Source organism: Arabidopsis lyrata (assembly GCF_000004255.2).
Source record: "Arabidopsis lyrata subsp. lyrata unplaced genomic scaffold ARALYscaffold_2, whole genome shotgun sequence".
Taxonomy (NCBI): Eukaryota; Viridiplantae; Streptophyta; class Magnoliopsida; order Brassicales; family Brassicaceae; genus Arabidopsis; species Arabidopsis lyrata.
Genome location: NW_003302554.1, coordinates 4,555,689 through 4,680,084, shown reverse-complemented (window position 1 = coordinate 4,680,084; position 124,396 = coordinate 4,555,689). Strand labels below are relative to the sequence as shown.

The 124,396-nt window shown below is 35.0% G+C and overlaps 15 protein-coding genes, 1 long non-coding RNA gene and 3 pseudogenes across 34 annotated transcripts; 12 read left to right on the top strand and 7 right to left on the bottom strand.

The window, feature by feature from the left end:
• Positions 1-737: 737 nt before the first annotated feature.
• On the bottom strand, positions 738-7,236 carry LOC110230972. Of its 12 annotated transcripts, none has more exons than XM_021035336.1 (9): positions 7,086-7,236; positions 6,696-6,775; positions 2,506-2,585; positions 2,281-2,428; positions 1,994-2,197; positions 1,822-1,914; positions 1,636-1,737; positions 1,128-1,426; positions 740-903 (listed from the first exon to the last, which is right to left on the bottom strand). In XM_021035336.1, exons 3-8 carry the CDS (start codon positions 2,523-2,525, stop codon positions 1,214-1,216), a joined length of 780 nt encoding a protein of 259 aa, XP_020890995.1. In that variant the 5' UTR covers positions 2,526-2,585; positions 6,696-6,775; positions 7,086-7,236; the 3' UTR covers positions 740-903; positions 1,128-1,213. The 12 variants fall into 12 exon arrangements, with proteins under 12 accessions (XP_020890998.1, XP_020890999.1, XP_020891000.1 ...); XM_021035337.1 differs by having other exon boundaries at positions 6,696-6,767; XM_021035342.1 differs by lacking the exon at positions 2,506-2,585 and adding an exon at positions 5,629-6,205 and having other exon boundaries at positions 2,281-2,321; positions 7,086-7,229.
• Positions 7,237-31,037: 23,801 nt separating this feature from the next.
• LOC9324311 lies at positions 31,038-32,474 on the top strand (annotated as a pseudogene).
• An 875-nt stretch (positions 32,475-33,349) lies between these two features.
• LOC9322781 lies at positions 33,350-35,158 on the top strand (annotated as a pseudogene). Its single transcript, XR_002333789.1, has 5 exons — positions 33,350-33,761; positions 33,984-34,151; positions 34,230-34,512; positions 34,629-34,777; positions 34,864-35,158. The product of XR_002333789.1 is annotated as a probable inactive serine/threonine-protein kinase fnkC (transcript).
• A 556-nt stretch (positions 35,159-35,714) lies between these two features.
• Positions 35,715-36,526, bottom strand: LOC9324310 (dihomomethionine N-hydroxylase). The gene is made up of 2 exons (XM_021035126.1): positions 36,176-36,526; positions 35,715-35,978 (listed from the first exon to the last, which is right to left on the bottom strand). The coding sequence occupies exons 1-2, from the start codon at positions 36,524-36,526 to the stop codon at positions 35,715-35,717; spliced, it is 615 nt and encodes a 204-aa protein (XP_020890785.1).
• Positions 36,527-36,796: 270 nt separating this feature from the next.
• LOC9322780 lies at positions 36,797-37,828 on the top strand (annotated as a pseudogene). The gene is made up of 4 exons (XR_002333993.1): positions 36,797-36,813; positions 36,973-37,304; positions 37,390-37,539; positions 37,672-37,828. The product of XR_002333993.1 is annotated as a probable inactive serine/threonine-protein kinase fnkC (transcript).
• Positions 37,829-38,101: 273 nt separating this feature from the next.
• On the bottom strand, positions 38,102-38,882 carry LOC110224175 (cytochrome P450 79B1). The gene is given in 2 exon segments (XM_021009955.1): positions 38,102-38,350; positions 38,352-38,882. Coding segments are annotated over 2 exon segments (456 nt in total). The 5' UTR covers positions 38,688-38,882; the 3' UTR covers positions 38,102-38,230.
• Positions 38,883-47,423: 8,541 nt separating this feature from the next.
• On the bottom strand, positions 47,424-48,707 carry LOC9324309 (dihomomethionine N-hydroxylase). Its single transcript, XM_021035125.1, has 2 exons — positions 47,859-48,707; positions 47,424-47,705 (listed from the first exon to the last, which is right to left on the bottom strand). The coding sequence occupies exons 1-2, from the start codon at positions 48,705-48,707 to the stop codon at positions 47,424-47,426; spliced, it is 1,131 nt and encodes a 376-aa protein (XP_020890784.1).
• Positions 48,708-53,595: 4,888 nt separating this feature from the next.
• LOC9324308 (protein SABRE) lies at positions 53,596-68,026 on the top strand. 2 transcript variants are annotated; one of them, XM_002888199.2, is made up of 23 exons: positions 53,596-53,988; positions 54,068-54,179; positions 54,308-54,574; positions 54,662-54,924; positions 55,133-55,352; positions 56,154-56,324; positions 56,430-56,507; positions 57,307-57,558; positions 57,839-59,947; positions 60,424-62,224; positions 62,416-62,513; positions 62,761-63,117; positions 63,884-64,002; positions 64,232-64,478; positions 64,859-65,083; positions 65,328-65,467; positions 65,891-65,963; positions 66,167-66,268; positions 66,349-66,519; positions 66,607-66,918; positions 67,003-67,170; positions 67,277-67,634; positions 67,768-68,026. In XM_002888199.2, the coding sequence occupies exons 1-23, from the start codon at positions 53,918-53,920 to the stop codon at positions 67,875-67,877; spliced, it is 7,824 nt and encodes a 2,607-aa protein (XP_002888245.1). In that variant the 5' UTR covers positions 53,596-53,917; the 3' UTR covers positions 67,878-68,026. The 2 variants fall into 2 exon arrangements, with proteins under 2 accessions (XP_002888245.1, XP_020865613.1); XM_021009954.1 differs by lacking the exons at positions 53,596-53,988; positions 54,068-54,179; positions 54,308-54,574 and having other exon boundaries at positions 54,828-54,924; positions 55,138-55,352.
• Positions 68,027-68,674: 648 nt separating this feature from the next.
• LOC9324307 lies at positions 68,675-69,043 on the top strand. The gene has a single exon (XM_002888198.2). It carries the CDS (start codon positions 68,768-68,770, stop codon positions 69,041-69,043), a length of 276 nt encoding a protein of 91 aa, XP_002888244.1. The 5' UTR covers positions 68,675-68,767.
• Positions 69,044-69,831: 788 nt separating this feature from the next.
• LOC110231006 lies at positions 69,832-71,025 on the top strand. The gene is made up of 2 exons (XM_021035560.1): positions 69,832-69,943; positions 70,053-71,025. The coding sequence occupies exon 2, from the start codon at positions 70,058-70,060 to the stop codon at positions 70,946-70,948; it is 891 nt and encodes a 296-aa protein (XP_020891219.1). The 5' UTR covers positions 69,832-69,943; positions 70,053-70,057; the 3' UTR covers positions 70,949-71,025.
• Positions 71,026-71,084: 59 nt separating this feature from the next.
• On the top strand, positions 71,085-72,753 carry LOC110230609. The gene is made up of 5 exons (XM_021033923.1): positions 71,085-71,767; positions 71,851-71,916; positions 72,073-72,138; positions 72,336-72,401; positions 72,541-72,753. Exons 1-5 carry the CDS (start codon positions 71,186-71,188, stop codon positions 72,613-72,615), a joined length of 855 nt encoding a protein of 284 aa, XP_020889582.1. The 5' UTR covers positions 71,085-71,185; the 3' UTR covers positions 72,616-72,753.
• A 4,095-nt stretch (positions 72,754-76,848) lies between these two features.
• On the top strand, positions 76,849-77,842 carry LOC9324306. Its single transcript, XM_002888197.2, has one exon. The coding sequence runs from the start codon at positions 76,868-76,870 to the stop codon at positions 77,141-77,143; it is 276 nt and encodes a 91-aa protein (XP_002888243.1). The 5' UTR covers positions 76,849-76,867; the 3' UTR covers positions 77,144-77,842.
• A 2,076-nt stretch (positions 77,843-79,918) lies between these two features.
• On the top strand, positions 79,919-81,618 carry LOC9324305. The gene has a single exon (XM_002888196.2). It carries the CDS (start codon positions 79,919-79,921, stop codon positions 80,189-80,191), a length of 273 nt encoding a protein of 90 aa, XP_002888242.1. The 3' UTR covers positions 80,192-81,618.
• A 2,378-nt stretch (positions 81,619-83,996) lies between these two features.
• LOC9324302 lies at positions 83,997-84,429 on the top strand. Its single transcript, XM_002888193.2, has one exon. The coding sequence runs from the start codon at positions 84,093-84,095 to the stop codon at positions 84,366-84,368; it is 276 nt and encodes a 91-aa protein (XP_002888239.1). The 5' UTR covers positions 83,997-84,092; the 3' UTR covers positions 84,369-84,429.
• A 2,731-nt stretch (positions 84,430-87,160) lies between these two features.
• LOC9324301 lies at positions 87,161-88,233 on the top strand. Its single transcript, XM_021010239.1, has one exon. The coding sequence runs from the start codon at positions 87,399-87,401 to the stop codon at positions 87,672-87,674; it is 276 nt and encodes a 91-aa protein (XP_020865898.1). The 5' UTR covers positions 87,161-87,398; the 3' UTR covers positions 87,675-88,233.
• Positions 88,234-88,615: 382 nt separating this feature from the next.
• LOC110224173 lies at positions 88,616-89,505 on the bottom strand. Its single transcript, XR_002328885.1, has 2 exons — positions 89,010-89,505; positions 88,616-88,875 (listed from the first exon to the last, which is right to left on the bottom strand). It is a non-coding gene; the product is annotated as an uncharacterized LOC110224173 (long non-coding RNA).
• A 283-nt stretch (positions 89,506-89,788) lies between these two features.
• LOC9322779 lies at positions 89,789-90,783 on the top strand. The gene has a single exon (XM_021010315.1). It carries the CDS (start codon positions 90,296-90,298, stop codon positions 90,644-90,646), a length of 351 nt encoding a protein of 116 aa, XP_020865974.1. The 5' UTR covers positions 89,789-90,295; the 3' UTR covers positions 90,647-90,783.
• An 8,906-nt stretch (positions 90,784-99,689) lies between these two features.
• On the bottom strand, positions 99,690-112,918 carry LOC9322777 (BEACH domain-containing protein B). Of its 2 annotated transcripts, XM_002886665.2 has the most exons (28): positions 112,597-112,918; positions 111,988-112,446; positions 111,725-111,883; positions 111,449-111,598; positions 110,861-111,016; positions 110,698-110,739; positions 110,265-110,609; positions 109,719-109,892; positions 109,462-109,622; positions 108,996-109,314; positions 108,469-108,892; positions 107,859-108,183; positions 107,532-107,720; positions 107,182-107,443; positions 106,886-107,077; positions 106,590-106,808; positions 106,333-106,509; positions 105,752-105,867; positions 103,844-105,203; positions 103,463-103,768; positions 102,934-103,386; positions 102,804-102,850; positions 102,626-102,719; positions 102,292-102,498; positions 101,772-101,897; positions 101,249-101,620; positions 100,936-101,167; positions 99,690-100,649 (listed from the first exon to the last, which is right to left on the bottom strand). In XM_002886665.2, exons 1-28 carry the CDS (start codon positions 112,654-112,656, stop codon positions 99,967-99,969), a joined length of 7,809 nt encoding a protein of 2,602 aa, XP_002886711.2. In that variant the 5' UTR covers positions 112,657-112,918; the 3' UTR covers positions 99,690-99,966. The 2 variants fall into 2 exon arrangements, with proteins under 2 accessions (XP_002886711.2, XP_020889630.1); XM_021033971.1 differs by lacking the exons at positions 111,449-111,598; positions 111,725-111,883; positions 111,988-112,446; positions 112,597-112,918 and having other exon boundaries at positions 110,265-110,604; positions 110,861-110,951.
• A 1,442-nt stretch (positions 112,919-114,360) lies between these two features.
• Positions 114,361-118,445, bottom strand: LOC9322776. Of its 4 annotated transcripts, none has more exons than XR_002333761.1 (6): positions 118,094-118,443; positions 117,313-117,493; positions 116,858-116,944; positions 116,679-116,780; positions 115,922-116,120; positions 115,528-115,806 (listed from the first exon to the last, which is right to left on the bottom strand). XR_002333761.1 is itself a non-coding variant. In XM_021034039.1 (3 exons), the coding sequence occupies exons 1-3, from the start codon at positions 118,167-118,169 to the stop codon at positions 114,495-114,497; spliced, it is 432 nt and encodes a 143-aa protein (XP_020889698.1). In that variant the 5' UTR covers positions 118,170-118,251; the 3' UTR covers positions 114,361-114,494. The 4 variants fall into 4 exon arrangements, 1 of the variants encoding a protein (XP_020889698.1); XR_002333760.1 differs by having other exon boundaries at positions 116,875-116,944; positions 118,094-118,441; XR_002333759.1 differs by having other exon boundaries at positions 116,679-116,944; positions 118,094-118,445.
• Positions 118,446-124,396: the final 5,951 nt, after the last annotated feature.

Here is a 124,396-nt window from a genome sequence, read left to right as displayed (position 1 = left end):
CTTGTTTCTGTTTACTGCGAGCAAAGGCAGCAAGAAGTTGAATCGCAAATACCCCAAGTAGCGAGATTCTGCCTCGTTGGTAGTCTGTTAAGATGGGCAATCCACATGTTGAACGCATGCTTAGGAACCGAACCCTTAAACCAGACAGACTTTGACCAATCTTTCACCATTTCTCTGACCAATCTTGACAAATTATTTAATAAACTATATAAAATTTTATATTCAAATCTGAAAAATCATCTTAGTTATAACCGATAACGTACAGTAATTGTTTCTTTTTACATTGATAAAGAAAAAAGCATATGACCTATAATCTGATTTATTTATTTCAGAAAATTCTTCTTTTATTTAATGCATTTAAACCACACACAAAAATTCAACAATAAGACCTTTAAATTAAAAGCCAAGTCACTACAAAAAAGAAGGGATTTAAAGTCATTTTTCAAGTTTCCTAAAGTCAGTTTTTAAATGACCCTAACAATATAAAGTCATTTTTGAAAATGATACAACAAATGATGGGCTTTATATTTTGTCTTCAAAAAGTGACTTCAAACTTCAAAAAGTGACTTCAAACTTAAAGTCAGAAATCAATATGGGCCATAATTTTTTAATGGGCTTTATATTTTGTCTGAATCCATTTACTTGTCTGAAATCTAGTTATGTTTTTTGTCTGAATTTCAGTTTCATTTGTGTCTTTAATTTTTGTCTGAATTAAAACTGTAAAAAAAATGAGGAACAATAACCAAATAAATTATATATTTTCATGTTCCAAAGTCAAATAGAAAACAATATTTGATCAAAGTCTGATACAAGAATATCTGATTCAGCTATAAAAATAAAAACATATGATATGCTATATCTGATCATATTTCTATGCACTTCTTCTTCTAGTACCCTTGTGAACTGAAACAAAAACATATAATGTAGTCTCAGTTTGGTTATAGACGGCAACAACACTATCTATAATGTATCTCTGAAATCTACAACTTAGCTTTATACACTACCTATAACACTACTCAAATCAACACTACCTATAACACTACTCAAATCAACACTACCTATAACACTACTCAAATCAAATTCCAACACAAGAGAGAGAGAGAGACAAGAGACAAGAGAGTTAGCACCTTACTTCAGTATCTTCCTTCAGTTTTCGATTTAACAAGAACAAAAAGAGCATCTGTCACGATTTCTAGCTTATCTTCAAGTCCTTTCAAACGGGTTTTAGCTCCAAAATCTCAGCATTAGACGACATCACAGATTCCTGATCCAAAAGATACTTGGACGGTGTTACTCCACGTCCAACACATCGAACTCGACCTGTAGGCTCAGAACCAAACACTTGTTCAAATGCATCATATGGTCTAGACTCAGTATTGGATGCTTCATCTTGTATATTCTTAATCATTACTTGGGAAAGCTTATCTTGCAAAAATAATGAAACAGAGATTCATAAGTTACAGAGATCATCAGGCATATAAAACAGACAAGTTACAAATTACAGAGATCAACCATCAATCTAAAAGCAAAACTGACCATAGTGAAACAGCAAGTTACAAGTTACAAAACAGACAAGTTACAAGTTCAAAGTTACAGAGATCAACCATCAATCTAAAAGCAAAGCTGACAACTTACCACAGTGATTCTTGCTTCGTTGCTCAATAAACTTCCATCTGATCTAGTCCTTGATGCAATAAAAAGTTCAGCTCGATTTGGTTCTTTGCCTGTCTCCTCTTCCTAAATGTACAATTGCACCAAGTTAAAGAGGATTGACAGAATCATAGTACTAATTAATGCAGAATAAAGATTGACTAAACGTACCATCTCATTAGCTTTTCTTGCTAAACTCTTTTTTCCAAGTGTATGTGGCATTTTATGATTGTTTCGACTATTAATATTACGCTCTCTCACTCTCTATATTGTAACAAAGCAGTACATAGTTATTTGTATGTGATATATATAAACTATAACGTAGTTGTGGAATAGATTTTACCTTAGCCTTATCAGTGAACTGCATTTCCACAAATTCTTTCCAATGATCTTCAGGAATAAGTCCTGGTCTTGCTTCAAATGCTTCCTCTATAGTATTTCTTCTGTACTTCATCCAAATGCGTTGTTTCAAGTCTCTGCATCTGACTCCTAATGCAGATAAAACATATTTCTTCCTCCTCCTTGGATTATCAAACCAGAACTTTTTCTGTGTTAATGTAAAAATGAACGGAAAAGATGGTAAGAGCTTATCTAAAGTAAAGTCTAATAGTTAATAGGTAATGAAAATACCTGAATCACTTTCCAAGCCATTTCTTTTCTGTAATTGGGAACTTTCCTCCAATCGGTGTAGTTAATAGGTAATATATTAAGATCATGACTCAGTGAACCTAACCACGAACCAAACAAACCTCCAGAATCTTTAATAACCTGTCCTCTTCTATTGAAATCAACCATAACCCGCCGATTTTGCAAGAAAAGAAGTTAAAACATGAAAAAGCTAAAGAAGAAACTAACCTATGACACGAACTCTCCATTTTCCACTAGCTAATTCTGGTCCAAGAGGAGGGGGAGCTTGAGAATCAGTCTCAGACATACTACACATATAAAGATAGAAAATAATTGTTAGAATACTTTTAAAATCATAATCATCAAGCAAAATTCAAGCAAATATAATCACCTCCATATTATCATATAAATCAGATGGAATCTGAGAACTTTCAAGATCTTCTATTTGCCTCACTAATCTAATATCAGAAACATTATCAGATATAGTCATTGAACTTTGAATAGGAGGATCTTCAATGACGACTTGAGGAGGAATTTCATCTGAACTAGTAGGATCTTCCATATCATACAAGTCTCTTGGTTGGACGTGAACAACAACACTCCAATCTTTTTCTTGTGGATCTTCCACATAATACACCAATCTTGCCTGAGAAGCCAACACATAAGGCTCATCTTCCTCACCACTTCCAGTGTGTATCAAACGAGAGAAATTTACCATAGAGTGACCAAACTGATCCTTCTTAAATCCTCGAGCATCACGAGTATCAACCCATTTACATTTGAACAACACAACTCTAAATGAATCATAGTAGTTCAGTTCTAGAATTTCAGTTAATTTTCCATAGTAAGAAACATTTCCAGATCTAGGATTAATATCACGAGAACTTGCATAACTAATGGTTTCAGCTGACACAAAAATTCCACTATTCTGAGTTTTCAAGTCTTGATCCCTTTCTATAATTCTGAACTTGAAGCCATTGATATTATAAGCTGAGAAATTTAGAACCTTACTAGATGGACCAGCTGCAAGGCAACGCATATCATCAGACATACCTCCGAGGCCATTCTTTTCTACCTTTTGCTTAAGCCATTGACTAAAATGGATATGCACATGTTGATCTATATCTATCACATGTCCTCTTTTTCGACGTCGTAATTGTGATCTGCTTAATTCACTCTTAAATACCCTACAAATTTTCAAAGAGAGACAATGGTAACTTTATGACCACAATCAATTAAAAACTATAAGCCTAAAATAGAAAACTTACTTGCGATAGTCATCTAAGAATGAACTATTGACTAGAATGTATCTGTGAGCTTGTTGCCTTTCTATAGGACTAAGTGTATCCAATCTGGAAGCACTAACAGGTCTCCCAAGAAAAGGAAAACTGTGTGGAATTTCTGATTCAGGACCTAAGTCATGCTCCACCACAGGGTGATCATCCACTCTCCTAATACGATTAAATCTTGTTTCTACATCATCAAGATACATAGAGCAAAACGTAAGACACTCATCAGCAATGTACTGTTCACAAATGGACCCTTCAGGTTGTGCTCGATTTCTAACATAAGACTTGAAACGCCCAAAGATCCTACAGAGAAAATATAGTATTGTTACAAATTTATTAAAGATCCTACAAAGAAAATATAGGATCTAAGTTACCTTTCAATTGGATACATCCATCGAAATTGAACTGGACCTCCTAGTTTCACTTCTTCTGTTAGATGGATGGTCAAATGTACCATTATGGTGAAAAATGATGGAGGAAAAATCATTTCTAAATGGCACAATGTAAGTGCAATATGCTCCTGTAACTTATCTACATCCTTAAGATCCAATACCTTTGAACTTATTTCTCGAAAAAAGCAACATAACTCTGTTACAACAAATGAGACCTCTCGAGGTAAAACATTACGTATAGCAATGGACAACAACTAACCCATCAAGATGTGGCAATCATGGCTCTTTAATCCAATCATTTTTCGTTGATTCAAATCAGCACAAGCAGAGATATTTGAAGAATATCCATCTGGAAGCTTTACACTCTTTAAAATAGTAAGAAATCGATCTTTCTCTTGTGTAGTCATCATGAAACATGATGGAAGATATTTTCCATTTTCATCAGACCATAACTCCTGACGAATACCAAGCTCTTGTAAATCTTTTCTAGCACTAAGATTGTCTTTTGACTTTCCTTTGTCATCTAATAATGTAAAGATGAGATTATCAAATACATTTTTCTCTATGTGCATCAAATCGAGATTGTGACGTAACAGAAGATATTCCCAGTAAGGCAGTTTAAAAAATATACTACTCTTCCTCCACTGACTTTTCCTAGCTTCTACTATGCGCCTCTTCTTTCCAAGCTTATCAACATTCTTTCCCAAAATTACATCAACATTTCCTTGTTGTTGTAATATAACAGTTCCTGATGGTGTAATAGGAGCATCCCTTGTTTCAATACATCCATCAAAATGTTGCTTATCTCCCCGAAATTTATGATTTTGAGGCAGAAACCGACGATGTCCCATGTAGCAGTATTTTTTTCCATGGCGTAAACGACACTCTATTGCATCATAATTACAAGAAGGACAAGCTAATCCTGTATATATGTTCCACCCGGATAAATTGCCAAGTCCTGGAAAATCACTGATAGTCCATAATAAAACTGCACGCATACTAAATGTCTCTTTTGAAGCAGCATCAAATGTTGGCACACCATCAAACCATAACTCTCTGAGTTCTTGTATAAGAGGCTGAAGATAAATATCAATATCATTACCCGGCATGTGTTTTCCAGGGATTATCATTGAAAGAATCATTGATGTTTGCTTCATAGACATCCAAGGTGGAAAATTATAAGGAAACAAGAGCACATGCCATACACTATAATTTGTATTCATAGAGCCAAATGGATTAAACCCATCAGTTGCTAATCCTAGTCTTACATTCCTTGGATCTGATGCAAACTCTGGAAATTGTCCATCAAATGATTTCCAAGCCTTGCCATCTCTTGGATGTCTTAGCTTACCATCTTTATTCTCAGAATCAGCATGCCACCTCATGTATTTAGCAGTCTTGGATGACATGAAGAAACGCTGCAAGCGTGGTTTCAGCGGAAAGTATCTAAGCACTTTAGCAGCTTGTTGCTTCTTTTTCTTCTTTTTATCCAATGTTTCATCAACTACTGTAGATGTCTTCCACCTTGAACTTTCACAAACTTTGCAAGTCTCTCTAGATGCATCATCTCCCCAAAAGAGCATGCAGTCATTAGGACAAACATGAATATTTTCATAGTTAAAGCCTAACTTTCGAATGATCTTTTTCATATCATTGAAAGATTTTGGCAACTTTGCATGCTCAAAAGCTTCTTTCAAAAGGTCAAGTATCATTGACATTCCTTTGTCACTGATTCTAGTTATACACTTGATGTGATACAACTTGAGCATGAATGATAACTTGCTAAAAGAGTGACACCCTTCATACAAAGCTTCATTGCAGTCTGCTAGCAAATCATCAAACACCTCATTTTGCTTTGAATGATCCTCCATAGTAGGCATACTAGCAGCATCATCGTTAAAACTATTACTCATACTTGGAAAAACATCTCCAAGCAGATTCATAGTCGGGTTTTCAACATGATCATCATCAGATTCATGTTCTAGTCTCACTTCTTGCTCTTGAAAATCCAGTTCTTCACCATGGAGATACCAATTAATTTGTATACGTAGGCAGAAAACCATGACAGACTAAATCACCCTCAATCTCAGTCCTATTCTTGTGTTTAACAAGAAAACAACGCTGACAAGGACATTTGGTCATATCTGTCTTACTATAACCAAAAGCAAAATCCAAAAACTCTTTGACTCCATTTATGTAGTCTTGAGATAAACGGTGTTTTGTTATCCAAGACTTGTCCATTTTACTCTAAAAATCAAGTAAACTAATTATCAGATATGACATATTAAAGTTCTCAGCTTATAACATATAAAGTTCATTCAAAGTTAAACCAATAATTGCAACTAAGTTACAAGCCATAACCAAAACACTGTGATGATTTCCATAGAAATGAAAATCGAACACCATAAACATAGAAAAATAATTGATGAATCAATTATTACTTTCTGAGAATCTTGAAACAATTTTAGTATCATCCAATTATCGTTTTTAAGCAGCCAATGTTCATAAGTAAAAGACAAATCCGGAAACAATTTTAAGCAGCTAATGTTCATAATTTGAGAATCAGAGAAAGTTCATAAGTAAAAGAACAATTTTAAGCAGCTAATATTCATAATTTGAGAATCAGAGAATCCAGAAACAATTTTAAGCAGCTAATAATGTTCATAAGTAAAAGAACAATTTCGTTTTTCGTTTTTAAGCAGCTAATGTTCATAATTTGAGAATCAGAGAATGATACCTGAATTTTTCTGAAATTTGAGAATCCCTTTATGTCCTTCAACGAAATGGATCCTAAAATTCTTCAGGATCCCTTATGTCCTTCAACGAAATTCAAAATTAGTGTTAGAATCAACATGTTTCTAACACTAGAAATCAATTGAACACCACACAGATCCAACCTAAGAACGATTGACCACCACACATATCCAACCTAATGCGTTGAACTATAACGAATCGACCATAAATAAACGATTGAACGAAACAAAAGTGTTGAGCTACATCTGACTCCTAATGCGTTGAGCTATAACGAATCGACCAGAAATCTATCAATCTTAACGCATTAGATTTTGATGGAATTGAAGATCTTCGAAATCTATCAATCTTAACGCATTAGAAATTGAAGAATTACCTCAATCGAAGAAATCAGAGAAACGAAGCTCCTCGATTTTGATGGAATTGAAGATCTTCGATTCTGATTTTGAATGATCGAATTTGGTTCTCGTGAAAGCTTTGGAGAAGAAGATCTTTGAAGATCGAATTTAATTTTGGTTCTCGTGAAAGCGTTTGGGCTATAAAAGCCCATAGATTTTAGAATTTAACATCAAATAATTAAGTCAGTTATTGAACTGACTCTAAATCCCTTATAGTTTAAGAATTTAAGGTCATTTAGTAAAATGATCCTAATAAAATGACTTTAAATCCCTTGTTTCTTGTAGTGAGTATAGATGACTTTCTTTCAAATATTATTATTTCATAAAATCAAAACAATTTAAATCTTATAAAGAAAGAGTGTGAGGTATCAATGCTTACGTAAAAATCATCTATTGTATATGGATCCTTCGCAACTTCAATGTATTAGTCTCCCAATCTTTAAAATCAGCAGAATCACATCAGATCTCGCGATCTTACCAACTTACCATCGACAAAGCCAAACTTTTTACGGCCTCGTAGTGATGTACGAAGTTCATGCGCCCACTCATCATAATTAGATCATGTTAACAGAACTTGAGAAATAAGGCAACTGGGATTAGTCACTAGGTGAAAGATCATAGGGATTGATCTTTCGTTTAGCCGTAGACATTCTATGAAAATTTAGATTATTTTGAAGAACCGTCTTCCACAACGCGCTGCTTAAGCGAGAAAGTCAAACGAAGACATTCAATAGATGCTTTGGTACCATGTCAGAAAACAGAGTTTAGAGAAAGGTAATCTCTGTCTAACTGTCTTTCTCATTAGTATTTTTTTTTTTTTTTTGACATCTTTAGATCGACAAGGCCCGATCCATAGCCAATCCCTACTACGCGGGGTAACGTGACTTAGTGGAGTCGAATTCCGGTGGGGAAGGCGGAGTCAAATAGACTTAAGCACTTGACTAAAGGCACATCTCCTAATTTTCATTAGTATTTAAACAAAATAAATTATATTTTTTGACTTTTGAAATATATTTTTGGTCAAAAATATATATGTAATAATATTTTATATCTATATTGGTAATATGTCGATGTGAATTTATTTTTAAAAGTTTATGTAAGAAGCAATCAATTATTTTGTGAGACTATCATTCACCGTGGACTTTTACATGTTTGACTAACAAATTACTTGAATATTTTTTATCAATTCTTTTTAAGAAAACAGATATATATATATTCTACAAACTTATAAAGGCAGCAATCAACACCCTATGATTTTAGTTTATCCACTTTCTCAATAAATTCACGAACATGTTTCATGATATATCCGAAAAAGAAAACAGAAATTATCTATAGAACCTAAGATCATCTGCAACCTAACACTAAGAGTTTGAAACATAGCCCGAAAGACTTTAGATTATAAGGTCAAAGAATCTACTATATTTTTTGCAGCTTAAGATTTCATAAAATGTTGTAAACAAAGTTTGTGTATACTAAAAATTATCTCCATAGAAATTGCATATTTAAATGAAAAGAAAAAAGTCAAAATTTTTACCTCTTTTTTAATTAGACAATGATTTTGTAATATGGAAAAAGTTTGAAACTTACATTTTTTTATTTTTTTTTAACAAAATACTCGTTTTCATTAATTTAGAGTTGGATACAAAACAAAGCAAGTGTTTCCTTAGCAAGAGTATCGGCAAGCCGGTTTTGATCTCTAGAGACGAAATTGAAAGAGCAAGCAATAAACATAGACGATAACGATAGGATATCATGGAGAATCCCGTGAAGATCCTTTGATTGGGTCTTCGAATTGAGAGCTTTGACAAGCACTTGCGAGTCTGAAGAGAAAGAGAGGTGGGTGAAACCCGATTCGCTTGCAACTCCAACAGCTGTGAGAGTTGCCAAAGCTTCGGCCAGTAGAGGAGATCGGACATGGTCAGCCGATTCAGATCCCTGCAGAGCAATTCGATGGTGATTGTCTTTGAAGATCCAGCCAAACCCGGCCTTGGAATTTTCCAGCCACGCAGCATCGGTGAAACAGGAGATGGTCTGAGGTGTTAGCTCTTGTCGGGTTGTCGGTATCCGGGGCGAGCTGAGTCGCGGAGCAGGGGACTGGGCGCGTTGCTATTCCTTCGATCTTAGGATGACAATAATTAGAGTTTCCTCTGATGTGATACGCTTCTTGCTAAAGATTAATTGGTTTCTGCTAGACCAAATAGACCAGAAGATCCAAGGAGCCAGGGGACCATCACCGATTCCTGAAGGTGGGAGACAAGTGAGTCTGTTGGTGGTCTCAATGCCCTCACGGACTGAACGGATAGCAGCAGGATTCAGGTTTTCTTTAAAAGGAGCTAGCTTCCAGATAGTCGAGGCAAAGTGGCACGAAAAGAACAAGTGGACTTCAGATTCCTCTTCCCCACAATGTGGGCATTTCACTGAATCACTAATGTGTCTCTGCTGCAGATTTGTTCCAACAGGTAAGGCCATTTGAGCAGCTTTCCAGAGGAGAAGTTTAATCTTTGGTGAACACTTGGTAGTCCAGATGTTTGATTTCCAGTTAAAGGTGTCAGGAGGCTGCAGAATTGGGTTAGGATCCTTGACAGTATCAATATTGAGGGATTCAAAGTACCCGGATTTGGTAAAGTAGATACCATCAACAGTTGGGAGCCAAGCCCACACATCTGGGTCTCCTAGCTTGCTAGGTCTCAAGCTCAGAATTTCCTTCTCATACATGGGGAGGACTTGTTGTATGATGGATTTGTTCCAACCAGAGGAGTCTCCTATTAAAAGATCAGCAATTGTCCAATGCTGGGAAGCTTCAGTAGGTGGTCCCATAGGCGATAGAGGAGTGTTCACGGAGAGCCAAGGGCATCTCTAGATAGGTGTGGAGAGTTCCGAGCCTAAAATCTTGCCCAAGTGAGGCTTTAGCAGGTCCCTGCCCACACAGATGCTGCGCCAACCATGTGAGGCAAAATTTGGGACTGAACACTCAAGAAAGGAAGTATACCTGCAGTATCTACCCATGAGAACCTTTGAAAGAAGACAGGAAGGGTTCTGGAGGAGTCTCCAGCTGATCTTGGCTAAGAGAGCTTTATTAAAGGATTTGATATCTCTGAAGCCAAGGCCACCAGTCTTGAAGGAGTTTGTCATTTTTTGCCAAGAAATCCAACACATTTTCTTCTTTGAGCTATTCGAATCCCACCAGAACCGGGTAAGAGCAGATTGGATTCTCTTGTATAGTGAGTTAGGGAGTTGAAAACAGGACATAGTGTAGGATGGGATGGCAGCCAAGACAGCTTTAAGCAGAGTGAGCTTACCCGCAGATGATAAAAATCGAGATGACCAACTAAGGGCTCTCTGTTTAATACGGTCAACTATTAGGCTGAATAAGTCTCTCTTCTTTTTTCCAAACAACTCAGGTAACCCTAAATATTTACCCTGGCCTCCTTCTTTACTGATATTAAGTGTGCTTTTTGCTCTTTCCTTCATCTCAAGTGGTGTCTTTGAGGAGAAAGTGATGGCAGATTTCTCTTGATTTATCTTCTGACCTGAGGCGTTCTCATATTTCTGTAGGATTGATTTTAATTTCAAGCAGCTTTTGAGATCGGAACGGCAAAAGAACATGGTGTCGTCAGCAAATAACAAATGGTTGACGCGTGGGCTGCCTTTGGCGACTCTAATACCAGGTAAGCTGCCATTGATTTGAGCTTTATTACACAAACCCGAGAGGACCTCACTGCATAAGATAAAGAGGTAAGGAGACAGAGGATCTCCCTGTCTAATGCCCCTCTGCGGTACCACCAATCCTTTAGCTTGGCCATTGATTAGATAGGAATAAGTTACAATGGTTACACATTGCATAAGCCAAGTAATCCACTGTTGGTGGAATCCCATTCTTTCAAAGACTACTTGTAGAAATCCCATTCTAGGCGGTCATAGGCCTTACTCATATCAGTTTTGACCGCCATGAAACATCTCTTTTTAGCACCTGAGTTCTTGAGATAGTGTAGAGATTCATGGGTAATCATAACGTTGTCAGAAATAGCTCGTTGAGGTACAAAAGCAGACTGGTTTTTAGAGATACAGTGATGGAGAATAAGTTGAAGTCTTTTGGTTAGAATTTTGGCAATGATTTTGTAGTAGACCGAGCAAAGAGCTATGGGTCTGTAGTCCGAGACTTTTTGAGGGCATGTTATCTTAGGAATAAGTCTAACATGAGTATGGTTGATTCTCTGTGGTAGGGTGCCCGTGATGAAGAAGGATTGGATCTCAGCAATGATGTTGTCTCCAATATTTTCCCAGTTTGACTGGAAGAAACTCGCTGAGAATCCATCAGGTCCCGGTGCCTTATCCGCGTGGATGGAGAAGCAAGCTAGTTTGATCTCAAGGGCAGAGGGCATGCTGATAAGCTTGTCATTCATCTCCGAAGAGATACAAGGATTTAGAGCTTCCAACACCACAGACTGTCTATCACCGTCATGGGACGTGAAGATCTCTTGGTAATAATCAGTAATAGCTTTGGTAATATCTTCTTCCTCATAAGCCGGGGTTCCTGTACTTGATTCAATGACAGAGATGTTGTTTATGGCATTTCTTCCTTTTGTTGCAGCGTGGAAGTATCATGTGTTCTTGTCTCCTAAAGCCAGCCAAAGTTGGCGGCTTCGTTGTTTCCAGAAGGCCTCTTCTTTTTGGTATGCAGCTAGGAGCTTCTGGTTTATAGAGTTGATATCCTCTTGTTCTGTATGGTTATCATCACACATTGCCCTCTCCAACTGTTCCCTTAGGGTTTGAATTTCTTGCTGGCTGTTAGAATGGTGTTTTTTGCTCCAGCTAATGATGGCATTTCTGCAGTTTTGAAGTTTGAGTTCAATATGGGCAGAAGGTCCAGCATTCCATGCCTCCTGGATAAGCTATTTTACCTCATCATTATCCTTTAGACTTCTGTCATATCGAAAAAGGCCTTTTCTTTGTCTTTTCATAGGGTCAAAGGAAGTCACTAGGGGTCGGTGGTCGGAGCCTTCAAACCAGAGGTATTCATTACGACCTAAAGGGTAAGCTAAAGCCCATTCACTATTTGCCAGTACTCTATCCAACCGACATCTGACCATATGAGTGTGGCGCTTGCCTCTCCAGGAAAGGAAATTTCTAGTGTGTTTAAGATCAAATAGATCACAAGCAGACATAAAGGATCTGAGAGCAGAGAAAGAGCCTTCAGACCTGGGAGGGCCTCCAACTTTCTCCTCATCATGAATAATATCATAGAAGTCCCCAGTAATTAGCCAAGGTTCTAGTCTTGACACATGATCTCGGAGATGGTTCCATACCTCTAGTCTCTTAGTCTGATCAGGTTCACCATACAAGAAGGTTAAGAAAAAGAATCTACCTTTAGCCTTGATTCTTGTGTCAATGTAATGGTGGTTAGAATTGAGAATCTCAACTTCAACACTTTGTTTCCAAAACTGGGCCAGTCCTCCAGCTGCTGGTGAGAGTGGTGGAACAAGAAAATGAGAGGGATAATTAAGCCAATGGAGAGTCTCTAAGACAGAATCAGAGTTGTTCTTCATCTCCATGAGGAATAAAAGGTCAGGAATAATCTTTTTACGGATTTCCTTTAATCTCTGGACTATCATGGGATTCCCCAACCCACAACAGTTCCAGCTCACCACTCTTAAGGAAGAGGGGTTTGCGGATTCTGAAAATCCATTCCCTTTTTCTTTATGCCAGGTAGAATCACCGATTTTGGCTGCCCTGTTGGTTTATCCTTTTTCTTTGAGCATTCAGCATTGGAGGAGTCCCCAGATCTTTGTTGAACAGCCGTCCCTTTGCCTTTGTTTGGTTTGATCTGTGGAGGTTTGCTACCACCAGACCTAGCAGGCACATGTGATACAGCAGTTTTCTTAGGGGATCCTTGAGCAAAGTTTCTCTTCTGGGATTTTGCTCCCACAAGTTTGACTGGAGGTTTGGTGGTTTGCTTGTGGCCAAGGGGTCTTCCTCTTCCCCTTTTAGCACTAGCTGCAGGGTTTTTTTCCGGGATAGTAGACTCTATTGCAGTTGATGGACAGGTATTCTGGTTTTCTACAACATTTAGGGGAGGCAAGACATGGAGCTGCTGACTAGATGCTGCAACAGCAGCTTCCAAAATGCTATTGGCAGTGTTGTCCATGAGGTTTCTAGTCTCACCTTGGATGACTCGAAATTTCCTTGCTGCACTTTCAGTAGGATCAGCACAAGAGGTGTATTGGATAGTTACTTCTTGTAGTTCTTCCATAACTTGTTCCCTAGTGGGAATAATGGTTTGTTGAGCAGTAAACTCTGAGGAAACAACTCTTCTTCTATTACCTGAATCTATAGGAGGAGGAGGTGGTGTTTGGGGATCCGGGCTGTCCACAATTTTTTCCAATGGTGGTCGCCTTGGTCTCGAGGAGTCTGAAGTCTCATGAACACGGTCCAAGGAGGATGGGGTTTTTTCTCTCCACTGCAGGTTCTGCTCAGGTCGAGAGTGAGTCTAGGATCTTGAAGTATGAGAAGACCTATGAGAAGACCTCAGGACTTCCCTGTTTTGAGGTCTTTTGAAGGTTTCTGGGGATCTACTAGGTCTCCCTCTGTGTCCCAAAGAAGAGTGGGAGTGTCTATTCGCAGCATTAGCAGTGTTCCTTTCTCTTGAACTAGAATATTTCCTCTTTAGAGGGTTGGAGCTTCTGAGAGGATGAGGATTCCTATCAGAGTCTTTGGAGACTGCTTTTGGGGCTACAAAGTTGTCCTCTGGCGTGTAGTAGTTCCTTTTGGTCTCTCTTGAATCTTGGATAGAGGAAGCAGGGATAGGTGGTAGGGCTCTCTGAGATTTGTTCTCAGTTATTAGGCCTGGGCAGGAACTCCTATCATGAGACAGTCGTTGACAATGGTGACAGTGGTTCTTCAGGTTCTTATAGTCAAGATAAACAATAGCTTCCTTACCATCAGGGAAGTCTACCACTGTTTCTTTAGTAAGAGGTTGTAGCCCGTCAAGAAGAACCCTAAGTTTGACAGATGATGGAGAGATGTCCATGTCCAAGATCTCTCCAAGCTCTTCCCCTATAGTTTGCAGCATTTCAGGTTGCCAAAAGTGTTTGGGGAGGCCTTGAAGCTCTATCCAAAAAGGGATCAAGGAGGGGAAGGTTTCAGAGATAGTCGGCTCCCATTTCTATAGAATAACCATCCACTGGTCATAGTGGTATGGTCTATTCTCCAGCACCTTTTGGAGATCTTCCTCAAGGTCAAAGTGAAACTGAAAAACGCCTCTTCCCAGGTCAGATCCCACTACATTTCCTTTAAGATTCCACCTGTTGGTAAGAAAAGGAAACAAGGACCACATTCTTTGGCCAGCAGGGTTAGTTAGCCTTCCTATAAAGGTTAAGGAGTTGGCTGCAATTAGATCTGAGGTATCAAGGTCTGGGGCTCGGATTCGCTTGCGTGGTGGTGGAGAGTAACCCCTCGCTAACCCTTTTCCCTTTTGATGATAAGGAATTCTTCTTTCCATACTGAAGGAGTAGAGAGTAGTGGTTTTCAGTTGGGGTAAAAGGAGTAGAGCTGGAGAGTGGGGATGGTGAGAACTGGTTTAGGGTTTACAGTGGGACAAGTGGGGGTTGAAATTACTTGAACTGGTCCGTGGTAGAGGGTAGACAAGAAGGTAGTAGCAGCGAGAGGTGAGTCTAGGTTTTAGAGGAGCTTGAATCAAGAGGAATGCGGAGGCGAGGAGGGGGATTTGCAGTTGAAGACCACCGGAGAGATGAACACACCTTTGGTTCTTGCCATTTTTGGGTAAGGACCGTTAGATTATTCCTTTTTTAGGAGGAAAAAGTTGGTGAGATCCGGTTAAAAGGAAGCTTCATTCTGCTTTGGGGATCTCTCGGGAGGAGCGCCTAGGAGAGAAATTTTTAAATTATATATGCACCCTCTTGTTCTCTTTCTTTTAAGAGGTGAAGTTCTTTTTCTTTTTTTTTAAACTTACATTTTCTTTTTTGCATAACGAATTTGTTTAAATAATCGTAATCTGACTATGCAATCATTATAAAAAAAAAAAAAAAAAGCATAAACATGTGAACCGTTTGACTATTAAAAGTATTGGATTGGATTCATAAAATGAGAAACAAAACATTCACATTTCATACTCAGAACTTATATTGGTCACTATGATAATAAAAAAATCGTCTTGTCTTGGTCTCCAATCTGATTAGATCCAATGACAAAAAAATCCGAAACCAGCGAAGAAATCCGAAAAAAATCCGAAAAAAATCGTCTTGTCTTGGTCTCCAATCTGATAATAAAAAAATCGTCTTGTCTTTGGCGTTGAACCCTCTTCGAAGGAGGTCTTTAACTAATATTAGTTTCAAACCCGTAGCAATTAATTCTTTCTTGTACTTAAGTTTTTTTATTTTTATCAACCTTTGACTTCATGATGCATTCGTTGTAAAACAGTTATTTTGGTGAATATAATTTTACATTCATACAAAAAAAAATCGTTTTGTTGCCTTTTTATAGTCTTTCTTCTCACCCAAAAAACAAACATATTGAATTAGAAGAAAACAATGTAAGGCCAAAACAAAAATAAGTATTTATAGATTATGAGATCACTGTTCACTTTTGTGTAAATTCTTACAAAATGACATTTGGCCAACCAATAAATATCTAAATAAGCAGATTAATTTTATTAATTCATCATGGAATTAACTTCAACGATGTTAATGTGGTGACGAAACGTCTTTGTGGTTTTTGATGGGTGTTAGAAAATAAATGTTTTTCATCGATGGAACATAGATAGTTTAAATAGGAGGCCCATATTGGAAAGGATAAGAAGCGATAGAAACTTATTGTAGCCATTGAGATCTACGTTGTAGTTTGTACATATATCAAAATATTTCGTTAAAACTAAAAATGGAAGAATTCCATTCTTGTATAATGGAAGAATTTTTTTTAAATAACTATAAGAGTAGCCTCATTGAAGGGTTTTAACAAGGTCTCTGCACAAATAATAAGTTAAGAATATTGTAATATAAATATTATTGGATATCCTAAAATGTGAGAAACTCAACCGAATAGTTTCTCACATTTTGAGATACCCATTAATATTTATAATATTATTTTATTTTATTATTAGTTGAGAACCCCTCTTAGAAATTAGGGATGAAGATGCCTTTACAATATAGTCAAAAAAAATAAAATGGAGTCAATCAAATTCTTACCATCATTTTCTCGAAATTGATTTTTCAACCAATGAGATAACAAACAACAAAAATTAGAGATTTGATTTAGCTCACATATATATTCTTAGGATTAGATTATGGAATTACAACGACAAAAATTAGTTATAAAAAATATAAGAATACCTAACTAAAAAATGGTGAACATTACATCTAAATAATAAATTTAATTAATTAAAGGAGTTACACAAAATTGTAGTTTAATACATATGTAGTAAATGTTGACATGTGTAACCGGAAATAATTAATTAATACAATTATAACTTGACAATAAATGTGGAAACAAAATTAGCCACCATTTTTCAAAGTGAATAAATTTCTAATATTAAACTAAAATCAATTAAGAGAACATGTGTCACAAAAATAAAGTGTCAAATGCCGTATTATTAGACAAAGTTAGAAAATAGATTGTCATATTATATAAGATAGCTTAACATAAATTAAAAAAGCTAGTACAAAACTTTTCATTATACATCATTTTGTTATACGTCTCAAAGCTAAAAAGAAACAAGAACCTCCTCGGTTGGAACACTTTGGAACCTCCTCGGTTGGAACACTTTGGAACCTCCTCGGTTGGAAAACAAGAATCTGTTTGGTGTATTTAAAATAGAGAAGGTTGGAACACTTTGGTTCCTAAAATAGACAAAGCAACTAAACTACTACGTAAAATAGGAGAAATGATGACTTATTGTGCAAACTAAATAACGAAAACGAGACTTAGTCACGTAGACTTAGTCTTGATAACATAAACCTCACACGTGAGGGTCCTTCTCCTTGGTTAACGCTTGAATCCATCTCATCATATTGACTAGGCCCTGATGATTGTAAAGCTGAGACCTCCTCGGCTGCCACCGCAAGAGGAGTCGGTGGTAAACTGAAGTGATAGGCTCCGATTAAGAAATTGCGAGAGAGTCTCTTGCAAGTCTCACAAAGCTTACACCTCATATGAGGCGGAATGACCTCATGATTATGCATAACTCTATCGCAATTATCACAGAGAAAAAAGTCTTCTTGGGCGCAGTAAACGACAGCGTTTGAAGCTATGCATGATTCACACTCCAATGCAAACATCCATCTTTCACAATCGTTGTTCCCATTGCAGCTCATCTGAAACATCCCTTCTCTTCTCTGATAGTCACCCACATGATGCTCATGATCATGTTCATGACCATGATAATGTTGCGGATTTTCAAGGAATTGTACACGTTCAGGAAAGTTATTGATGGGTTGAATGTGATGGCCGAAGGTGACACAATTGTAATGTAGTACGTAACAAGATAGGCAAAGAATGATCATGTGGATAGAGCACACGAGTGAAGCTGGATTAACCATGCAATTATCGCATAGTTGGTAACGTAAGTGTCCTAAGATGCCCACATGAAAATGCAACATGTAGTCACAGGTAAGACAAACGTTTGTGTTTTCTGTAAAACAATGGATCGCAGCCGTTCTTCGTCGACATGAGTGACACATATGGGCCATCTTTCCTCAAAAATATATAATATATAAGATTCCTCAAAAACTTATCAACTTAGATAATTCATAAGTGGAACATAGAACCTTACGCACAAAAGAAGAAGAGATGGAAGCTAACCTGTTTCTTCGTGAGAGCAAATCTTAGTTTCTGTTAAAAAATAAGGCTTTTTGTGAACTGATTAAATACAAGGTTCATTTTGTTATATTTTTTTTTTCTATTTATATGTTGTATAATTATCTTTAACGAAAAATTATCTCTAAAATTAGAATCGCATTTGTATTCGCGTGCAAAACGATGGCTGGCCCTGCCCAAAAATCCGAAAAAGTCAATATGAGCATTGATCAGGTACTAGTTCTTTATAGGAAGTGAGAATTTATTTTTCTTCGCTTTTGGAGCAATTGCGAAAAAAATTGTCCACGTGTTGCTATGAGATTGGTAAGAGGAACTTCAAATATCGCTACTTATTAGAAGAACCGGAGATCGATGATCAAGATGCCAAAACCAAAATATGACAAGAAGATATGATTCTAGAAAATTATATATAAATGTTAATATACTTAAGTTTAGTAAATTTAGCATCATCTCTAAATTTTTTTTTTTTTGTATTTGTGTTTATCCTACTTTATACTTAAGTCGGGTTCCTAAAGACGGGTGTTAGCGAGTCAAACTCCTTGTCTTTCCTGATACGACTGTGTCATGGCTTTAAATCTAGGGACTGGATAATCTGGATTTCGCATGTGTATAGGAAAGCTAACCACCTAGCAATCAGGTTAGCAGACAATGCCTTTACGTTATCTTTAGGCTTTCATTTTTTCGATTTAGCACCCACAATTGTGGAGGATATTGTTTTGGATGATGTCTGAGGAACTGCGTTTCCGAGGCAAATCCGCTTGTAGTTTTATTTTCTTAATTTCTGAATAAATTTGCGAGGAGACAATTGTTTCCCTGTGGCCTACCAAAAAAAATGAACCCCGCGATCTCGCGGGAGAACTCATTTTCAACAATATATGTTATTGTGTTTACGAAGAGTTGCGATAAAAAGACACAATCGAGAAAAAATAACCGTCAATATTTTAACGGACAATTGCGATAAAAAGACACCACCAAAAAAAGTAACCGTCAATATTTTAAAGGAAAGTTACGATAAAATGATGCAACCGAAAAAATAACCGTCAACGAAAAATATAAACGTAAATATTTTAACGAAGAGTTGCGATAAAAAGACACAATCGAGAAAAAATAATCGTCAATATTTTAACGGAAAGTTGCGATAAAAAGAAACAAACGAAAAAGTGACTATCAATATTTTAACAGAAAGCTGCGATAAAAAAAAAACACAACCGAAAAAATGACAGTCAATATTTTAACAAAGAGTTGCGATAAAAATACACAACCGAGAAAAATAACTGTCAATATTTTTAATGGAAAGTTGCGATAGAAAGACACAACCGAAAAAAATAACCGAAAAAAATAACCGTTCGCTATTTTAACGAAAATGAGAAATCTAAGACTGTAACATCAACTTCATATTTAGGTATCATTCTCCAATTTCCTGCTGATTACGAAGAACTCGAGAAAACAAGTGCTCTATACGACTCGTTCCCCACGACGAATTACGCATGATCTTGTCCAATGCATAGATGTAGTTTTCACTTCTTTGAATGTATTTCTTCATGAAATTGAGTATTCAGGGTACTAATCCGATTAAAAATTGCAGGCAATGCTCTGGCATCATCCATCGGAGAAGAAACAGATTGAATCGGAGACAATAGTGTATCGTCATCGTGAATCATTTCTCGATTAGCAGCTTTAATTTGTGGTTGAACTTGTCAGGAACGCACCGTTTGATAAGTTTGAAGGTAAATCTCTTCTTTCTTATCACTACTCAATCCATATTCCCTAGTACAAATCACGAACCCTAATTGCTTCTACACCACAAACAGAGACGCAACTCTGATGACACACTTCACAAATGATCACGCAGGATGTATTTATAGGCTTCTTCACACGTGACTCCAATCTCCAACTTCAATTCTTCATGTGCCAACTCATTACTCCTGCTTCTTCTTCATGAACGTATCATAACGACTGGGTATTGTAACCGCTTAGATCCTACGACCAGATATAAAGGTCGATGATCTTACGTGTGAAGAAGCTCGGTTATAACGTATCATGTTCAATAAATATGATTTGGAAAGACATTGAAAAATCATTTATCGAATAATAGGTGATTTAAGAAAAAAACAAACCCTTCTAAAACCCCTAATCCAATACATCCCCTAAATCTTCTCGTTTTTGATGTTAATAAGTCTTTTTCGGTGTGTGGCCGCTCGGTGTTTGTGGGTTATTGTCTTAGCCATCTACTCAGGTAAGCTACTCCATGGTTTATCTTTTTCATCAGGTTGATTCATTTAGGTTTGTAGTTGGTATAATGCGATTTAATTGTAGGTCTCAGACTCTCCGTTAGGAAGGTTTGGTCAGTTTTGCTTAGTTCTCCTTCTACAGTCTCTGAATAAGCGGTGTTGCGTTCAACCGGAATTGGAGCTGTACTTTTCTTCCTTGCTTTGTTTTCGGCTTTTCTAGGCTAGCCTTTTTTGTTTTCATGTTCTTGGGGTGCGTTTATTAGTTCAATCAGAGTGGATTGCAAAAGAATTGTAGGCCGTTTGTGTTGGAGATACAATCCAAGTCCCACATCGGAAGTTTGATGGGACAATCAATAATATATAAAGGGTTAGGGCCAATCCACTAATTGCCAATTGGTTTTTAGTTGGAAGCCCAGAATTAGCCCAAATTTAACATGGTATCAGAGCCCAAGATTCAAATTCTGGTGGACCTAGAAAAGTGGATACGGACATACCTCAAACCCGAGTAATGGGGGCCCGAGAAAGGGGCTTATTATCGATCCGAGTGAGGGATCGAGGAGGTGTGTTAAGATCCATGTGGTCCTTGGATTGAAGGGGAGATTGTTGGAGATACAATCAAAGTCCCACATCGGAAGTTTGATGGGACAATCAATAATATATAAAGGGTTAGGGCCAATCCACTAATTGCCAATTGGTTTTTAGTTGGAAGCCCAGAATTAGCCCAAATTTAACAGTTTGTTCTCATGTTCGTTCATAGATATGTTTATCAGATGGTATCTTGCTGATGAGGCATCTACTAGCTTTCCTCTATGGAAGTTGAAGATGCATATCTGTCAACAGTGGACTGGCTACAGCGAGCTGATGACAAAAAGCATCTACATCAAGTGACTGATGACTGTAGGGAAGCTAGAAGTGGATGTGGCACTTATGCGAAGCTAAAATGTCTTGGCAAGGAAGCAAAAAGCTGACGTATAAAGGAGATATGGGTGAAGTTGTTTTAGAGATACACAAGATATTCTTTAGTTCAAGTTATGGTAAGGATAAACTTGAGGTGCAAGTTTATTCCTTTTCTTTGATATTTTTGAAGATCTGTATTAGGCGCGGATTCTTATATATAGTCGAGGTAGGTCATGAGCCGCCGTTAACACTTTGGCTATTGGTGAGATTGTTCTTCCAAGCTTCAAAAGAAACAATGAGCAAGGAAGGTGGGTAAGTTTTCTACAAGTTCTAGGTATTACGACAGGTAGTACAATTGATTTACGTGTGTGTAAGTCTTTTCAATAAAACTTGTATTGCAATCCTCTTTGTCTTCACCGTGTGTAATAACAAAAGAAAATGAGATTGTTGTTTGAGACTAGTTTTTGTCTGGGTCAATTCTAGGGAGAGTCTAGATTGAGTAAAGCCGAATATGTTGTAACTCTTTTATGGTGTAAAGATAGACATATAATAAAAACTAGTGCAAAAGCGTTGGTATTGGCGCGTTCCAAGAAAAACCTTGTGTTGTTGCATAAATTAACATTCTTAGAGGCATCTACTAGCCTTCCTCTATACCATTTTTGGTGTGAGGATTGGTTTCAAGGCGATCCAGTGGGATTGATATTCAATTTTCTCTTACAAGGAGCTGGTCAGCTTTGTGTCTATATATAGATGCAACTAGATTTGCGAGTGTCCACGTGTTTAGTTGTTGGTTCAAGTTTTCTTTCTTGTGCCTTGGTAGTTTCGAGTTCATCAGCTCCTTTGTGTGGCAATTTGAGTTTTCTATGTTATTTAGATCAGTTATGATCATGCTTTCATTTCTGCTGGAGTTGATGTTTGTTTCGGAGCTTGGGTTTGGGCTTTATGTGGATCATCCGACCCTTGTTTTTTTTTTCTGCCATGTTGGTTCATTTTGAGGCTATGGTTATTTGGTGCAGTTCAGTGGGAATATTTGTGGGAGTTTTCTTGGACTGAGTTGCAGATTTAGAGTTTAGGAGCTTTTCATTTTTAAGTCCTTATGTTCATTTTCATAAATTTTACCACCAGGTTTGCTTCCTTTCTTTGGTGGTTCAGCCTCTCTTTCTTTTGGGGTTTGCTTTAGAGATTAAAAAAAATATTACTCTCGATGAAACACTTTAATGCTACCATATTTTCTTTTGACCATTTTCTTTGTTTGTTTGTTTTCGTTTCAGGAAGAAGCTATCTTTGAATAATAAAAAAAATGATGTGTTCCAGTCCAGCCTATGTTTAATTATGTTGCTGTTTTGAATGGTTGTAATAATCTTTTGTGTTCTATTCCAGTCCAGCCCTAATTATGTTGCTTTGCTCTTGTAAGAACATGTTTCTTCAGCATGTTTGATATTATGGGTAACTAAATTAATGTGATAATAATTGAAAGGGTGAGAAAGAAAACCAGTTTAATCAACTCTCGGTTTAGCTAATCAGTTCAGTCGGAGTGGATTGAGAAAGAATTGTTGGGCGTTTGTTCTCATGTTCGTTCATAGGATTCATTTCTGAGATGGTATATTGGTGAGGAGACATCTACTAGTCTTCCTCTGTGAATTATATGGTGAGGGGATTGATTTCAATACGATCCAGTGGGATTGATATTCAATTCTTCTCTTATGAAGAGATGGTCAACTTTGCGTGTATAGATGGATCATCCATATTATGTTATAAAACCGTATATTTCTATAACTACTTAATATTCTATGTAACATACCATATTTAAACAAAATTTCCAAATACAGAAAAATTGGTTTAGAGAGAATTTTATCATTATTCAAATTAAAAAATAATTGATTAATTTATAGATATACTCCCTCCGTTTCATAATATAAGTCGTTTTAGCTTTAAACACGCAGATTAAGAAGATCTACTTTTAAAAAGTTCAACCAATCATAAAAGAGACTGCATAATATAAATAATTATAAAATATTAAAGTAATATATAAAGTGCATAGAAACTTGAAAACAACTTATATTATGAAACAAAAATTTTTCTCCAAAACGACTTATATTATGAAACGGAGGGAGTAATAAATAGGCGTGAAGAAAAAGAAAAAAATATACAGAAAAAAAAATCAAAAAAATTGAATTGTAGATAATGGCCCAAGAATAAAGGATTATGAAAGAAAAAAAAAAGGTCAAACAAAAAAATCAAAAGAATTGAATTGCTTTGGAGATTTAAAAAAAAAAAAAACTTTACTCCTGATGAATCACGCCTATGACCATCTCCAATGTAATTCTTTATTTTTAGCTCTATCTCTATAATAGAAGTGAGTTTTCTCTATTTTACTCCAATGTGTTCCTCTATTTTTTTCTCTAAAAAGTTTAACTCTATTTATGGGGGAAAAAATAGAGATTCTCTATATCATCCTCTATATATAGAGAAAAAAATAGAGATATCTATTTTAGAGGTGAGAATAGATGTGGGTTGGAGTTTTCTTTATTTGTTTGTCTTTGTTTCTGGAGGAAACTATCTTTAAATATAAAAAATGATGTGTTCCACTTCAGCCCTATGTTTAATTATGTTGCTACTTTGAATTGTTGTAATAATCTTTTGTGTTGTATTCCTGTCCAGCCCTATCTTTTAATTATGTTGCTTTGCTCTTATAAGAACATGTTTCTTTAGCATGTTACTCTATGGTTAATTAACCTTTAATGTGTAATAAAGTTTTATGGTTAATGTTTGATAATGTGGGTAACTAAATGAATGTGATAATAATTGAAAGGGTGAGAAATAAAATTGGTTTAATCAACTCGCGGTTTAGATTATCAGTTCAGTTGGAGTGGATTGAGAAAGATTTGTTGGGCGTTTGTTCCCATGTTCGTTCATAGGATTCGTTTATGAGATGATATTTTGGTGAGGAGGCATCTACTAGCCTTCCTCTGTGAATTATATGGTGAGGGGATTTGTTTCAATACGATGCAGTGAGATTGATATTCAATTCTTCTCTTACGAAGAGATGGTCAACTTTGCGTATATAGATGGATCTATATTATTTTTGTATACAACCGTAAATTTCTATAAATAGTTAATATTCTATGTGACCTATCATATTTAAATAAAATTTCCAAATACAGATTTTAGATTGGTTTAGAGACAATCTTATCATTATTTAAATTAAAAAATATTTGATTAATTTATAGACATAATACATGAACGTGAAGAAAATAAATAAATAGACAGAAAAAAAATCAAAAGAATTGAATTGTAGATTATAGCCCAAGAATAAAGGATTATAAAAGAAAAAAAAAAAAGGTCAAACAAAAAATCGAAAGAATTGAATTGGTTTGGAGAAAAAAAAAAACTTTACTCCTGATGAATCACGCCTAACGCTACATCTTTTCCTATAGTCGATTTGGTAGTCTTTCGCAGCAAACATTCTTCCAATCACTCCCTTCAAAACATATTGAAATATTTTGGTTTCAATTAATTTTTTTAATTTATGGTCAATTGATTTTAAGATGGTAGTGTGAATTATTCATTCATTAAAATAACAACTATAGTGTGTACAAAAACTAAACTGTTAGGGAAATTCAAATGATATGAGTGATAGTGTAGGACTAGCAAAAATCTATGATTTTTCTTTTGTTAAAGAATCAATTCATATGAGTAATAATGTAGGACTATCAAATATCTATTATTTTTCTTTTGTTAAAGAATCAAATCTATATTAACATAAATCCGGGACAACCAAACACACATGGTTTGGTATTTGTCAATGAGATGGTTACTACGTAGAGCTGGACGAATGTGGTGGTGTAGACAAGCAAGGAAAGAGACGGCAGATGCGCTTTGGTCGTGGTATTCAGCGATGAGAACCTCGACTTAGCGAAGGTGGCTGCCTAAGAGAGAGATACGGTGAAGAAATCGATCGTTAATTTCAATATCATTGACCTTAATTGTTATTATATGGGCTTAATTGTGGCCCTATTTTTTTTATAATGGATCGGCCCTTATGACCATTTTCTTTGTTTGTTTGTCTTTGTTTCTGGAGGAAACTATCTTTAAATAAAAAAAATGATGTGTTCCAGTTCAGCCCTATGTTTAATTATGTTGCTGCTTTGAATTGTTGTAATAATCTTTTGTGTTGTATTTCAGCCCTATCTTTTAATTATGTTGCTTTGCTCTTGTAAGAACATGTTTCTTCAGCATGTTACTCTATGTTTAATTAAGCTTTAATGTGTAATAAAGTTTTATGGTTAATGTTTGATAATGTGGGTAACTAAACGAATGTGATAATAATTGAAAGGGTGAGAACGAAAACCGGTTTAATCAACTTGCGGTTTAGTTTATCAGTTCAGTCGGAATGGATTGAGAAAGATTTGTTGGGCTTTTGTTCCCATGTTTGTTCATGGGATTAGTTTATGAGATGGTATTTTGGTGAGGAGGCATCTACTAGCCTTCCTCTGTGAATTATATGGTGAGGGGATTTGTTTCAATACGATCAATAAGATTGATATTCAATTCTTCTCTTACGAAGAGATGGTCAAATTTGTTTATAGATGGATCCATATTATTTTTGTATACAACCGTATATTTCTATAAATACTTAATATTCTATGTGACCTATCATATTTAAATAAAATTTCCAAATACAGATTTTAGATTGGTTTAGAGACAATTTTATCATTATTTAAATTAAAAAATATTTGATTAATTTATAGACATAATATATGAACGTGAAGAAAAAGAAAAAATAGACAGAAAAAAGAATTAAAAGAATTGAATTGTAGATTATGGCCCAAGAATAAAGGATTATAAAAGAAAAAAAAAAAGGTCAAACAAAAAAAATCGAAAGAATTGAATTCGTTTGGAAAAAAAAAAAAAAACTTTACTCCTGATGAATCACGCCTAACGCTACATCTTTTCTTATTGTTGATATGGTAGTCTTTCGCAGCAAACATTCTTCCAATCACTCCTTTCAAAACATATTGAAATATTTTGGTTTCAATTAATTTTTTTAATTTATGGTCAATTGATTTTAAGATGGTAGTGTGAATTATTCATTCATTAAAATAACAACTATAGTGTATACAGAAACTGTTAGAGAAATTCAAATGATATGAGTGATAGTGTAGGACTAGCAAATATCTATGATTTTTCTTTTGTTAAAGAATCAAATCATATGAGTAATAATGTAGGACTATCAAATATCTATTACTAGAAGTTGCCCACGCGATGCGTGGGTATGCTTTCGGTTGCTTTGTATATAAGAATTTAAATATATGCATTTATATGTTTATAAATTATGAACGTTTAGTGTATTAAAATCTTTCAACACTGTTTAAATTTTGAGGTATTTTTTATGAATTACTAAAAGGAATAATTTTTTTTCTTCAAAATGGTATATATTACAAATGATTTAATTATATACCACAACATTTTCTTACTCGGCATACATTTTTTTTGTGTGATAATGTATCTATTACCAACTGTCTCCATAGATTAACCTCCACACCTCACCGGAGAAGATAGTATCATGTGAAATATCCCTCACGAGAGATCGACTTTACAGTTTAAAGAACCATAGTTTTCATTATGAAGCTCGAGTTGAGCTAACTACCACGATTACGCCTCTTTTTCCGTTAAACGCAATACCTCTAATTGATCTTTATCCACAATTCAAATATCTTTTCATTTCTTGCTTTCCAAATATACCAAATTATCCATGGATAAGAAGATGAGTCTACCTCTAGAGGTGTTTTCCGTAGGAAAATTTTCAAAACCGTAGGAATCTGAGAAAGTGCCCAAATTTGTCCCCCTGGATGGCATTCAAAGAGTGTATGGTTAATTTTTTCCTCTATTGCACCACATCTCCCACATCCTGTGTCACAATTTATACCTCTCTTTTGCAGATTTTCTGTAACCGGTACACAACCCGATAATATTTACCAAAAAAAATGACGTAACTTAGGCGGACAATGCACCCTCCAAGTACCAAAAAAAATGACGTAACTTAGGCGGACAATGCACCCTCCAAGTATATGCTTTTAGTGATTTGATATTTAGGCCCAAAAATGATAAGTTGGCTCCCAAATCCTCTAACCGCAGATAACCAGATTTAATTGTATATTTTTCGGATATTGTGAAATGCCAACCTAGGGTTTCGTCCTTAGTTGGTGCACCCAAAGGCAGTGCACTAATCAGCGAGACATCTTTCAGATCAAAGAGTTCTTTCAAGAGATCAATGTTCCAAAAATTTGACCGGCTGTCGATTAGATTTTTGACTTTTAAAGATAGGTCAATAATTGAACCATTACTTTTTACTTGTCTTGGGAATTAAGCTGGAATCCACAAGTCTTTCCAAACTGAGATGGACGCCCTAGAACCGACTCTTTTAATAAGTCCTTTAATAACCAAAGATCTAGCTGATATGATACTTCTCAAACCATATGAAGTATTTTTAAATATAAATACTATTTTTTAAAGAAAAATAAACTACCTAAATATGTGTGTTTTTATCTTAAACATCTTATGTTTTGAAACAAAGGGAGTAATAGATAAACTATATATTTCTCTATATAACTTTTTTTGCTTATAAAGTAATCCCTCAATTTGAATAAATCATCATTTTATTCCAAAACAAAATTAAATACTACGAAACAACCGATTCGTTTTGAAAAAGATGTGGTACATGACAAAATGATTACATACAAATTTTTACATAACACGATATTTGAGGATAAGCGTGATTTCGATGCATCAATTAAAGTTGGAAGAGAAACTTCATCTCCAAAAACCGAAATGGCTGAAGATGAGTATACTCGATTTCAAAAAATATTTTGGAGTTTGAGATAAAATTTGTTTCTCGATAAATCAAATCTTACCACATTTCGGTGTTAAGTTAAAATTATGTGTACGTGTGAATTTGAAATTGATAGAAGTGATCAAGTGAAGCTAAGTCGTGGAGGTAAACATAATTGGCATTAGTTAGGATCAGGTTCTACAATATATAGGAACGTTAAATAGACCAATAGATAGAGAATCCCACAGGATTATACGTAGAGATGTTAATATGGGCTAACCCACCCCATTTAGACCCACCCTATTTAAAACCCACCCCATTTAGACCCACCACATTTAAGTTTACACCTCATTTATCCTACCCATTTAAATTATTTTTACCCATTTAAACCCATTTAGACCCATATAACATTGTTTTGTTCTAAACAATATAATATAATCAATAATTATTTAAAATTTACAGATTATTTCATTAAATATAATTGATAAATAATGATATAACTGTTTTTATTGTTTTGTTGAAGAATAATATAGTTTTTAAAAAAACGTAATTTTGCGGTTTTGGCGGAAAAATACTTTACGATTTTGGCGGGAAACGCTATTTTATAGTATGATATTTGAGGTGATATTAACGCAATCTGGAGGATTATGGCGAGAGACTGCGGATTTACAGTCTTGGCAGATAAATGCCTTTTTGCCGTCCATATCGCAAAGTTGCGTTTTATCACCAAAAATATCATACCATAAAATAGTGTTTTCCCGCCAAAACCGTAAACCCGAGTTTTCCCGCCAAAACCGCAAACCTGTGTTTTCCCGCCAAAATCGTAAACCTGCGTTTTCCCGCCAAAACCGTAAATCCGCGTTTTCCCGCCAAACCTGCAAACCCGCGTTTTTTCCGTCAAAACCACAAACCCACGTTTTTCCCGCCAAAACCGTAAACTCGCGTTTTTCCGCCAATACCGTAAACCCGCGTTTTCCCGCCATAATTTCAAAATTGCGTTTTATAGCCAAAAAATATCATACCGTATAATGACCTTTTCCCGCCAAATTCGCATACCATGTTATAGGAGACGTGGTTTTACGTTTTGTTTTAAATATTTAAATCCAAAATTGAATTTAATTAGAATAATTTAGTTTTAATTATATTTAATACTCCCTCCGTTTCGTTTTAATTGTCGTTTTAGGACTTAAATTTTGTTTCGTAATAGTTGTCGTTTTAAGTTTTCAATGCAAATGTTTGGTAAAAATTCCAGTATTATCCCTATTTTTTTAATGTTTTGACCAATGAAATTTTTTATAAAATATATTAATAAAGGGTAAAACAGAAAATTTAATGATTTTCTTAATTTGTGTGAAAAAACCTTAAACGACAACTAAAACGAAACGGAGGGAGTAGTTATTAAGATATTAACATTTTAATAAAAATAACTAATATTAAAAAAAATATAAATGGGTTTAAATGGGTACCCATTTATTTGTATGAAAATCCATTTAATAAATGGATTTAATTGGAGTACCCATTTAACTCCATTTAACATTTTTCCCTAAATGGGTTTAAATGGGTTAATTTGTTTTGTACATACTCATTTATTAAATGAGGGTTTCATGCCCAAGTTAACATCACTAATTATACGTTTTCAACCTAATAACCACGTACAGTTGTTGTTGTTAATGTAGTAATTTATTCACAGATAAAATCTTCGATTAATTGTTCATGAATAATATGTTCTATCTAATGCAATAATTTTATGACTATCATAGCTTCGTAACGGTATATAAGCTTAAGTTTAAATTTCTTACCTTCCAAGTATTGTGTCACTATATTGGTTATTTGACACAGAACAACTATTAATGTTCACTATAGCATTAGCATCCATTAGAAATAAGGGGAAGAAGCAAATGTGGCTCCTCTTGAGCATCACTGACTTGTAATTGTCCGACAACTTTTGTTTTATGACTATAATTTCATTTTTTATGTGTTCTTCAAATCGTCGAAAATCTAAGACCAATGAAAGAAGGGAACAAAGTTGAAGAAACACGAGAAACTATGTAGATCAAAGCTTTGTTCTCCATTCCATGCATGAATTTTAAGGCTGATACCATACGGCATAACTTCTCTATGATCGAGTATATTACTCTGGATTTCTCTCCTACATCTGTGGCCATCTTCTTTAGCATAGCAACCATATGTTCAGCTATCTTCATACCAAATTTTCAGCTATCTTCATGGTTCAGTTGTCGTCAGTTATTGCTTTCTTGCGTTCAGCCAAGTAGGTTTGGTTGTTCTCTGTTCGTATAGGTCACTGTCAACAATGACATTGAGGCCATACATTCCCAACGTCCTCTAGCTTCTTCTAGCACTTTTTCTCTTCTCTTTCTATCCTAAGCTCAATCCCTGCAAACATAAATACAAACCTATAGATGACGTGAAGAGAAAACCTCTCCAAGTTTGATTTGTCACATTCTCAATTGTCAAAGCTTTTGAGTTTCACTAATCAATGTGAAGAGGCTACGTTAACACACAATTTAGATTTTTTTCTTTCTAAGTCGTAATTTAGAAATTTCTTCTGTCTCTATCTAAAAAGAAGAGTACAGTTCATTCCTCTTCTTCGTCTATCTCATTGTGTACGCTCTATTCATGCTCATTTGATTTGCAAAGAAAAGAAGTAATTGCAAGATGATAGTTTCTATACCTGGCTATGATAAATCGTTCCTTTCAACTTTAAGCTCACTTCCCAACCGAAGTATCACTTGGTTTTCAGCCTCCACTTGATTTAGAAATCTATCAAACCTCTCCTTCTCATACGACGTATCTTCCTTGATCACATGTAATCGATGTAATTAATTAAGGAAGTAAAAAAGACTACTATACGTAGGCATTAGAGACATCAAGAGAGAAGAGAAGACTATATGTACCTTTTCGGCCTCATGCTCCGTTCTCCAAGAATAGCTCTTAACCATTCCTTTTTACCATATACTGTTTTGAAACTCAAAACAGAAGACCATGAGTTTCATTTATTAAATGGATTTTCATACAAATAAATGGGTATCCATTTAAACCCATTTATATTTTTTTTAATATTAGTTATTTTGATGAAAAATATTCCATGGAAAATATGTTTTTATGTTATAGATAGACTCAAACATGACTACTGGTTTTCCGGATGTTGTATCCCTCTAAAAACATGGATAAAGTGTAAGAATTAAAAGGATTTGAAACGACTGTTAATTCACCTAGAGGATAAACATACAATACCATCGGCGAATAGTGGCTGAGACGGAATAAGACTATGGGAGAAGAACCATCTACACGATGATGGCGTCACCGGAGGTACCTTTAGCCACGAAGCTGGTAGGGTAAATAGACCTAATTGAAAGAGAAGAAGAATAAGAAGAAGAAAGGCAGTAAGTAGCCGAACCTTTTTTTTGCCGTTTCGTTTAATGAAAATCGTCAGTGAGTAAGTAAAGAGGGTTTTGCAAATAAATTTTCCGTTTTTGTTTATTGAAATTTAATGAGTAATTAAAAAGATTTTAAGGAAAAAATTATAAGATAATAAATAGGAAAAAATATGTGGACACATGTCAAATGTATAGAATGCCAAATGTCAAAATTTTAGAGCAAGTTAAGAAGAAACTTTGTCATATTATATAAGAGACTAGATGAATACCCACGCTACGCGTGGGTTTGTTTTGAAAATTGTGAATATTGATTATTTTTGCTAATTTATGTTTATTTTTTATTTGTTATTATATAGTTAATAAAATTAAATCTATCTTATATGTAGTTACAATTTTTAAGATTAAATCTATTTTTTGACTTGAAATATAACCCGGAAAAAAGACTTACTTGTTAGCTGAAACCTCTTACTTATTCCTGTAATATCCTTCATCATCCTCATGGCTCTGCTAGTTGGTCAGAAGGTACTTTATCAGCTTTCTCAATATCTATTATGGGTACAAAGTTTTTTTTTATCCTTTTTGAATGGGATTCATTGAACTCTCTCGTTTATATTTTCAGGAGATACAAAAGTTCTACCTGCACAATACGGACCTAAAGCAGGAACGAAGAAGAACGAAAATGCTGAGAAGACTTGTTTTGAAGTCATATGGAAGCCTTAAACCGGATAGATTGGTAATCGTAAATGCGTTTAGTTTTTCAGAAGGAGGCTTATTTTGTTGCTTGAGTATGTCATACAGGTAATTCTTGGTTTTTAGATCTGAATTACTTTTGCTTTGAATATTGATAGGAAAAGTTGAAAGGGAGTATGAAACGATACTGAAAAGGACGCTACAGAGTATTTGTGTTTTGACAGTTGTTTCAAATACCACCACCTCAGTGATAATTCAGGTGAGTAGCTATTCAATGTTGTGTATATCGATATTGTCAACTTGAGTTGTATCTGATGTTTTTATTTTGTAATTCCCGTGTAGGTTGTACATGATGGTGGTTCTGTATCGTTTTTATGTTCCTTGCACCTTGGTAAACATTTACCGATGTTGTCTGAAACACATATAATCCGGTATAAACAATGTCTGTTTGAGTATTTATAGAGTTTATAGTAGTGAAAGTTTGTAATCCCATAAGCTGAGAGTGTGAATATATTTTTGTGTAACTTCTACCGTGGTCTCCATTCTGGCAGTTAGAAGGTAGAAAACGTTTGTTCTAAAGAAATATGATGTACATAAAGGGAGACTATGAAGGATGGAACTTACGAAGTCGAGAAGTTTTCCTTGAGATTCTTCTTCTTTCATATTGAACGATCGAGCAGAGAGTGAGAGAGATTTATTTTGTTAAAGTCTTGTAGGGAATTAGAATATTTGTTGGGTTTAGAAGCATTAAGCTATCACTGAAATGGGCTCGACCCATAAATATTGCACTCTAATAGATTCTAAAACACATATGGTTCATCCATTATGGGCTATTTTGTTTATTTCATTTGACACTTATAATTAGAAGCTGATGTGTATTAATAAAATGTTTTGATTGGGCGAATTAAAAGCTGATGTATCATTTCCAGAAGAGTCCAAAATGCTGAAGTGGCGGAAAGATGGAAAGAGATAGTCTCCTTTCATATATATGATTTTTCTTTTGTTAAAGAATAAAATCTCTATTAACATAAATGAATATCTTTTCACTATGCTCTTCAAGATGTAGGTGTCTTGGAAACTCCAGTCGTGTCTCGTAGTTGTTATGAAATCGAGATCTCATTAATGGTTTTTCTAAGCTACTTTGAGACGTGCGCAACACGAAGTTGTCTACAACTCTACGTTGACTATGATGCAGCAGAAAAGAATTACTTTGTGTGAGAACGTGCTAATTAAATAGCGAATACGTACGTGTCACGATCTGATAAGATGTGTATTACTGATAAGTACTAATAACTAATATACGTGTATCTCGTGACACATTATGTCTATATATATATACGTACACAAAACAAGTCATTGTTACAAACACACAAAACATAGAAAAAGAAAAATGTTTTCAGATGAAAAGAAAAGCAAAAATTATGGTTCAATCTTTTTGTACTGCTTCTTCTGTTTCGTACTCATTGTGGAAGTTGCAAGATTCGCAAAACCTTATTACAACCTTCAAAACCTAATGGAGACAGAAGCAGTAGTAGAAGAAGGTTTCTTGGCGGTGGAAGACTCAGGGAAACTTCCATGTCGCTTGTTAAGTCGTCCCTCTGTCTCTGTTCCTAGTCAGGATCAACAGAAGCTCTCGCAAGCAGTAACGCAAGAAACAAGAACTCGTCCTCCAAATTCATACTGTGTGAAGTTCCAGTCTTTTATCACTATGGCAAAACAGGTCAAAGAAAATGGTGGCAAGTATGAGTCACGTCCATTCTCCGTTGGTGGATACAACTGGTACGTACCCATTGGCTTCCAATTCAAAATCAATTGAAAATAAATCGAGAAGACCATACATGATACATACCTTATTATTGTTGTTGAATTTTTGATATGAGATGATATTTTAATGTACTATTATAGAATTTTTTTTTTGTATATGTTTTAACCATAACCAAGATTCTAATGTGTATAATAGATGTTTTAACTATATAAAATATCTGCTTAAATTGTTATAAGGACGTTCATTATCTACCCGAACTCAGACATTCCATCGGGCTCGGGTGGATACATCGCTTTACTTAAGAATCGATAACTCAAGCCTCATCACCAATCCGAAAGATGTGTACGCAGATATCACATTCCTCGCTTATAAAAGCAGTACAGACAAGTACCAATCATACCAAGGTACTAACTAACTATCTAGAGAGAGGGATATATCTATTTGTGGTTTCTTTGGACTAATTGAGTTTGATTGGTTCGCAGAGACTGATGCGCAGCGATTTCATTTGTTTAGACAACAGTGGGGACAAATAACCTTTCTTCCGATAGCATATTTTGAAAATCCGGGATATGGATACTCTTTCGACGGCGGAAGCGTTGTGTTTGGCGTTGACATCAACATTGTTAAACCCTTTGAAAATTGGGAAGTTTTCTCTAACGAACAAAACATTCGTGACCCTATTTTCGAATGGAGACTCACCAAATTCTCTACACTCTTTAAAGACTCTTACACTTCTGGTTCCTTTTCTTCCGGAGGAAGAAACTGGTACGTAACGCTCTTCCTCTTGTATATATATATAACAACACAAGATGTGTTAAAAAAAAAAAAAAAAAAATACAAGATGTGTTAGTTTAATTATGTGATGGTTGTGTACTGTGAAGGGCATTGAAATTGTATCCAAATGGAGTTGGAAATGCAACGGGTAATTCGTTGTCACTCTATTTGTTGAATGAGTCAAATGATAAGGGTTACGTGGAAGCCAAGTTACAAATTATTGACCAGAACCAATCCAACCATTTCGTGAAAAAAGGTTTGATATCTCCTTTCTCATTGATCCTTTACTACTAGTAATTTAAGAAATATATGTATTAACTTTGGATTTTGACCTATATATAGTGGCGGCATGGCCCAATGCAACAGAGAATTGATGGGGTTTCGACAGGTTTATACCTTTTTCAGATCGCAGAAACGCATCCAAAGGTTATGTCGTCAACGATACCCTCAAATTTCAAGTCGAGATCTTGTCCTTCTCGAAAACCGACTTCTACTCTCATCAGTCGTCTGTTGTTCTTCCTATTTCAACTGGAGATAGTACTTAGGTGACTAATCTTTGCTATGTAATTCAACAACTAGCCACTAGAACTATGGTTCATTGTTTTTGTTTCAGTTTAATAATAATGAGTTCGAGCCATTTTTTTTTTTTTTTAATTTTATTCTATGAGTTCGAGCTTTCCTGTGTCAAACTTGATTAATCTGATTTCACATTTTGAATACCAAGTTGGATAGAATATGAATTTAAAGCTTGGGTTATATGATCACGGATTTTAATATGAATATGAATATGAATACATCAAATTTTAATTGTCGTAGGACAACACATTAAAGACTAAAAAAAATTACAACAACCACAAGGAAAATTACACAAAATTTATTACCAAGCTTTTAACGAAGTCAAGGGATGATATAAAAGCACACAAACATGCACATGCATGAATAATAATTTAAAAAAAAACATAAATGGTACTTAACAAGATTATATCACTTGATAATTTGTCATCCAAACAACTTGTAGAAATTTTAGAACTGGATTTTCGGATATAAACTTGGAGCCAACCTAGGTTTCGCGCATGCGAGTAGAGGCTTGGCCATAAACAAGTTGCTCTCCGCCGAAATGAGTTCGACTTGAGTTTTACCATTAGGGAGAGTCCATTCGAACCCTTGGAGAAGCCTGGCTAACAACATGATGGTCATAGATGTCCCAATCTTAGTGCCTGGGCAGCTACATGATGAGGCATGAACACATTAGCTGGGTGAAGACGAAAAGATTCTTTGCTACAAGCTTTGATGTAGTTGAGTTTTGGTATGTCTGATTCTTGCACAAGTCTGTCTTTCCCAACTATCATGTCCAATTCATTTGTGGCTTTCTCAAGAATTTCTGGATGGTTCAGAATCTCCGCTATCGTCCACTCCACGTTATTCATCAGATTGTCAATTGTTGCTAAATTGATTTCCTACATGTAGGATAGTATATAAGTATATAACTATAAAAGATTAATAAAACCATGTTCAAACCTCAAATTTGAAGTTAGAAAGAACCCCGAGTAATATGTAAGGGATATTGCCGCTTAGTTTTGAGTTGGAAGTCCACAAACCCTCATCACAAAGCGTAATTTCATGTGTAACAATTCTATGTGTGAACATCACTAACCTTGCATTGAGCCCTAATCTCATCAAATGTGTACAGATGCATTCCTTGATCATCTTTTGACGTGATGAGGATATCGAGCCAGTCTTCTTCTGTAGCTTTTCCGCCTTTCTTCCTCCATAAACGTATTCTGGCTTGGATGATCGGGTCGTTACATCTGTTGATTATATGAACCGCTTCTCTTACCTCCTTCTCCTCTTTATCTACGTTCCACCCACTAAGAAAAGGGATGTAATTTGTTAAGTTGAAGCTGAAAAAGCAATCAAGAGCTAGGTATATTGCGTCCATATGCTCTTTCTCTTTTTGCTCGAGACCGCCATTCTCTACAGCTTCATCAAGACAAAGCATCCTCATCCGTACCGGCTTAAATGGCTCAATGATGAGGCTGAACTAAGGATCTCTGAGCAAGTTACCATACCATTCACCATCGGCAAATATTCAGATCAAGTTGTGTGTGATGTGGTTCCTATGCAAGCTGGTCACCTTCTTCTAGGACGACCATGGCAGTTTGATAAAGAGACTCTACACAATGGCCGAACCAACTACTACTCATTCACTCACAACAACAAGAAACACTCTCTAGCTCCACTCACTCCTCAAGAAGTGCATGAGATGAAACTGGCCATGTCAAAAGGAGCTAAGTCAAAGAAAACCAACATTTATATCACATTACTTAAGAATCGATAACTCAAGCCTCATCACCAATCCGAAAGATGTGTACGCAGATATCACATTCCTCGCTTATAAAAGCAGTACAGACAAGTACCAATCATACCAAGGTACTAACTATAACTATCTAGAGAGAGGGATATATCTATTTGTGTTTTCTTTGGACTAATTAAGTTTGATTGGTTTGCAGAGACCGATGCGCAGCGATTTCATTTGTTTAAACAACAGTGGGGACTATTAACTTTTCTTCCGCTTGAATATTTTAGAAATCCGGGATATGGATACTCTTTCGACGACGGAAGCGTTGTGTTTGGCGTTGACATCAACACTTTGAAAAATGGGAAGTTTTCTCTAACGAACAAAACATTCGTGACCCTATTTTCGAATGGAGGCTCACCAAATTCTCTACACTCTTTCATGACTCTTACACTTCTGATTACTTTTCTTCCGGTGGAAGAAACTGGTACGTGACTCTCTTCCTCTTGTATATATATAACAACACAAGATTAATTTTTAGTTTAATTATGTGAGGGTTGTGTACTATGAAGGGCATTGAAAGTGTATCCAAATGGAGTTGGAAATGCAACGGGTAATTCGTTGTCACTCTATTTGTTGAATGAGTCAAATGATAAGGGTTACGTGGAAGCCAAGTTACAAATTATTGACCAGAACCAATCCAACCATTTCGTGAAAAAAAGGTTTGATATCTCCTTTCTCATTGATCCTTTACTACTAGTAATTTAAGAAATATATGTATTAACTTTGGATTTTGACCTATATATAGTGGCGGCATGGCCCAATGCAACAGAGAATTGATGGGGTTTCGACAGGTTTATACCTTTTTCAGATCGCAGAAACGCATCCAAAGGTTATGTCGTCAACGATACCCTCAAATTTCAAGTCGAGATCTTGTCCTTCTCGAAAACCGACTTCTACTCTCATCAGTCGTCTGTTGTTCTTCCTATTTCAACTGGAGATAGTACTTAGGTGACTAATCTTTGCTATGTAATTCAACAACTAGCCACTAGAACTATGGTTCATTGTTTTTGTTTCAGTTTAATAATAATGAGTTCGAGCCATTTTTTTTTTTTTTTAATTTTATTCTATGAGTTCGAGCTTTCCTGTGTCAAACTTGATTAATCTGATTTCACATTTTGAATACCAAGTTGGATAGAATATGAATTTAAAGCTTGGGTTATATGATCACGGATTTTAATATGAATATGAATATGAATACATCAAATTTTAATTGTCGTAGGACAACACATTAAAGACTAAAAAAAATTACAACAACCACAAGGAAAATTACACAAAATTTATTACCAAGCTTTTAACGAAGTCAAGGGATGATATAAAAGCACACAAACATGCACATGCATGAATAATAATTTAAAAAAAAACATAAATGGTACTTAACAAGATTATATCACTTGATAATTTGTCATCCAAACAACTTGTAGAAATTTTAGAACTGGATTTTCGGATATAAACTTGGAGCCAACCTAGGTTTCGCGCATGCGAGTAGAGGCTTGGCCATAAACAAGTTGCTCTCCGCCGAAATGAGTTCGACTTGAGTTTTACCATTAGGGAGAGTCCATTCGAACCCTTGGAGAAGCCTGGCTAACAACATGATGGTCATAGATGTCCCAATCTTAGTGCCTGGGCAGCTACGCCGACCGGTACCGAATGTAACGAACCGCATGTCCGGCTCTATCAGAGTCACGCCCAATGAGTTCTCAACATGGCCATCGAGGTGTCTTTCGGGCTTGAACGTGTTAGGCTCGTCCCATATTTTAGGATTCCGACCAAGCCCCACACGGCTCACAAGAATTTGACTACCTATCATTGGAATAATATAATACAAATTTGTATAATGTTAGACTATACCATGTTGGAATAAATATCATTTAATTGTTTGACAAGATTTTATTAGAATTTAATATCCAAGATAACGTTAAACTCCCGCCGTTCCTATTAGTTGGTTACATTATATAATGACGACATTTTAAAATGTTCCTTTCTACTATATAATGACGTTGTGCAGGCATGCATCTCTTACGTCAGAAATGCCTCTCTTATTTTTTTAAAAATAAGATTACACCAGGAATTTACTGGTTTAGTTTAAGAGACTACTTAGTTTTATGTAAGTGCACTCTATACCTGGAGCTCAGATAAGTGCACAAGTTGCCGGAACAGGATTGAAGCTGTTCTTGGATACAGGAGTAATGACTAAGTAATTGTTACTGACGTGGAATAGGCGCCAAATGAATGAATGACGTGGTGATCACAACAGAATAAGTTCAGTTTGGCAAGAAGATATTCGATGGAGATTTGGAGAGATCCAAGATCGAGAAGACTAAACCTAGAAGATCTGAAGACCTCGTGAACATAAAAGGGGTGCTAAGGCTCTTGCTAGGGTTAGCCGTTTTTGAAGCAAAAAAGTAACGCAAGCTTTTTTGTTCTGTTAGAGAGTAAGCTTTACTCTGTTTTAAGTTACAAGAGAGATTAGAGAGTGTGTTCTTGTAATTCTCTTGTGAGTCTTAGAAATCTCAGGTGACAAGCTAAAAGTAGTTTTAGGTCTTGTGTAAAACCAGTTAAGAGAGTTGTAACTTCTTAACCAGATTTCTAATAAAGTAATACTCAGTGTTTCTGAGTTTGGGGAATACGGTTCTGAGTTCATCCAAATTTCACTTGGTATCAGAGCAGGCATCTGAACTAAGTTGTACTTGACAACAGGTGAAGATCCTGCGGAGAGGATGGACTACCCCAAGGAGTTTATTGCTATCGGTAAGTCAATCATGCTGGAAAAAGGAAACTACGGTCATTGGAAGGTGAAGATGAGAGCACTCATCCGTGGACTTGGAAAGGAAGCTTGGATTGCTACTAGCGTTGGATGGAAGCCCCCAGTCACTAAAGGTGAAGATGGAAAGGATGTGATTAAGTCAGAAGATCAGTGGACTGACGCAGAAGAAAAAACAGCTACAGCAAACTCAAAAGCTTTGTCTCTGATTTTCAACTCTGTGAATCAGAATCAGTTTAAACGAATCCAAAACTGTGAATCTGCTAAGGAGGCTTGGGATAAACTTGCTAAAGCGTATGAAGGAACAAGCAGTGTAAAGCGATCTCGGATAGATATGTTGGCATCGCAGTTTGAAAATCTGACCATGGATGAGATGGAGACCATTGAGGAGTTTAGCGGCAAGATCAGTGCTATAGCTAGTGAAGCACACAACCTTGGTAAGCAGTATAAGGACAAGAAACTGGTTAAAAAACTACTGAGGTGTCTTCCTTCAAGGTTTGAGAGCAAGAGAACTGCTATGGGAACTTCACTGGACACGGATACAATTGAGTTTGAAGAAGTGGTTGGCATGCTTCAGGCATATGAGCTAGAAATCACTACTGGTAAAGGTGGTTCCTCTAAGGGATTGGCCCTAACTGCGTCTGGTGAAAGGAATGAGATTCAAGAACTGAAGGATGAAATGAGCTTGATGGCTAAAAACTTTAATCGAGCAATCAGACGAGTCGAGAAGAGAGGATTTGTAAGAGGTCAGGGAGCTGATAGAGACAGAGATCGGAGTGGAAAGAGAAATGAGGTTCAGTGCCATGAATGTCAGGGCTACGGACACATTAAAGCCGAGTGTCCATCTCTGAAGAGAAAAGAGCTGAAATGCTCAGAGTGTAAGGGAATTGGACACTCGAAATTTGACTGTGTTGGATCAAAATCCAAGCCGGAGAGATCATACATTGTTGAGAGCGATAGTGAATCTGGAGATGACGATTCAGATGATGATGTGAAAGGTTTCGTTTCCTTTGTAGGAATCATAGAAGAAAACTCTGACAGTGATGTAGAAGGCAGAGATAGTATTGTCCAAGCTGATGATGAATCAGAAATGGAGAAGGATCTTGACGTTGATGGACAGTTCAGGAAAATGTATGACAACTGGTGTCTTCTGAGTAAAGAGAAGATTGCTTGGATGGAAGAGAAGCTAGCAATTTTTGGAACTAAATGAAAAACTGAAAGCTGACTTAGCTCTGGAGAATCAGAAGAATAGTGAACTCGTTCAGAAACTCGGGTTGGAAGAGGAGAATGTCAGAGTGCTTACTCAAGAACTTAGCGATACCCGCAAGAAGATACACATGTTGAACAGTGGAATAAAGGACTTGGATAGCATCTTAGCCTCTGGAAGAACAGGAAAATCCAACTTTGGATTGGGGTATCAAGGAGGAGAAACAAGTGGTAAGACGAATTTTGTTCCAAGCAAAGCTGTACCTGGTGTTCGAAGTCAGACAGGATTCATAAACCAGACCAGAGCTGTTCCAGCAAGACAACAGTATCAGAACTACAATTATCGTCAGACAGGGTTTCAAAACCAGACTGGAGCTGTTCCAGCAAGACGACAGTACCAGAACTTCAATCACAGTCACTATCACAGGTCAGTGACAGGTTACGAATGCTACTACTGTGGACGACATGGTCACATTCAGAGATTCTGCTACAGATATGCAGCTAAGGTAAACCAGCTGAAACGACAAGGTAAGCTCTATCCACATCAACACAGAGCTTCAAAGATGTATGTTAAGAGGGACGATCTGTACTGTCATGTAGCATACACTTCAGCTGAAGCAGGTGGGTCAAGGCCGTGGTACTTTGACAGTGGAGCATCTCGACACATGACGGGAAGTCAGTCTAATCTTAACAACTACACTACTGTTAAGGAGAGTAAAGTCACATTCGGTGGTGGAGCTAAAGGAAGAATTAGAGGAAAAGGAGACTTGACTGAAGCTGAAAAACCGCAACTCACAAATGTTTACTTTGTGGAGGGACTTACTGCAAATTTGATAAGTGTAAGTCAGCTATGTGATGAAGGATTAACAGTGAGCTTCAACAGAGTCAAGTGTTGGGCTACAGATGAGAAGAATCAGAATGCTTTTTCAGGTGTTAGAACCGGTAACAACTGCTAAATGTGGGAAGAACCAAAAGTTTGTCTTAGAGCTGAAAAAGATGACCCTGTCTTGTGGTATCAACGCCTTGGCCACATGAATGTCAGAAGCATGTCCAAGTTGGTCAATAAGGAAATGGTTAGAGGTGTACCGGAGTTAAAGCATCTTGACAAGATCGTGTGTAGTGCTTGCAACCAAGGAAAACAGATTAGAGTTCAACACAAGAAGGTGGAGGGAGTGCAGACCACTCAAGTTTTAGATCTCATTCACATGGATCTAATGGGACCAATGCAGACAGAAAGCATTGCCGGAAAGAGATATGTTTTTGTCTTGGTTGATGACTTCTCACGTTATACTTGGGTAAGATTTATCAGGGAAAAATCTGAGACTGCCAACAGCTTCAAGATCTTAGCTCTTCAGCTGAAAAATGAGAAGAAGATGGGAATAAAACAAATCAGAAGTGATCGCGGAGGTGAGTTTCTAAGTGAAGTCTTTAACAGCTTCTGTGAGTCTCAAGGAATTTTCCACCAATACTCAGCACCTAGAACTCCACAGTCTAATGGTGTTGTTGAAAGGAAAAATCGAACTCTTCAAGAAATAGCCAGAGCCATGATTCATGGAAATGGAGTCCCTGAGAAGTTTTGGGCTGATGCCATTAGTACTGCATGCTATGTCATAAACCGAGTGTATGTCAGGATAGGGTCTGATAAAACTCCCTATGAGATCTGGAAGGGGAAGAAGCCAAATCTAAGTTACTTCCGAGTGTTTGGATGTGTCTGTTACATCATGAATGATAAGGATCAGCTGGGAAAATTTGATTCTCGCAGTGAAGAAGGTTTCTTTCTTGGTTATGCTACCAACAGTTTGGCATATCGAGTTTGGAACAAGAGGAGGGGAAAGATAGAAGAGTCAATGAACGTTGTCTTTGATGATGGAAGTATACCCACTTTGCAAATAATTGCAAGTAATAGTGGTGAAGCTCACAACTCAACTCCAAGGATCCAAGAAGTGGAAGGAAATGAGAATCAAAATGTCAGTGAAGCAAATGAATCAGAAGAAGAATCTGATGAGGAAGTTCACCCAATCCAAGTTCACCGTAACCATTCTGCTGGGGATGTAATCGGAGACCTGAACGGTGAGATGGTAACAAGAGGGATAAAACAGAACTACAGACAGATGGCTTCATTCGCAGGCTTTGAAGAAATCATGTTTTCCTGTTTCGTCTCTATAACAGAACCTAAGAATGTTAAAGAAGCCTTGGACGATCACTTCTGGACTCTTGCAATGGAGGATGAATTAGAAGAATTCTCAAGAAACCAAGTTTGGAATTTGGTTCCCCGGCCTCCAAAGGTGAATGTTATTGGAACTAAGTGGATTTTCAAAAACAAATGTGATGAAGAGGGAAATATCATCAGAAACAAAGCTAGGCTTGTGGCACAAGGATACACGCAAGTTGAGGGACTTGATTACGATGAAACATTTGCTCCGGTTGCAAGGCTTGAATGCATAAGGTTTCTTCTTGGCACAGCGTGTGGTATGGGGTTTAAACTGCAGCAGATGGATGTCAAGAGCGCCTTCTTGAATGGAATCATACAGGAGGAAGTGTATGTAGAGCAGCCCAAAGGATTTGAAAGTCTTGAGTTCCCGGATCATGTGTTTAAACTGGAAAAAGCATTGTACGGATTGAAACAAGCACCTCGCGCATGGTATGAGAGACTTACTACTTTTCTGATTGTACAAGGATACATACGTGGGAATGTTGATAAAACTCTGTTTGTCAAAAAGGACAGTCATGGGATGATCATCATACAAATCTATGTAGATGACATTGTTTTTGGAGGAACATCCGACAAACTTGTAAAATCGTTTGTACAGGCAATGACAACTGAGTTCAGGATGAGTATGGTAGGAGAACTCAAGTATTTTCTGGGGTTGCAGGTGAACCAGACAGATGAATGCATTACCATCTCACAGAGCACATATGCCCAAAATCTGGTAAAACGGTTTGGATTATGTTCTAGCAAGTCGGTCAGAACTCCCATGAGTACTACGCAGAAACTCTCCAAGGATGAGGCTGGTGAAAAGGTAGATGAAAAGATATATAGAGGCATGATAGGGAGTCTCCTCTACCTCACTGCAAGTAGGCCTGACTTATGTCTCAGCGTAGGACTGTGCGCAAGATACCAAGCTAATCCCAAGGCTTTCCACTTAGCAGCTGTGAAGAGAATTGTCAAATATGTGAAAGGAACAGTGAACTACGGGCTTAGTTACACCAGGGATACTAGTCTGGCACTAGTTGGCTACTGTGATGCTGACTGGGCAGGGAATCTTGATGATCGTCGGAGTACTACTGGTGGTTGTTTTTTTCTAGGAAACAATCTCATCTCATGGCACAGTAAGAAGCAGAATTCTGTAGCATTGTCTACAGCCGAGTCTGAATATATTGTCCTTGGCAGCTGCTGCACTCAACTCCTCTAGATGAAACAAATGGGCCTGGATTATGGTATGTCATTTCTTGAACCTTTACTTGTTAAATGTGATAATCAAAGTGCAATTGAGATCTCTAAGAATCCTGTGCATCATTCTAGAACTAAACACATTGAGATAAGGCATCACTTTGTTAGAGAATTAGTTGAAGAAAAACAAGTTATCATAGAACATGTACCCACTGGAATCCAACTTGCTGATATTTTCACTAAGCCTTTAGACTTTGACACGTTTGTGAACTTGCAAAAGTCCCTGGGTGTTTGTGAACTCTGACTATCTTCTCGTTGAGTGTTTGTGCTGAAACAGGGTTGGTTGTACAGTGAGAAGTGTGTTTTTCAAAACGATCCTGATTAACAAGTTTTTTTTTAAAAAAATCTTTTGCTGAAAAGTTCATCAAGAGAAAGAGCTACCTTTCATGTGTTGGAGCTGCAAAGTCAGTAAATTATGTGATGGACAATGTGTGTAGAGCATTCAGGAAGGCGTGAAATGCAGAAAGGAGCAGAAAAGAAGCATTTCATGTCATAAGATGAAGCATGAGCTTATCTAAGTCACGGGGGATAAAGGAGAAATCTTGTCACTAACCCGAGGGAACAAAGGAGAAATCTTGTTTACCTAACAAATATGTGAGAGGAGCAAACATCAATCAAAATAAAGGAGGTTCAGAAGCAGTTTTATAATAATAAAAAAAAAAAAAAGGAGCTGCTGTCCTCTACTTGCACTCTCCTCTCACTGCAGAAAAGAGCAGTAAGATGCATATTAACAAGGTCTGAAACGCATTCTCAGCCTTGTGGTTACATAGAGCCTGAATGCTGCTGCATAGTCTGTCACATTCCTTGTCAAAGGACTCGCTAGCTCTCTGATCTATGACAGTGTGAAGACTACTCTTGAAGAATCAACATTCTCATATGTGTTGGAACAGCAGATTGTGTGTTTTTGAGTGTCTGAAAAAAAAAAAAAAAAAAAAAAAGGGGGATGAGCTTAGCACTGTACAATCAGCTTTGGGACTGCGCAGATGTCAACATGTGGAAGAGACGGTTGTTGTTCTGAATACACTGACAGGGACTTGTTCTATGTCAATCACTGTCTTGCTTCAGAAAATTGAGTTGGATCTTCAGAGGTACCATGTTAAAATTTTAAATTCAAAACCAGAACTAAAAACTCTGTGTTTACTTTTAGTGCCTGCTTTCTGATTGATTCTTGATTAAACCGGTTTTATACCCGGTTAGTACTAATTTTTGGTTTTGAGTTTTCTGTCTAAAAGGAAGACACGCGGGATATTACAAGTTTTTTTGTGTTTCTTTCTCTTTGAGAGTCGTTCCCAACTCCTCTCTCAAACCCTAGCCATGGCGAGAACTCGTACTGCTGCTAAACGCTCTCATCCCGATCGATTGGAGCTCAATGATTCCGATAGCTCAATTGAAGAAGTTCCCCCGAAAGCAGCTCGTCGATCCTCGAGTTCTGTTCCGCCACAAGGGGCTGCGGCTGATACCGGCACTCCTCTGCCACAAGGTGCTGCGGCTGACTCTGGCACTGCTCCGCCAGACAAATAGATGCCATCTTCTTCGAAAGCGACTGGCCACAAATCTGCTCCATCCTCCTCGCATCCTCCAATCAACGATCCGGTGCCAGATCTGCTGAAGAACTTCATGAAGACCCGCGGGAACGTTCCATATGACTCATCAGACAGCTGCAGCATGCACCGCTATCATCAAGCAAAGAAGGATGCAGCTGACCCTTCGATTTGGAAGCCGCCCTATGCTCCGATGAACAGTCGCTTCCTCACATCTCAGGGAATTGAAAGGTACAAAGATTTCACTCATCGGGAAGTTCATGACCAGAGAGGGAGATTACCTTGGAGAACTTTGAAAAACCTGATCCACCTCCAAAGAAGTTCAATCCAGAAGTGAGAGGTGGTATAGATCACCCAAGACGTCGAGGAGAGTATGTGTTTGGAACCTCATTGGCAGGAGACCTAAGACACGCATCCACTCTCCTGCTGAACATGGCTGTCTGGTTGGAAGGTACGTTTTCAAGTTTCTTTACTAGAGTCTTGAGTGCATAGGTGTAATCCTGGTAGAAGTTTTGTTTTTGACTCAATTGTGTCATACAAGCAGGGGGAGATTATGGGTTAGTACAGCCTTCTTCTGATCAGTCTCAGGGTGTGAATGAGTGGACTAGTTTTTGGAGACTGAGTGGTCTAGGATCTAGGGGGAGTCTTAACTTTTGGCATTACTTCGGATTGTTTTTGTATGTATGCCATGTTTTCTCTGTTTTTCAGTATTTTGCGAACAAGGATCCTGTGTCTGAATATTTTTCGGAGTTAAGACTTAATTTTAATAATTCCGCTGTGCCTTGTTTTTCGTTGATATGATGTGTGCTTGTGAATCTTGAGAGAATCATTGCAGGATGGCTTGAATTTACAAATTGAATCAAAAAGGGGGAGATTGTAAGTGCACTCTATACCAGGAGCTCAGATAAGTGCACAAGTTGCCGGAACAGGATTGAAGCTGTTCTTGGATACAGGAGTAATGACTAAGTAATTGTTGCTGACGTGGAATAGGCGCCAAATGAATGAATGACGTGGTGATCACAACAGAATAAGTTCAGTTTGGCAAGAAGATATTCGATGGAGATTTGGAGAGATCCAAGATCGAGAAGACTAAACCTAGAAGATCTGAAGACCTCGTGAACATAAAAGGGGTGCTAAGGCTCTTGCTAGGGTTAGCCGTTTTTGAAGCAAAAAAGTAACGCAAGCTTTTTTGTTCTGTTAGAGAGTAAGCTTTACTCTGTTTTAAGTTACAAGAGAGATTAGAGAGTGTGTTCTTGTAATTCTCTTGTGAGTCTTAGAAATCTCAGGTGACAAGCTAAAAGTAGTTTTAGGTCTTGTGTAAAACCAGTTAAGAGAGTTGTAACTTCTTAACCAGATTTCTAATAAAGTAATACTCAGTGTTTCTGAGTTTGGGGAATACGGTTCTGAGTTCATCCAAATTTCATTTTAATCATAATATGTTTTATTACTTTTATCTGACAAGTTACTTGATTTTTATCAATGCTAATTTGTTTTTACAATATCTATAAAAGTTGTGAAATCTTGAGATAAAGCCACTAAACTCATCAACCCTATATTATGTGCACGGAATAAATGATTGACTTTTTAATTACCTTTGGGAACAAAATAACCCGCGAGGGTAGTATCTTCTCGGGCTACATGATGAGGCATGAACACATTAGCAGGGTGAAGACGAAAAGATTCTTTGCTACAAGCTTTGATGTAGTTGAGTTTTGGTATGTCTGATTCTTGCACAAGTCTGTCTTTCCCAACTATCATGTCCAATTCATTTGTGGCTTTCTCAAGAATCTCTGGATGATTCAACATCTCCGCTATCGTCCATTCCACGTTATTCATCATATTGTCAATTGTTGCTAAATTGATTTCCTATGAAAGATTAACATAAAACCATGTTTAAATCTCAAATTTGAAGTTAGAAAGAATATCGAGTAATATATAAGGGATACCATTTAGTTTTGAGTTGGAAGTCCACAAAACGTAATTTCATGTGTAACAATTCTATGTGTGAACATCACTAACCTTGCATTGAGCCCTAATCTGATCAAATGTGTACAAATGCATTCCTTGATCATCTTTTGACGTGATGAGGATATCGAGCCAGTCTTCTTCCGTAGCTTTTCCGCCTTTCTTCCTCCATAAACGTATTCTGGCTTGGATGATCGGGTCGTTACATCTGTTGATTATATGAACCGCTTCTCTTACCTCCTTCTCCTCTTTATCTACGTTCCACCCACTAAGAAAAGGGATGTAATTTGCTAAGTTGAAGCTGAAAAAGCAATCAAGAGCTAGATATATTGCGTCCAGATGCTCTTTCTCTTTTGGCCCGAGACCGCCGATCTCTACAGCTTCATCAAAATGCCTCTGGCCAAACATCATCCTCATCATCACGGCGTGGGAATAAGTTAAGATCGTATCCCTCACGTTAATCGGCTTCGTCACTAGTCGGCATAGATTGTAGACATATGTGACAATATTATCCGCTTCTATGTTTCTGTAACCGAGGGTTTTGCTCAATGTTGTCGGGGACATAAGCTTGGTGGTCATCAATTTCTTCATCAGCTTCCAGTTCTCTCCGTAGGAAGTGAAAGTAATGCCCTTATAGCCATTGCTTATGAGATAGCTGGCGTAAGACTCTGACCTGTCTGCAAGAACCTCGTCTTTTTCCCTAAGCACTTCACGGGCAATCTCGCTTGAGGTTACGGTGATGACGTGGAAACTGGCAAAGCGGAAGCAAGCTATCTCCGTTTGCAGTTCTTCCATGACACGGTGGATCCACAAGTGAGCCGGTCGGTTCATGATCATTTGGAGGATGTTTCCAATGATTGGCCATCCCCGTGGGCCGGGAGGAAGTTGACCTTTTGGTTTCATGGATCTTGAAAATCGTCTAGCAAGAGCTAGGACCAGCGTAATGGAAATTAAAACAAGTGTGAAACTAGATGGATTCGTGATAATACTCATGGTGATGGTCAAAAAGATTTTTTGGGAGATGAAAAGAGGTCTCACTTTTAAGCTAATAGTAGAGAAATCTTACTACAAAATGAGTAATAAGAACGTTCCCCTAGCTATCTATTTATACATTTTAAGTTTTATATAAACAGTATAAAATATTGTTGGTCTAGGAAAATCATTCTATATTAATCAAAAGACCCTAATAAAAAGAATGACTTAGAAAGCTAGTAGCAGAAATTACATATATAATTGTGTTACGGTCATTTTGTAAGATGGATATATTGTCCTATTATGCGGACAAAGTTTCATAATCTATGCTAGAGTTCGGTTTTGGTGAATTCGATGAAGTCGGAAAGCATCGAAGGAAAGAATAATATTGGAACAAATCGATTTTAGTAAAGTTTTCTTACTATATATCAGTACTTAAAAGTTAAAACCCCATACAAATAGGAAAATGAATATTTTAATACCTTATTCTCTCTAGTCACTTGTGTAGAGTTCTCTCTATCAATATATATATTCCTTTTTGGTAAACATAAATGACATTCAAGAATAATATTTTTATGGGATATTATTCTTCATTAGAGATAAACCTTGTCTTAATCTCTCTACATAGTATCATAGCATTATTCTTAATTATAGTTTTAGATATCAAATTGGTGCCCTAAAGGGCTTTTATCCATTTGTATAAATATTTTTGTTTTGTTTTCTTTCAGAAATGTGTGTGAAAGGGATGTATTTCGTTCTATGATTCGATTGCATTATTGCTTTAATGTCTTTTGTTTGTATTTTGTAAATCTCCTACCCCTTTTATTAGCTCGCTTGAATTCTTAAATATTCGTACGTCAAAATTTATTCTGAGAGTTTTCCTCGATTTTGTGAGAAGTCAGAATAATTTTATATACGCGATGACGATTAATTTACTTCATAATAGACTAATAAGTACATTTATGTACGTGATAGATGCATATATTTCTTGATATATAGACTCATTTGCTTGATGTCAAATTGCAAATTTAGTTTAGAATTTTAGTCAGGGATATATTAAATAATGTTTTAGTCAATATAAAAATAATAAAACAACAGTTACTGTAAAACAAATTATGATTAATGAAAAGATATGGAAGTATAGCTAATTAATGGAAGAAAAATTATGGAGTGCATGCATTATTATTGGTCATATATATATATATACATATCAACCATATAAATCTTTATGTTTTGTTAAAGGCGCTTCAATATATTGGTGGCCAATGAAAACAAGTGATTTGTATTATATGATTAATGAAAAGATATGGAAGTCTTGCAAAATTCAGTTTTAAAAGCTGACTAGATGGGAAGTCATTTTAAATGCTTCTTTGTTAGATTTTCACGTATCATCAGTTTTCTTAGCAAATACTATGATTTTCCAAGGGAACCATCACTTTTGTTCTAAAATTGATAAGATTTTAAATTTTTAAATTAAAGACATGTCCTAAAAATTGGAGTAATGTAGTTTTAAATTACTAAGTGAATTTAAAGATATAAGTTTTTGAAGTATTTATGTTCTTTTTTCTTGCATCTTTTTACGTTCTTATTACAATTTTGTTAATGAAGAAAAAAGACAGTTGACTTTTTATGGGTTATCTTCGCCTTCTTGGTATCTTCTTAGTAGTTTACGGTTTTGTCGGTTTGTTTGGTGTCTTCTTATTAATGCAAATTCTCTATTGTTTATTTATAGAATAATATGGCTTATAACTAATAATTAATTTGACTTACTATGGAGTTTACTTTGATAATTTATTATAAACTCGTAGCAGTGTTTCTCCTGATTAGTCAATTGTAGTGATTTCATAGATACGTGCTTGCTGATGATATATACATTCATGTATCTGCATGTTGACACATACGAATTTGAGTAATTAGGTAAATGAAAAACACTTTAGAGATTAATTAATTACATGTTAGGAGAATCATGACTTTTAATAATATGTTATTTTTTCCATAATATGCGTTCACGTCACCGTTCTGGTTCCTTAGAAGTTGACTCATAATGTTTTTAAGTTCGTTGATTTGCTTAGAATCCAAATCATTACAACAGATGGTTCTATCGAAATCGGTGCAGACATTGCTGTTGCTTGTAGCAAGATTATTAATGAGAGCTTGTTCTTCTTGAACGATCTTGATAGTAAAGTCTCCTCATTGTTGGCCGTGTCGAGTGAAAGATGAAAACTTGGGGTATAATCCTCTATCGAAGGTACTTAAGAGGTTATCTTTGGTGAGGGCAATCACGTTCGTAGACCTTGAAACATTTCCATATTAGACAGGTCCTTGTTGAAATCCTTGCAGCTTGTTTCTAAGATAGTTGGATCTCGACTTAGTGTAAAAGTAGTTGAGAAATGTTGACTTGCATCCTTCCCAACTAGTAACCGATCATGGGAGTAAAGACTTTAACCATCTATGAGCTTTGTCAGCTAGAGAGAAAAGGAAAAGATAACGGTTTAAATAGTTTTCATGTACTCTAGGAGTTCTTGTAGTACTGCAGATATTTTCGAAAATAACTATGTGATCCATCGGATGCTCCGTGCTAAGACCATAAAATTAGTTTTGCTTCAAAATACTAATGATTTGAGGTTTTATCTAATCACGTCTTGGCAGATGAGGGACTTTTATGGCAGCTCGATCTTGCGGGTATTGGTTTGGAGCGTCAAAATCGGCTGCCGTACATGAAGACTATTTAAAGTGTAATCTTTTCCTTTAAATATGCTCAGAAGGTGTACATAAGCAGCTTGTCTTGCAGCAACATTAAGAGGATGTTGGGCACTAGCGACATGAGAAGGATGTTGGGGACTAGCAACATGAGAAGGCTGTAGAGGAGGAACATTGAGGTTGTTGTTGACCTCGGCCAACAAGATGGTCGAGTTGTTCTTCAGCAAGTTCGTAGGACACGTTGTTGTGGATCATCAAGTTCACCTTGGTATTGGTTCCTTTGATCGGCAATGAGTAGTTGTCTTCGAAGTTTTTTGATATCAAGTTCAAGTCTATCAATGTCTTGGTATGGAGGTACCCGTCCTTGGTTTTGACTCCTACTCATGCACTGAAATACCAAAAACAGAAACTAAAAGGGAAACATAAATTATCGAAAAACAGAAAAAATAAAAATTATAAACGAAAGTTTCTTAGTATCTTAGAAGAGATTTCTTATCGAATTCAATGGTAGCTTGAATTAGTCTCCGGTAATGGCGTCAAAAAGCTAGATGTGCGATTATTTTCACTTTAAGGTTTTACCATATGTTAAACTGCAAGTGTATAGTAATCAATCAACTCTTCCCATATGAGTGCTACATCATCACACACAAAATTGAGACGTGGCCAGACACAATTTACAAAAAAAAAAAAAAAAAACAGAAAAATGTGAGGAGTCAACATTTGAGGAGAATCTATCTTTGGCCTACACAAAATCATCCTGAAGTGGAAACGAGTAGACTCTCACCACTTGGTTAAACTGCTAAATCTCTATGTTTACTATATATCAATATTCAAGAAAGTGCTAGACGCTAAGAACGCGGTGATCTAGTGCCTACCACCTAAAACGCCTAATCAACGCCTACACAATTTTAGGCGGTTTATACGTTTATAACGTAAAACATTATAATTGAAAATTGTATTTATCTTTAGAACTAATACATTAGATTATATTTAATATAGAATACAATCTATTATTTTTCAAACATAGAACTAATATAAATAATACTTTAAAATTATTTTTAGCGATAACTAAACACATAAACCCGTAGGTAATACGGGTAACTAACCAGTTTTGAAGAAAATAATGAATAGGAATGTCATGTTCCTCAATTTCTATTTACCATTTGTAAGAAATTTTTGTTCTATTTTCAGACATGTGAGTTCTACACTTCTCCTCTTTATTGAACAAAATTGTTTCTCCCCAAAATTATAGAGGAACAAAGAGTAACAAAATTATAAAATTCATTTTTAATTATTAAATAATTTTAAAATAGATTTTATTTACATTAATACATATAATATTTTCCATATTTTTAATATAGATTTATCTAATTTTTTTTTGTCAATTTTTTAAATTTAAATGAATGTTATGACTTTATTTTAAATTAGTATTTATACTTAAATAAATAAATAAATGCTTTCAAGGGAATTTTTTAATAAAATATTTGAATTTTTACTAGATTTTATTTTAAATTTATATAAAACATTAATTATAAAAGAATTTTATAAACTAAATAAAATAAATGATTTTTAATGATTATTTTGTTAAATATTTATTCAACTTTTTGGTTACCATTTATGATTTAGCATAATCATTTGTTCAATTTTCATGTCCTATTTAGTTTCTCGTTTTGGTTATTATTATTTTTTTTTCCAATCATTTTTCTTTCTATTCTTATTGTTCTTTCACCAGCCACAATAAAAATTGCAAACTATCGTTCTTAAATTATATCAACAAATGTTCTTACATAAATTACTAAGGTATATTAATTTATCAATTGCTAAGATTTTTTACATTTGAAACGAATTACACTACTTAGGAAAATAAATTTCGAAACCATAAGAAAAAAAAAACCCATAACTTTAAATTACATAAATCTTCTCATTTCTATTTTAATTAATAATTCTACCAAAAAAAAAAAAAAGAAAGAAAGACTAGAAGAGTCACCTAAAAGCCTAAACAGGTTTTAGCTCTCTGACCACTTTAATTCGACTCCCAAGGGACACAGTTAGAAATTAAATTTAAAGACATCTCAAACGTCTTTAACCAATAACACCACAGAGTTTACAATACACCTTACCACACTAGATCCCACCTAAACCCATCGACCATCGTCACCAGTCACACATGGTCATCCATCAGACCAGCCAAACAGTCTCGCTCTCTCTTTCTCTCTCTAGCGATCACACTTCCAAAACCTCGCGGATCGGATCTTTCTTCCATGGCATCAGCTCTATAGTCTCACAATTTTGACTGTTTTGAAACAATTAGGGATTTATCTCTTGGACTTGGGAAGTGTAATGGTGTTTTGCTCAGAAATCGTTTGTTTTAGTGCCGACGGTGGTTGAGTAATCAGTTAGTGAAATCCGGCGGAGTTGGTTGTCTCTCTGCGGCGGTGGATATGGCTGCTTCACCTGCGAAGTTCTTCTTCGGGTTTCTAATTGTTTCCATCGTTTTGTGGATGATCTTCATGTGAGTTCTACTGTTGTAACAAGTTCAAATTAGTTTAAATCGAAGTAGATAGTAGCTTATAGTTTCAATTTTGGTTCAGAATTTGTTCCAGGTTATTTGCTTGGATGCTTAGTAGAGTGCTTGGAGCATCTGTTGTGTTTCGTGTTGGCGGTTGGAAATGCCTCAAGGATGTTGTGGTGAAGTTTAAAAAGGTGAGTACTATACATGTTGTAGTTATTCTACTGAGACAAATGACTATAGTTATTTGCTAATGAGTTTCTGCGGCGACGGAGTTTTAGCTTAAGGATGATTTGTTGCTGATTTGAGTGTTTTTTTCTAGGGTGCTGTTGAGTCGGTGTCCGCTAGTGAAATTAAACTAAGCTTACGCCAGTCCTTGGTGAAACTTGGGGTTGGTTTTCTTTCTAGAGATCCGAAAATGCAAGTCTTGATATCTGATTTTGAAGTTGTGATGAGGTCATCAACTTCAACAACAAATTTACAGAAGGCTAAAAGTCAGAAATCGCGTACTTCAGGCAGGGGAAAGTGGATGGTGGTGGCTAATGTTGCAAGGTTTCTTTCAGTCTCTGTCGCAGATATGGTTGTGAAGGTAGTTGGTTTGAGATCCAAATTCCAGACTGCTCTTGAGTAGGGACTTCTCTGGAAACCATTTTCTAACAACCTATGTGAAATGCAGACCCCAAAGGTGATTGTGGAAGTCAAGGAACTGAAGTTGGATATAAATAAAGATGGTGGGACAAAGCCAAATCTATATGTTAAGTTGAATGTTCTACCAATCCTGGTTCACTTATGTGAATCACGCATAATTTCTGATCAGTCATCTAGCGGAAGCTTTGAAAGTTGTCCTGCTTCCCAAGTGTCCTCTGCCTCTCCAGACAGATCCGCTGCTGCTTTATTTTGTGACGAACTTTCTCTTTCTTCCGAGTTTGGACATGACAGGTACCCTCATTGGTATCTGATTCTTATTTGAAGTAAATCCTCCTTAAATGGATGAGTTTTGTAGACTGTTTTAGGAAATTTTTGAAGTGTCTAGAGTTCTCTGTGGCCTTTAAGATGGCTGTGCTCTTATGTTACAGATGTTAACTTTATACTGAATCAGTGGTTTGCTCACTGTTGTTATTGTTTATGTTGTTTTTTACTGATTTAGGGCAGTAGGCATTGTTGTACGAAACGTGGAAGTTACATCTGGAGATGTAATTCTGAATTTTGACGAGGATTCATTTCCCAAGAGCAAACAATCATCAGCTTCAGCTCGTTCAGACGAAGTTAAATCGTCAGCTACTGCTGTCTCATCTGCGAAGAAACCCCATAAAGAGCATCAGCTGCTGGCAGCACTTGCAAAGTATTCTCCGTCTTTTCCTGAAAAGGTCAGTTGGCTTAATGGAACATGACTTGGCTCTTTCTTTGCATAGTTTTGTAACTTTTTTATATTCTATTATTTGGCCAAAGATTTCAAGTGTGTTCTGTGAGTCTGCAATATTGAAAAGATTACTCTGATATAGAAAGTTAATTCATTGTTATATGGATATGTTAGAGTAGAGACTATTGAACCTTATCAATAGTATTTCAATGGTTCATCTTTAAGCTGGTTGCTGGCGATAATTTTGATAATATCCTGAGAGAAGTTCTACTGCACTTATAGTATTTAACTACATTCTTGTGTAGTACCATCAGCCTAGATGCTATCTTTTTAGAGGATCTGCTGCTCAATAGCATCTATTTGTTTGGAGTAATTACCATTGGAATTGTTTTATCTCTACATTCCATTTATATTGATGGTTTTGGAATAGATTTGGCCAATATAGACCTTCGGTTAATTCCGCAATGACCTTTATTTGCGTTTCCAATGATAGGTGTATAGTTTTCCCTATGGATCTCTACATCTAGCAATATGCACAGCAGGTTTTCTAGATTTTAGTTTAAAATGGTTATGATTTTCTTGAATTATTTTGTAGTAAACGTCTAAAGAAAATTGAATTCTGTATACCTAACTATTTAAATGCGAGCCTTCATTTGTAGTTTAGCCGCATTTATAGGTTATCGATGATTTCTCTTCGCATTTTCACTGGGTTGTTACGTTTGGGTGTCCTCTGTTTATATGATGTTTAAGCATGAAGCATCAGAAGAATTCATCCAAAGTCTACTGATGGTTTGGTCATATCAAGCAGGTTTCCTTCAGTTTACCCAAACTGGATATCAGATGTGTAAATCGAGAACATGATCTTCTTGCTGAGAACAACATCACAGGAATTCAACTGAGGAGTGTTAAATCAAAATCTTTTGAAGACACAGGGGAGAGTACACGTCTTGATGTTCAGATGGAACTCAGTGAGATTCATGTATGATCCTGTTATTGAAGTTCTTTCAGTTTTTTTTTTTTTTTTTTTTTTTTTTCATTATTCAGTATTGTTCCACTGATACTATGCTCTCGTGTTTCCTTACAGGTTTTTAGAGAAGCCGAGTCTTCTATTTTAGAGATCATGAAAGTTGATGTGGTCTCTTTTATCTACATCCCAGTTCAGGTTTGAAAGCCATGGCATTATATATTACAATTTTTCAAGGTTCTTTGCTTTTGACTCAATACTCTGGCTTTTGAAAGTTAGGCCTATTTATTTGCACCTTTACAGTTGAAATTCGATTGACATGTTTTCTGCAACGCAGTGTTTTTCGTCCTTTATTTCATCATTGTTCTTTTTTATCATTGTAACAAAAGTATATCAGCACGAAAATATGAGAGTTCATTTGTAGATGAGGTTTTTAGTAGCTTCAGAATTAATTTCAGAACCGATGCTGGAACTGTTGCGGGATACATTTGAAGTACACATGTTTTTTGACTTAAGAGTTTATTGGTCCTACTCATTATAAGAGTTGCATTTCTGTGTTATATGCTATATCAGCTTGTACATTTCATTCCTGATATTTTCTTTTCATACCTCTTTGGGGTACTTTCCTTATCTTTCATAACGTAGATAAGTGTTTTCAGTTTTGAGCTTCAGATATGTGATTTGTTTTATATATAATCCAGAGTGGAGTTCAATTTAGATAAGTAAGCTCTGATACTTAGATTTCTGTTTGTAGTTTGACTTTTCAATTTTCCTATGAGATCACGGACTCTTTCAATTTCCAAAATATTGATCGATCTAATTAACATACTTGACAATTTTCTTTCCTATCACCATAAAGGAAAAGTACCTTATTCTTGTATAATATGCATTTATGTAAAACGGACAGTATGTTATGTTGGTGTGTTAGTTTGAGTTATATTGTTTAAACCATGTATGTGTATGTTGCTATATATTGATGGTTACTTTCTATTTTCAGCCGGTTCTGCCTATCAGAGCTGAAGTTGATATAAAGCTAGGAGGTACCAGATGTAAGCTATTCATTTCTAGGCTACAGCCATGGTTGCGTCTTCATTTTCTAAAAAAGAAAAGACTGGTGCTTCAAGAAAAAACTCACACTGTCGAGAAAACAAAAGCTGCTGATATGAAGGCCATCATGTGGACAGGCACAGTTTCAGCCCCGGAGATGACAGTGATGCTATATGGTACTGAAGATTTGCCGCTGTATCATGTAAGTAACCTTATCCATGCATATATGTAATGGTTGAACATGAATCAGAGCTATTGTTGTGCTGTAAATCCCATTATTTGTATCTTGTACTAGATATTATCTGACATAATTTTGGTTAATTTTAGACTTTATACATTAACCGAACTTAATCTGTAGTTGTGTGATAGGGCCATAAACCTTTTACATGCTTTATTGTTTAGTTCTTTATTTTGTTGCTCAACATATGAATTGGTTTTACTAGGATGCTAAACACTATTTGTTCTTGGTGTTTTTTATGCAGTTTTGTTCGCAATCATCACATGTGTTTGCAAACAATGTTTCGAGTCTGGGTACAGCAGTTCATGTTGAACTTGGTGAATTGAATCTGCATTTGGCAGATGAGTACCAAGAATGCTTTAGAGAACACCTTTTCGGAATAGAGCCAAACTCTGGTTCGTTGATGCATATAGCAAAGGTTAGCTTGGATTGGGGAAGAAGAGATAGGACATCATCTGACGAGGTTGGTTTCAGAAGTAAATTGGTACTCTCAGTAGATGTAACTGGAATGGGTATCTATTTTTCTTTCAAGCGCGTTGAATCTCTCATAACAAATGCTATGTCCTTCAAAGCTCTCTTTAAGACATTATCTGTTGCTGGCAAAACGAAGAATAAGAGTGGTGGTGTGCAACCATCCAAAGCATCTGGGAAAGGAACTAGGCTTGTGAACCTGAATCTTGAACGTTGCTGTGTAACTTTCTGTGATGATACAGGATTGGATAATACAATTATTGACGATCCTAAATCTGTCAATTATGGATCACAAGGTGGTCGGGTTTCATTTAGCTCACTGGCTGACGGCACACCACGCACTGCGACAATTCTGTCCACTGCTCCTGAATCTTGTAAAAGACTGAAGTACTCGGTCTCTCTTGAAATATCACAGTTTAGCTTTTGTCTCAACAAGGATAAACACTCAACCCAAATGGAACTGGAAAGGGCAAAATCCATCTACCAGGAGTATCTGGAGGAGCATAAGCCTTGTTCGAATGTCATATTGTTTGATATGCACAACGCGAAGCTTGTACGTCGATCAGGTGGTCTTAATGAAATTGATGTCTGTTCTCTCTTCAGTGCTACTCATATTTCGCTGGGTTGGGAACCTGACGTCCATCTATCATTTTATGAACTGTTTTTGCGGTTGAGATCCCTGGTGTATGCACAAAGGCATAAAGAACCTGAAGGGGGGTGCAATAAAGGCATCTCTAGTGTGAAAGATGGTGGCCTGAGTGAAAAAATAAATCAGTCCAATTCTGTTGACAAGCAGAAGAAAAAGGAATCTATGTTTGCTATTGATGTGGAAACGTTGACTATATCAGCTGAGGTAGGAGATGGGGTGGAGGTTAAGTTGGAGGCACAGTCAATTTTTTCTGAGAATGCCTGTATAGGAGTGCTTCTTGAGGGGCTTATGCTTGCTTTTAATGGATCTCGAGTATTTAAAACTACGAGAATGCAAATATCAAGAATCCCTACTGCTACTTTGAATTTGCCTGATGCAGTCCCTGTACTGACAGGTGGTCCTTGGGACTGGGTAGTACAAGGGCTTGACGTGCATATTTGTATGCCATACAAACTACAGCTGCGTGCCATAGATGATTCAATAGAAGAGATGTTGCGAGGCTTGAGACTTATATCTGTAGCAAAGGGAAGACATATTTTATCAGGAAAGAGAGAAGGCTCAAAGCCTAAGAAATCTAGTCCAAAATTTGGCCGCATAAGATTTTGCATACGCAGATTAACCGCAGATATTGAGGAAGAACCAATTCAGGGTTGGCTTGATGAACACTATCAGCTGGTGAAGAAAGAAGCCTGCGAGTTGGCTGTCAGATTGAAATTCCTTGAAGATTTTATTCACAAAGCTGGTCAGTCTCCTAAAGGTGCAGAAACAAGTGCTGTATTAGATGAAAGAAAGATGTTTTTTAATGGGGTTGAAATTGATGTTGAGGACCCTGTAGCTATTAACAAAGTGAAGGAAGAGATTCATAAACGGTCGTTTCAATCATATTATCAGGCGTGTCAGGGTTTAGCTCCCTCAGAGGGTTCAGGTGCCTGTAGGGAGGGATTCCAAGCAGGTTTTAAGCCCAGTGCTGCTAGAACTTCTCTTCTTTCTGTTTGTGCCACAGATTTTGATTTAAGCTTGACGGCAGTTCTTGGTGGTGATGCTGGTTTGATAGAAGTCTTGAAGAAGCTTGATCCTATTTGTGAAGAAAACGACATACCCTTTTCTCGGTTATATGGAAGCAATGTTTACTTGAATACTGGAAGCTTGGTAGTTCAGTTAAGAAATTATACACTTCCTCTCCTCTCTGGCACTTCTGGCAAATGTGAAGGTCGTATTGTGCTGGCTCAGCAGGTATTGTTATTTTCTTGTTTTTCTTTTCCATCTGTATTATTTATATTACCTCTCTTTTATGATTAGACTTTGCGCTAATGTTTTTTCTGTGATTATTGTTTGTTCTTAAGTAAGAGATCAATATTGTGTTCTTGTTGTCCACTGCATACTCGTTTGGATTATCTTTTCTTCTTTGAACTATAACGAGTTGTCATACATCTGTAGTTGTGCATTTGTAGGGAGTTGTGATCCCTTATAAATGTAGTATTTTAGTTCGTCTTCACGATGAATTCACACGCACAATGAATCATATTTGCACCGACAAAGCATGTAAAGAAATTGAAAGTGAATATAGGTCAACCTCCATGTCTGTAGTGCTTAAAATCCAGAGAGAAAATCTATCGTTCTCTCTCTCTATATATATATATATATATGCAAGCATGTTGATCTTCAATTAAATGATTATTTGACTGCTTGTTATTGTTTTCTTAAACTAGGCAACATGTTTCCAGCCCCAAATTTCCCAAGATGTCTTTGTCGGCAGATGGAGAAAAGTGCAAATGTTCCGGTCAGCCAGTGGCACAACTCCGCCGTTGAAGACCTACTCAGATTTGCGGATACACTTTGAAAAAGGAGAAGTTTCATTTGGGGTTGGATATGAACCAGCTTTTGCAGATATTAGCTATGCCTTTACAGTGGCTCTTCGTAGAGCTAATCTAAGTCATAGGAATCCAGATATGGTACAAGTCATTAAAAAAGAACGAAGCTTACCTTGGTGGGATGATATGAGAAACTACGTTCATGGCAATATCACTTTATCTTTTTCTGAATCAAAGTGGTCTGTTCTTGCTACAACTGATCCATATGAGAGTCTTGACAAACTTCAAATAGTGTCTGGTCCTATTGAACTTCAGCAGTCAGATGGTCGTGTGTTTGTCAATGCTAAAGACTTTAAGATAAAATTGAGCAGTCTAGAGAGTTTGATTAGTCGACACTCTTTAAAAGTTCCAGTCCGCGCTTCTGGAGCTGCATTTATTGAAGCCCCAGATTTTAATCTCGAAGTTACAATGGACTGGGATTGCGAATCTGGAAATTCTTTAAATCATTACCTATATGCATTTCCAGCTGAAGGAAAGCCTCGTGAGAAGGTCTTTGATCCATTCAGATCAACATCACTCTCGCTTCGGTGGAATTTCTCCCTTAGACCCAAAAAATTCCACCAGTCTTCCTCAAGTACTGAGCCTCCAACAGATGTTGGAACCGTCTACAGTTCGCAAGACAAGCCTGACAGCATTCCTCTTGCATCCCCAACTATGAATCTTGGAGCTCATGATTTGGCATGGATACTTAAGTTTTGGGGTCTGAATTACTATCCTCCTCATAAGTTGCGTTCTTTCTCGAGATGGCCTAGGTTTGGCGTCCCCAGAGCTGCAAGATCAGGAAACTTATCCCTAGATAAGGTGATGACAGAATTTATGCTCCGTGTAGATGCCACACCTTCCCTGATAAAATACATGCCTTGGGACTCTGATGACCCTGCCAGAGGATTGACCTTTAACATGGCAAAGCTAAAATACGAATTATGCTATAGTCGTGGGAAGCAAAAGTATACATTTGAATGCAAGCGGGATGCGCTTGACCTTGTATATCAGGGTCTTGACCTTCATGTGCCGAAAGCTTTTATCAATAAAGATGAGCATCCTTGCATTCCAGGAAGTGTTCAGTTTTTGAGGAAAAGTACTCAGGATGCTTTGATAGACCGAGTACCATCTGGGAAGGACCATAAAAGGGATGAAAAGCATCGCGATGAAGGGTTTCTTTTGTCTTCTGACTATTTTACCATCAGAAGGCAATCCCCAAAAGCAGATCCTGAGAGACTATTGGCATGGCAAGAGGCTGGAAGAAGAAATCTTGAGATGACATATGTACGGTCTGAGTTTGAGAATGGAAGTGAGAGTGATGAACACATACGATCAGATCCTAGTGATGATGACGGGTACAATGTTGTTATTGCTGACAACTGTCAGCGGGTCTTTGTTTACGGCCTCAAACTCCTGTGGACGATAGAGAACAGGGATGCTGTTTGGTCTTTTGTTGGTGGAATATCAAAAGCATTTGAACCTCCTAAACCTTCTCCTTCTCGTCAGTATACACAGAGGAAGATTCTTGAAGAAAACCAAAAGGAATCTTGTCCAGAAACGCATCAAGGGGAAATGTCGAGATCTTCTGCAAGCCCTGGAAGAAACCTCCCTTCATCACCGTCACACTCAATAAAAATTGTGAAATCAGATGACATTGGTATGTCTTGATTTCGGTCATTGTCTGTTTGTGATTTATCTTCATCTTACTCAAACTTTATTAAGTAACGGGAATCTCTTAATATAATAGAAATCTAGAAAGAATATAGCAACTAGGAGAGTGGCAGAGACCTTGCTAATATAATCTCAATGCATCATTTACTTTAACTTTTGACCTGGATGTATAACCAGGTACAGTTGAGACCATTGAATCTGAGGAAGAAGGGACTCGTCACTTCATGGTGAATGTCATTGAGCCACAGTTTAATCTTCACTCAGAAGAAGCTAATGTAAGTAATTGTAACACCATTGCCAATTTTAGAGCGTTGTAACACTTTAAGTCTTGGCTGAATAAGTTTACCTTACTTGCATTCAAACTTCTCTAGTCATATATTCGAGCAGTGTGCAGAAAAAATATATTATTTGGATAAGCTGCATGATGAATATTATTAACCAACAGAATTGTCTTTGTTATTGTCTTGGGTGTAAAAAGGAAATTTCTGACTGGTTGATAAACCTCTCTTTGATCAATACCAGGGTCGCTTTCTGCTTGCTGCTGTTAGCGGTCGTGTCCTAGCACGATCGTTTCATTCCATTATGCGTGTTGGTGTGGAAGTGATTGAGCAGGCTCTTGGCACTGGAAGTGTCAAAATTCCAGAATGTAGTCCTGAAATGACATGGACACGGATGGAAGTTTCTGTAATGTTAGAGCATGTGCAAGCCCATGTTGCTCCCACTGATGTTGACCCAGGTGCTGGATTGCAGTGGCTCCCAAAAATTCGCAGAAACTCCCCAAAAGTGAAGCGTACTGGGGCTCTACTTGAAAGAGTTTTCATGCCTTGTGACATGTATTTTCGGTATACTAGACACAAAGGTGGAACCCCTGATCTAAAGGTAACACCTTTTCCTTATAGCGTTTGTTGCAAAAATTTATTTTCAAAAGCAACTTCCAAAAGTAGGCATAGAAAAATCTCAGTTGTTTATATAATTATGCTCTTGGCTTCTACTATGATTAATTTCCTTTCATTGTAAAGGCTACAAATTGGATTGGTAAATACTAGGTATAGTTTAAAAAATTTCAGGTAACACAATCCAGATAATAAAAGTTATACTTTGACATTTTTGTTTATGAGTTAGTATTCAACTTTATTGAATTTGAAGGTCAAATACAAGGGCAGTGTCTACAGAGACATGTTTCGTCTCTTTCTTGTGCATTGTAGAAAAGTTATAGTTGCTCGTTGACACTGCAACTATAATGACAATATTCTGAAACATATGTTTTCTGGATTGGCTCATGCGAGCAGATGCAACGTAGTTAATAGATGTGATAATATAGCACTAAATTCTGGTAGTTGATATAAGTTTTAAACTCTTTGAAGTGGCGTGCAATTAATTTGGACGTCATGTTCTTTTTTTTTTTTGTCATGTGTAGCAATCCAACATCACATTCATTGATAGAAAATATTCTCTGTATAAACTAGAAGGACTCTATGAACCACTAAATTTCGCCTGTTAGGAGTAAATCAGTTGATGTACACATGTAATTGATACCTTTATGTAACTAACATAATAAGTTTCTTTCGTTTCAGGGTCTTTCCAGAGAAATAACCTAATTCTTATTTTCTTCTAACTAACTGAATTCTAAATTATGCATTTGTAGGTGAAACCACTAAAAGAGCTTACTTTCAATTCGCACAATATAATAGCTACAATGACATCTCGGCAATTCCAAGTTATGCTGGATGTGTTGACCAACCTTCTCTTTGCAAGGCTTCCAAAGTGAGTATTAAAACCTGAATAAAGTGAAAGGGGTAACCCACACTTTTCATGCCAATTTTGTTCATTTTCTTTTGCTTCTTGCTGTAACCAGCTTGAAATAAACATAAGTGATTTTTAGAATCCATGTCACTGCAATTCGCTGATGATTAGGGTTAAACTTCAAATACATTTTGTTCTCTGTTTATTTTTGAGCATTTTATAGCATTGAGGAGATCCTTTTATGATCCAGGCCTCGGAAAAGTAGTCTCCAATGTCCCACGGAAGATGAAGATGTGGAAGAGGAGGCTGATGAGGTAGTTCCGTATGGTGTTGAAGAAGTGGAACTTGCAAAAATCAACCTTGAAGAGAAAGAGCGGGGGCGAAAGTTGCTTCTTGATGATATTAGGAAATTGTCTCCTTGTTCCGACAATATGGACGACACACATATCGAAAGGGAAGGTGAATTGTGGATGATTAGTACCAGAAGATCCATACTGGTAAGACTCTACAGAAAGAAGTATGTTTAGATGCTAAATTATGATGATAGTGTGAAGTATAATTAGCTAACCTCGAAATTAGTCATTAATCTTTCACATCGCCACCCACTCACAACCCAATGAATCAAAAGGAAGAGACGACATTCAAACTTTAGTTCTTTGATGGCATAAACGTTACTTCATGACTCTTTGGTTGTTGCTTCAACTTGTTTCATTAACTAATGGGTGCTGGGCATGCAACTATTGTGTTAGAGATTTCTGTTCTTCCTAAGCATCAGCTTTCTGTTTGGCTTCTGTTCTATTCTTGAAAGTGGTTCTGTGAATTTATTTCGTGGTGACAATATATAAGTTTATGTTGCAATTTTGCTGGTCTGTTTTAGGTACAAGGATTAAAGAAAGAGCTCACATATGCACAAAAGTCTAGAAAGGCGGCTTCTGCATCTTTAAGAATGGCGTTGCAGAAGGCTGCACAGCTGCGAATAATGGAGAAGGAGAAGAACAAAAGCCCATCATATGCTATGTGTATTTCGTTACAAATTAATAAGGTTGTTTGGAGCATGCTTGTAGATGGTAAATCCTTTGCTGAGGCAGAGATAAATGACATGGTAAGTATACGCATTCTGTCTATTCTTAGTTCAGTGCCTTTAGAGTGGTAGCATCAAATAATCACATTTTCTTATTCACATACTAATTAGTCTTTAGAGTATGGAATGCCGAGAGTAACTTGCGGAGCAATTTGCTTACAAATTTTCATAGTCTACTTAATTAATTACTGACTTGGTCTATTGCATGTATGCAGTCTGTTTAAATTAAAAGACAGTACATATTTAATTGGATTTATACATGCAGATTTATGACTTTGATCGGGACTACAAAGACATTGGTGTTGCTCGATTCACCACCAAGTACTTTGTTGTTAGGAACTGTCTGCAAAATGCAAAGTCAGATATGCTTTTATCAGCATGGAATCCTCCACCTGAATGGGGAAAGTACGTTTTCCTTACATGCTTATTTACAGTACTTGTATATTTCCCATATTACATACTTGATATCATGATCTGGTCTTGTGCTTTCTTTAAGTCGTCACAAAAACTATCTTTTCACATTGTGTTAAGAGACATCCTTTCTATGATATTGATTGGTCCTTATGTCACGTTGAAAAGTGACATATTACCTGTTGAAGCGTCATCTTTTCCAAGAATTCTTCTGGCAAAATGCACATTGTTTTGTATTTTCATCCTAAATAGTTAATATAAAGGATCCTATTTAGTGTGAATGTGCGATGTAAATCATCGTTGATACTGGTTCTGACTTTGGGAGTGTACTTCCTCTCTCTACTTGATGCACTTAAACTTTGTATCAGTTCCGATTAATTCAGTTTCATTAAAAGTGATCTATAACTTTATTTACAGGAAAGTCATGCTACGTGTGGATGCAAAGCAAGGAGCACCAAAAGATGGACATTATCCCCTTGAGCTTTTTCATGTAAGTATCTTTTCTTCTTTCTTTTTCTCTTCATTTGTTCGTTACTGAATTTTGTAAACATAACCGTTATAATTAATATATGATTCAAGTATTAGTGGATTTTATGTTACTGAACCGGCTGTGTTACAACATCTTTTAACTGAACTCTCGTTGCTTTCTGTGTGAGTGTTAAATTTGTCTGATAATTACTGCAAATCTTGTAGGTAGAGATTTATCCACTAAGAATTCATTTAACAGAGACAATGTACAGAATGATGTGGGAGTATTTCTTCCCAGAAGAAGAGCAGGATTCACAAAGTCGACAGGTCACAAATCACATCACAATTTAGCATTTAGATGAAAATCTGATTAAATTAAGTTTATATTGGTTCCTTGTCTCCTGCAGGAAGTTTGGAAAATTTCGACAACAGCCGGTTCAAAACGTGTAAAGAAAGGGTTAGTAGGTCATGAATCTTCTGGACACGCCATTAAAGATGTTGAAGCAGCTCGGATGAGTTCTTCAGCTCTCTCTGCTTCTGCCGCAGTGCAGTCACAAAGCAATGCTGACTCTGTTCAAGTAGGCTTTCACCTTTATCTGCACTTCAAAGTTTTAGACGAATTTTCTGTTATTCTTTTTCTGATTTTACTTGCATTCTCTTTGCAGAAATCAAATATTCTATGCCTCAGGACTAGCACTGGTGGGTCAGCTCCGGAGTTGAGAAGAACATCTTCTTTCGATAGGGAAGAAAATGTGGCAGAACCCGTAGCTAATGAACTCGTTCTACAAGCTCACTCTTGCACCGTGTCATCTTCTGTTGAACAACAGGAGGATTCCTCTAAACAGAAGGTCAAAGAGATAAAACCTGTCAAGTCTGGCCGCTCTTCTCATGAAGAAAAGAAGGCTGGAAAATCACACGAGGAGAAGAAGTCTAGGCCTAGAAAGATGATGGAGTTTCACAACATTAAAATTAGTCAGGTAAGTAAGCTAGTTTCTACAACTACTTTAAATTGAATCTCAGAAATTGATTTGCTTAAATCGGTTTACATCATTTCATTTCAGGTGGAGCTTCTAGTTACTTATGAGGGCTCAAGATTTGTTGTAAACGACCTCAAATTGTTGATGGATACATTTCATCGTGTTGAGTTTACCGGGACTTGGAGAAGGCTTTTTTCCCGTGTTAAGAAGCACATAATTTGGGGAGTATTGAAGTCAGTTACTGGAATGCAGGTCAGAAAATATCATGCTTGAATAGTCGTCTCTCTTGGAGATGATGTTTAGGTTATGTGGACAAGATAAGCAAGCTAATATAGTCTCTTTCCATTCAAATTTTCAGGGGAAGAAATTCAAAGATAAGTCAAATAACAATCGCGAGTCTACTGACAATGACCTGAATCTAAGTGATAATGATCAAACAGGTAAACCTGATCAACAAGTCACATGGTTTAAGCGTCAAAGTGATGGAGCAGGTGATGGATTTGTTACTTCTATTCGAGGACTCTTCAACACCCAAAGACGCAAGGCCAAAGCATTTGTCTTGAGAACTATGAGAGGTGAAGCGGAGAATGACTTCCACGGGGATTGGAGTGACAGTGATGTAGAATTCTCTCCTTTTGCTCGGCAATTAACTATAACAAAAGCTAAGAGACTCATCAGACGGCACACTAAAAAATTCCGTCCAAGATCTCAAAGAGGTGACTAGAAAACAACCCTCAACTCTGACCGTATATCTTGAAATACTTCTAAAAAGATCCCAGCCATTTAGCTGTTCCCAAATAAGAACTGTTCATTAACTTGGCTTTTCTGTATGTTTTTTTTTTCCCTTAGGCTCAACATCTCAGCAAAGAGAATCACTTCCATCATCTCCAAGAGAGACGACTGCATTTGAAAGTGGTTATTCAAGTGGATCTTCACCATACGAAGATTTTCGCGAATAAAAACTCATTCTGACCAAATTTTGTTACCACCGGTGAAATAGGAGAAAAAAAAAAGTATATTAGGAGAGAGAGAGAAATAGATCAACAGTATTGTACAGACGTTGGTATATTGGAGTATAAATTAAAACCACAGTTCACTTGTTCAGTCATTCCATTTCGTTCGAGTTCACAAAGCTTAGGAGAGTGTGCCTTGTCGGCAAAATCGCATGGCAATCCATAGTCTATTCGATTTGGGCAAAAAAGAATCAACGTCTCTATTGGAAAAACTTCGGTTCAAGTGAGTCCGATTATTAGTAGATTTGGAAAGAGAAAATCACATTTTTAACCCTCCGATTATAATCACATTAGCGCTTCCGACTTCATGTATTCTTAATTCCTTAAAAGATCTGTGAAATGTGGGTCGATTCCAGCAGTGTTTCGACTTTTTATTCAGAACTCTATCGGACTTCATACCGACAAAAGTAAAATAAACCCATAATTATCAGTTCCAGTAATAAAACTGCTTACTACCTTATGTATTCCACATTATTAAAATAGTAACATCAATCATCTAGTTACGAAAAAAAGATAGCAAAATGACATTTAGATATGTTATGATAAAAATTAGTTATTGTAGAATGGCCAAAACAACAGAAAAACTAAGTTATAACAAGAAATCAAAGATGATTTATATATTGTTTGGACGCCAACAGCAATCGAAACAAAAAAAACGGATAGACTTCCAAAATAAATAATTTTAGATTGGATAAAACAACTTCTGCTATATAAAGTATATAATCTACATAAAGCTAACTAAACGTAGTCATCTTGTTATAAATTTGTTTGCTATATAACACAACCAAAATTCTAATAGGCTTGAACACTCATAAACTCATCTCGACTTTCAAGCAATGGCAGCTCAAACAATGAAAAAGATATGCAGTGTATTGATGATTGTAGTTTTATTTACGATGATGGTTTCAACATACGCGAATTTGGTGGAAGTGTGTGTTAAACATTGTGTTCCGAATCAATGCATGAAAGTTTCTAACAATGCAACTCTTCCTTTATGTGAGACTGCTTGCAGAAAACTCTGCAATGAAGACAACCATTCTCATGAGAAATACATCGCGCCTCGAAGTTACTGCGATGGATTTTTCTGGTTTCTATGTATGAAGCAAACTTAAGAAATTTGCAAAATAATAAATATTTATGTGTCTGTGTTTCTTATCTTTTACCATTTGCTCAACTTGACGCTTAAATGGTGAGAAGTGTTAATCACGTGACTAATAAAATATTATATTCGCTGTTGTCCTCGTCATCTCTCCAACAGTTAAGAGAATTTTCTGTTGAACTGTGTTTTTTTCTTAATATTTTGCTAAAAACCTACAACTAATCGTAATCCAATCAGTTCATAAGAAATTATGACAAAGACTCAGCCCAAACAGTGGACCACCAAATATAACAGAAAAATGTCTTTTCCATAATGTTTGACAAGGCCAAATGATAGGTGGTCCCTCTTCAAAGCCAAATAGTTGTGTTACAAGAACACTAAAACTATTTTCTAAACACAAATTTCTCTTCATATCAAGTTTCACAGACGTAAACACTAAACAACTTAAATAAACGTAAACAAACAATAACTGACACCTAAATAATAGGAAACACTCACCCACAATTTAGCCCATAACTCAACTAAATTATAAAGGGAAATATCAGGGGATATGCATAGAGGAACCGATAATTAAATCCATCCTTTTTACACTGTTCCATCGTTTCTGTTCAATTTTTTTTGACGCATGTACCCCTATAGCATCAAAGGAATTGTATTTAGATTATAGGGTTGTATCATTGCAAAAGGTAGGAGAAGATTTTGCGAGATATTGTTTTGGGGAGATGTGCGATTTAATTTTTTTTTTTTTTTCTTCTCCAGTTTCCGAACCGTCGTGTTTGTTCTCATCATATATGAGGAGGAGAAACGGTGTTTTCAGTCAGAGAGAAAAAGGAAACAACTCCCCAAAACTGTTCTCTCGTCTTCTTTTTCTCTGGTTCTGTTTTTCTAGCAAAGGGTTATCTCTCAGATCTGGGTTTTGTTCTTCTCCTCTTTTCTTGTAATTAAAATCGTTTTTTTTTCTGTTTGATTAAGCTTTGAACGCCGTGTTTATTGTTGTGTAACTAGTTTTTTTTTTTTCTCAGAACCGATGCCTCCGATTCTGCTTCCTCCCCGGTTGATTGCGTTTGGTCACGAGCCTCGCGGCGAGAGGGTTAATGTGTATCATAAGATGAAAACCCTTTGCTCTATCTTCAACGCTCTCGACGATGGTGAACGGCAGTTCCTTTCTCGATCCACATTCGGTCAATTATTGGAGTTTCCTAACAAACCCGCCTGGTCTGCGAGCTTTGGGATTTTTATATTGGGTAGACAGTTGGAGGTGGCGAAGCCGAACGAGATTTGGGTGCTCTTTGCCGGAATTCCTATTCGTTTTTCTTTGAGAGAGTTCAAGATTGTTACGGGTTTACCTTGTGGGAAGTATCCGGCTTTGAAGAAGAAAAAGAAGAAAGGCACTGCGGGGATGACGATTCCATTTTACAGTAAGTTGTTTGGCCTTGAAGAAGATGTAACTGTAGACCAGGCTATTACGATGTTGAAGAAAAGGATTATCTCCGATGCCGATATGAGGATCCGATGTGCTTGCTTAGCGATTGTCGATGGTTTCCTTGTCCCTACCTTTCATTATCCTAAGATTGTTAAAGCTCACGCCGAAATGGTTGAGGACGTGAATGCATTTCTTGCTTACCCTTGGGGCCGTCTCTCTTTCGAGATGATGATTAAGTCGATAAAAGAGAGGGAAATTGAACAATTAGCAATTACTTGTTTTAGCGTTCAGGGGTTGTTATACGCTCTGCAATTGGTTGTCTTACAGGCAGCTCCATCTATTCAAGATGGACCTGTAATTGATGAGATCATTGAGTCTGAAACTGAAGCCGGCGATGTCGATGTTGAAGATGCCCCTCGAGAGTCTGTCCCTTTCAAGCTAGGGAATGCTAAAGTGTTGGATAAGAAATGCTCAGTAATGTACTTATCTCTTTAACTTTGTTAACATTTATCGAGATTGTTATCAGTATATTTTGTACAAGTTTCCGATAATTATGTTGTTAATCACTAACGCCTTTTTCACTTAAACAAATTAACGCCATCTGGTATTATTATCTTGGTTGGTTTGCAGATTTTTGTTGATTCCATTATTTGTCCTGATTTTGTGTTGGATCCGGAGGAAGATTTGTCTTGGTCTGATGATGAGGAAGATGAGAAGGTCGATAATATTCTGATGTTTTTAGGTGAGGGTCTGATTTTCAAGAATGACATGTTTGATGGTGGAGTTATCCCATCCCAGTTGAAATTGGCTCCAAAAAAACAAAAGCGTGGTGGTAAATCCAATGGTAGTCGCACTAGGAAAGCTGCCAAACTAACTAAGAACGGTGGTGTTAGGAGCAGACAAGAAAGACCTATCCCTGAGGAAGGCGGGAATTCAGGGGTTCTTTCGTTGGAGTCTATTTCCCTTTTGTTGGATGCCAAACTTGAAGGTCAGGCGAAAAAAATCATTGCCGCGGTGACTGATTGGTTCACTAAAAACACTGTTATTGAAGGCGAAACCTCGAAAGAGCATGTCAGTGGGTCTACTCGTCCTAAGAAGGCTGCCAACAATGGTAACGATGGTGTTTCTAATTCTGATGGTCTGGGTTCCAATGGTGGTAATGATGATTTTGGATTTGATCCTCTCCGCCCCTCCCGTGGCCATGCTCGGTCTCATAGCCGCGAAGGAACTTCTAATGTCGAGGCCTCTGTGGATGAAATTTTATCTTTCTACTCTGAGAAGGTTCCAACTTGTGTTGGTTGCAAGGAGGCGGGGGTAATTTTTTTTTTTCTTATTAATTTCTGTTTTTGTGGGTTGGTGGCTAATTTCCTGATTATGGCTTTCTTTTTTGTTTTTAGTGGGAGAATGCTGTTCCAATGGGTGAAGATATTCTCCATGCTGGCGATGTGGTCCAAAATTCTCAGGTGGGCGAGTATTCAATGGAGTTTTTTGGCTAAGTTATTTCATAGTTTAGGTGTTATTTTTAGTTAGATGCTAACTGTTATTTTATCATCAAATATACCTTGAGGCTTTTTTGTGTGTTTATTGTTTTATAACATTGTTTGTTAAATTTTTTTTAGGGCGTTAACAACGTTACAGCTGATGTTGTCCCCCCCACAGAATGTGTTGATGAAGATAACCCCGAGGTTAGTTGTTTTGGTTTTTCTGGGGTAACTATTAGTAAAATGTGGGCGAGTTGTCTATGGTGGTATTTGGCTAAGTTATTTCAGATATTTGGTGTTATCATAGGTAGATGCTAACACTTACTTTTACCTTCAAACATACAATGACGCTGTGACGGTGTTTTATTGTTGTTTAACTAATTTTTTTAAAAAAATTTTAGGGCGGTAACAATGTTACAGGTCATGTTGTCCCACCCACAGAGTCTGTTGTTGAAGATAACGCAGAGGTTAGTTGCTATGTTATAGTGGTGTAACTGTTAGTAAAATGTTTAATCTATACAGTTGTTATTAATGGAGTTTTGTTAACCAGGTTTGCATTCCCCCCCTCACTGTTTAATTATTATTATTTTTTTTTTTTGGTTCTAGCCGGAGAACAATGTCCCAATGGATGAAGATCTCCCCTCCCCAGGTCTGATTGCTCATCCGCAGGTAAGTTTGTAGGCAACGATTGTTAACTAAGAGATTAGTTGTTATGTCATTAGTTTGGTAATAGTTATCTTAGCATCAAAACATATAATGTGTTTTTGTTTCTTTTTCTTTCGTTGGATAACAATTACTGTGGTTATTTTGTTTTGCAGGGTGCTGACATGGTTGCAGGCGGTGTTGTTACCTTCCTCCCCTGGATCGTCGAAATATGGGGGTGCATCTCTGTCATAGAATACCGTTCAAACGGGTGTATCCTTCACGATCATCTCATTCCTCTGTACCTCGGATACTCTTGTGTTAGTTGATGGCATCCCTATTTCTTTAGTTGATAACCCGTCCTCTATCATGATACTTTTGCCTTTATCTATCATTGTGATAGGTTGAGGATCCATAATCACAGGGCCATCAGGATCAGAGTAAAAGTGTGCCAGTGTTTCGTCACCTACAGTTTAAAGCATTTTATGGTTGTTTGATTGTGCATAAACAAAATAGCGGATAATATATTGATTATTCATTAATATACCTAATTGCGATAAGCTGTTGTTGTTCGACGAGTCACTATCCTCCATTAGGTCTTCGGTACTGAAAGAAATGCTTCTCGAAAGCGAGGTTGGCGTTCTGAAGGTTGAATCGCTTGACGATAAAGCGACCACCGGCGGCCCAACAGCTAGTGCTTCTGAACTCGCTAGAGTTAGACGCAAATCAGCATTTGGATCTCTCTTTGACTGGTCGCTACTTCCAAAATCTAGGACCCTCGCTGTTTTCTCTTTGTCGCCCACTTTTGTTGCATTTGTTTGAGTTCCACCTAGGGTCATTTGGGTTGCACACATCTCTCGCCACATTTCTTCTTGTTGGTTTTTTCGCCACATTTCAAATAACCGATCCTTCTCCCTCTCCTCGTCTTCAACAACTTTCTCTTTTCCCTTTAAGCTTGTAAATGCTCCTGGGTGTGTTACTTTTTTTGGCATCCCGCTAGTCCCGCCTGTAATTTCCATGTTGTCTCTTATGGTTACCCCTTCATACGTGTTGCGCTGCTCACCGCCTTTACTTATGTTCACCTCGTTCTCCTTCCCCATTGTTGTCATACTGTCTGCGTTACCTGTAACAGGTTTACTATTAGTAGATAACCAATTTATCTACTAATTTTATTATCCGCCAATATTGTTGATTTAGAGCTGAAAATATATTCTTGATTACATTGTAATAAAACCTGTTAATATCATTAGCTTCTAATTCTTACTGCAATATATTTAGGAATTTAGTTATAAGTTGTTCACCTGAAATGTTACGCAGTAACATTCGTGTTAGCGCGGTTCCCCAGACAGCCCTCGTTTCTGCGCTATTCCAGTATTTATCGGATATTTCTTTTGAACTTAGGCCGCTTAGATCCATGTTACTCCGATAACTATTAACGTTTCGCTCAGTCCCACCTCGTATAATCCTGACCCGCAGATGGACTTCATCTAGATCGGCCCTTATCGCCATGAACAGAGTCATGTCCTCATCGTCTAATATGTCGATCGGGTTTGCACGTTTCCAATCAGGGCCCATCATCCACTGTGGCCACTGGTACGTTAACTCGATATCGTCTTCAGGACGCAGTGCTAACTTTTCTTTTACCGCCATAACCACTTTCGCAAACCCATCTTGCTCTCGCAGGCGTACTCCTAGTGCAAACCCATCCATATGTGAGACGTGTTCGAAAAAGCCGTTTTCATCTTTTTTCCATTCCCAGGGACCAATCTCACCACGAACGCCATTTTTACCTGCTAGTGTTTTCAGCAATAAAAAAGTTGTTAGCGTTCTTGTTATTCTTAACTATGAAACCCTAAATTTTAAAAAATTCACTCTTCTGAACATCAATAATAAAGTACGTTATACCCAGATCTTTTACTTTTACCTTTAAGCTTTGATGTCTCTGTGTGTTTATCTTTCTCTTGCATTAAAGATGTCGGAAGCTAAGCTATTTAGAGTGATAGAACTGGGTTGTTGCAGCAAAGAGGATATAGTGCTAATAAATAGACAAACGTCTATATTCGATATACCCGCAACCCAACATTTATCAGCTGCAATGATTTACCGTATCTCTATGTTTCCAATGCCGGCGGACGATATCTTCCAAGATATCCTCAGCATTTAATGCTGCCGCACCTAAGCTATAACTGTTTTCGTTTTTTTGGTTTTGTAAGGGCTTTTTCGTCACAATTTATGTCGGGAAGAGAGAGGTTTAATTACCTAATCTTCATGCATAGAAACTTAATATTCTCATCCCCTGGACATAGATATTAATATAGCCCAATTATAAAGGACATATGTTGAGGTATTCATGGTCTTTGAACTCATCACCAAAGATGAAAGATTAGCCGGAGGGCTGTTGCCAAGAGCCTTTGCTTTTGGATTTATCGAACACATCACTGATTCTCCTCTTTACCGATTTCTGAAATCAAAAGATGGCTATGAAAGGATCTCATGACCACTAAAACCTTAAAGCGAAACATATAAAACCTTAAATCCAACTGACGGCGGAGCTGTGGAAGCCTCCAACCGTAGGTTGAAACATGCCGCTCTTCTCAAATTTTCTCCTTTCTCCCTAGGTTTTTACTTTCAAATTTGATAGTCTAATTATTAAATAAAAATAGTCAAATATTTATGTATTGTTCGAGAAGTTAAAAGCTATCTATTACCTCATGTTTTCGTACTGATGAGAAGTCTCTAATTTATCTTCTACATAAATCAAGGTATGTGAAGCTTGCTAGTTGCTACTGTACTTAAGGAATAAAATTTTACACAAGCTCTATTTATATACTTCTTTATATGTGCTGATGATGCTGATGGTGATCTCTGACACCATGTTCTTGTATATATTGATGATCTTATTGTCTCTCGCAGTTCTCCAACCATCATTCAAAAATTCAAACATTAGTTAAGTTCGTGTTTTCATATGAAGGATGCTTGAAGTAAATTTTGGCCATTTAGGGTACTCGATGTCCTTCCAATAACATGTGTTTATGGTAAAGAAAGTAAAATCTAAAAAATATCTATGAAACCGGGTTACTTGGTGCTAAACCGATCGAACAAAATCTTAAGTTATCTATCATTGCTTTGCGAGTGTCTTTCCGACCGTTCTTATTATCGTCATTTGGTTGGTAATTTATACTTTTGTAATCAAGTTTACTCATTTGTCTATATAAGGAAAAGGCTTAAGATCTTGATCAATAAGAAAACTTGTATACGGAATTCTGAACAACAAGAATTTGGAACGATACATTGTTCGGAATAACAATAGAAACCTAACCTAATAACAAAAATAAATGTTAAAAATTCATTTTCTTCTTAAGTTGGTGTTTTCAAATGAAGAATGTTGGCATCCTTCCAACATGTATTTATGTTAAAGAAATAACATTCTTAAAATTATTTTGCAACTAAATAACATTCTTAGAGATATACACACTTTTTTTGCTCTGTACTAAACAATACATGAACTATTAAATTTTTCCTCTCTAATAGTACTCAAACTAAAAAATATTCAAAATTTGAAATTCGTATTTTAAAGAGCGTTGATTCGATAAATTAGAGCGCAAAAATATTATTGTTATGAACAAAGTGACAAAAAATAAATTTTAGATATCTCGATATTGCCCTCCTCTTTAATAAACATTCTTAAACCGCTAATAATACATGCTGGAAAACCGCTAGCCCATAAATTAATGGTCAGCAAGAAAACCGATTGGATTAGTTTTAACAAATGATTGAAGAAGAAAAAAATTAAAAAGAAAATTCTCTTAGTGATGTGGAAGAGATAATGAGGACAATATCGAATTTACGAAAATTTTATTAGTCACGTGCTTATAATATCTCATCATTTTTACGCATCATTTTGAATAGTACTAGAATTACTAATTCACATAATGCTTAAAGTAATTTGTTCATTTTGGGTACTCAGATTTTCTTCCAACAACATGTATTTATAGTAAAGAAAGTATAATCTTAAACTTTTACACCAAATTGGGTAGGTTTCTTGACAACAAGAATTAGGAATGATGGATTGTTTGGACAACCAATAACATAAACAAAAAAAAACTAACTTATTAATTAATAAGAAAAATGCACCAAATAATAACGGTTTGGTTATAACCAAAAAAACCACAAAAAGTAAAAATCCAAAAAGCCAACTCAACAGTAATCATCCGGTTAAATTTCTTTTTGCTATATAACATAAACAAAATTCTAATAGGCTTGAACACTCACAAAATCGTCTCTTCAAATAATGGCGACTCAAACAATGAAAAATATATACAGTGTTTTGATGATCGTACTTTTATTTACAATGATGGTTTCAACATACGCGAGTACGGTGGAAGTGTGTGTTAAGCATTGTGTCCCGAATCAGTGCATGAAAATTTCTAAAAAGGTAACTATTCCTTTATGTGAGAATGCTTGCAAAAAGCTCTGCAACCAAAACAAATTTTCTGATGAGAAATACTACACCATGCCTCCTGGAGACTTATGCGAGGGATTTTTTGGGTTACTATGTAATAACTGAAACTTAAGAAATCCGTAAAATACTTTATGTGTGTGGTTTCCTATCTTTAAATTAATTAATATATTATGTAAGCATCTAATTTATTTCTAATAATTTATTTTGTGTCGGTTTCGATCTTACAAACAAAATTTGATTATTTGAGTTTGAAATTGTCAAAAGCCATTAAATTCTATGGTGATGATCACTTCACGATTTATTCACAAAAAACTTTAGAATTTTGACATACGTGTGAGACAAACATTGCTATATTACATGTCCATAAATTTGTAATGTTCCGACTGTCATTACATGTTTTCTTTCGGTCAATTGGCCCATCTTTGTCCGACGTCAAGTTCGTTATTTCTGTGACAACTAAATAAGTTATCCATCTCAGCGCAAATCCGGGTGTTTCGTGAGAAGTCAAAACTCCTACTAATTAAAATTGATTATCATTTTAGTATAGATGCAATCATACGTGGTATTATCTCCCCTAGACATGTTTTGACTACGGTTCAGCTCACTAATAGGCCACAGCTTTCGGCCGCAAAAAGTTCGATGCTTTTATGCTAATATGTAACTAGTTAATTACTTATATATAGTTTGGTAAATAATCAAGTTTAATTTACTCATTTGTGTATATATTATTATACTAATTTGGAACGATACATTGTTTGGAATAACAATAGAAACCTACCTTATTAACAAAAGAAAAAACGGATATACTTCCAAACTAAATAAATTTAAAAAGTGGATAAAACTACAAACAAAATTATAATATGTTGTTGGAATTGTATCCTTGATTGAACCTGCAAAAGAGAAAAGAAGAATCCATGAGAAGAAGATGAAGAACAGAGGAAGAAGCATCGGAAGAAGAAGACGATGTTGTCGTGAAAGAAGATGTCAACGACAAAGAGGAAAGTCAACACAAGAAGAGACAAGTTGGGCTTGTGTTGTTTTGTAAGAATAAGTGATTGGGCTAAATGTTTTGTTAGGCCCAAATGAGTAAGTGTGTTGTGTTAGTCAAAGACTAGCTTAGTAGAGTTGTCAAGTGTAGTGGTTCAGAGTTGTTATTGTGTAAGGTTTAGTAGTTTAACCTTGCTTGTGTAAGAGAGTCTAGAACTAGGAGTAAGGTCCAAGTGCAAGTGTGTGTATGTGTATGTAGTAAGTAGAAGTAGAAGTAAAGTAGTATAAGTATGCTTGTATGTGTGATGTAACAAAAGTATCCTTGTGATCCATTAATACAATGTAGACAATTAAAGAGTAATGGTTTTTGTTCTTTCTCTCTAAAGACAATGAAACCGTAAATGAGTGTGAGAAATAGAGAGAATGTGAGAATGTCAACATATGTTTACTGTATAAATTATAAAAGTACATAAAGCCAACTCAACATAATCATCTTGTTAAAAATTTGTTTGCTATATAACACAGACAAAATTATAATATGCTAGAACACTCATACACTTATCTCGATTTTCAAGTTATGGCGACTCTAACAATGAAGAAGATATGTAGTGTTTTGATGAAGATATGTAGTGTATTAATAACTGTAGTTTTATTTACGATATGGTTTTAACATACATAAGTACACTGGAAGTGTGTGTTAAGCTTTGTGTACCGAATCAATGCCTCAAAGTTTCTAAAAAGGCATCTCGATTTTCAAGTTATGTCTCAAGTTTGTTGTCAACATAAATAAATGTCAACATAAATAAATGTCAACATAAATAACTTTTTGGTATTCGACAGACTTCTCGTTGTTGGTTGGTGAAGTTTCATACTGAACATAAGGAATAAAAGTTCTATTGCACTTAAGGAATAAAAGTTTACACAATCTCTTTCTGAATACACCTTTAAATTTGCCGATGGTGATCTCTGACTACATGTTCTTGTTGTATTTATGATCTTCTTGTTTTTGCAAGTTCATTAAACATTACTTAAGTTCGTGGTTCATAGAAAGAATGTTTGAAGTACTTTTTGTGCATTTAGGGTACTCGATGTCATTCCAACATATGTTTATGGTAAAGAAAGTATAATCTAAAACTGGGCTTCTTGGTGCTAAAATTGATTCCGATCAAACAAAATCGTAAGTTAGTTATGGTTTCTTGCGAGTGTCTTTCTGACCTTTATTGTTATCGTCATTTGGTTGGTTGGCTCTGATTATCTTGGTGACTAGAACGGAGCTCTCAAATGCTATTCATGTACTCTCTTAGTTCATGTTTGCTCCTAAAGAGAGCCGACAATGAGGCCACACGGGACAAGCGTAGGCTTACAATCTTATATATGTTTAATCACCTGCCTTTTTTTTTTTTTTTTTCTAAACCTCTTCTTATATAGTATGGTAGTAGAAGCATTCACCCTTGATTTCTAATTGAGAAGTTCGATAATTTATACTTTATAATCAAGTTTACTCATATGTAATTACAGAGAGAGATATTATCTAATATGTAATTAGTTAATTACTTATACATAATTTGAAAATTTTTTACTTTTAAAATCAAGTTTATGATCTTGATCAATAAGAGAACTTTTACACCGAATCAGGTAGGTTTTTTGACAACAAGAATTTGGAACGATAGATTGTTTGGACAGCGAATAACAATAGAATACTAACTTATTAACCAAAAAAACACGGATAAACTTCCAAAATAAATAATTTAAGAGGTTAAAGCTACTTTTGCTATATAAAGTATAAAACTACGTAAAGCCAACTCAACACTAATAATCCTGTTAAATTTGTTTTCGCTATATAACATGAGCAAAATTTTGCTACGCTTGAACACCAATAAACTCATCTCTTCAATGGCGACTCAAACAATGAAAAAGATATACAGTTGTTTGATGATTGTAGTTTTATTTACGATAGTGGTTTCAACATATGCGAGTACGGTGGAAGTGTGTGTTAAGCATTGTGTCCCGAATCAATGCATGAAAGTTTCTCAAAAGGCAACTCTTCCTTTATGTGAGAATGCTTGCAAAAAGTTTTGCAACCAAAACAAATTTTCTGATGAGAAACTTATCGTGCATCGAAGTTCTTGCGACGGATTATTCAGCTGGCTCTTTTGTAATAAGTGAAACTTAAGAAATTTGCAAAATAATTTATGCGTGTGATTTCTTATCTTTAATTTAATAAATATATTATGTAAGTATATACTTTATTTATAATAATTTATTTTTGTGTCGGTTAGACATGTGTGAGATAAACATCGTTTTATTACATGTCCATAAATTATACTATTTTGTTTCAAAATATAATTAACGTTTGAACTTCTTCACACAAATTAAAAACTACATAAATTGTGTAACATGTTATTGTTTTACATTAAAATAGAATTTCTATTTTTAAAAATATTCAACCAATCTCAGAAGAGAGTTTCTCCAGCGATGACATAGCATCATCTCGTAATATTTTTAAAATTTACCGGTTAAATTTGTCATGTTTCGCCGTGTTGACCCTATGTCACTAACGGGTATACATCTTAGGCCATGATAATGTATTTTAATCATGGAGTTACCTCTCTATCACTTCTTCAAATTCTGTAACTTAAAGAATGATAAAGAACGTATCCACCGCTGTCGTCTCTGTTGTCACGCCGGAGAAGATCATTGTTTCCAAATGCGGCGATTCACGTGCCGTGCTTTGCCATAACGGCGTAGCCATTCCTCTCTCCGTGGATCACAAGGTTTTTAATACAAAACTGTATATAGAATCAAGAATTGGTTAGTATCAATCAAGATTGTATGGTTCTAAGAGTTTTTGTAGGTTTGTGTAGTGATGAACAGCCGGATCGACCCGATGAAGTGATTCGGATCTAGCAAGCGGGTGGGTGGGTTATTATTAGGATGTAGCTAGGGTTCTTGGAGTTCTTGCCATGTCTAGAGCAATTGGTGAGTGAATCTCTCTTTGTGATTCGAATTTGGTAAAGCTATTTTAATAACATCTTGAATTAAATTCTTTTGATTTTTGTTTTTGTTTATATATATACACCATATTTACTTGAAACCATATGACAACGGCGATGGAAGCGAAGGTAACAGTGACAGATCGAACCGACGACGATGAATGTTTGATCTTGGCGAGTGATGGTCTATGGAACGTTGTACCAAATGAGACGGCGTTATGGTACAACGTTGTGCTGTGCCCTCGAGGTGCTGGTAGAGCGGATTGTGATGATTCTGTTGCAGCAGCCGTAGACAATGCTTGCTCTGATGCTTCTTTGCTATTAACGAAGTTTGCTCTAGCAAGACCAAGCTTTGATAACGTGAGCGTTGTGGTGCAGTGGTTGACAGGAGGAAGAGGAGGAATAATCAATCATCGTCTTAATAATTAGTGTTTTAATTAGTAGTAGTATTAGAGAAATTGTCACATAGCCTAATTGTAATTTTTATATTAAGGTACCCCCTTTACAATATTTGGTTTGTATTTTTCTTTTTAAAATTTGATCCTAATTTGGATTTGATAACACTTCCTAGGATTCATGTGGTATATTATAAGAGATTGTGTTTGATGAAAAAGCACTCCAATTATATGTCTTTTAAATAAAAGTATTGTTAAAAAGAAAAACAACAAAATGATGTTTAGTTTCACGGGATGAGGTTATATCGTGAGACGGGTTTGGATCGATATTAATACGGGACGGTATACAACGGGTGAAATCTTAGAGTTAACAATTAAAATAAAATTATACAATTTTAAACACTAAACAAAACTAATAATTTTAACAAAACAAATGCAACTTAAAATTTAAATTTTTCTTAGAAAACAAATCGTCTTGCCGGTTTTTTATTATAAAAAAATATGCATTAAGTTGTAAAACCAGTTTTAATTTTCTTGAATATAATTTAACATTAATTTTTAAAAAACATTCATTTTCAAAACAAAAAAAAAAACATTTAAGGAATTACCATAAGATTTAATAGTCACGTGTTTTTGAATTTTTACTCCTTCCCATAATCCCATTACCAACTAATGTTATTGGTTCATACTTTACAAAGAATTTTGATGATTTTTATAAAATCATAGAAAGTAAATAAATGAAAGATTATAAACTATTGCTAGAGAAAGAGCTTTTTATAATCTTGTAAAGTCACAAACAATCTCTCTATTTTGATGATACGTACATTTTATGACTTTATTCTGTGAAGAAAAATGTAGAAAGTCATAAACCAATAACATAATAATTTAATTCATTAACAATCATAGATTCTTTTGTATTGAATAACACAAAACATTTATTGGCTTTATAAAAGTCTGAATCCAATAACTCCAGATTTATGAAGATTTTAGATTACTTTTTACAAATTTAAACTAACAACACCAAAGTTTAACAAAAATTTTAAAAAACTTGATTGAATAACAACAGATTCTACATAATATTTTAAGTTCACTAAAACTCTATTTAAATTACAAACCAATAACATCCCCTAACATCCGTCAAAATGTAGGGAGATTTTTATGATTTGTTACTTTGTTAGTCTTAGTACGAGATAAAAATAGTCAAATAATTTCACTATTATTCAGAAAGCCAAAAAGTCAATGTATATTACCATTACCGTGCCAATGAATCGAGAGATCTATGGTTAAATTTTAAATTGTGAGTTTTAAAAAAACTTAACTAACAATATATCATCTAAAATTTTGGTTAAAATAATTTTTTATATAGTGTTTGAATCAAATATTAAGTAGTAATAAAAGACGACAACACAAATATAAATGATAATGATGATAAAGAACAAAATTTGTAGTTTAAAACACTTAAACATTAAAATAGTCTTCAGCTGGCCTCTTGTTGTTGGTTCGCCAAGCTTGCTACTACACTTATGGAATACAAGTTTACACAATCTATGTCTTCACATTCTTGTATATGTTGTTATATGACCTAATTGTCTTTGGTAGTTCTTCGACCATATTCAGAATACAATTTGTTCTTAAGTTGCTATTTTCAAATTAAATGAAGGATGTTGACATCTTGAAGTACTTCTTGGCAATTTAGGTCGCTCGAAGTCATTCCAACATGTATTTATGTTAAAGAAAGAACACTCTTGACATTATTTTGCAACTAAATAATAACTTTCTTAGAGATAAAAACATTTTTTGCTCAGTATTGAACAATACATGAACTATTAAATTTTTACTCTCTAATATATACTCAAACTAACTAATCATGAACATTTGAAATTCATATTTTAAAGGGCGTTGATCCGATAGATTAGAGCGTAAGAATATTGTTTTTATGAACAAGTGACGAGAAAGAATGTTTCAATAACTCGATATTGCCCACCTCTATAAATAAACATTCTAAAGCCGCAAATAATACATGCTCGAAAACCGATAACCCATAAATTAATGGTTAGCAAGAGAACCAATTGGATTGGTTTTAGTAAATGATTGAGGAACAAAAAGTTAAAAAGAAAATTCTCTTAATGATGTGGGAGGGATGACGAGGAAAATATCGGATTTACGAAAATTTTATGAGTCATGTGATTATAATTTCTCACCAGTTTTACGAGTCAGTTTGAATAATACTAAAAAGTAAAAATTACTAGTTCACATAATGCTTAAAGTAATTTGTTCATTTAGGGTACTCAGATGTCGTCCTTCCAACAACATGTATTTATAGTAAAGAAATTATAATCTTAAACTTTTACACCAAATTGGGTAGGTTCCTTGACAACTAGAATTAGGAACGATGGATTGTTTGGACAACCAATAACATAAACAAAAAAAAAAACTAACTTATTAATTAATAAGAAAATTGCACCTAAAATAACCGTTTGGTTACAACAACAAAAAACACACGATAGACTTCCAAAATAAATAATTTATAGATTGGATAAAAAAAACTTCTGATATATAAAGTAAATATTTACAGAAAGCCAACTCAACACTAATCATCATGTTAAATTTCTGTTTGCTATATAACACACAAAAAAATTCTATTAAGCTTGAACACTCATAAACTCATCTCTTCAAATAATGGCGACTCAAATAATGCAAAAGATATACAGTGTTTTGATGATCGTAGTTTTATTTACGATGATGGTTTCAACATACGCGAGTACGGTCGAGGTGTGTGTTAAGCATTGTGTCCCGAATCAGTGCATGAAAATTTCTAAAAAGGCAACTATTCCTTTATGTGAGAATGCTTGCAAAAAGCTCTGCAACCAAAACAAATTTTCTGATGAGAAATTCTACGCCATGCCTCCAGGAGACTTATGCGAGGGATTTTTTGGGTTACTATGTAATAACTGAAACTTAAGAAATCCGTAAAATATTTTATGTGTGTGGTTTCCTATCCTTTAATTAATTAATATATTATGTAAGTATCTAATTTATTTATAATAATTTATTTTGTGTCGATTTCTATCATACAAACAAAATTCAATTATTTGAGTTTTAAATTGTCAAAGGCCATCATATTCTATGGTGATCATCACTTCACGATTTATTCACTAAAAACTTTAGAATTTTGACATACATGTGAGACAAACATTGCTAATATTACATGTCCAAAAATTTCTTACGTTCCGACTATCATAACTTGTTTTCTTTCGGTCAATTGGCCCATCCTTGTCCGAAGGCCAATTTGTTATTTCTGTGACAACTAATCAGTTATCCATCTCAGCGCAAATCCGTGTGTTTCATGAGAACTCGAAACTCCTACTAAAATTGATTATCAGTTTAATATAGATGCAATCGTACGTGGTATTATCTCCCCTAAACATGTTTCGATTATGGTTCAGCTCACTAATAGGCCACAGCTTTTGGCTGCAAAAACTTCGATGCTTTTATGCTAATATGTAACTAGTTAATTACTTATATATAGTTTGGTAAATAAGCAAGTTTAATTTACTCATTTGTGTATATATTTTTACACCAATATAGGTTTTTTAACAACAAGAATTTGGAACGATACATTGTTTCGAATAAAAATAGAAACCTACCTTATTAACAAAAGAAAAAACGGATAGACTTCCAAACTAAATAATTTTTAAAATTTGATAAAACTACAAACAAAATCATAATATGTTTGCTATATAAATTATAAAAGTACATAAGCCAACTCAACATAATCATCTTGTTATAAATTTGTTTGCTATATAACACAGACAAAATTATAATATGCTAGAACACTCACACACTCATCTCGATTTTCAAGTTGTGGCGACTCCAACAATGAAGAAGATATATAGTGTATTGATGATTGTAGTTTTATTTACGATATGGTTTCAACATACACGAGTACGGTGGAAGTGTGTGTTAAGCTTTGCGTCCCGAATCAATGCCTGAAAGTTTCTAAGAAGGCATCTCGATTTTCAAGTTATGTCTCTAGTTTGTTGTCAACATAAATCATTTTTGGTATTCAACATAAACACTTAAACATTAAAATTAACTGAATAAACTAAATTCTTTAATTTTTTTGTCAAATGGGGCCTCAAAAATTATGATTGAGGATGTGGCCTGGGGATATTCCTCCAGATTTTCGTACCAATGAAAGTCTAAGTCTGTCATTTTATAGTCTTCAGCTGGCTTCTTGTTGTTGGTTGCCTAGCTTGCTCCTACACTTATGGAATACAAGTTTACACAATCTATGTCTTCACATTCTTGTATATGTTGTTATATGACCTAATTGTCTTTGGTAGATCTTCGACCATATTCAGAATTCAATTTTTTCTTAAGTTGCTATTTTCAAATGAAGGATGTTGGCATATTGAAGTACTTCTTGGCAATTTAGGTCGCTCGAAGTCATTCCAACATGTATTTATGTTAAAGAAGAACACTCTTGACATTATTTTGCAACTAAATTTAACTTTCTTAGAGATATAAACAGTTTTGGCTCAGTAGTGAACAATACATGAACTATTAAATTTTTCCTCTCTAATATATACTCAAACTAACAAATCATGAACATTTGATATTCGTATTTTAAAGGGTGCTGATCCGATAAATTAGAGCACAAGAATATTGTTGTTATAAACAAGTGACGAAAAAGAATGTTTCAATAACTTGATATTGCCCTCCTCTTTAATAAACATTCTAAAGCCGCGAATAATACATGCTCGAAAATAAGTATGGGCATAAATACCGGAACCGAAGATCCGAACCGAGTCGAACCGAAAAAGGGTTCTGGTTCGGTTATGGATACCACTAAATACCCGAATGGATCTCAGTCACACTATCCACTGGATATGGATATTAACCGAACCGAACCGAAATCTATGGATACCCGAATAGAACCGAAAATATTTGGTCAACTCTCTAGAAACCTACATCTAAGCCCACTACATTTTGTCCCAACCTTTAACCCAATAGATTTTTGTTAATTTTTTATATTCTATCCCAATATATTATGGTCTATTACAATTTTGGCAAAAAAGCTAAAATATTGGGATGTTTCGATTATTTTTATTGAATATTTCATTTTTTTGTTTTTGGTATTTTAGGTAAATAACCGGAACCGAATCAATATCCATTGGACTTTGGTTATTTATCGGTTCTCTTTCTAAGTATCCGAACTGAACCGAAACTCTTTTAGTTCCCTTATTCTAAGGGGTTGGAACCGAAGAACCAAAAACCGAAAAAACCCGAACCGAATAAGACCGAAGAACCGAACACCCAGACCTACTAGAAAACCGCTAGCCCATAAATTAATGGTTAGCAAGAGAACCAATTGGATTGGTTTTAGCAAATTATTGAAGAAGAAAAAATTAAAAAGAAAAGTCTCTTAATGATGTGGGAGAGATGACGAGAAAAATATCGGATTTACAAAAATTTTATTAGTCATGTGATTATAATTTCTCATCAGTTTTACGCGTTAGTTTGAATAGTACTAAAAAGTAAAAATTACTAGTTCACAGAATGCTTAATGTAATTTGTTCATTTAGGGTACTCAGATGTCGTCCTTCCAACAACATGTATTTATAGTAAAGAAAGTATAATCTAAAGCCTTTACATCAAATTGGGTAGGTTTCTTGACAATGAGAATTAGGAACGATGGATTGTTTGGACAACCAATAACATAAAAAAAAAAAAAAAAACTAACTTATTAATTAATAAGAAAAATGCACCTAAAATAACCGTTTGGTTACAACCAAAAAAAACAAACGGATAGACTTCCAAAATAGATAATTTATAGATTGGATAAAACAACTTCTGATATATAAAGTAAATATTTACAGAAAGCCAACTCAACACTAATCATCCTGTTAAATTTTTGTTTGCTATATAACATAAACAAAATTCTCTGAAGCTTGAACACTCATTAACTCATCTCTTCAAATAATGGCGACTCAAGCAATGAAAAAGATATACAGTATTTTGATGATTGTAGTTTTATTTACGATGATGGTTTCAACATACGCGAATACAGTGGAAGTGTGTGTTAAGCATTGTGTCCCGAATCAGTGCATGAAAGTTTCTAAAAAGGCAACTATTCCTTTATGTGAGAATGCTTGCAAAAAGCTCTGCAACCAAAACAAATTTTCTGATGAGAAATTCTACGCCATGCCTCCTGGAGACTTATGCGAGGGATTTTTTGGGTTACTATGTAATAACTGAAACTTAAGAAATCCGTAAAATAATTTATGTGTGTGATTTCCTATCTTTAAATCAACTAATATATTATGTAAGTATATACTTTATTTATAATAATTTATTTTTGTGTCTGTTAGACATGTGTGAGATAAACATCGCTATATTACATGTCCATAAATTTGTAATGTTCCGACTGTCATTACATGTTTTCTTTCGGTCAATTGGCCCATCCTTGTCCGACAGCCAGTTCATTATTTCTGTGACAACTAATCCATCTCAGCGGAAATCCGTGGTTTCATGAGAAGTCGAAACTCCTACTAAAATTGATTATCATTTTAGTATATATGCAATCGTACGTGGTATTATCTCCCCCTAAACATGTTTCGACTACGGTTCAGCTCACTAATAGGCCACAGCTTTTGGCTACAAAAACTTTGATGCTTTTATGCTAATATGTAACTAGTTAATTACTTATATATAGTTTGGTAAATAATCAAGTTTAATTTACTCATTTGTGTATATACTTTTATACCGATTTAGGTTTTTTAACAACAAGAATTTGGAACGATACATTGTTTCGAATAAAAATAGAAACCTACCTTATTAACAAAAGAAAAAACGGACAGACTTCCAAACTAAATAATGTTTAAAAGTGGATAAAACTACACTACAAGAAATATGCACATTGTTAGCGCGGAAAATATGCTATCATACATATAAGATAGCGAATTCACTAATGCTATGACATCGGCAGCTATAATAGGTTTTTGACATACGATAGCATTTTTTTTAATGCTATGATATATACAGATACTATAGCAAAATTACAACGCTGTAATTAAATCTTATATAGCACCTGCATTTTGTTATCATAGGGCATTCTACAATAGCAAGTCTATACTACGATTATTTTAAGCTATTTGCATATATAATTATTATATATGAATCCTATTTTGCAAAATAAATTTAATTGGATTTATAATATAATGTTTATATTTCATAAATCATCAACATACATAACAATATTATTACATTATCCATTTTAACATAACATCATACCAAGTTTTAAACAAAATAAAGCTAACATTCTAAAGACAACTTCAATCTCATCCCCTCTATGTGCGTTGCCTTCCCATTAGCTTGCTCTTTCTCTCCTTCAAAGAACTTAGGTTGTCTCATTCCAAGCAATTCTCACTTCACTGCCTTCTCCAAAGCAACAATAGTCCTAAAAATGCAGTACAATAGACAAGCTTATTAGCTTCAAATTTCCTTAAAATGCAGGGTATATCTACTAAATAATTTGAACTGATCAGCTGCTAACCTTATAAAAACACGAGAAATCAAAGAGTATTAGTTTACCTTGAAGTCTTGATGCCGAAAGGAAAGCTTGTGGATAGCCTGAATTAGTTTGGAACTGAAATTGCCAAAACCAAAACCATCAAGAGTAACAAAGACGAAGTAAAGTAGATAACCTTCTAATTTTTATGAAGAATGTTGGATCTCATTCTGTTTTGCTTGATCAAGCTTTGCGATAGCCGAATATGATAGTTCCATCATGTTATCATTGTCTCTATTTTCTTTGTTTTACTACACTCAAATCGTCAACTAATTCTGCTTGTTCTTCCTCTCAACCCTTCTTCATCTTTTCTTCTCCAAACTCTCACGTTCTTGCTTTAGCCCTTGTTGCTTCTCTTGTTCTCCATCATCAGATTCGTCATGCTTTTCTGATTCTTTATCAGTAAACTCTGTTGCTGACGAGACCTATGAGAGTAAGATTTCATCCGCAGAGTTTTACCGAAAGTAAGAGAAACTAAAGACCAACCTTGCTTTTAGATCTGTGTGGGAAATAGGAGATGTTTACTTCAGAACTCCATTGTCGTAAGAGGTTATGACCTGAAGAAGAAGAAGAAGAAGAAGAAGAAGAAGAAGTGGTCAAAGTGATTTTAGTTTTGATCTGATTTTTAATTTTTTATTTTGCTATTTTAAGGCTTAGCATTGTTGAAATGCTATGATATTGTTATCAAATCCCGAACACATCTTTAATAGCAAATACGAAAACCGTGCTATCTTAATATGCTATCAATGCTCATATTTCTTGTAGTGCTACAAACAAAATTATAATATGTTTGCTCTATAAATTATAAAAGTACATAAAGGCAACTCAACATAATCATCTTGTTATAAATTTGTTTATTATACAACAGAGACAAAATTATAATATGCTAGAACACTCACACACTCATCTCGTTTTTCAAGTTATGGCGACTCCAACAATGAAGAAGATATGTAGTGTATTGATGATTGTAGTTTTATGTACGATATGGTTTCAACATACACGAGTACTGAGAGAGATATTATCTAATATGTCATTAGTTAATTACTTATTCATAATTTGGTAAATTTATACTTTTATAATAAAGTTTAAGATCTTGATCAATAAGAGAACTTTTACACCGAATCAGGTAGGTTCTTGACAACAAGAGTTTGGAACGATCGATTGTTTGGACAGCCAATAACAATGGAATACTAACTTATTAACCCCCCCAAAAAAATGGATAGACTTCCAAAAATAATAATTTTTAAAGGGTAAAACTACTTTTTCTATATAAAGTATAAAACTACACAAAGCCAACTCAACACTAATCATGTTGTTAAATTTGTTTTCGCTATATAACATAAGCAAAAAATTTCTACTCTTGAACACCCATAAACTCATCTCTTCAATGGCGACTCAAGCAATGAAAAATATATACAGTTGTTTGATGATTGTAGTTTTATTTATGATGATGGTTTTAACATATGCGAGTACGGTGGAAGTGTGTGTTAAGCATTGTGTCCCGAATCAGTGCATGAAAGTTTCTCAAAAGGCAACTCTTCCTTTATGTGAGAATGCTTGCAAAAAATTCTGCAACCAAAACAAATTTTCTCATGACAAACACATCGTGCCTCGAAGTTCTTGCGACGGATTATTCAGCTGGTTACTATGTAATAAGTGAAACTTAAGAAATTTGCAAAATAATTTATGTGTGTGATTTCCTATCTTTAAATTAATTAATATATTATGTAAGTATATACTTTATTTCTAATAATATATTTTTGTGTCGGTTTGACATGTGTGAGATAAACATCACTACATTACATGTCCATAAATTATACTATTTTTGTTTCAAAATATAATTGATATTTGAATTTTTTCAAACAAATAAAAAAAAACTACATAAATTGTGTAACACGTTAGTTTTTACATTAAAATAGAATTTATATTTTTTAGAAATTATTTAACTAATCTTATAAGAGAGCTTCTCAAGCACGCTTAACTTTGGACTTCTCCCAGAATGTTTGATCGAAAATACAAGAGCATCTTCGTGACATAGATGACTAAATCAATTCTTCTAAAGGAGTCTCTCCATCGATGACACATCATCATCTCTTAATCAATTCTATAATGTGTTTCAGTCATTTTACTATTAGATGTTTATATTAATTATAAAACACCCCAGTTTCAGGAATATGGTGGTGCATGCGGAGAGGTTTAAATGAATTGATTTGGCCACCTATGTCACTACAGTGCACTTATCTTTTCAGTCAACTGTCCTGAGAGAACTCCACAGTTAAGCGTGCTTGGGCTGGAGTAGTTTCAGGATGGGTGACCTTCCGGGAAGTGATTGTCAGAACTGTGTGAGTGAGGACAAAACACAGGGAAAGATCATGTGGTGATTTGTAGGGTTGGTAAACAAGTCTTTAAAGCCTCCCGGACGTAGCGGACCGGCCGTCAGACAGGGGTGGGCCCATGGGCCCAAGAGATGACGTAAGACCCACTGGTAGGGACGGTCAGGTCATTACAAGTTTGGTATCAGAGTATGGTTTTAGGAAACCTTGGGTGTTTTCAAACGTTTTTCGTTTTTTTATTTTGAAAAATTTTACGAGTCTCGCTATAGGATTATGAGTGAAAGTTATGAGTTCCGTTTCTACGTAAATAAGAGCCTACAATGAATTTCCCTTATGTAAGGTTTAATCCCATTGGTAGAGTTTCGTGGTTCTGCGAGAATTTCTTTGTTGCTGTTATATAACTTTTGAAGTCGGGAAGATTACAAGCAAAAGAGGCATGGGCTGCTTGGTAGTGATAAAGGGTGTGGAGAAGCACTCACCCAAACTTAAAGAGATTTTGGGGACGTCACCAATTACCAAGGCCCCATAGATAATGGCTCCATCAGAGGTGTTAGAGTTGAATAAACAACATATAGAGTTATTAGAGAAAGGTTTTATTCGTCCTAATTCACCTCCTTGGGGCGCACATGTCCTTTTTGTGAAGAAGAAGGATGGTTGTATCAGATTGTGCATTGACTACTGCCAGTTGAATCAAGTGACAATAAAGAACAAGTATCCTATGCCTAAGATCGATGATCTACTTGATCAGCTTCAAGGAGCGAGCTGGTTTTCTAAGAATTTTTGCGATCAGGCTATCATCAAGTGCGAATCTGAGATTGTGATATCACTAAGAGAGCTTTTCAGAACAAATTTGGACATATTGAAATTGTCGTTATGCATTTCAGTCTAACCAATGTTCTTGCTATATTCATGGATTTGATGAACAAAGTATTTAGACCGCACTTGGACGAATTTGTTATAGTGTTCATCGATGATATCTTGGTGTATTCAAAGATTCGAGAAGAACATGTTGAACACTTGAGATTGATACTTCAGAGATTGAAGGAAGAGCAGTTGTATGCTAAGCTGAGCAAGTGCGAATTCTGTCTTCAAGAAGTAGGGTTTTTGGGACATTTGGTATCCGGGGAAGGTGTTGATGTAGATCCTGCTAAAGTCGAGGCAGTTGGGGGTTGCGGTCTTGGTGCGCAACGAGGACGTTGCGATATGTTAGTGGGAGTGAATTGTAACACCCCGGTTTCAGGAATATGGTGGTGCATGCGGAGATGTTTAAATGAATTGATTTGGTCACCTATGTCACCAAAATGCACTTATCTTTTCGGTCAACTGTCCTGAGAGAACTCCACAGTTAATCTTGCTTGGGCTGGAGTAGTTTCAGGATGGGTGACCTTCCGGGAAGTGATTGTCAGAACTGTGTGAGTGAGGACAAAATACAAGGAAAGATCATGTGGTGATTTGTAGTTTTGGTAAACTAGTTTTTAAAGCCTCCCGGGCGTAGCAGACCGGCCGTCGGACAGGAGTGGACCCATGGGCCCGAGAGATGACGTAAAGCCCACTAGTAGGGACGGTCGGGTCGTTACAAATTACTCTCTTAGTTAAAATATTAATACCAAAACAGCTACTCTCTACTAAACTTATTGATAAAAACCATCATCCAATAGTTTAAACCCATATATATATAATATTATTCTCAACTCAGAATCAACATTTTTTTTATGGTTTCCATAATTGTTTAATTCTCTCAACGAATCAATTTATGTACAATTGAAAATTAAGAGAATTAACTCATTAATGAAATTCCCTAGGAAATGGTCAAATATAACTAAATAAAGGAATATTTATACTAGTATTTTTGCAACACTTTGGTGACGGGTGGGTAAAATTGCTTCTGGGTTAATCGGATATCCGACCCATTTACAAATTTTGGTCATAAAAAATTTGTTGGATCGGGTTATATTTAACCCAACTCATAAACCGGATATTCCTTATTTAATAATTTAGATATTTAAAAGATTTGATTAAGATTTAGAATTATGATTCTCCTATCATCTTTGTTTGATTTGTTTTTCACTATTATGAATCATAATATAATACATAAAGTTAAAGAAAAAGAATCAATTTTTTTCTGCATATACTGTGATTCGAAATTTTAAAAACGGACATATATTATCCAATTGACGAAAATGTGTGTTCATAGTTCTACATCGATTTAAATATTTAGACTATGATTTAGAATCATATCATAAATAAAATCAACAATAATAAAATAAATGAGTTTTTTGGCTAGACGGGTTTGGCGGGACGGGTTTTTGAATCAACAATAATAAAAACATTAAAATATCAGTAATCCGTCGCTTTAATACGGAGTAAATCCTTAATTTTTTTTTAATACCACCAATATTAGACATACTAGGACTCCGGACCCCCGCGATGTTGCGGGGGAAAATATTTTAAAAATCGTTTTAAAAAATATCAAACAAAAATTAATAATAAAAATGGTAGATGATTAAATGTTATAACGATTTATAAAATAAACTTAAAGTTTCAATTTTTCATGAAATAAACTAAATGTTGCAATGTTTCAACTAAACGGTTGCAACCATTTTATGAAAAGTTACGATAAAAAGATGCAACCGTAAAAAATATTTACTCGGATTGCAACTTTCTTAAAACATATAATGTAAAATAATTTTTTTAGTTTAAAAATAAATAAATGAAATGTTGCGATATATCAAAAGTTGCAACGGTTCATCAAGTTTGTCAAATAAACTAAAGATTACAACGGTTCGTAAAATAAAACCAAAGTTGCAATGATTTGTCAGATAAACCAAATGTTTCAACGGTTCAATTAAACGATTACAATCTCATTTAAATAAATTTTGGTAATTAAAAATTAAAAATATTAATTTATGAAAAGTTATACCGAGAGACTCGACGGTAGATAATTAGATGTTATAGCAATTTATAAAATAAACCAAAGGTTACAATTGTTCGTGAAATAAACTAAATATATAAATCAAATGTTGCAATCGTTCATGAAATTAACTAAATATTGCAATAATTCAAATAAGAGGTTGCAACTGTTTATGAAGAATTACAATAAAAAGTCGCAACCGCTGAAGACCTTCGGATTGCAATTTTCTAAAAAACATACCCGTAAAATATATATTTTAGTTTAAAATTTTTTTAACAAAAAGTTGCGATTAAAAGACACAACCGTTCAGATGTGCAAAAGGCATTTATTGAGATTAATATTATATATAGAAAACAACCATAAATATTTAAACCAAAGGTTGCAGTAAAAAGACACAACCGTTCAGATGTGCAAATGGTATTTATTGGAAACAACATAACCGTTCAAAAATAACGATTAAAACGAAAATTACGATAAAAATACGCAACCAAAATAATCGTGAAAAAATAACCGATTTAAACGAAAGGTTGCGATAAAAAGACGCAACCGTTCAGATGTGCAAATAGTATTTATTAGATTGCTATTATATATATATTAAATCAGTCTCATTTTGAAAAGATTGTATAAGACCAAAAATTGTCCCGTGGTATAATATTACTTAATAACAATTGTAAACTATAAAATATAAATATCTTAGAAAATGATAAAATTTGCAAACTTTTATATATAATAAATAATTGTTAAATTTTAAAAATTACTACTTTTAGAAAACAAATCACGGGACGGGTTAAGAAGTTACATGACGGGTTATATTTCAGAACGAAGTTATATGGTGGACGAGTTTGAATCAATATCATTAACATGCCGCTTTAATACAGATTAAATCTTCAGTTTATTAAAATATAAATGTCTTAGAGATTGATATGATTTGTAAACTTTTATATATAATAAATAATCATTAAATTTTAAAATAAAAACAAATCACGGGACGGGTTAAGAAATTGCGGAACGGGTTATATTTTGGAACGGGTTTATATGACGGACGAATTTGAATTTATATTTATAAATATCATTAACATGCCGCTTTAATACGGGTTAAATCCTTAGTTTATTAACAATTGTCTCGTGGACTCGTGGTATACCGTTACTTAATAACAATTGTAAACTATAATATAAATAAATATTTTATAAGGAGATACAATTTATAAAATATTTTTATACTAACTTTAAAAATAAATCATCCCGCGGTGTACCACGGGTTAAAATCTAGTCGTTAAATATAGGATCTACAATGATATTGCTTTTCGTTATTCTAATAAAATCAAAAGTTTCTGTACAACAAAATATATGTATTTTTTACCAAAAAATTAATGAAGTCACTAGTTGCAAAGCTTAAAAAGAAATGGAATGAATCAAAGATATGTGAAAAATGGTAACTTAAGAAATTTGAAATTTATTGCAACATCAATAGATGGAAGAGATTACCAAGGTTATCAGAAACTAATTAGAAATGAATATGCTCGAATTGATGATGTAAAAAATATATTTATTTATATAAAACTAAAAAAAAGACATCCGCAAATATCGCGGGTTATCACATAATTATGATAAAAAAACGGAAAAAACACATTTTTAACCCTGAAAGTGTTACTGGATAGCACTTTAAACCTTAAAGGAATTTCACTAGCACTATAAACCACCAAGATAAAAATGATGGAAAATTTAATTTCTATTTGTTTAGTATACATTTATTTAATTTAATTTAAATTTAAATTAATTTTATTATTTATTACAATTAATAAAAATTCAAAAAAAAAACTTCACCTTCTTTGTTTACTCACCGTTTGATCATGAAATTTCGAAATTAAACCTTTGAAACTTTAGATTTAAGAACAAGAAAGGTTTGTATAATAATATAAACCAAATAATATAGAATATGAGGTACAAGAGAAGCTTGAATAGAATAATAAAAACTAAAGAATGTCAAAATTTTGTAAGAAAACAAAGCATTCTCCGTATCGGAGGAATCTAATTTTTTTTTCGGTTTCTTAATAAACAAAAAATCATAATAAATAATAAAATTACTTAAAACTTAAATTAAATTAAATAAATTTATATTAAACCAATTGAAATTAATTGTTCCATCATATTTTATGGCGGTGCAAACATGAAAACTAGTTTGGAGGTTTAAAGTGTTAGTAAAATTATTTTGGTAGTTTATAGTGCTAATGAAATTCTTTTGAGGTTTAAATTGCTACCCAGTGACACTTTGCGGGTTAAAAATGTGTTTTTTCCTAAAAAAAACTCAACAAAATACAATTGATCACAAATAATAAAAGTTATTAATTTTTGGCATAAAAAATAACAACATCACTTAATTCGCAAAAAATAAAAATCATAAAACATCTATTATTTTGAAATCGAAAGAGTATGTGATGATATCTACATCAAAATGATAAATGTAACATTTCTTATAACTTCTAAAATTAAGACCCATTCAACTACTGTTATTTGGAAAAAAAATTGCTAGCTACACGAAGTGTACGAGAATACATGGTCATACATGTCAAGTATACTATTGTATCCTCACCTATAAGTATATTGCATGACCACATATATGAAATATACAATGTCATGTGGTTAACACCATATACAAAGAATTCCGGTACATCAATCGACTGACTCCGGCGAAGACCGGCATTGACAAACAAAAATATTCAAAATAATACTTTTATTTATTTTTATTTTAAAAACAAAAAAACAAAAATATTTTTATATTGTGTTGTATAATATAAAAACACTAATTTCGGATGACATAAAAAAAATTAGAAAAACACATTACATATTCAAATATAAATATATTTTGTATATATTTTAATGCATTAATTCTTACAATAGTTAGTTTTTTCAATTTCAAAACTAAACAAAAAGTGTAATAAAAATCATTAATAAATTTTAAGATATTAAAATTTAAATGAAAACCAGTAAATCTTACTAGAATTAATTAAGTGAGAGAATTTCTTAATTTTACATTGTCAACTAAAGACATTGATTTCTTATATGATATATTTAAATAAAAAATAATTTTATTATTTAATATTTTTTAACCACAAAAGTTATTTCCAACAATGAAAATCATTAGAATCAAACCCAATACATATGCAAAAAATTGAGTATATAACTGGGAAAAGGGGATTTTCATACCCGTACTATCTGCACCGTAGATTTTCATACCTGGACAATTTCGTAGGGTATGTTACAACCTAAACTTCAATAAAATTTGAATCTCATACCTATACTTGATACAACGTGCATAAATCAGGGTCAATCTAACGGGAGTTAGTCAACTCTGTTACGGTGCTGAGTCATCGTACACGTGTACGCTGACGTGTATTAAAACGACGTCGTTTTCATACCCGTATTGTCTGTGCCGTGGATTTTCATACCTGGACAATTTTGTAGGGTATTTTACAACCTAAACTTCAATAAAATTTGAATCTCATACCCTATACTTGATACAACGTGCAAAAATCGGAGTCAATCTAATGGGCGTTAGTCAACTCCGTTACGGTGCGTATCGAAACGACGTCGTTTTGATATGTGTTCTCAAAGTTTTAAAATTTTTTGCAAAACTAGGGACTCGAACCCGCGAGCTGTAGTCACATGGGAAGCACCAAATACCAACTGATCCCACAACGTTCATCGAGTATTCCTCAATCTTTTTAACTTATAATCCCAAAAAGTTGTGCGAAGCCGTAGTCACATTGTAAAACTTTATTCATGCCTAATTTCTGAGAAGAAGAAGAAGAAATGAGAAAACGATTTCTCAATTCGAAACCCTAGTATTGATAATTTCCTCCCAATTTAAAACGATTGACTACGGCTCGCGGGTTCAATGAATGTTGTGGGATCAGTTGGTATCCGGTGTTTCTCATGTGACTACGGCTCGCGGGTTCGAATCCCTAATTTTGCAAAAAAATTTAAAACTTTGAGAACACATCAAAACGACGTCGTTTCGATACGCACCGTAACGGAGTTGACTAACAGCCGTTAGATTGACTCCGATTTTTGCATGTTGTATCAAGTATAGGGTATGAGATTCAGATTTTATTGAAGTTTAGGTTGTAAAATACCCTACAAAATTGTTCAGGTATGAAAATCCACGGCGCAGATAGTACGGATATGAAAACGACGTCGTTTTGATACACGTCAGCGTACACGTGTACGATGACTCAGCACCGTAACGGAGTTGACTAACACCCATTAAATTGACTCTGATTTTTGCACGTTGTATTAAGTATAGGTATGAGATTCAAATTTTATTGAAGTTTAGGTTGTAAAATACCCTACGAAATTGTTCAGGTATGAAAATCCACTGTACAGATAGTACGGGTATGAAAATCCTCTTTTCCCGTATATAACTCATTAGTCTAGACTCTAAAGTTTGCATGGTAAAAAAATATATAAAATTTTACATACTCTTTAGTGTAAAGTTTTTTTGTTTAACATGTTGTTCACCTTTTCTAACTAAAATATTTAGAAAAAAATTCTCTTAATAAAACATAAAAACAAACCAAAAAAGTTGCAATGTTTCATTTTACTATATAAAAAGTTAGAAAATCTAACGATTTTTTTTTTTAGCGAAAACGTTGGTAAAGTAAAATTCATACATATTGGGTTTGATTCTAATGATTTTTCTTGTAGAAAAATATTTTTTAAAAGAATTTGTATATAAATAAATCAAAGAAGAAGCTAATATTTTTTTTAATTGATAGTACTCTTCTGTTTCATAATATAAGATGTTTTGGACAAACTTATTTATTTCAAAATATAAGATGTTTTCAAGTTTTAATGCAAATTATAGATTAATTTAATATTGTATGATTATTTATATTATGCAGTCTCTTTCATGATTTGTTGAACTTTCTAAAAGTGAATATTTTTGAATCTGAAATCTTTTAGGTAAAACATCGTATATTTTGAAATAGATGGAGTAATATAAAATAAACAAGTATAAAAGTAGTTTTGTATATTTTTAAAAGGATACACACATTTGGGTAGACCTCAGATTTTTAAGAGAAATTTTGAGAAAGTTTTAAGAAAGAGACATTTTTGTGAAAGGACATTTAGAAAGAGGCATTTCTTAAAAATTCCCAAAAAAATTACCATTTAGTTGGTCTATCTTCAAAGAATTTCCCAAATATTTATTAATCACGTGTTTTTGAACTTAACATCGTTTCTATGCCTTCGTATATCATCAAGTTAACATCTGTTACAATACGTTGTAAAACTTTCATGATATGTTACACAAAGGCCAATGCCGGCAAGTTCCGAAAAACCCCGGAATCAAAAGCCATCGTAAAACGAATAGAAAGAGTAAAATTAGGTTCAATTCAAGTTCCACGAAGTACAGTTGGGATACTCGCATATTTTTGATCAGAGACACGAGAGCCATAAGCAACGGGAACGAGGTATAAATTAAATTATCACTTTAATCCTCTTGTAATGTATTACAAATCGTATTACTTCTTTAAACGCATCACTATTGGCTATTGTAATGTTACATCAATTAAACACCTCTATACTGTCTATGCATCTTAACTGCTTAAGATGAGATATATTGCACATTTACAAGGCAGTGAAAGTGTAAGTCTCCTCTGCAGAACACAAAAGATTAGCCACAAATCGAGAACACCATTGCTAAGCCACATAAATTTACATACAGAAGATATATAATCAGGATTTTATGCTCCAGATTGGGCTCGTTTTCCGATGTTGAGGATTCTCGATTGAATAAACAAGAAGGGCTCCATCTTTTGTACCTACTAAGAAACACTCTTCCTGAGTTACTGTCAGAGAGGTGATTATTTTCCCTGCGCCGTTATATCGTCTTACTACTTCAAGGGTGTTCATAGACCGTACAATTATTTGTCCTTGGTCACCGGCACTGACCAAGAACTCTCCACACTTACTAAGTTCAAGACAATTGATGCGTCCATTTGACTCGGAGCTGGCCAGATGTTTTCCGTTAATGGAGTAGAGGTGTAGACTAAGATCATCATCACCATACAGAACAATCCGGCCATGGTGCGATGCAGCAAGCTTTGACACTGCACTGCCCGAAGGATGTTTTAAGGATCTTATGTATCTTCCTTCCCGCAATGTGTGGAATACACAGGTTCCATCTTTTGACCCACTGATGACTATATCAAGATCAGTGCTGACATATAAACAGGTTATTATATCATCATGACCACAAAGAATATGAGAAGGAGCATCGGCTATGACGATATCTTTCCGCAGTACTTCTGCGTGGGTATTTCTAACCCTCTTTTCAGGTGTTCTCATGCGGAGAATGTCCCACACCATCACAGTTGTATCATAGCTACCAGTTGCAAGTATAGTCGAATCAGCAGTCACTGCAGCATCAACAATATATTTAGTAATGCATCAGTAGCTTGGGGAATTAGAAAACCATGAAATACGTAGAACAGGTTAACGAGAACCCTATTTGAATAAACAAGTGTAAAAACCTACGTAGTTTTGCAATTCCAATTCATGTTACTCTTCACCGTAACATTCACGTGTATACCTATCCTAGAAATCTAATATTCGTCAGATTTTTCCTAGCATCATACAATCAATGCTCGTCTAAGACAGCAACATCATCTTCAACTAGGCAAATGAAGGAAACAAAGAGCATACCTGCAACACAGCTTACAACATCTTTATGATGTCGGATGCTTTGGACTACCCGGCCATCAGTCAATGATATGACATGAAAACTGTTCTCCCAGTTCCCACATGAAACCAGAAAGTTTTCCAGTGGCGTTTGCATTGCGGCAAAGCACTGTGATCCAAGTTCAACATTGTCTGCTAGGGGGCTTCCAATGTTACGGGGAGAGAGAACATCAGAGCCAACTCCAAAGAATGGATCCTGCAGTGACAGAGGCCTTAACTGAAGTCGGATAATAGAATATCGAATTGAAAGAATCCAAAAAGATGATACTGAACATACCTGAGCGCTAGAAAAAGTAAAATTTCCACCAGAATGTAGTTGAGTTGTCAACCAAATCTTGACTGACAAAGTTAGACCCTGGTTAACGAGAACTATATTTGAATCCACTACACCAACATATAGAACTGCTGATGGGGAATGAGTTGTAGCGGGAAGAATAGAAGTCAAATTAATGGAAGCAGGTGCAAAGTACAACGGATGTGCAATTGGAATAGGTGGCCCTCTTCTCGGATGTTTCTTCCGGAATATTTGGATTGGAGTTTGACCAAAATTAGCGATCTGATCTTCAATGGCTGATATTTGCAGTTCATCTTCCATATTTTCAACATCGACAGCACCTTCATATGTAAGGTAATAAAAGATATTTGCAGCCTGCAGTTCAAATTTTTTTTTTGCCAAATAAGAAAACAGTTTGGAAGCTTCAATACCATGTAAACAAAGAAGAGAGAAGCTTATGAAATATGAACTATCATCAGTAGCTGGCAAGACATAGAAGTAGTTTTCGAAAATTAATCAAGAGTACCTCCACAGCTGGTTTTCCACGCTGTTTGTGTCCAAATATCAAATCAATCCAATCATGGAGATGTGAGCTAACATACTCGCTCTCTAGGGCTTCTCTATTACGAGCAATGAACATCTCTGGAGAACCCTGCATATACAATTCGTAATCAAGTTCTCATAGAGATAAAACAACATAAGAATGCAATAATGGAGGTGTCAGGAATCCAAGCCCGTCACTACAATTCCTTAGCGTCCCAAACACCTCCAAAAGAAACTTTTAGCTTTAGTTTGTTACTGCACATCGCTAATCTCCATATAATCATAGATCGTAATATCCGATAGGTGGTATCCCTTATAAAGGACCAAAGACACCTCATGAACATGTTTGCCATATTACAAGATTGGGTAGACAAACACTAAAGTACATAAATTACTCTTAGGAATCACATATGTAGTACATATCTAGTTTTCGCACAAAACTCCAAACTAATTCAGCGCTCAACTAGAAACTACCCTATAAATCATATGCATGAGAAGCATACCTTAGCCCATGGAGGTAGACAAACATCTTTAAGAGGTTCACCGTCTTGTTTCACTCCAAGATGGTAAGAGTTAGAATTCACCAGAAATTCAGGCATGTAGAAGAACTCAGGGATCAATTCTTTTACATCGCTTGTATTGGACAGGCAATTTCGAAAGGACCCCTCAACACTTTGGAAAAGACGATCTGCGTGATCAAATTTACCACCCTGGCCACAGACGGAACTATTCAGTGAATATGTTTATATTCACCATTATTCATAATCTATTTCAAAACATAATTATTGCCTATAATACTCCAGAAATCTGCTATTGGTCAAAGTTGGAAACAAATACCTGCAGACTACGATGAAGGGATGTAAACGGCTCTAACCTTAAAAGGTAATACAACACACTTCCCATACTTGAATAGTGGGACCCGTAATAGAAACTGCATTAAGTTCATAAACAGAAATTACTAAGGTGCAAAGGGTAAAATATTTCTTCAGTACAGGAAATATGCCTGCAAATGTACCTAGGTATATCAGGATCAGAGAAGCTGTGATATCTGTCCTCAAAAATCTGTAACAAAAATAAATTTATATGGTAATACATTCATGCCACTAATCTCAGAATTGAAATATATGTCATTGCTTTATACTAACCTCAAACCTTCTTGTATCTAAAGCTCCAACCGGTTTAGAAAGATCACGAAAGGTAGATGCTTTGCTAAAATCAAGAGTCTCTGATGAATAGTCAGCCACCACCCAAGGGAAAACAGGATACTGAGTCAAATCATTATAAGATCTGCCTGCAAGGGTGTTAAGAATCATCAAGTATTCAAAATTTGTAATCTCTCTCCTTCTCCATCTGTCTCTGGCTGTTTCTGCCATCTCCATGGCTATTCTTCTGTCAACAAACGAAATCATTGCAGTCCTGTCCCTAGCAACATTCTTTGGAAACAGGAATTCATTCCTGGTAGAAACTATTAACATCCCGACCTCCTTTGCATTCTTTTGAGATGCAAAATTTAGAAAGACTGGGGGTACAGATTCCTGGAAGAAAATCTCCAGAGCTGTGTACTGAAGCAAATACCGCGTCCAATGAACACTTTTCACCTATCAACCATGAAACATTATCAAATATGCTGAAAATGATAGATGAAAATTTTCAAATCAGTTTGATGTTTATTACCTTCCCTATTTTCCATCTTCTGTGGCGCTTAACCTTTTTTAAGGGTTTCTTATTTTTGTTTCCTGATTCCAAATCTAGGAACGTCTCACTATCATAAGGCGAAGACCATTTTACAAGGTTCTGTTTATTTTCCGCCTTTGTTATATCACTACCCTTTGAAGTGCTAAAGTTCTTGAAGACAGCTGATCCACCAGTTCCTTCCACCAAAAACTCCCCAGAGAAATGCAAAACATTTTTCATAACTGCCAACCAACCAGCCAGTTTCCTCTTCGGAGTTATAAGAACACAAGGAACTGATGTCAAAACCTGAGAAGTAAAGCGAAAGCATGTTAGACGTAACCCCTATATTGGTTACTCCTTCAAAATCTGTGAAATATGTACCTCACTGGTATCAACTTCAAGAGAAGATGCATCTACTTTATCCTGTCCGACATCCTTGAGACCACTGCTGGTTCTCACAAGCTCAGAGAACTGGATATCTGCAGAAGTATCCATGAAACTGTCCTCACTTTGACTACTGTCATTCTCACAGGATTCTGGGCCACCCTCATCAGTTATCCTGCGAATGCCTTTTAGTAAAAATTTCTTCATCTGTTCAGGTATATGTATCACACCAGACTTGCTTTCATTAATAACGTTTGAAGTCTCATTTTCAGTGGCAGTGGAAGTAGAAGGTGGATGACACAGCCTTTCGTCAAAATGATAATTTCGTCTCAACTTTGGTCTACGCCTCCAAGAATCTTCTGTCCTGTCGAGTTTCCAGCGGTTTACAATGTTATTAGGAAAAGGAGTTGCAGACCAAGGACCCCTCTCATCCATCAAAGATCGCAGCATGTGAATCCATTTCTCAGTAACATTTTGCTGTTGCTCTTCATGGCTTAATTGCACTGCAACTCGTCTATTTTCATCCCATGTAAGAACAGTTTTTAAAACGTTTTGCAGCTCGTCATCAAAAGCTTTCTTGCTGTTGCGTTCTATAGATAATGTTTCGTTATTCCTTTCATCAAGGGCTTGCACTGTACGATCAGATATCAATGTTTTCATGTATGTTGTTTCATCAGTGACCGCAGCAAGCACACGGTCTTTGTGTATAAGATTCTGGATAGAGCCCATTTCTTTGAAGATTCCACCAGAATCAGAGCTGTCATCCTTATTCATACCACTGGTGGCAAGGATGGACTTTCCGCAACTTACTGTTTCACGTATCAGGTGCGATATGACATGGAAACGAGCACCGTCATCTAACTTTCCATACTGGGATCGCACATAAAGCAAACACCCAATAAAGAGATGCAATCTGCTCTTGCTTTGTTCATCATCAGCAGCTAAAAAGGAAGGCAAGAGTGAGGTCACCTGCTGTACACATCTAGTGGCTTTTTCCAGTGAAGACATGCACAGATAAAGGGTGACAAGCCTAAACACGATTCGTGGACATTTCTCCCCCCTTAGGAGCATGGCTTTATCAACGTTTTTGTTCATTTTTCCACTCAATGCACTGCCAATTCCTCCTGACACAACAACTGCAGCCATTTCAGCAGCGGGAACATTCAATGATTCTACTAAACCTCTTGCTCTTTGGCCAATAGAGGGACCAGTAGCTGAAGATTTGGGAGACATCTTTACCGGACCCCTTCCATTTATATCACATATTATCCTCCACAGATTGTCATACAAATTCCACCATCTTTCATTGGTCATAAGTTCAGTTACCGTGGTGCAAGACTGCTGACTTTCTGTGTTTCTGGAAAATGAAAATAACATCATCACCAAAACTAGCAAGCAAGAATATTGAGCAGAAAATATCATGGATCAGCCACTGAAAAGCTTTCTCTTTATAAACAGTATATACTGGAATGTTGTACTATATCGTAAAAAAAAAGGAAAATAGATGTTGTACAATATCTGTTTAAGCAGCTTCTCATATATTTTAAAATAAATGAAAACTACAAAGAGCAGTGACGAAAGAAACCAAGTAAAAGGCTTTCTTTCACATAGAAAACACTAGCCACATTTACCCTAACTCACATGTCATTTTTTTCTTGGAAGGCCATTTATGTTTCTCTACAACAATATCATGGGCTAAAAGTTATGCTACCCATATAGGTAATCTATTATTGGTTTCAATGGATACAAAGTTATCCATACAGGAGATGGTTGCATATCTTGTTACAATTTATATTTTATACCGATAATGATCTCCATATACCTATTTTTCTAAGAACTTTGAAACAAAAGTGTAAATGGCACTAAACTAAAGATGCAGTAAAATGAAATTCATAAAGAGCATACCTAGAGATTTCTTCAGTCAAAAATCGTTGGAAACTCTCGTCTAATCCCAAACTGTGGTCCTCACGGTTCCCAAGTTGTAATAAATCCTCTGAAAAATCAGTGCTAATTGCTGGAAACTGCAAGAAATACATTGACATTAAAGCTCCAATGTATAAACGAAAGCACACATATGCTTTTCTTAGCAACAGGAAACTGGATCAAACCACTTGTTAGCATTGACCTTAAATACAATGAAGTTATTTAAGTTTAGAGAGTGTCGAGTGACTTTAGTTAATCCAAGATGTTTCACTCAATAACTTAACTAATACCTTCACCACCCTGACTGACTGTTCATAGCGAGTACATTAAAGAACGAATGGAAAGAGAAATTACTCTAGAATAATCTAATACACACCAAAAGACCTAAACATCAACATGGTTAACAATCCAGGAAAACATAAAACCGCACCTAAAATACCATAGTCTCAAACTACACGTAGGACAAGAAGGCAGTTTCACAAGATTTTGCAGCGTGTCAACATAGATTTAGTCAATCAACTGCATGATAAGAATGAAAAACCAAAAAAATAGGTGCGCCATACCAGGAGCCTACTGCCAAATTCACGGACAAGCATCTCATCAACGAGCCGCAAGAGATACAGCACATTGTCGCGACATGGGTGCGAAAGGAAAATATTATCTTCAGATGAGAGCTCCACCAAACGCTGAATCAAGTCCTCATAGAGATCACGGAGAAAAGACCGGTATGGGACATCATTCTGTGTGAAACAGAATAAGCACAGAATAACAACAAATATGTTCTAAGATAAAAGAACGAAAGTAGGTTTGATTAACTTACAAGCTCACTCTGCAAGAGTATGAAATTCACAGTTTCCTCTAGCTGCTGCCAACCTCCCTTCACAGATAAAATATAGTGGCAGAGAACAACACAAAAGAGACCCCTGACAAAATGTTGCTCATTTAATGCCAAGTCATCATGATTAAGCAATTCAGATCTGTAATCTTTTATCACATCAAGTTTCATTGACGCTGTTAACCATGCACTCCATCCAAATTCCTACACATAAGATTTTGTATTTTAAATTGCCATTTTAACACTTGCATATCTGAATTTTCAGCCATAGGTGTATATACCATCAAAGCTTCAACATTCATAGGATTTGAATCAAGAAGATCGAGTATGTCACTGATGATCTTCATTCGTGCTAATCCATCCTTGCAGCCGGACAGGAATTCAAAAATAAAAACAAAAATTTGTGGAAGAAAAAAGTGAGAGTTGCTTGGTTTGCTTCTGTGCTTATCAACCTGGTTATGTTTCTGCAAAACCTACAAGAAAAAAAAAACTCCAAATGATCTTCCAACAATATTCTCAAGAAAGTTGAGAAGTAGAAAACAAATGCTTAATTAAAATTAGATTCTTGAGCTGATACCTGTTTGGGGCTGGCCCCGCCAAGAAGAACATCAAACAAGGTTGCACGCAAGTTATCTGTCTGAGGATACTGGAACAATCTATCAGACATGGCCAAAAAAATTGGTTGCGTTCTAGCACCAATTTTCTTATGCCCTTGTGATAGAGACTTAGTTCTTCCAACAGCAAGATTGAAAAACTTAGGTCCTTTTCTCTCAGAAGGTACATCATAAAGAAGCCTTCCAAGGAACTGCAAGCTGAGTAACCTTATAGGCTCGTAATCCCTGCCAAACGTGAAATTGTGAAGATATGTGAGTGAGATTGTGCTTTGACTTATAGAGGAAAAAAGATGGTACCTTAACAAAAATTTACCTCTGAAGAAGATCGACGAAAATGTGACATCCACCGATAAGATTGACTTGTTCAAGAAAAGAAACAAGGACCGATGTTTGAGAAATTGCACGGATAACCATATGCAGAACATCTTCGATACATGCTACATCCTGGCATGTCTCAAAAAATGCTGTCAAAGCTTTTACGTCCCCTGATGAGATATTTTGCCTGAAAAACGGAGGAAATTTATGAATAAAACTGAACACAAGGACTTGAGTACAAGTTTCAAAAAATATTACATCATGTATTTAAAGGGTATAAAACATAGAGACCAGAAAAACTGAATTTTTACAGTGGATGACATGCCTCAGACTCATTTCACCTAGGCTCAGCAAAAGGAGACGAATTTTATGAATTTCATCTCTACTTGGTCTTTCTTCTATAGTCCTTGCTGGATGCATAAGAGGCTTGCTTCCTTTACAGTATCTTTCAGATTCCCAGTAAAAGTTCCATACTATGTCAATAACTCTGGGGAGTCGACAAAGGCTTCCCAGAAGTCGTGGATCGTTATCTAGCTGTTGGATGAGAAACATGTAAAGTTCACGCTGCACATTATAGGCCGCATGGAGCCAAATGTGAGGATTAAGGAATATGCTAGATATAGCATCCTCCACAAGCTGCTCAGCAAACCCTGGATAGAGAAAAATAAAATAAAAAATAAACTTAAAGAAGTTTATAATAAACCAGCTCGTGATCTACAAACAACTTTAATACTGAATGAGCAAACGAATAAAGGCAAGAATCCGACTAAATGTACTACCTGCGGAAAACAGAATATGATTCCAACCATATGAAATAAATAAATAAATTCCAAACAAACCACAATCAGAAAAACGGTTCCACTTCATGTATAAAAACAACCGCAATATATGGTACCAGAAGTGAAGTATTAGTATGAGGCACTCACAACACGTACCAGAGCTTGAAATAACGTTGAATAAGTGTTTCAAGGATGAAAGTGTCTCTAGATTGAGTTGCTTCGGTTGAATAGACTGTAATAAAAATCCTAGTATGGGGAATCCAGAGAGAAGATGCATCTGCTGCTGATTTGCTGGATTTTCATCCAAGACAGAAGCAATCAATTCAATAACTTCTGCTGTCATACGCTCTTTTAAAGGCATAGCTGAAGTTTCCTCTTTAAGTGCTTCACTTTCACATCTATCTGATTGTGTAATCAAAGGAAAGAAAACAGATATCCCTCCGACACAGTAAATTATCTGCTGGAGCAAGCGCCGCGAGCATAGCTGAGTACCAACCATAATATCGGCCTCAAATGCAAGCCTTTCTTGTAGATGATCTGAAACCCGAGACACATTAAACAATCTCCTACCATCGCTCGCCTAAAAAAGAAGGAAATTTTTTTTGGTTAAATTGGAAAAGGAATGTTTATTAGTAAAGACGGGATGAAATGATAGCAACGAAGTGTTTAAAAGGGTGGATGACCTGTGCATTCAGTCCAAAGGAAACCTTAGATGCAAGCCCATCTTTTCCATCAAGAATACCACTAGGAAATGGACTATCAGAAAAGGGACCTGTCATCTCATTCTCCAAGAATGCATACATATAGCTTGGTCCTAGCGAATAAATGGCCTGAACTTGCTCTGAAGACAAGGAATCATTGAACAAGTAAACAGGGCCAATCTGGCCAAAAAATGGGAACACATCTCGGATCGATTCCAGGCCATCGTTATCTTGGATATGTGGCAACGTGATTCTTGTACCAATTAAGCAGCTGGTAAGTACATCAGTAACTTTGGGATAGCTGAAAAATAAGATAACGAAATCAAGTACTGTGCAAATAGAGAAAAAAGAAAGCAACCAAACATTACTCATCTCACTTGTCAACAATTCTATGGATATTACAACAAGCCCTTAAAAAAAATTAGTACATAAAATCTTGCGGAATCACCTGCATCTTTCGGATGACACAAGATCCCCATCAACATAACACCTCAAGAGGCTTCCTCCCCAGAATGCTCTTCCAATACTATGAGATATACAAATAAAATGCCATTTTTTACAGACAAAATTGGCATGCACATTTACACATTGCCGTTTCAGATTAAGAGACTGAATAAAAAAAGAGAAAAATGTATTAGGAGAGGCGAACGAACTTTAAAGAATGAAAAAAAAAAAAAAACTCAGAAAAGATGTAATTTGTCTTACAACATAAGATAGTTCATCCTTCCCAATAGCAGCAAAGCAACCCTTTCCATTTTTTGACATAAAACTGAAGATACCCATTTTGCCATCTCCAGGAAAGCTTTCGACCCTAAGCCAACAGCAAAAGGAAAACCCCTTATTTGCAGGCCACTGAACAGGTGTTCTGATTACAATCCCCTGCGAATGAAAGATAATTTACAAAAGAAGGTAAGAAGTAAGAATCGAGAAATAGTCAGAGTTTGTCTACTCACCAAGAAAAGTTTTAACACTTTAGCATCAATAATCTCCTACAGAGTACCACCATATCTTGGAAACATAAATTCAAAAGCTTTCCAGCTCTACAAAGCCCCCACGATGTCTAAACATTTACCAGTTAAATTTTCGGCATGTTCAAGTTCAATACAGTTATGGCAGCATAAATTAATCACTGGACTGATTTGATCCAAAAGAAGCTTTAAATAACTGATGAACGTATACTTTATCTCAACAAGCTGTAGCAGTATGATGGCACTATTTTAAGCATGGAAACTTTCTGGGACAAAGACTTACAGATTCAACCCCATTCATGTCAAAAAAGCCTGTTGGTCCTTTCTCATTCAGCATTGACAACAAACAAGCCAATAACAGTGAGCGGTATCTTTGTTGATTGCCAACTCTTTCACTCCGAAGAAGGGCAAAGATCTTACGTATATCCTTCCCAGAAATACTGTGGCCACCAATTGTCTGAGTTAGCTGTGTTATTTTCAAGATAACACTATCATCATTTTCGAGAGAAAACCAATCAAGAAGAAGGTGAAGCATTCCCGCCCGAACACATGAAGCACGATTCGATATGGAATCCCTAAGGAGTTGCTGAAACAAATTTAGCCCATAACACTGCAAAGACTCGCTGCTCTGCCAAATCATACAACTCCACAGTAAGGAAATATCCCAAACCAAAATATGGGAAAAGGCAAATCCAAGTAACGAGAATTGCACCAACCTTCTGAAGTACATTTAAGTAAAGTATGATAACATCTTCATTCTGAGTAGGAAAAAAAATTTCAACATGGAAACAGGACAATAGAGTTAGCCCCAGTGAACCAGGTATTAGAAAACAATTAAAAAACAAATCATTAACTGATAAATTATGAAAACTACATCACCTTTATAAGGGCACTGCCTTTATCATCAAATTTTCCATCAACAAGCATATCAAGTAGTGCGTCTAAGAGCCTTTGAGTAGGTTTCCATTGGAAGAAATCCAACAATAAGCTTTGAAGTGTCTGATAACCCTTGCCAGCAAGGGCTTTAAATGCAAACTGAAGGGCACAAGGAAGCAGTGGCAAAAACTAATTATACTAGTGCAAGAGACCTTTAGGTTCAACATAGCTCAGGTCGTCCAAAACAATAAAAAATTCATGTGTCTTTCGTTCTACTAATTGACTATTTGAGATCAAAGTTCACTTCCAAGATTTCTTTCACTATTACTTCAATCCCAAATAAAGTTAAGTAATGTTCACAAGTAATCCAGGGAAAATCCTTATCTACATGAATATTGGGGGAGAGGTGCGATATTCATATTTTGCTAACACGCTTTAAGGAAACAAATTTTGAATGTCGCTAATTATGCTACAAAAATCTACTTCTTCCATGACCCCATCTTTTTTTTTTTCTCATCCCAAGGTGATAAGTGAACAAGTCATTTTAGGTGATCCTTAATGAAGCTAAGAGCAAAAGAAAAGAAGAATCACCTTTGACGTATCATTATTTGCAAGCAGGGAAGTTAAAGTTTGAAGGACATTCAAAACCAACTTCTCTCCATTTGCTTCATCGAGATTACCATTTAAGAGAGAGACAATGTGTAAGAAACACTCCCCCTCCCGGAATAGGGCTTGGTAATACTGAATTGGCGAAACAATAGAAGAGAAAAATTAGAGGAAGCACAAAATAAAGACAATGATTTACAGCAGGGGTAGCTGACGCCAAACAGACGTTACAAGCACTTTGTAACAAACATAGAGTCATACCCTCGAATTAGTCTTGATCAAATCCCTCATACCCGCCAATAGATCAACAGATAAGTCAACAAAATCGTTTTCTCTTTCCTTCACTTGAGTGAAAGTTTCTAGATATTTGGAACACACTTGCAATTTTGCGCTTTTGTCTTCCTCACACAAAGGCCTGATCTGAAAATTTGGATAAAAAAAAAATCCATTTCATTCTCCTTAACAAGCTAAAAGATCAATAGAAGTATAGTTAAGACTTATAAGTACTAATTTGAAAAAGATACCTTCATGAGATCAATAATGAGTTTCATCACATTGTTTCTTACAGCTTTTTCCCAAAACAGTTCAAAAAGACAATCAACACAAACAGAGCTTCGCAAAACATATACTTTCGCTTCATCCGTCGATGAGAAAAACTCAGTGAAAATCCCCACGCATGATTCCACGCACTCAAACCAAAAATCCTCTGCACGACTTGAATCAGACTTCTTAAGAGTTGAATCAACTATAACTCCACTGTCACTACTTTCAACTAAAGGACTAACACACCCGGACTTCCTACTTTCCTTAGCTTGAATACAAGCCAATCTGAGCACACGACAAGCTCCATTCAACACCTTAAACGAAAGCTTATTTTCATTTGAAAGCTGTAACGAACGTAACAGCCGCTGCGAAAGACCATTTGTGATCCTAGGTGTAGATGCAGACTGCTCAAGAGCATCTAAAAGTACAGACACACTCGGCTGCAATCACAAAAACACTAATTCATGTCCAATTTCAACACAATCACAACTTCAGAATCTGATATTGAACTAAACCCACATTCTTGTTCAATTTCAAAACAATCACAACACTATAGAACCAGAATCATCCAACAAAAGAGAAATGCGTACCAAATGAGACGCAGTTGCATCAGAACTAGCAGGCGATTCTGCGACAGAGACAGATTCCATTAGCTCAATCGGAGTTTCGTATGTTCAATGATCTGTTACAAGATCTCTAACCGATGGTTCGATCCCAGTAGAAATTCTCCAGAATTTGCGCATAACGGTTCTTCGTTGATTCACTGAGAAGAGAAACGGAGAAGAATAAAAGCTTCTTCAAGTCTGTGATAAAAAGTATCAGAGCATTTACCCCCAAATTCTCCAATCTGCAGAAAACGAAAGAGTGCAGACAAGTATCTAGAATTTACAAAAGCAAGTCCTCCATTTTTAGTAAAGTTTTACAAATTCCTCCTTATATTATACTTTGTATCAAACGCGACCCAGTTAAAAGTTACTAACTTTTAAAATTATGCGGTCGTTGCGAGTTGCGGCGACACCTAAAAGAACTAGGTATTTTTGTGGTTGATGGTCAGAGTCGCCGACGATTGCCAAATGAAGAATCATGTACACCAAACGAACAAATTCATTTCTTTCTTTCTTTTTTTCTTTTTTTTTGGTAAAAAATTCATTTCTTTCTGTTTTAACATTACCATTGTATAGTATCTAGAATTTAGAGTGCAGACAAGTATCTAGAATTTACAAAAGCAAATCCTCCATTTTTAGTAAATGTTTATAATTTCCTCCTTATATTATATTTGAATCAAACGTAATCCCTTTTTTTTTTTGCAAAGTTAATCCGTAAGAGATTTTGAGCATTTTTCCAAACCCACTGGCTTGGTAAATCCTGGTCCGGTCCAGAATACAAACAAAAGAAAGTTATTAACTTTTAAACAGCTAAAACTTATGCGGTCGTTGCGAGTTGCGACACCTAAAAGAACTGCGTATTTTCGCGGTTGATGGTCAGAGTCGCCAACGATTGCCAAAAATGAAGAATCATGTACACCAAACGAACAAATTCGTTTCTTTTGTTTTAACATTATGTGCTAATTACCATTGTATAGTGAACAAAAATTGATGCTTTTATGTTTTATGCTAATGACGTGCGTATAAAAGATAAACAAATACGAAAGCTTCTTAGCCAAAGAACACATACCAGTGATGACATGTAATAAGAGGTTTCATATGCCGATTGTCTGAACTAGGAAAACCATGGAATAGAGCTCTTGCACATATGACAAGTCTAATTATACATGATTACATCAACTGACGCTTTATTTACTATTATAGCTTTGTGATTTACCAAATATCGGACATTAAGCAATGGACTCGAATTGGGTTTCTAGCGTGACTAAGATGATAATAGCATATTACCACAAAATCTTTTCAGAGATTCTTTGAAATCAATACGGTTCAAACTTCAAAGTATGAAAGTTATTTCCACACACAGTCATTAATGCACTTTTTCGGGTTTTTTTTAACGTCTGGATTTATTATTTATTGCAAATTATGAGAACTTACAAAGACGATTCTACAACGGACAATTCTTTCCGATCTTTATAGACTTCTTGGTGTAAAATCATTAATTAACCTTTGGTCAACCAATAGGTCAAAGGGGTTTCCACTCACCTTTTCGTTTAATATTTACTTATACTTATATATTAAATTCAAAATTATATCAAAATATATCTGGGCACATTTTTTTAATAATTATTTCTGGGCAGTTTCTCTTTCTTCTAGTCCATAATAATTTAATTGGCATAATCCATAGAAAATTGATCTTTTTTTTTTTACAGCACCCATGGAAAATTTTATCTAACCGATTAGTTTCTCTTAAATATCCAACAATACCTATTTGAATTCATTTCTTTCTATTTATTTCTTCTTCTATATAAGCATCTCGGAGTGTCACCTTACAGAGTTACATATCACAAAACCACACCTTTTATCTATGAAGATGAAAAAATTAATCATAGAGCTTTATCATTAGCCATGGACGAGACTGATCGAGTCAATGTTACCCAGAAAATAATTCTAGAAGTCCACGAGCGACTCATTGGAGTTGCGGTTGATATTGAGTATCTGAATTGCGTAAACTTCGAGACGAAAAAGTGCAATGATTTTATGCTCAAAGTGATGAAACCATCTCTACACTTGCTTCTCACTGTTTGCCAAATTTCCACTGCATCAAAATATATACATCGAATAAGCATAAGAAGATGATGCATAAACTCTTAATTAGTTCTTTTTGTATCAACTATATAGAGTTACTTAAAACAGAATATTTGAAATGTGAGTAATCACTAACGAAGAAAAAAATTAATGTTAGAGAATTATTAAAAAAAAAAACAAAACCTGAGGCTAGATTGAATCTTTTGAGATACTCGTTATAAGATGGGAACGATTTTAGCATCTTGTTTTTGTTGTCGAGAGCAAAGAAACCTCCAGGGAAATAACTTCCAACAGGTTCATAAGGAGAAACATCGATCGAGTTCCAATCTATCATAAACAATAAATTATCACTGAAGATTGTTTATATATTATACTAAATAAATAAAAAAAAGTATTTTCATTTGGGAAAACGAAAAAAAAATTAGCATAAGAACCGAATATATATCGTATACTCTACAAACACTACAAGAAATATGTTCATTGTTAGCGCGAAAAATTTGCTATCATATATATTACATAGCGAATTCACAAATGCTATGACATCGGCAGCTATCGTAGGTTTTTTACCTACGATAACATTTTTAAGAATGCTATTATAGGTTATTCTACCATAACGTTAATTAAATGCTATACTCGATTCAATTATAGCTCGTTATTTACGCCATGATATATTATGTTGTAGCATTTTATCGATGCTATTTTTTTCAATTAAAATTGACATGTTTTTACATTCTATATTTCATATATTTTCATATAAATTAAATTTGGTCAAAGATATATATTTAAATATATTTTATTTCATATAAAATCCATAAAAGAAACATACAAGTCTAATACAAACCAAACCTTATATAAAAACATCAACTACGACTCTTATACAACAAGAGTACTAATTTATGAGATAAGGGACAAAGAAAAATACCCTATCTACGATCACAAATTCTAACTGTTCTGGTTCTTGCGTCAAAACTCCAAATGGTGCTTTATTGATTAAGACTTGTTCTTGTTCTTGTTCTTCCTTCAAGCTTGGTGCTATGGCTGAAGCAATTCCTTTCTCTACCCACTTATCACATTCTAGTGATCAAAAAGCTCAAGCCATGTTGAATCATCCTTAACAAAAAAATACAACAGTTATTGACAATTAAAGATTCAACTTTATCAAAGTGATGATTTACAAAGCTCTTATTCTAAACAAAGCTTTCACCTTGCATCAGCCTTAACTTACCTTGAAATCATCACTATGTGGTTCATAGAAGAAGAGCTTGGAAGAGGAAGAGGTAGCAAAGTTAACAATGTAAGAAACTACTTTTCAATAAAAGGGAAAGCAGCTAATAAAACTTATGCAAATAGCATTGAGCAATTTAATGTACCAGCTAGGGAAACTTCAGCGTCTTCAACACTTTGCCTTTAAAGAATTACTTATGCTTCATGACCCAACAAAAAAAAAGGAATTAGTGCTAAGTAAATTAATCTCAAGGTAGAGTGAGTTTCTCATGAGAAGAATAAAATGTATGCGAAATAACAGATGATGACATAAATTTCGGTAACTGTTATAAACGTATGTTGTCATTATCTTATATATTAATGGTTTTAGGATGAATAATTTCATAAGAGTTATACAAAGCAATTATTTCCCTTTCCATGTCTCAATCAACTAATAAGTCCTTTTAAAAAAAAACCATCTTCAATTCTTACTTTGAATCATTTTTATTCCATGTCTCAAATCTTAAGTTTTTAATTTTCATTTTCCAAATTTTTGGCCATGAATGCTAAACTACACAATCGAATATCATGCCAAATTCAGTTACTATCACGACGAGAACCATAGTGCTAGAAGTTATAACAGACACACACACACAGAAACAAGACCCAACTAAACATCGGAATATTATCATGAAGTCCCCAAAGTGGAGCAATACCCTTATACAAGCTGCAAAAAACAAGAAATCAAACACAAAAAGCTAGCAGTAACAAGAAAGTACCTTCCAAAATCCTCCCCTGCAATCTGAAGGTCAAAGAAGACATCATCAAATCATGGGACATAAGTATCCATAATTCATTCTCGTTCGTAGCTTGTTCATTTCCTAGACAAAAAAGTTCAAATAAATGAAGTTACTAAATCAGAGGAGCAAATATAGACACATCATGCGTTAGAACTTACACTTGAAGTATTCTTACAATTTTTTTACTTTCCACCACTCAAGATATTCAACAAGCTACCCTCTCTCAAACCATTGTACAGCTCCGGCTGCAACATTTTAGCAATCAATATGATAATTTAATAGAAAGAACTTTCATAATAGAAAAAGACTGCCTTTTAACACCAAATCCAGTGAGATGGCCTGAACAAAGTTTCAGGAATACAACTCAATGGATCATCTGAAGTTAAGAGATAAAACCAAATCAAAACAAATTAAAGAATATAAGTAAACATCACCTACTGAGGAGTTTCACACACGAGCTCCATCTCCAGATATAAAGAGTTCTCTTTTTGGAAATCAAGTTTACAGTTAACAGATTTCTCTTAATTAAGAGTACCTTTTGGGTTTTTCAAGCTTCCAATTTCCAAATTAAAGAAATCTAAAAACCCTACAGCAACCAATTGAGATGGCTTACCATTTTGTGAGGATGAAGGCGTAGATAAGAGTCAACGAATCATCTCTACTTATTGAAGTTATCCGTCCATCACCACCATAACCACATCCTCTCTCTCTATCTACTTCCCGATCTAAGACTATTTGAATCTTCCCTCTCTCTATCGAATTCAGCTTCTCCGTTCCGATGCAATTCTCCTCCACTGTAAATTGAAACTTCATCATGAGAGATAGATCTAGATTGAGAGGCAGAGATGTGGGGTTTTGGTTGAGTCAGTTAGGTTTGATGGTAGCGGCAGCGGCAGAGGAGGAGCCATTGGAGTGGATTTAGGGTTTAGGTGAGTTGGTTCGGGAGAATAGGAGCTGGAGGAGGAGGAGGGGAGAGACATTCAGCTATAGTGGCGGAGACGGCGAGGACAGAGGGAGGAGAAGAGGCTGCAACGCTTCGACGGTGGAAGCGACGAGTTTCGTGTGAATCGTGAGTGAGTGAGTCTGAAAGATTTCTTTTAGGTTTTTGAGAAAAGATAAAAAAACTTTCTAAGTGTTGGCGGCTTTCTAAATTTTTTGGGTAAGTATTAGCGGAAAAAGGGTTTTCAGCTTCTCACTTATTAATTTTTTATTATAGCGTTGATTAAATGCTATTACATGTAATCAAAATCCCAAATCAATCGTTCATAGCAATTAGTGAAACCGTGCTATAGTGGACTGCTATCAATGCTCACTTTTTTTGTAGTGAAAACTTTATAAGATACATGTAATTACCACATAATCACATATTTGCATGAGAAGAAACTTTGGCTCACCCATATTCTCGAAGAAGCAATAAACAACTATAGCCAATATTGCAACCAAGCCTCCTTTAGTTGATCTCGCTTTCATTTTGATACTAAGCTCTTTTTCTTTTCTTTTTTGGTGTTTCTTGATAATAATTGTGAGTTGTTTTGAAGTGGAAGGATATGTGATACAAAGACTAGCTAGGTGAGTTATTTATATAAAATGTTAAATGGATTCAATTATTCCAAAGTTTCTCTAAGTAAATATGTCGTTGGCAAATAGGATGATTAACCGTACTCTACACGCCTTGACTTGATTGACTTGAAAAGTTCTTATAGATAGTATGCAACTTACAATATGGTTTGTGTTGACTTGGTGCTCTTTGAAGAGATCATGTTTGCCCATAAAAGATATATCTTCTTTCTTTTTTTTGAAATTTATAAAATATATATCTTAAGATAAATATATAGATGTCTAGTAAGATTAGTGTCTACTAATTTGAATACAAGAGAAAATATTAGATAAAAAATGTTAAGAATCCCACTTCGGTCGAAATAATAAATTTGAATTAGAAAGCAATTCATATAGTCAATCCATTAATTGTTAATAAATTTGAATTAGAAAGCAATTAAAACTTCTTAAATTGGTGTGTAACCATATTTGTTGACCTATCTAGGACGAGCCAATAAAAATCTCATATAGGAGATAAGATAAAATTTTTTGAGTTAAAAAAGAAAGTTGGTTTTTAGTTATTATAACTCAGTAAAATTTAACCAAAAGAAAATCTCGCGATAAATTAATGAAGTATTAATAGATTTTAAATTTCTGATTGTAAAACATTGATTGAATTCCCTTATAAAAACAAACATACATACACTAAACTGATTGTATTTGACTATTTGTCGAAGATGGGAGTGGACAAATTACAGAGAAAAAATATGGTAAATTTTTTAAATATTTTGTTCTGTGTGGTAAATGGAGTAATTTGTTTTAAGAGTTAACTAGATTTTAACCCGCGGTACATCGCGGGATGATTTATTTTTAAAGTTAATATAAAAATATTTTGTAAATTTTATCTCCTTATAAAATAATTATTTATATTATAGTTTATAATTATTATTAAGTAACGGTATACCACGAGTCCACGAGACAATTGTTAATAAACTAAGGATTTAACCCGTATTGAAGCGGCATATTAATAATATTTATAAATATAAATTCAAATTCATCCGCCATATAAACCCATTCCGAAAAAATAATCCGTTCCGTAATTTCTTAACCCGTCCCGTTATTTGTTTTTATTTTAAAATTTAATGGTTATTTATTATATATAAGAGTTTATAAATCATATCAATCTCTAAGACATTTATATTTTCATAAACTGAAGATTTAATCTGTATTAAAACGGCATGTTAACGATATTTAAAATTTTATAAATATTGATTCAAACTCGTCCACCATATAACTTCGTTCCAAAATATAACCCGTCCTATAACTTCTTAACCCGTCCCGTGATTTGTTTTCTAAAAGTAGTAATTTTTAAAATTTAACGATTATTTATTATATATAAAAGTTTGCAAATTTTATCAAGATATTTATATTTTATAGTTTACAACTGTTATTAAGTAACATTATACCACAGGACAATTTTTGGTTTTATACAATCTTTTCTAAATGAGACTAATTTAATATGTCTAATATTGGTGGTATTAAAAAAAGGATTTAATCCGTATTGAAGCGGCAGATTAATGATATTTAATCTTTTTATTATTGTTGATTCAAAAACCCGTTCCGCCAAACCCGTTCCGCCAAAAAACTCATTTATTTTATTAATGTTGATCTTATTTATGATATGATTCTGAATCATTGTCTAAATATTTTAATCGATGTAGAACGTTGAACACACATTTTCGTCAATTGGATAATATATGTCTGTTTTTTTTAATTTCGAATCACAGTATATGCAGAAAAAAAAATATTGATTTTTTTTTCTACTTTATGTATTATTTAATGATTCAAAACAGTTAAAAACAAATCAAACAAAGTTGATAAGAGAATCATAATTCTAAATCTTAATCAAATCTTCTAAATATCTAAATTATTAAATATGGAATATCCTGTGTATGAGGTGGGTTAAATAAAACCCGACCCAACAAATTTTTTTGTGAAGGAATTTAAAAAACGGATCGGATATCCGATTAACCCAGAAGCATTTTTACCCACCCGTCACCAAAGTGTTGCGAAAATACTAGTATAGATTAGGTGGGAGGTAAAGATCTGAGGTATAATTAGTTTTTGGTAAATTCTTGTCGGGACCCAAAGCAATGGTAACATTAGCCCACTCTTTTTTCGATTTTAGCCTCACTCGCTCAGTTTTTGATTTTTCTCTTATGTTCATCATCAATATGTTGTAGATATCCAACAAAATTTGTAGATTTATATATATATATATATATATATATATATATATATATATATATATATATATATATTTGTCTTCTTTGTCATAATATCCGATTAAAATATATTTATTTTATAAGACCATAAATAATTCGAACCTATCTTTTCGAACAAAGAAGAATTGGTTAAGGATATATAGAGACAATCCGTACTTTAATTTCAGTATGATGAATCTATATAAGTTCCGGTAAAAATTTGACAAAATATGATAAAGATCCGGTGACAAATCGACCGAATCCGGTGAAGAGTCAGTGCCAATTCGGCAAAATACGGTATAGATCTGGTGACAACTCGATGAAAACCGGTGAAAATCAATCTAAAATCCGACGAAACTTATGATATTTAAGTGTCCAATTACGATGCACTATTACACTTGTTCTCTGCAACAGTTTGGGTTACAATGGTTGTAATTATGTTTGAAGCAAGTCCATAAATGTTAATAACGCTCTATATATGTGTTTACATGTATGTAAATGTTAATAACGCTATATATATATATATATGTGTGTGTTTATATGTATACAAATGTTAATAATGCTTAATGTACATGTTTACATGTATACAAATGTTAAAAAAGCTATATATATATATATATATATATATGTGTGTGTGTTTATATATATACAAATGTTAATAATGCTTAATGTACATTTTTACATGTACATAAATATTAATAACGTTCTATATATCTAAACTAGATATAGACCCGTGCATTGCACGGGTTATTGGTCGAAATTGTCATTTTTAATTTTCATTTTAATAAGTTTAACTAAAATTATATAAAAAAGTTTTAATTTTGAAAATATAGTATTTTAATTATTTTTAAATATATATTAATCATGCATAATATGCAATATAAAATGCTATTTGTAGTTTTGTTTATTATATGTTACATAATGATATTTTATAAATGTTTATATGTGTATTATTGAATTTTAATAAATTATCTACATCCATCGAAAATGTGTATAACACTTTCTAATTTCAATGTGGGCAAGATGGAAACAAAATTGTAACAATAAAAAAAAAAATTATATATTTACTTAAACATATAAACGATATATATATTTTGTATATATATGGTCTGAGTTACGTAAACATATGAATTTTTTTTTAAAAAGTTTGGCATCATAATAAAATTGTGACAATACGAAAAGAGAAAATATGAGACAGTCTATAACCACATCATGTAACTTTACTTAATAATGTGAAAAATTCTCAAAACAAAAAGACAAATTCATAAGGAATTAGGGAATATGCACTAAATAACCTAAGATTAAAAAAGAATTAAGAAAATAATATTAAACAATGTCTATTTGCTATATGTTTTTTGTCAATTTTTGGTCCATATTACTTATGAGTTATTTGTTGTCTCTTTTTCTCGTCGGCGTCAAGTCTCAAATCTCTCTTTTTCTCTCATTAGATTTCTCTTATATATTTTTGCTCGATCTCCTCTTTCTTTTTATTTATCTCCCTCTCGTTTGATTTCTTTACCACAATGTTTTTTTTCTTCCATATCACTATTTCTCTCTTTCGTCAGGCATCAGCACCTAGTCTCACTACTCCGACCCACCAGACCACCAACACAACTGAATCTCACAACTATCACAATCATCATCACCATCAATACTAAATCTCGCTAATTCCGACCCACCACCTTCATCAACATTTACCGCCACCACCACCACCAAGATTGAACCACCGTCATCAACAACAACACCACCGTTACTGTATCATCCCCTTTTTCTCCAACTGCTCTTATTTCTCCACCTTCTTTATCTCCTTTAACATCGGGTCGAGCTTCTTCGACAACAAATCTATTTTATGTCTATCGCCGTTCATAATTCTTAATTTGCATCAATCGCCATATATGCTTAATTTATCTATCTATCTATTTGTTTATCTATAAAAATGAGTATTTAGAATTTAGAATCTTTTTCTTCTAGGATTAATAATTGATTGTAAATTTTTTTTAATTATCATATTATATAAGAAGACTGTATAATTTCATAAATCTTTTTTAATTTTAAGGAAAAGTAATATTTTTCTTTTAGAATTAGTATCTTTAAATTAGAATTAGTAAATATTTTTAATTTCTTTTTTTCCTATTTAATAAGATACATGTAGTTTCCTTATAATTATCTTCTTTACTTCTTAAAAATTGTTTTTTATAAGATATCTATATATACATTTTTGGATGACTTTTAGCAAATAAATCCTGGAGTTGGAATGTATTTACGGATGAATGCCATTGGCATTAATTATTTAAATTTGAAAAATATTAATTAAAGATATTACCAACACGATTTCGAGAATCATAAATTCATATCTTCCTTAATTTTCTGAGTCATTAATGTGATAATTTTTAGGAAATATTTCTCTGTAAAAAAAAAAATCCACATTAATGAAGGCATTAAAATCGACACTAACAATTAAATTATTTAGATATTCAATTATTTTAAGATTCTTATATCTTATTTGATATTTTTTTTAATATCTCATTCTTTAATTACTGCGTTTAGAATTTATTGGTTGTTACCTATTTTTTGGTGAAATTTATTGGTTGTTACTTAATAAGTAATTATGGTGCGTTTATTTTAGTTAATATCTAATTTAAAGGATTTGTTTTCTTTTATTATTAATAAACGAATAACATGTATAGAAATAAAAGATTTTTCTTGCGACTCCATAATAAAAATATTAAACTCTTATTTTCTACATTTCTTACACATAATATCCTCTTATTCAATAACAAAAAATATATATTGCATATTTTTAAAAATATTTATAATATTTAAATTATATAAAAAGTTTGTAATATTAATATTATTTCAATTCTATACAAATTTAATATATATGTATATATATCTTATGGGAACCATTTAAAAGAAATTTTTAAATTGACTTGAATTATATAGCTTTTAAATAAAAGTATTATTAAAAAGAAAAATAACAAAATGATGTTTAATTTCACGGGACGGGTAATATGATGGGACGGGTTTGGGTTGATATTTATAAAAGATAGTATACCACGGGTGAAATCCTAAAATTAACAATCAAAATAATCTATCAAACAAATTACATTTTGATTTTTTTAAGAAAATATAGCCCCGCGGTGTACCGCGGGTTAAAATCTAGTATATATATATATGTATAGTTGCCTTATAATTTTTTTTCTTAAATTTTTATTTTTATTTCGTAAGATACATCTAGTTTTTTTATATTATCTTCTTTAGATTTTTAGAATTGTTTCATATAAGATATATACGTATAATTTCTTTATAATTTTTTTTCTAAACAAATATTTTTTTTTGGTTTTACACGTTGATAAATTTGATATGTGCGTATAGTTTCCTTATATTTTTCTAAATAAATAAAAAGAAATTTTTGTTTAACATATGTCAAAATTTGAGATCGATAATTACTAACTTTGAAAACCATACTTTATATAATAAGATATATATATATATATATATATATATATATGTGTGTTTAGATGTTTACAAATATCAAAATCTTATAATATATATTTGTAGAGTGCTAAAATTTCCTCAATTTTATAAAAACACAATAATTAATGTTCCTCCTTCGTTCTGTTGCCGCGTAATGGTCATTTATACAACAGAAAATTTAATATATGTCATATCATTCTTTTTTGCCAAAAAAGTCAAGACCCTTATCCCACTCGCATAGCTGTGTAAGCACATGGGTTTTCCGTAATTATTTTAAAACGGAGGGCCATTAGTAACAATCTTTTTTCTTTTGTCTGAGACACAACTGACATTTACCGATTCGCAAATTAGAGGTTCTATTTTTACTTCTGCGCTAAGTCTCCCTTGTTTTAAAAAGATCAATGTTGCCCCACCAATACG

What these genes read in the sequence shown, in the direction of transcription:
- LOC9322777 (XM_002886665.2), bottom strand. Translation starts at nt 112,656, where the DNA reads ATGGAATCTGTCTCTGTCGCAGAATCGCCTGCTAGTTCTGATGCAACT. An exon ending in ACATGAATGGGGTTGAATCT is followed by an intron (nt 109,893 to 110,264) that starts GTAAGTCTTTGT and finishes TTTCATTCGCAG; the next exon opens with GGGATTGTAATCAGAACACC. An exon ending in CTAGGTGAAATGAGTCTGAG is followed by an intron (nt 107,721 to 107,858) that starts GCATGTCATCCA and finishes TCCGTTTTTCAG; the next exon opens with GCAAAATATCTCATCAGGGG.
- LOC9324302 (XM_002888193.2), top strand. Translation starts at nt 84,093, where the DNA reads ATGGCGACTCAAATAATGCAAAAGATATACAGTGTTTTGATGATCGTA.
- LOC9322779 (XM_021010315.1), top strand. Translation starts at nt 90,296, where the DNA reads ATGTTGTTAAATTTGTTTTCGCTATATAACATAAGCAAAAAATTTCTA.
- LOC9322776 (XM_021034039.1), bottom strand. Translation starts at nt 118,169, where the DNA reads ATGAAAGCGAGATCAACTAAAGGAGGCTTGGTTGCAATATTGGCTATA. An exon ending in TTGCTTCTTCGAGAATATGG is followed by an intron (nt 115,024 to 118,093) that starts GTGAGCCAAAGT and finishes TGTTTATGATAG; the next exon opens with ATTGGAACTCGATCGATGTT. An exon ending in AAGATTCAATCTAGCCTCAG is followed by an intron (nt 114,707 to 114,879) that starts GTTTTGTTTTTT and finishes ATTTTGATGCAG; the next exon opens with TGGAAATTTGGCAAACAGTG.
- LOC9324301 (XM_021010239.1), top strand. Translation starts at nt 87,399, where the DNA reads ATGGCGACTCAAGCAATGAAAAAGATATACAGTATTTTGATGATTGTA.
- LOC9324310 (XM_021035126.1), bottom strand. Translation starts at nt 36,526, where the DNA reads ATGAGGATGCTTTGTCTTGATGAAGCTGTAGAGAATGGCGGTCTCGAG. An exon ending in AGATTAGGGCTCAATGCAAG is followed by an intron (nt 35,979 to 36,175) that starts GTTAGTGATGTT and finishes TCCTACATGTAG; the next exon opens with GAAATCAATTTAGCAACAAT.
- LOC9324307 (XM_002888198.2), top strand. Translation starts at nt 68,768, where the DNA reads ATGGCAGCTCAAACAATGAAAAAGATATGCAGTGTATTGATGATTGTA.
- LOC9324306 (XM_002888197.2), top strand. Translation starts at nt 76,868, where the DNA reads ATGGCGACTCAAACAATGAAAAATATATACAGTGTTTTGATGATCGTA.
- LOC9324308 (XM_002888199.2), top strand. Translation starts at nt 53,918, where the DNA reads ATGGCTGCTTCACCTGCGAAGTTCTTCTTCGGGTTTCTAATTGTTTCC. An exon ending in TCCGAGTTTGGACATGACAG is followed by an intron (nt 54,925 to 55,132) that starts GTACCCTCATTG and finishes TTACTGATTTAG; the next exon opens with GGCAGTAGGCATTGTTGTAC. An exon ending in ACAACATTAAAATTAGTCAG is followed by an intron (nt 66,919 to 67,002) that starts GTAAGTAAGCTA and finishes ATTTCATTTCAG; the next exon opens with GTGGAGCTTCTAGTTACTTA.
- LOC110230972 (XM_021035332.1), bottom strand. Translation starts at nt 4,053, where the DNA reads ATGATTTTTCCTCCATCATTTTTCACCATAATGGTACATTTGACCATC. An exon ending in TGGATGTATCCAATTGAAAG is followed by an intron (nt 3,870 to 3,940) that starts GTAACTTAGATC and finishes TTTTCTCTGTAG; the next exon opens with GATCTTTGGGCGTTTCAAGT. An exon ending in TTCTTAGATGACTATCGCAA is followed by an intron (nt 3,465 to 3,545) that starts GTAAGTTTTCTA and finishes GAAAATTTGTAG; the next exon opens with GGTATTTAAGAGTGAATTAA.
- LOC110230609 (XM_021033923.1), top strand. Translation starts at nt 71,186, where the DNA reads ATGTTTTTAGGTGAGGGTCTGATTTTCAAGAATGACATGTTTGATGGT. An exon ending in ATGTGGTCCAAAATTCTCAG is followed by an intron (nt 71,917 to 72,072) that starts GTGGGCGAGTAT and finishes AATTTTTTTTAG; the next exon opens with GGCGTTAACAACGTTACAGC. An exon ending in TTGATGAAGATAACCCCGAG is followed by an intron (nt 72,139 to 72,335) that starts GTTAGTTGTTTT and finishes AAAAAATTTTAG; the next exon opens with GGCGGTAACAATGTTACAGG.
- LOC9324309 (XM_021035125.1), bottom strand. Translation starts at nt 48,707, where the DNA reads ATGAAACCAAAAGGTCAACTTCCTCCCGGCCCACGGGGATGGCCAATC. An exon ending in AGATTAGGGCTCAATGCAAG is followed by an intron (nt 47,706 to 47,858) that starts GTTAGTGATGTT and finishes AATCTTTCATAG; the next exon opens with GAAATCAATTTAGCAACAAT.
- LOC9324305 (XM_002888196.2), top strand. Translation starts at nt 79,919, where the DNA reads ATGGCGACTCAAACAATGAAAAAGATATACAGTTGTTTGATGATTGTA.
- LOC110231006 (XM_021035560.1), top strand. Translation starts at nt 70,058, where the DNA reads ATGCCTCCGATTCTGCTTCCTCCCCGGTTGATTGCGTTTGGTCACGAG.